Raw genomic sequence first — 144,179 nt, 5'->3', positions numbered from 1 at the left:
TAATTGAAGACATGGCATATGCCTTTAGTAAGCTTACTATCTGGCTTAGAAGATAAGAAGAATACTTGATACTAAAAACATATCAGTAATTGTATACTGTCTATGGATGAGGAAATGGGACAGTGTTCTGTCCCATACAGACATGGTATTTTCAAGTTAAATGATTTTTCGAAGTAAGAAAAATCCTCCAAATCTACAAATTCCTTGAAGTAATGGTAAACTTTAACAAGGTAATCAGATAAGAAATTATAACTCAAAAACAAAAAAATTCAGTTGCACTTCTACTCGAGCAAAAATTGATGTAATAAGGGTGCCTGGGTGGCACAGCGGTTAATCATCTGCCTTCGGCTCAGGGCGTGATCCCGCCGTTATGGGATCGAGCCCCACATCAGGCTCTTCCGCTATGAGCCTGCTTCTTCCTCTCCCACTGCCCCTGCTTGTGTTCCCTCTCTTGCTGGCTGTCTCTATCTCTGTCGAATAAATAAATAAAATCTTTAAAAAAATTTGATATAATAAAAAATCATATAATTTTAAAAAGATGTAATTAAAAATCCACTCACCATTTGCCAAAGCACCAAAATGTATTTGAAATACACCTCAAATAATCAATCAGCACTAAATAAAACTATAAAAAATGTATTTAAATATATCAGACAATGTTTAAATTAATAGAGATGTATATATGCCACTTTTATCGATGAAAAATGAAATATGATAAAGATGGAAATCCTTGTTTGTTGGTCTACAGAATCAATGTAATTCCAAATAAAATGCCAATAAATGTATTATGCCAGTTCTAAATGATATATGGAAGAGCAAAAGCCCAAGAATAGTTAATACTTATAGAATAAAAGGAAAATATAAGAGATTTTGCCTTATTATATTACAAGATGTATTATAAAGCTACAGAATTTTAAAATGTGTGGTCCTGGCTCGGATAAACAAGTCGATCAATAAATAGAGCAGGGAGCCTCAAAATACAGCCCATATACATACCAAAACTTGAGGTCTAAAACAAGTGGCGTTGTAGATCATAAAGAATAAATTATTTAATAAAAATTGATAGAAAATCAAATAAGTATATGATAAAATATAACCAGATCCATAATTTATATCATACACAAAAATTTCAGACATAAGCATGAAAAACAAAGTTTAAAAATTTAGAAAAAAATACATGTATGAATTTGTGGCACACAATGAATAAAACTTAGAAAATACTGATTAGAATTGTTAATTAAAATTAGAACCCTGAGTTTATCAAACAGACTCTATCAAGTAAATGAAAAAAAAACCACAATCACATAATTAGAGCAGTTACATGAAATACATAATTAACAAAAAATTCATATTCAGAATATAGAACACCTTCTGTGTATCAATAACAAAAAAATATGAACAAACCAAGAGAAAAATGGGCAAAAATAGAGTAGATATTTCACAGAAAAAGTATCAAATGCCAATTGGTATATAAAAAGCTTATCAGTTTATTAGATATCACTTTATGAGATCCCAGTTCAAATTTTCCAGGTAGCAAAAATTAAAGTCTGAAAATACCGAACAATGCTATATTTGACAATATAGTGCATTGCACATCCCTAAGATGCTGATGGTAGAACTGGAAGAAAAAAAAAAAAAAAGGAAAGAAAAGAAGAAAAGAATTAGCTAGTAAATTTGAACATGTGTATACGCAGCAACTGTACTTTGCCATAGATAAAGTCAACCATATATATTAGGACATATGGGAAAGAATGTTCTTAGAAGAATTGTTAAAATTAAAAAAAAAAAGAAAACTGGAGAAAAACAAATGGCCATCAAAAATAATGTTGACTAATAAATTATAGTATATTCACTCAATAGAATATGTTAAAGCAGTGAGAATAAATAAACTAGAGCTTTATATAAAACAAATCGTTGAAAAGAAAAAGGATATTAGACTAACTACAATCTGGTCTCATTTGTATAAAGCTCATAAAGCAGGACTAAACAATATGGTGGGGTTAGTTTAAATGGAGCAATTGGGACAGGAATGAACACACATACTGTAGAATTAGAAATACTTGCCTATTTAATTTGAGGGTTTATTTTTATAATTTTAGTATTTTGTATCACAATTCACATATATATATTACATACAATTTCTTCTATGCTCCGAATTATGCTTATATAAATTTCAGAGTTAGCATATGTACAGATGGGTATTAATGTTATATAAATGTGGAAGCAAATGTTAGTCTGTTACTAGCTGTGTAAACTGTAAGAGGATACACAACACTTAGAAGGATAAAAGCCATATTACTTCCTTGTAGTGTTTTATAAATAATAATTACATGATGCATATAGCATAGAGCTTTGGATATAATAAATACTCAGCTTCAAGAATCTAATTTTTTAAAAGATTTTATTTATTTATTAGAGAGAGAGAGAGCATGCACCAGTGGGAGGAGTGGTTGAGGGAGAGAGACAAGCAGACTCCCTGTGAGCTGAGAGCCTGATGTGGGGCTGGATCCCAGGACCCTGAGATCATGACCTGAGGGGAAGTCAACAGATTGAGCCACCCAGGACCCCCTTCAAGTATCTAATTTTTGAACACTATGGTGATACATTATACAAAATAGTTTTAAATGAATTTATAACTTTGGTGAGAGAAAATGTTTTGAGGATCATTTTTAAGTTGGGATTTGAAAGACATTGTAGGTTTGAATTGACAGGAAGAAGAGGACATTTTTTAACATGAGAATAAGTGTATGAGGAGACCCAAGATGAAATAATGAAAAAAAGGGAGGGAAGGAAGGGAATAAGGAAGATTGGTAGACAGATTGATATGAAACTTCAAAATTGTAAGTCTGATTGAAAAGGATGGTCTAACACATAAAATAATGAGAAAAGATGTTTGGGACGAGCTTGAGTAACTTGAATGTACTCACGGGAGTAGAGAGAGTGGAGGCTGGGGCAGAGTTCTTGACGTCTGATTAGAATGTCCTAAATCCTACAGCACAGCTGTGATCTGTGAGTGAATTATAGGTGTGTTAGAAGGTAGTCATTATTTTCTGAATGGTTTTGTTTCCTCCCTCCCTCCCTCCTTGTCTCTCTCCATCACCCTCCCCCTGCCAAATTCTCTCTCATCTGTTTCTATCAACTATTAACTATTTTTGTCATTTGATGTTAAAAATCAGCTAAATGCTGATTCTTGGTAAAATTTCATAATAAATTAGTGTTTTAGGAAAAATAAATTCATATTTAAAAAGAAATAATGACTGACAGTATTTCAAAATTTAGAAATTGATTATTAAAACATTTTGATCATACATGTATATGAGTCATATTTTTATGTTATATATTTTCCAGAAATTTAGTTGGAAGTAGTATTTCAAGTTTATAGTTTGTTGATCTCATGCTTAACATTTAAAAATTGTTGTTGCAAATTAATTCAAAATATTCTTAAAATGATCTACAGTATATTGCCTTCTGGTTTTTGTTTTTGTTTTTATTTAAATTACCTACAGTGCAATTTTAGTTTCAGGTGTGAAATTTAGTGACTCAACACTTACATACAACATCTGATGCTCATCACAAGGGTACCTCTTGATCCCATCACCTATTTCACCCATCCCACTGCCCTCTGGGGAACATACCATCAGTTTGTTCTCTATAGTACATGTATAGTTTGTATTGCCTTCTTTGGATACCCTCAAAAAGCAGTGTTTGAAAAAAAGACCATAGCACACATAGCTTGTCAGGGAGGTGGTTGGAGGAGGCAGGGTGAGGGAGTGCACAGGTAACCTAGGGAAAGAGACTAGCCAGTACGAGATTGCATTGTTCCCACTGCCTCTGCGGCTGCAAGGATGTGGCTCCCCCAGGATCTCCAGGCAGCCCACAGCAGCCTGTTTGGAAAGGGTGACCAGGGCATCTCTCCACCACCTCGCAATTCCCGTTGGTTGCAGATGACCCCTGGGTGAATTTTTTTTTTCAAGATTTTATTTATTTATTTGTGAGAGAGAGAGAGAGAGAGAAGGAGCCCTCAAGCAGGGGAAGCAGCAGGCAGAGGGATAAGCAGGCTCCCCACTGAGCAGGGAGCCCTGATGGGGGCTGGATCCCAGGACCCCGGGGTCACAACCTGAGCTGAAGGCAGATACTTAACTGACTGAGCCACCCAGGCGTCCCATCCTCCTGGGCTTTACGGCTGGATTTAGGTTTGCATTAGATGACTTTGTTTGTTTGGGTGAAGGCCCTAAAACAGGAAGCAAAAAGATAACATGTCCTACTTAAAGAGTGACCCTGCCTGAGTGAGGCATGCCCAAGTTCCACACAGAACTGTCTCCGGCAATTGCAGCCGAACCCCAGACTGTGCCACAGGAATGTGACGTAAGGGGCCAAAGATATCTGTCAAATACATATGCAGAAAAATCAATGTTCTGAAGCCATACAGGCCAGTAACTCCCTTAAGTGTGTGTGTATGTGTGTATTTGAAATACTATCATAAATCCCTATTTTAGTACCAAGACAAACAACTATTCAACTAAAGCTATAAAGTTATCTAATATATAAGATAGCATAGTCTTAAAAAGTTTATCATTCATTAGGTAATATAATGAAGATTATCTTATATTTGCTTTCATATTTCCCTGTATTTTTCTACCCTGGCCTAAACCTTTTATTTTCCAGTGGTATTTTTTTTAAATAAACAATATTGCTAAGTTAACTACATTGACACCCTGCTGAATGAAATATCTATATGGAGCAGAAAGGAGTTTTTCATTCTTTGAAGTGTTTGCAAGTGCAAAATGAGACACAAATTACCCTCGTGGGATTAGTTCCAGCAGTAGGGATCCTATTAGAAGTGGTTAGTCACAAGATCACACAAGTAATTGAGGAATCCAAAATGCTTCACACGTTACAGAGTGGCTGGTCGTACCACCTTGCATAAACTAATGTCCCAAGCTCGTGTTTGGGACCAGTGAAGCAAAGAGACAGAAAAGATACCATTTTAAGTAATGCACTGCTGATGTATCCAACGACATAAAGGCCGTACGAAAAGACCAGCCAAAATCTTTTCTTCATGAAAATATCAAAACAAACTACTTAGGACAAATATCCAAGTGGAAACAAACGTTTTTAAATAGAGGACTGTACGAAATCATCCTAGAACTTTGTGCCATTTGTACATAGGCAGGAATACAAAGTCAAGTGCCAGCTCTAAGACCCATACTGAGCACCCAAATCTCAGCATCACCTCTGCAGACCTTGGCTCTGCCATTTATTATCTCGATTGATCTACAGCAAACACTTAAACATTCCATCTTAGAACCCTAATTTTTAAAATGGAAGGGCAGTATGTCTTACATCATAGGCTGTTTTGAGGATTAAGTAAATTAGTATTGGTAGTATTAGCCTTATTAGTAATTATTAGTCATATTAGTAAATTAATATTAACTTGGCCCACAATATTTCTTGTTTATACTTCTTTCCATAGCTTAATTGTTAATAATGCCCATTTACTCACAAAAGTGTCTTGCTTTTGAAGACAAATTATATGATTGCATTAACTAATATTTATTCTGAGAAGTCTAGTGTTTGAGTAATGCATTAATTTAGGAAAGACCTTATGTGATATGGTATGCCTGTAGATTCAGATTTATATTAAGCGATATTAAAGGTAGGTGAAAAAATAAAATAAAAGTAGGTGATTTTAATAGGGTTTGGGTCACTATATTTCTTCCACTTTGTGCAGAGACCTTCTTTGGATGAAAATATCACTTTCTCTTGTTTCATACAAAGGGCTTTTGCCATGTAAAAGTTTTTGTCAAAAGTTTACGACCTAAGAAATTTATTTTCTTAATTTGTGTGTAATATATTGTGGATAATTATATTTTGCAGAGTGTTGGAGAATAATTATTGGTTTGTCAAAGCAGCTAATTGAAGTGAAATTTTTGAACACCTTGAACAAATGTATTTTTAATCGCAAGGACTACATGAAACATATTACCATGTACTGATATAGTTTATGTAATTAAGCAAAAACTGAACATTGGGAGATTTGGTTAAAATGCTCACTGGTATTCTTTAATTAATCTTTAAATTTGAATCCTGTAAAATATTTTATCAAAAAATTTGATCAGTATTTTGAAATCATGATACGAAATGACTGAATTTCAAACCCATCTTCCTTACAATAAGAAATGTCAGCATTTTCTTTGTTAATCACATAAAAAGAAGAGTGATAGATGTAAAGAACGAATACACATTTGGAGTAATAAGATCGACAATTCTGAGATTTTGTTAGTGCTACAGATAGATTTTCTTTCAATAGGCATAAAAATAATAAATTATCTTTTCCATTTGCTACTACCTGTGTGTGTGAATAAAATTTCCTGTTGAAAAAAGCATTTTTAAAAATTGGATGAATCATTGACAGTCTTGATCAATTTTCAGGTTAAAATTTGAAAAAAGTAATATTCACAGAAGCCAATTCAATTTTCTTATTTAAAATTTTGAAAATACCTTTCTGGAATTGTGTAAAAATTCAAAATTTAGTATTTCCCCTATTCCTTTTATTTTGTATTTCTTTAATTATGTAATATAAAAAAGAATGCATTCCTTTACTAAGTTTCGTGTTTACCCTATCAGGCTGTATAACTAGCATTTTCTGTGTGTACCATGATGTAAGAAATATTGGGAAAGAAATTCATTTATCGATAATCGTAATAAAGAATCAATTTCTAGGGAATGATAAGATAAAAATATTTATCTGAGAAATATGCAGCTGTATGCAGGTTGGATTGAATGAACAGGACTTGGGTTGTACTGAAAACTGTCAGTGGTAATGTATGGACAAGTTCCTAAACTAGGGAAGCTTTGGAACAAAAGCGAGTATGGATAGGATCCGTAAGCTGAGAAACAGAGTGGATTTGTGGGAGACCAAGAAACCTCTAAGGTTTCAAGGTTGATTGCAGATATCTCACTATTATGATACTTACAATCATGAACATGAACAATTTTGTCCTGGCACCGTTCCTAGATGTCTCCTTTTCGACATTTAAATTCCACTTATCATATCATTTTACACAAATGTGTGCACCTAAATTGTTCTGGTATTTTGGCGGCTGGGAATTCTGAGTAGTGATGGCATGGAGGATCCCAGGCCCCAGGCGGTGGATTCAGGGCTCTAAAATATATCGAGCTCAGCCCTTGATGCCTACTCAGCTCTGAGGAGCGATCAGCTCAATGTGGCCACCCGCGGGATCACCTGTAAGTTTATTTACAATTGTGCATTTCATGCAAGTTCACTAACACTTAGTATGTGCTAAGTGTTATTGGAAGTACTTCTCCTTCCAAAAAAGTGATTATAGCTCTTCATGAAATTTCATAAAATAAAGCTACAGGAAATACAAAGTTTGCCTTGAGGCTTTGTTAACTGTAAAGTTTCTTCTTAAGTGCACAACGTTTGGCCTCACAAAGGACGGAGACCATATGTTTGCCAAGATTTCCTGAATCCACAACTTAACGAATGTGAAAAAATCTCTAAGAAGTCAGATGGCCAGTATTTGGCCTTGAGCCCCATCATTTATTAATCTTATATCTACAAAAGTGTTATCATTTCTCTCTGAATCTTTTTTTTTTTCTATTAAGTGCAAAACGAAGGTAAAGATTTAGGCTCTATTTATCTCTCATAGAATTTTTATATTGACCAACTATGTATAGTTCAAAGCTCAGTGCAATTATCAAGAACTTTACAAACATAAAGGAAGTATGTGTTAGTAATGTATATCATACCATACCATATTTATACCATAAATATCCCTTCTTTATCAGATCAATTTGGTATGAGATATAAATATATGTATTTACCATAGATACATATCTATGGCAAATAGCTTATTTTCACAGTTTGGCTTCTCTGATCCAAACTTACAAGGGAAAGAGTTAAATCTCTATATTTTTAACTTTAATGAAAACCGAGTTAGTTGCTTGGACAATCTACAGGAGCTTGTCAAATAAAAGGGAGTAGGTATCCATATAGCATATAACGCAAGGTTACAAAAACAAAGTCACTTAATAGATATTTCTCTTGCCTCAGTTTTAGCCAGATCTCTGGTCCAGAACTTGAACATATAATGAAGTCTGATAAGGAATATGGTTTATTGGTGACATGGATAGTAAAACTCTCAGCTTGTGAGGCATTTGTGAATCAGTAAAATAGCATATTACAGATAACGTGCTCAAGTCAAAGAGCAAAAACACCCTTTTTAACACAACCTTGGGCAACTGTAAAATACAATCTGCAATAACAGTTAAACATAACAGTTCTTTGGGGACTTATATACGAATATATAAAAGTGAATGGGTCACCAGCTTTCCAAATGCAGTTTGCCTTTGGAAAAGCAAAGCTATGAACGAGGAAGTGTGCTAGAGAAAGGTGCAGACAGTTTCTGTAGAGGCACTGAAACACTTTGGGTTCTGTTTTGTTTCTCAAATGAAGGTATTGCATGGTGTCTCTGCAAACGGTGACACCCGCTTGATTATTAATTAGGGTTAGCAAAGGACCCAGTGATCCAGGGGCTTTAGCTGGAATGATGAAGTTCCCTCCTTTTGGAATGAGTTTTATAATTTAATGTCAAATGAGAATTGGAGGTCCATGGTTATTTCAAAAAATATATCTTTCCTTTATCTTTAACTGGGAAAAAAATTACAATGCAGCTTTCATGATCTTAATGATTGAAGGTTTATGTTCCTTTAGAAAACAGCAACCATAACAACAACAGTTAAGTAATCACCCACAGATCCTAAGTGTGGATTATTAGTTGGGATATACAGTATATCAAATTATCTTCTACAATGTTGCCTTTAACATAAATGTTGTAATCCTGTTATTTCAAGGGTAGAAGAGGCAAGGATTCACACCATGGCTCTTATCTCTTATCTGAAAAGGAAACTTCTAGTCTTTGTAAAGATGGCTAAGGGATAAAGGGAAGAAAGGGTGCCAAGTTTATCTGGCATCCACCCAGATGCCAAATAATGTGTGTCAAAATGCAAGCTGCTTGTTTCATTAAACCAATAATTATAACTGCATCATTACATCCTTGAACTTAGCACTTGGCAATATACAGTTTTCCTATTTTCTCATGTATACATATATTCATTCCTAAGACTTCTAGTCTGTGGGAACAAATGGTTCACATCAAATCAATAGTCAAATTGCAGTGTCTTACACTCTCTTACTATGCCACCTGTGGTCTAAGCACCTCAGCCCGCATGCCCAGCTCTGCCTGGACGGATGTCTTCAGGTTCCTCAGTGATGCGATATGAATCTCCTCATGTTCTCTCTCCCTCTCTCTCCCTCTGACAAGACTCCTCCTGGCTGCCTTGTGATTACAGAGCAGTGCTGACACATCATCAGCAGAACCACAGTAGGGGTTGTCACTAATTCTTTGTTCCACAGGAACAAAACTCTAATGTATCTTGGTAGGGGGCAGGGGCCAGTGCATCCGACAAGTCCTCTTCTCTTCAACTCAAAATGGAAACCTCTTCTTATAGAACTCAGTCTAAGAGTCACATAGACAGGGCCCACCCCACTGTTGTATGAATGCTGTACCACCACTTAAATACAGCTGAACCGGGGGCGCCTGGGTGGCTCAGTCGGTTAAGCCTCTGCCTGTGGCTCAGGTCATGATACCAGGGTGTTGGGATCGAGCCAATGGGCTCCCTGCTCAGTGGGGAGCCTGCTTCTCCCTCTCCCTCTGCTGATCTCCCTGCTTGTGCTCCCTGTCTCTCTCTCCTTCTCTCCCTCAAATAAACAAAAATCAATCAAGCAATCTTTAAAAATAAATAAATAAATAAATAAATAAATAAAGTCAGCTGAACCATTCTGCTCTTCCAGGCTCTTCCCTCCTTTCCTCCTTTTCTATCTTCATTCTATTTTATTATTTTTTTCCTTTCAAGATTCAATACTTACATTTAACTGAGTAAGCAGCTTCAAAAAACCCCAAGCAAATCAGCACACATGTTCTAAGTTTCTATGTCATGGCGAGGAAAATTTCTGAGGAGGTAAACAAGAAATCACGTATCACTTGAGACTACCAAGAAATTGACCTTTTTGAAAGTTCCCATAGTACATTTGTTAACAATGGCTCTTTACTGGCCTTGGATGATTTCCATTAATGGGTGTGAATCATGCCCTATTAACCGTGACCCACATGTACAATATGACTTTCCCCAGAGAATTGTAACTTACGATTCATAAAGGAGATTCATCACAGTGACAATTTTCCTTATGGGGAANAAGAGGTATGTAAATCTTATTTCCCTAAAACTTGCTAATACATCTCTGCATGCCAAAAGACATATCACATCTGACAAATTAATAACAACAAAATAATAATAATAATAGATGAAGGAAGAAAACAAATAATTTGATCCAAGAGAATTATATTTAGCTTCTCCAGAAGGCATTTTGGCAAATATTTTTAAGACAGCATGACTTCCTGAGATCTAGCTGTAACATCTCTAGCCCAAAAAACATCAAGATTTTTAGAAAATAATCATATGTAAAACGCCCCCCTCCCCCTCATTGACCGACCAACTACTGGATGGGAAAAGGGGATTCAAACAACAAGGAAGGAATAAGTTAGGGAAAATGTATTTTCATCATATAACAAAGAGCCTCATAAACTTTCAGGAATCATGTACTGATAAACCTGTCCCCCTAATTTATTAATGAGGAGACATAAATGATAATTTCAGCAGTTTATGCAAAAGGATTAAAGTGACAATTTGCAAAGAATTAGTAAAATGGGATCATGTGGGTTCATCAATATGTGTGTTTCCAGAAGACAGAGAAATCAGAAAATAAAAAGGGAAGAAAATTTAGGGAAAATAAATAACAAGTTGGATTCAGGCATACATGAAAAATAGGGCAATCTGGGTTAAATGTTGTTCTTAGTATACCCTGTGATTATGGTTTACAGCTTCATTCATTCACTCATTCATTCATTTTTAAAGTAGGCTCCACACCTAAAATGCAACCCAAAGCAGGGCTTGAACTCAACAACCTTGAGATCAAGACCTCGCTGAGATCAAGAGTCTGACGCTTACCTGACTGAGCCATCCAGCCTCCCCATCACATTTATTTTTAAGTCATTATTCCTTTACATAGCTGTATGTAACAACTACTGTTAACCATCGTGGCAGGGGATGGATTTCATTCATCTTTGGATTTCTGATTCCTGCCATTGTCCTACACAAGTAGAGATGCTCCCAAGTATTATCACACTGGTTCCAAGCTACCTCCTTTTGTGACCCACTGGGGTGTCTGCCTTTTGTTACCCACTGTAACCTTAGTCTTGTTGGTAGCATGAGGAACACAGTAGAGTTTCCATAAATATTTATGGAATGAGTAAAGAAGTGAATGAACCCTGGCCTTCAGGGGAGTGGGTCATAAACGTTGCAATAAAGTAGTAAGATGTGAAACATGACGGCTCATAAAAGTAATTGAGGAACTTGAGATGAATACATTATGGGTTGCTCTACAGCAATGTGGACACTACCCTTTCTTGAAAATGGAAAAAAATACAAAGGAAACCAATCCCTTGGTGTCTACCGTGGCCCCCACTTTATCACTGTTTTCTGTTATGCTGTGAACAAATGAATGAGTAAAAGAATAACTGAATTTCTACTCTGAGCATTTTCCCCTCTCTGTATACATCTTATGCCAGAAATACATTGTGCCTGGTGTATTGTGAGTAATCTCAGAAAGACACATTCTTGTATGAGTCAAGAGAAAATACGGTGAAAGCACTAGGTCTGGGAGATTTGGAGATGGATTCCCAGGAGGGAAAAAAATGTAGACATCAACCTCCCTTGTGCTAAAAACAAGCCATTGGCTGAATTAACAAATAAATGAACACAACTCCGCAAACACACCTCACAACACTGAACACTCCCTTCACTCCTTGTTTTTATGTTGAATATGTTGTAAAGCTCACATCAGCTTTTAATGTCACAACTTGTAAGCACGCATCCAGTTGGCAATTTATGGGTTAGAAACAGAGGAGAATGTGAACCCAAATACCAATTCTTGTTATATTAACCCCTCCCCCCCTTTCCCTTCCTAGTCTATCCCATTCCTTTCTTGTCTCCGTGGATCAAAGTGAAGCACATACACTTAGCAGCTGAGATAATTTTATTTATTGATCCATTGACTTGAGGCACTTGGACTAGCAGCTCCATTAGGAGCTGCAACTGGGTGCCCTCTGAGCCCAGAATTCTACAGAAGAGACACTTTAGACCAACATGTAAATTGCCTGGAGGGAGGCAAGAGAGTGCTGCATCCATTACTCCCATTACTGGCCAATTTGTCAGTAACTCAGAAAGCAGAGCAGCTCCATTTCAAGTCAAAGGAGACACAAGATCGTCCCCAAGGCGAGAGGAGATGAGATGAATTGGAAGAAATTGATTGGTAACACAATGCCAAATGACAAAGTTATGGAGCAAAGGGAGCCCTACAGCCCTCCAAAAGGTGGGAGAGAGGAAAGAAAATAAAAGGAAAAAAAAGTGTTTGCATGCTCATAAATAATGTAAATATGGAAGTCTTTTCTTTCATCCTGTATGTGTGCACGTGTGTGCTTCAATCCCCGCAGTATTTATGTAGAACTGGTCTCAATAAAAGAAAATTCAACTGAGGATTTTTGGTTCAAAGACTAAAGGAGTGGGTGAGGTGCATTTAGTTTTGATCTTTGACAAAAACAGCTACCAACAGAATATCGGAGGGAATGAATGAAGATGTCCTGCTGAGATGGGAACACACACACACACACACACACACACACTCCAACACACACACCTGGAATAACCCAGTTGCTGCTACATTAAAACCCAAACCCTCCCTTCATTATAAAGGAGCTCGTGTCTACAAACTAGTTTGGTTGCTCACTCCTTGTTTTATCTGGCACTGGTCCCTGAACAAAAATCAATCTCCAATTCCTTTTAATGTTTAGTACTAAATCCAGAAAGCAAAACAAAACATGGGAGTCTCACATTTATTATGGAACCTCTTTTATCTGGCTGGAGGGCAGCCTTCTAATCAAGGGAATGAATAAACAATCATTTACTTTCAGGGAATAGAGGAGACAGCTAAATCTTCTTGAAGGCCAAGCAAACCAAATGGGCCTCCAATTTGTAAATCAAAACATTAGCAGCTTGTTAATCTAGCCTGGCAATTATTAAGATGTAAAGAAGTTTGTGTTACTGTGTTATTGATAGAAGTTATAGGTAGGAGCAAACCACTTACTTTTCTTTCTTTGTGGAAGAAAAACATCTAGTAACTGAGACTAGAGGGACTTTTGTGGGTCAGACACTCAGTCAAGCTTTTAAAAATATAAAATTTCTTGTTTCTCAAGTACTAAAAAGGAAAAAGAAAAAGTCGGCAACCTGAACAACAAAAGAATTTACCATGTTGCCCCATCATTAGTTCAGATATATGGTGTCCTGGTAGGATGGACAAAAAGTATGGGACTGGTTGAGGTTGTCACATCCAAGCTGAGTGATGTCAACACTGCACTGTGCTTGAAAGGCAGAAGGAGACACACACACACACACACACACACACACACACACACCCATGCTGGGTATATCCAGAGCAATCTATTTCTTGTGCTTCCATTTTCATTACAGCTCCTTCTTTGCCCACAACAGCAATTTCTTCACCTACAATTCAATCTGGCCAAAGTAGAAAGCACCTTTTATCTCACAGAGCGCAGAAAATGTGAATCTTTATATTTCTTGTGGTTGTCCTATAAGGATATGGGATATTTTGATGCAACCAAGTGGACACCCAGTTCTTTGGTTTCGAGGGTCTTTCTGATGTGGCTTTGACTGATGCTGTCATTTTACAAACTTAAAATAGCTCCAAGTTCATTTTTACTCTTTTGCGTTTCTCTCAGTGAAGGGCAGGCTGGTGGTGGTGGAATGAAGATGTCTGCTTTATGCCTTACCTGGTAATTAAAAATATTCCAAAATGTGATGCTTTAGAAAGGTACTAAAGGAGTATAGAAACCAGTATATCTACAGTTTTGCGGTAAGGAAAGACTTTATAAACAAAGCTTCCCTGTCAAGGCCGAAATGAAGAAAAAATCGGTAGATTTGATGAATTGAGGAGAAAAAGCTTTCCACAAACAAATGTGAAAGACAGCCTCTGAAGATATTTGCACTAAGGTAGCATTGATATCCTTCACAGAATGAAGGCTCCTCAAAATTTTTGCTAAATAAGATGGATGTCTCTGCTATTGTGTGTTCAATAGAATTGCCATCTATTGTTCCTCTATACTGTGGGGGGCCCTGATGAAATCATGGAGCAAAACCTCCCCCCTGGAAAGTAGGCATGGAATGTGGAAAGATGAATGCTGTCAATGCTACAGCTTGATACTGTCCTGGGTATAACAGCTCGAGTACCATGTACACCTATATAATCCCCAAGAGGTACCCTTTGAATATCTTACGACTTTGTTGATTATACCTCAATAAAGCTGAAATAGAATAGAAAATCCTGAGAACTTGGGGCGCCTGGGTGGCACAGCGGTTAAGCGTCTGCCTTCGGCTCAGGGCGTGATCCCGGCGTTCTGGGATCGAGTCCCACATAGGGCTCCTCTGCTATGAGCCTGCTTCTTCCTCTCCCACTCCCCCTGCTTGTGTTCCCTCTCTCGCTGGCTGTCTCTATCTCTGTCAAATAAATAAAATAAAATCTTTAAAAAAAAAAAAAAAAGAAAGAAAATCCTGAGAATTTTATGCATGATATAAAAATACCATTACTTTAGGATTATCCCCCTCCTCTAGTCATCTTGTTCATCTTTCCTGCTCTCACTATTAGACTGCTTGAAGACCACAAATTTCTCCCACACCACCATACAAAATGGCCTCCTGCGAAAATAAATAAAATCTTTTAAAATTTAAAAAGAGAATAAATAAGTGATAAACATAAAACTAAACTGGAACTCGAGAAGTTATTATTTTGCATTTTGTATAATTCAGTACTTGTACAACACGGCTTAACTTATTTCCCCTTAGCATTTAGAACCAATCACCTTAGGTAACAGTGTAAGCTTCTTTTTCTGGAGAAATCTGTCTTCCCATTGACTCTCAGGAACAGCTCTAAGAGGGCTGGAATACTTCAGGAGCCACCCGCGTTTAGTGTCAGCATGCCACACTGCACAATCTATACGCCAGACCCAATGTATTTTCTCTACAGTTAGGGGAACTCCTTTGTAGGTTTCGATGGGTGTTGAGGAGGGAGGAGCAGGCAGCAATTAGACACAGAGTACAAGTCCGCTGCTCCTGTAATATCTTTGCTTGGGGACTTGTCAGGGTTCAGAGGAAATGCCAGGGAGGAGGGGCTGGCTCTCCACCACCTCTGAGACCTCCAGTGTTGTCATCCTCTAGCTGGGGTGGATCTTTTGTAGTCTCTTTGTCTATCTTTCTATTTCCTTCTATTTCTAAGAAATTTTACATGATCTTTCCAATGGGTTTAAGCATTAAAAATAACAGGTTGCAGGGGCACCTGGGTGGCTCAGTCGTTAAGCGTCTGCCTTTGGCTCAGGGCGTGATCCCAGCGTTCTGGGATCGAGCCCCATGTCAGGCTTTTCGGCTGGGAGCCTGCTTCTTCCTCTCCCACTCCCCCTGCTTCTGTTCCCTCTCTCGCTGGCTGGCTCGCTCTCTATCAAATAAATAAATAAAATCTTTGAAAAAAAAATAACAGGTTGCAAAAAAGCAAGATGGTTCTATGTTCTAACAAACTTGTGCTTTTTACTCAACCATACAACCTTTCTTTAAGACAGGAAAAAGAGTCAATTATCTGCTTAAATAGGACCGGAGCAAAAGAGAAAATACAGAAAGAGAAAAATGTAAAAAACAATTATATCATGCAATGTCCAAACATTATTTGGCCCCATGTATTTCTAGTTCTTATAAGTACAGCCAGACCACATTTCAAAAAGTTAGAACCAATGAGAGTCAACATTTAGCTATTTTTTTTATTATGTCACCTTGTTATTTCATAAGCTCAGTAACATCAGTCCCATGAATACACAGCTGTGCAATCCCTCTCCTACCAGGTCATGATACAGGTGTGCACTATTCTGTCTTTCTATTATGAATTAGCTGTCTGCAAAACAGTGAAATATGGAAAGTGCACCTGCAGAGCCACTCTTCCCTATATTCAACGCATTTTCACCATCTTTTTCCAACACCTGTTCCTCTTCGCTCCTCAGTGGCACCAGCATTTCCCAGACCCTTTTGTTTAATGAAGGAAAAGGTTACAAGTAGATTTATGCTAAAATGTTAGAGGAGTTAATATTTATTTCTCTTCCGTGCATGTCTAGAAAGGATGAGGCTGAGCCAAAAGTAAATAATGTTTACTGAATGGTAGATTCCAGGCACAGCGGCATTTGATAATGGCATTGCAGTCACTATTCTTGACCCTCCACACCGGGATCCAGCTGCATATTTTTGAAGGCACTGTCTGTTAGAAAGATGTGTTGAAAAATCAAGTTACTGGCAAAGGAGAAGCTATGTCTATTAAGCAATGATTCCCAGCAAGAGTTTCTCCAAGCTGATAAGTAGGTTGGGCTCCTTGAAAGCCTTCTTATGGTCCATTAGGCAGCATTAGCGTCCCCAGAGAAATAATGCTCACTGATGATCACATTGTTGATACAATTAAGATCCCCACAACTGGGGGCTTTAAATACCTATTGTTGTGTTTTTGTCATTTCCTGAAATTATTCTTTTTTGATATTTTTCTAAGCATAAGGTTCACGAAAAGGTGAATGTTAATCACAACATTTGAGAAAAATCCCTTAGCTCATTATGTGTGATGAATATACGAAAAATAGGCTTCAACCGCTGCCAAAAATGTTTCTTGTGACTTTTTAGTTAATTATGATAACTTCCAGAAAAGAAAAAAAAGGTAACTTTGAACTTAGTCCTTTTTGTAAGTAACCTCAACCTAGGAAATCTTGCTTTTATAGATTTAAACATATTGCATTTTCCTGACTTACATACCTATTAAATCATAACTTTGATTCAGCGTTATTTTTTTTTTTTTTTAGCATTTTACTATTAACAAAGCTAACAGTTTGAGTAAGTTCATACCTCATAGAAGTCAATGGGGACTTTTAATGCTTAAGTACTTAAGGACTTGATTTGTGATTAAAATATTTTTTCAAATAAATTAAAAGGAAAAGACATGGCCCCTATTTTTATATAATCTTGCTTTCTTTTAAAACCCGTTCACAACATAAATAACCAGTACAGCATCAATTTAATTTTCATAAATTTTATGCTGAAAAAATATAAGTCAAAAATGCGAATTATTTTCAAAGACTGAAAAATCACGCTCGACTGTATTTGCATTTTAAATAGCAAATGTTCTATTCATTTTACTCAATACTTTTCCTTTTAAATGGATTAAGATATTTAATTATGTTCATGAAAGAACCTTGTATAGTAAGGATGTATCTGATTAATGATTTTCAGAATAAAAAAGATTAAATTGGGAGCTTTTCAACCTAAGAAAAGACAATTTATTTATAAATTGTTTCTTATATTCTCTAGGGAAGTTTTGCTCAATATATTAGAATTAAACTAATATCTATGCAATTCCAAATCAGTTAGAATTTTTGTTTTAAATAAATTTGGGAAGTATACATGATACTCATAGCTCTTCATAATTAATTGGATTCTACCCTAGCAGTCACCTGATAGTAAGATTAGCTAAACTTAGTTTGTCTTAGGCAGAAACTAGTAGAATAGTTGAAAAAAAAAAATATATATATATATATATATTTTTTAAGCTTTTCAGCAACTGTCACCGTGCAGACAGTTTTCACAAGTGCTTAAACTGCCCCAGCCTTTGCACCAGCTTTGGCTACTTCAAGGGAAAAACAAATACAGTAACACAATGAATGATAATGCATTATGCATTTCAGTCTATTGTTTTAGCTTTGGTTGGCTCACTCCTTGCCAAGATCAACACGCAGGAACTTTCAAGTTGCCAGCGAAGTGCTGACAGGGAACAAATTGTCATCCTAAGTTCCAAAGTGTATCAGTGTTTGTTCACGTAAAAGCAAGCTTCTCCTTCTGTCTTTCTCATGTTGGTTTTAAATGTGAGGTTGAACACAGACTAATACACTAGCACGTGGGACGAAGAGGATGCTAACATCTCCACCGCAGCAGTAGGCAGAGAGCAAGTGTGCTACAAAAACCCATCGATGCCATCTTTACATTCGATGATATTCCACGGACATGTATCCTTAAATCTCCTTTGAGATTTATCACACAAATATTAAAATGTTTTCACAGCTAATCATTCACGATGCACAGACACGGTCCTTCATTCCCAAGCCACGCGCCTCTCCCTTCCTAGCACAGTCTCACTCTTCTAAATCTGGCATTTGATCCACTGACCTACTTTTCTGTAGCCATGTGTGGAACACACCTGTCTTTGACTCTTCAGGAAGTCTTTGGCTTTGCTGAGAACCAGCTCTGAGAGTACTGTCGCTGTGATCTCGTAGGTAAGATTAATTCTAGGGCTTGCTGGCCTCTTGGCCAAGTTTATTACTAATAATAAATCACAGTTTGGCCACCCACTCCCGGCGTCTTCTCTCTTTGTTGAGCGTCTCCAGCAATCCTCTTTAACCCTCACTAGCACGATGCTCAGGATTTAATAGGTCTCGCTCCTGCCTGATCCACACTGAGGACTCCTACTAACTTCAGTGTACAGGTTCATGCCTGTGTAGAATTAGTTGAAAGATTAATGTCAGCCCAGGCTGTCAAATTAGTGGAATGTGAGTAGGTGTTATGTGAAGGAAGTTAAACAATAAGCAAAGTAAAAAAAAAAAAAAAAAAAGTCATTTATTACCTGTATCTTCTTCATATATGAAATTTTTAAAGCAGGATTATTTTATTTTGAAGATGTCCTCATTAAAATTTCTAGCTTATATTAATGTTGACAGGCAGGGTATCCTATATTTTCTGAGGTTCTTTTTTTTTCTTTTTTTTTTTTCTTTGAAGTACTGTTAACACCTACCGTCTTGTGGATGGTCAACTTCCTTAGAGCTGCCATGGATTAGAAATGCTAATCATCTATACAACACTTTCTTGACCATTTTTCTGTGCAGCAGGATTGTAAGTTATGTCTCCTGACTAATTCTTGACATATTCTAAGGGAAGTAAGTTTTGTCAACCTAAAATTACAAGTATAAAGATAGTATCAGCTACAACATCACATAGGTCTATAAAGACTTTATCTTTTAAATCTGGTATTTGGATTTACTAAGTCACTTTCCCTTTGACAAAGATCAATCCAAAGTCAAATACTTTGAGATTTATGTTTTTAAAGATTTTATTTATTTAACTGTCAGAGAGAGAGAGAGCACAAGCAGGGGCAGCAGCAGGTAGAGGGAGAAGCAAGGTCCCCTCTGAGCAAGGAGCCCAATCCCAGAACCCTGGGATCGTGACCTGAGCCGAAGGCAGACGTTGAACCGACTGAGCCACCCAATACTTTGGGATTTATTAATTTAAACTTTTGCTTGCCTATCCAAAGACATTTCTGCTCATAAGAGCAATCTAATCCTGTTCAAGTTAAACTAACAATAATGTACTCAAAGATAGCTACTCACTCTCCTTCTCTCCCCCTCTGCAGCCATAGAGATTTACTTTGATGACTCTGGTTATCCAATTTCCTCTTTCTAGTGATTATGAGCACATGATCCCCTAGTACAAACGAGACTGGGCAAAGCCTACTGGAAGTTCCTGGGAAGATTTTCCACCTTTATGAGAGAGAGAAAGTGAGTGAGCGCAAGTGTATACATGAGAGCACGGGGAAGTGGGGGAAGAGAAAGAGAGAAATGTGAGAATAACTATCTCTAACTTCTGCTTTTTCCTTCCTCCCCTTGCATCTTCTTTCTTTGGCTGTTGCGTTAGAAGCTCCAAAGCTCTGTGGGCATCTTCCGAGGATGAATGGAAGCCAGGGAAATGGGGGGAAGCTGCCCTGAACGTCATCTATCTGGCAAATTATGCAGTCCAAGGAAGCTCCTACGTTTGCACATCTTGTCATGTACTTTTTGTTTGTTTTGTTTGTTTTTATTGAAACCAAAAATATCATTGCTGATGGAAGATGAACTGTTGAAAGATCAATCAAAAGTTGAGATATTTAAATGTCTGTATTTTAAACCCCTCTGTGGAAAACTTTTAAATGTTTATGAAGCATAATGTAAGGGGAGTTGAGTGCTGAGAAATTAACTTTCCTTATGACATGTGGAGGCTATTTTCCCAGAAATCTATATCTCTGGTACAGGAGAACTATTCAAGCTACATTGGTTTAAGATACAGAACCAGTAGAGGGCCTGGGTGGCTCAGTCGGTTAAATGTTTGCCTTTGGCTCAGGTCATGATCCCAGGGTCCTAGGATCGAGCCCCGCATTGGCTTCTCCCTCTCCTTCTGCTGCTCCCCCTGCTTGTGCTCTCTCTCTGGCCCTCTCTCTCAAATAAATACACAAATAAAATGTTTAAAATAAATAAATAAAATACAGAACCATTTACCACCTGCGTGTTGCCTCAGCTTTGATTTGACTCATGCCTTGATTGTAGAACTCATCATGTGTTTTTGTAAAGGGAACATCTGTTTGTCTTCCTAGCTCGTCTGTAAGCTGCTTGAAATTTTTATAACTGAAGTAGCTTTCTTTTGGTATACACTCAGAAATTACTGAATGAAGCTAAAAAGCCATATAAATTTAAAGTCCTTTTACAGGCTTTTCCCTCCCCAATTTTGACTATGCATAAAGGGCAGAAGCTCATTTATAGAATTAATTACATATATATGTGTATGTATATATGTGTATATATATTTATATATTTATATTTAAATGTTGATGCTAAAGCTCTCATTATTTTGTCTCAGGATTTAGTAAGCTGGGTTGGAAATCAGAATTATTTTGATGAACCATCACAAGTATTTCTGTTGACCAGCCAGTTTTCAGAACTGCTTAGCTTAACCATAGGAAATAGAGAAGCAATAACAGATTTCATCCAGAAATTCTAGATTGTTGCCACTGATATATTAATTGAAAACTAGGATAGTCAACAATGAATACCATTCTTACTAGTGTCGCAGATGAAATCGAACACAAACAACCCCACACTCAGCAGCTCCAGTGGCATCACGACAGGCCTTCGGGACCCTTCTTCTTCTGTTTATTATCTTGTTAGCTTTCGTATCATTTTCTCTCGGCATGCACTTACCTCGCTGCCAGTTTAATGGATTTCCAATTGGAAAAGTGCAATATTCAGAGCTGCCCAAAGCAGGTCATTTCAGGGGTCTGCCTGTTGGATGTGTTCACTTATAATCCTCCAGTCATTGAAATATCAATGAGAGTGACTTAAAGTCCAAGGGACAGTTATACCTTCAGTTCCTCCCTAAGACTGTGTCTATTCAGGGCAAAGTGAACTGAAACTCCACCAGAGAAGAAAATAAGGGCCATTCACAGCCAGAGAGTTCATTATCATGATACTTTTTCTGTGATGCCTCTAAATTATCTTTGTGGATGGATCTGAACTCATAAGTTCTTTATTCAACTCCAGCTCACTGTAGTCAGTTAAGATCATTTCTAGAATAGGGTCTCAGGGAAGACCCTCAAGATATATTCGAATGAATGGAAAGTTATAGTTACAATATTTTATGCAAAGAGCCCCTCCTGAGCAACTCAAATGCAGGTCCACCAAGGCAGGCAGCCTCGTACATGAAAAAGGCTAGATATGGTCACAGAGATTGGATTCCTGGCTCTGCAAAGCAAGTCACTTAATTTTTCTGAACCTCAGTTTTCTAATCTCAAAAACAGAGGTAATAATACTTATCTTAGATGACCATCTGGATGACGAAGTTCCTGGTAGATATATGATTGTATGATTGTATGTTGTGTGCCCAAATTAACACAGAAACCTAAAACTAAAGTGGCAAAAATAATTAGCAGAAGATAAAAAATAGCAAAAGAATAGTATACACACTAAGTGATTTTACCTGGTCTTGAAGAAGTCATCAAAAGCTCAACCATTATTCAGGAACTCTGTTCACGATTTGAATTCTCAGATAGTCGTTTTCTGGGTTAAACCCACTTAATGGATGTATTATTCTATTTTTCTTAAAATTGTGAGGATGCTTAGCCACAAGCATTCTTTTCTTAACTATGAAGCAGAGAAGTATATGAAGAAAAAGCTCCTGACCTCACAGTTTATAACTAACAACAACAACAGCAAAGTAATAGTTTAATATAACTAGTAAATTAAAAAATAACAATAGCGGAAATAAAGTTAGACACAAACATGATGGAAGACTTCGTGGGATATCCCCCATAATTGAGGAAATTACAAAACAAAAAGTAAATGTCATCGAACAATTAACTATGAATTAGATTCTTAGCAAGAATAATCGCCTAAGGGATACTACTGAGGCACTTGAAGGAAGAGTAGAATTTATACAGCCGTGTTTGAGATATGAATACATTTTAGGCAGAGAGACAAGTGTGAAGAAAAATAAATCTTGGAGTCACAGTTCCTTAATAATTTTACTGAAACTTGTAGGCAAGAACAAGGCTAGGAATGTTGATTCAGGCTGGATCACAAGAGACCATTCAAGGAGTAGGCTAATAGAAATTTACAGAGTGGCTTAAGGAACGTTTTGATTTAAAAAGTGACAATAAGTTTATATATTGATGTGCAGAAAAGGAGGGCTACACAGATTAAAAGTGTATAAATTGAATGTGGGTTGGGGAATGGGTAAAACAGATGAAGAGAATTAAGGGAGCGCACTTGTGATGAACACCAGGTGTTGTACAAAGTGTTGAATCACTATATCGTACACTTGAAACTAATATTACACTGTATGTTAACTAACTGGAATTTATGTGAAAACCTTTTAAAAAGTGTATAGATTGAACTGCATAAAAATTTAAAACATTAAAAATAAATAGAGATTTGAAAAATATTTTAACATATATAGTAGACACATTTCAGAGTCAACGGCTTTTAGGAATCAATAGAAAAATGAATTTTTAAAAAATGCTCTGATAAACAAATGGCCAATGTTTACAGAAGAAAAATTCATCAAATAAAACATAAAAATTACAAATAACCACATAAGGAATTTAAACTAAAGAATAAGGAAATAAATTAAAACAGTATATTTTTTATCTTTTAAGCTGATAAAAATTTATTTTAATGACAATATGATATATCAATGAAGACTCAAAGATAAAGTAATGTCACACATATTAGGAAGTGAAATACATTTCTCCCTTACAAAAAGAAACTGATTAATATGTATCAAATGGTTCACTATTTCCCCCTAGCCCAAAGATACCAATTGCAGGAATTTCTTTTAAGCGAATTATTACAATTGTGTCCAAAGATCTTATCCTTAAAGATGTTTGCTATATTGTATATTGTTATTTCATAATGAAAACGTAGAATTACTGAAAATGGGTTTGATATAGGACCATCAAATACAGTAGATACTTGAGCACAAAGAGTAGCAATTCACACCAACTATGATACAAATAGATAGTTGCAGAATTTTGCAATGTGGTGGCTCTTTTTCGAGATAGTATTTATATAAATTATTGATATATATATGTATGCACACACACATACAAAAGAGAATTATATTTATACATTAAAATTGATGTTGATGACAATGTTCTTAATATGAAAGTATATTAATAATATATCAAATTTGGGAGCGCCTAAGCATCTGCTTTTGACTTGGTCATGATCTCGGGGTCCTGGGATGTCGAGCACTGCTTCTCCCTCTTTCTCTGCCCTTTCCCCCCACCCCGACCCTGCTCATGCTCTCTCTCTCTCAAATAAATAAATAAACAAATAAATAAATAAATAAATCTTTTTAAAAAGTAATATATCAGTTTTAAAAAGCAGCTTACAATATATACATTCTTCAAAAATAAAATAAAGACAAATATATATAAGGTATACACACGCTTCCAGTACAAAAGTCTATAAATAGATGCAGATTACTCTTTTAAAGTCTTACGGACTTAAGGACAGTAGATTTGTTTTCATTTTATGTTCTTCTACGTTTTCCAAATGCACATTTTATTCATATAAGATTTCTCAAATTATGAAAAAATTTAAAGTTGGACAGCCATAGGGATAGAATAAAACAATAAAAATATTTAACATTTTTTTCCTTATTTTCCTTAGAGATCCTGTTTATTGAATCAGGACAGTATCAATTGGAGTGAAAGTAAGGATGTGAGTAGGAGAGAATTTTATAAAACATCCTTTTGTAAACGTACAGGAGAATCTCGATTTGGAAATCTGCAGATATAGAACTCTTGTGACAGAAGGTTTCTCCCTAAAACTTTCAGGAAATTCACTGAAATCCAAAGTCTATAAGAAGATGTTAATTTATAAAGTTTTTTGTTTTTTTAATTCTGTACACTGACATGTTGTCAGGCCAGCTTAGGTAAAGATGAGAAATCTATTTACATTTTTAGAAGAAATGAAAGTAGAATTTTCCATTCTGTGTTGCCTGAAAGGTTAATATTCCAGGTTCACCACCTCAGCTTTCAGACAACAGAGGCTCTTGTTCAATCCAATCATGAGGGCGAACTCTAGTACCTTTGATGTAGCGGTGTCACTGAGGTGGAGACACTCCCTGAATAAAATTTCCTCAAGGGAATCTCAATTAGTCTTCTCAGAAAGCCCTAATAAAAGTCAAAGAGGAATTCTCTAATTGTAAATTTAAATCCTACTGACAGGCCCTTCAAATAGGAGAGGCTCGTTTCTTATTTTAGGATCACCACCATCTCTCTCAATTTTCAAGTTCCTGTCTCAAATTGTACAATTGTCTCTTGGAGTTAGTTATATTTGAATGGACATTTTTATAAGGTGATTTCCTATGGATCTTCTCTCCAGCCCTCAGCCTCTAGAAACACACACACACATAGCACATATCCTACACAGCCAGAATTTTCCTTACTCTAACCGTTACTTTTTGATGGAAGAAAAAAACTGCAGAGCAAACGCCGCTTTTCTTTTCAAATGTGTAAAAACATTGCAGTGAAGCCCCATCTTTGATATTTCTCTTATACAAATACAATAAGTGGGTTTTTTTTTTAAATGATAACAAAGCTTGAATTGGGGCACAAATTAATTTTGTCACAGAGGAAATGACCTTGATTCAACAGTAGTGTCCACGTAAAGTATTGGGCAAGCCATTAGAGATACAGGACAGAAACTTTCAACGGAGTGAATGAAAACGCTTACGTTGTATGGTTTATTAAATCCATTTGAAATGCATGCTGCAAGCATCTCAAAAAAGCGCAGGCGCGCGAGAGAGAAAGAGAGATGGGCTAAGTCTGCACCCGCAGAGCAGAAGGATCATAGAAATCCTGGGATACGTACTGGTCAGATGTCCTTTCTCTCATAGTGCTGGGGGTGCTTGGGACCAAAGCCACACACATTCTAGCTGAGGTTTGCAGGGGTGAGTCTGCCTGGGCACAGCTGTAGCGCACCAATTAGCTGGCTGAGCAGCTCTGGATTTTATGTGCTTCTTGGGGAGAGGACACTTGGTACCCGAAAGGTTGTCACCAGGGGGAGGCTTAATTAAGACTTCCCTGATTATTGTGTGTCTCACGTGCCTTATGCATATTTAGTGTGTCATAAATATTCAGTGCTTACAACCTCGTGTATACTTAATGCCTGATGAACAGTCCGCGTCTCTTACATTTAGAGCCTCGTGGATTAAGTCTCTTTAGTGTTGCACGTATATCGGGACTCACTTTGTCCTTTCATCCCTTTCTATGTTCACACATATGTACTAGTCGACAGCTAACCCCTCTTACGAGTTTCATCAGACCCATCTGTTTCTTTTATCTTCAAGAACAAGTTTGAATATTCTCAATCAATACAACATATGCACATTACAGATTAAAAATAATGTTTGTATTGCACTATGCAGAAATAGAAGATAAAGTGGCTTCTTTTTTCCTGAAAGTACTCTTAAAATATAAGGGAGTCATTTTACACTGTGGTTTTAGAGCACAATTCTTTCTTACTTGCTTTCTTTTAGACAACAACAGGTCATTTGGAGAAAAATGCCAGAAAATGAGTGTGGTAGGTTTACGTGGTTCATCTGAACAATCCATCCATATGTGTGTAGACGCACACACATACCCATACACGTGTGGCGGCTGAAGATTCGGAGCTGCTTTCCTATCTAGTAGCAGTTCTTGTGAGGGTGACTTCCATATGACATGTCAACTAATCATGTTTCTTTTACAAGCTATACAAAGAAATACAATAACGGCTTACACGGAGCAGGTTACAAATACACAAGTGCACGGTGAATGGGAGATTGCAGAACACCCTGCCGCGGAGGATTTGGATGCTTGGACAACACTCAGCAGCAATGTCATCCACTGTTTTAGAAATGCTGTAGCTCAAAAAAATAAAAGAAACAGGGTATGCTTGGAGCAATGGGAAAAACGAAGTCATAAAGTAATCCTAGCATTGATGAAGACACTGGTGGCCAGGACTCACATTAAGAAGCTGAAAAAATTATTCTGTGATCTGAAACAATAGAAAGAAATCCAAATTACATCAAATAAGATGCGATTTTATATACGTTACTCAAGCACTGAGTAAACATTATAAGGGCACATGTGATTACTTCTTCTGTATTCTTAAATGTTTACATATTCAAGTTGAGCAAAAATCTTCTCTTTTTATATGCCACTAATGAAAATGAGGCTTGCCTTCTATGCAAACTCCCCTTAAAATCTAAAAGCAAAGCTAGTGTCAGTGTGATATATAATCATTATAGAACTCCAGAATAATATAAAAATCTGTGAAACAGATTTCAAAAAGTGTCACCACCCATGAGCAACTGTCAATAATTTGTGATTTTCTCCAGACACTTTTTTCTAAACATACTTACATTTATGGAATTAGTATAAAACATATGTATGGATCTACACATGTATCTGTACGTGTATGTATTTATGTAGTAATTTTTCACCATGTAACACAAGCAGCAATTAAGGTCATTTTGTGCAAAGACAAGGCCTGTACCCCACCATGAAAAGCATGAAAAAGTGGTTTGATTTTTGCACTAATATTGTAAAAATAAAATCGCAAAATTCCACTTAACACTTTATTTGAGCTTCTCAAAACAACGCTGCCTTCCTAGGTTCGTTGCTGGCAATATGATTTGATTAATAATTTTTCTGTATAACTGTATCACATGTATTCTTGTGTTCTAGGCAAACAATACTTCTATTAAAATGGTACTGAAAGTGTGAAACGAAGTAGCAATATTTTTATTTTAAAAATATGATGTTAAATGTCTTCAGGAAATTCCAGGGAAAAATGTTGCTACTGATAACACATGTTCTGTATCGATACATTCAGATATATTTTTAAAAGTGCCAGAATATAGCCTGGCAATCTCAAGTAGTTATAATACTCTTCTGAAAATTAAAAAAAAAAAACAATTAATTTTAATGTGCACAAACTGCTTATCAAGTACTAATAATCTCTCTGAACATCCTTTTTTATTAGTAATTGGATCAATCTTCAAATACCATTGTTCTCCTGTTCAAAACTGTTAGCCTCAGGCTATACGTTCACATTTGTCTCCAAAGTATGTAAAAAGTACCTAAAACTCCCAGTTTCTTCCAGACAGATGTCAGTATATACCAGTGTATTTGGGGAGGTATAAATATCGACAAACATTTAGCCATTCAAAAATAAATATGGTATTTTCAAGCTGACAATGCATAAGATTTGGGTGTAAAACAGAAAGTATGTTAAAAATCAACATCCTCCCTTTTCTTTTCAGGAGTCCAGGATCATCAGTGCATCCAGGTCAAGGATTATTCTCTCTGGCTTTTGGCCCTGAAACAATTCTGAACATCATTAAACCCCATACATTCCAGCATAACTGCCAGTGTCGACTCCAAGAAGGCACAGAAACGAAAAAACTAAAAATTAGGCCTCAGATACATCTAGAAGAGAAGGCAGAGGGATCTGTGAAAAATGCCTCCCCGGCATGTGATTATACCCTGTGGCAACCACTGACCCTGTTTATCAACGATGGCCCTCAATGGTGTTCAGAAGAAGAACCCACGTTTTGGATGCTAAACAGCCTTTCAAGTCTGCAGGATTGAGTTCAAAATTGCTCAAGGACATCAGTCGTGAGATCTTTCAGTGAGGAATGGAATCTTTGTTATAAATGTCGAAGGCATAAATCATCTGTGATGCCTTGTAAGGAGCTCCTCTAACAACTGCTACAGCCATTCCAAAGTGATTTTTCCAGTAACAAGTCCAGGACACAGCAAGCAGGCTGAAACATGCGGTTTGTCTCAGGAAGTTAAGAGTGACATTTGCTCATCTGGTTTGATCACAGGAACGACAGCAAACACTGACTTCCAAATGCAAGGCCATGTGTTCATCAGTCCAACTCCCCCTTGTGCCATCCCCCACCTGCATCAAGGTGCAGAACGTGCCTTTGTGAATAGAAAGTAAGTAGCGTGGACATTCATGCCAATTCATGATGTGGAAAAATGAGTAACTCCTCCTTACCTCTCTCTCTCACTAAAAACAAATATTCAGGTTGATTTGGTTTCCAAATTACATGGCCACTTGAGAATCATGAAATCTGAGAAAGTGTAGAATTATGCAAACTATGGTATCCAGATCCCGTAATTGGGGGAATCCAATGAATCTCTTCATGTAGCATCTTTAAAATAGCACCTGCCCATAGGAGATGCTCAGTCAGCATTAGCTGTTCTGTTTAGTGTTGTGTATGTTGAATTACGTAGTGAAGGTTGTTTGTGTTGTTTATATTGTTTATGTTGAATTACCTGGTTTTGTAAGTTTAGAAATGTGTAGTTGGGGAGGATGAGTTTCATTCTGCTGTCCAGTCTCTATAGTCTCAGTAAAGTCTAAAACAAGCACCAAGAAATATAGCATAATCCTTCAGGAAATATAATTAGGTAGAACTAATAAATCAACATATCGATGATTTGAGCCAACCCAACCTAATATGGATGATCTGTCACATATCCTTCTAATCTCCACAGCAATATGGGTACACAAAAGTCCAAGATAGCCTGGTATTGAGCCAAGGACTATGGCTATTGTATGTTCTATCTATGGGTTACTGAGAAAAAGGTTATCTTATACACTGGTTTTGTAAGGACGTTAGCACTGGGCTGGACTATTCAAAGTAATTGAAGGTCAGAACTTATATCAAGCCCCAAGGAGCAAAGGTGCAGGCAATTAATCACCATTGCTGCACAGAATAGTTACATTTTGTCTTGTTCTTAGTAATAGAAATACATCAGACTATGACTAGTATTTATTAATTTTATAATTTTTAACAGAACACTTTCCAAAGGATGAACTATACACTAGTTGCTAGTAATGTTGGGGGGAATGTAGATACAGTAGTTTCCCACCAAACAGCTTGAAGAATGTGTGTTTGAGAGACTGGCCTGATACCTATTTCAGGAATATAAATTAAAATATAATTGTCTATTGGCCAAAGAACACACATCTACTTGTGTTTTTTAACATTTTTACTGGGATAAATTTAATTAAGAATATTGTATCAAAGGTTTTGAATTTAGGCAATTGGTAGATGATTTAATAAAGACCCTCTTTAAAAAAAAACACATAGAACATAGATGAAATATTTTTAAGGAAGCTCTACACCCAACACGGGGCTTGAACTCACAACCCTGAGATCAAGAGTCACATGCTCTACCAGCTGAGTCAGCCAGGCGCCCCATTAGCTGAAATAATTTGTTAGATGCAATATTTTTAAAATCTTAAATATATAGCCACGTTTGGAGATAGATTCAGGTAGAAGAACTGAACAGGGAATCCCAGCAGTAAATGTGCACCGAGAGTAAATAGGAGTTGAGGGGCATCTTAATCTCAAATAGGCTCCCACAGCTATTGTTTGTGCATGGATTCAATTTTAAGATGCTTCTTTCAGAATTTATGACTTAGTTTTATTTTGTGACTATGTAAAGCATTTTCACAGTTCAAAATTCAAAATGATTTAAAAAGATATGTTCAGGGAAGACACTCTCTCTTATCTCACCCCTACTGCAACGGTCAACTATTTTCAACCATCTCACTGGTCTCTGATTTATACATGTGTGTGTATGTACAAACACACAGACACACACACACACACACACACACATTGTGTGACCCCATATGCACACACACACGTGTGTATGTAGGAATACAAAAATCATGTTAAGAAAGTATCTGTTCTATTTTCAGGAGTGTTTTCTCATGACTTGCTAATGAATTTCGTCAAAGCCCTGTTTAATGTCTATGAAGAGAATATTTTTTTTTTCTTTGCACACCAGTTGATGTGGTAGATTATGAATTTCCTAATACTGAAATATTTTTAGAATGTTAGAAAAAAACCCTCTGTTATTATACATTTTAATGTGCTGTTAGATTTTGTTTTCTAAGAGATTATTTAATGTGTCACATTGATATTTATAAGTAAGTTTGGTCTCTGGTTTTCTTTTTAATATGTGTGTGTGTGTTAGCAGATTTAGGTTTCAAAGATATACTTTCTTTATTTGAAAAATGGGGAATTTTCTTTCTTTCCCTATACTCTGGAGCTATCTTAAAGTATACTGGGCTATATTTTCTTAAAAAGTTTGTTAAAATTCCTCTGTGAACCCATCTAGACTCAGTGTATTTTTTTGGAGGTGGAGTTCTGTGATAACTTTATCTTTCTCCTTCATAGACCTTTTCCTTAGAACGTTATTGATTTCATGTAAGCTTACAAATATATTTACATGCAATTTTATTTTATCTGAAATCTCTCTTTTTTAAAACATATAGTATGCATTTTATATTTACTGCATTTACTGCATTTCTTTGTGATCTCTGTTCCTTTTGCTTTCTTTTGGATATATTTTATATTCAGGAAAGTTTGCATAGCTTTTCTAGTGGTAAATTTTTAATAATACATTTTATAATGTGTTGTGTCTTTGTTACTTTCCTTAGACTTCTAGTATTTGGTTTTACCATTTTAAATAAAATCTCCCCAACACCACCTATGACCTACACAGCAACCAATGAGTTTCTTCTTGTATTTTCCCTTTCCTCTTTGGCCACTGTGTTTTAATCATGTTACTTCTATCTTTATAGGTCAGAAAATGTAACAATTACATCCTGCTTTTTAACTCTGACCCCACTTTTGCTTCGATCTTAGATCTACCTCCAAATATATTAAATTGTCACCAGAAGTCCTCAAACATTAATAAAGAATGGAACTAAAAGACAATATTGAGCAAACAAAAACCAACATTTATCACTCAGAGATACTCAGTGAATCAAGCACTAAAGGGGATTCTAAAAAAGAAACGTGATACAGAACAAGGGAGTATTATACACAGGGAAGGGATGACCAAGTGAACTGGTAAACATGTAGATAAATCAAAATAAGCACTAACACTAAAATAATGTGAAAATAACAACAATGAATAATTCTAGTGGGATTTAAGAAAAGATGGAGCTAAAATACTAGACAGTAGTAACTAGACAAAGAGAAAGGATAATTAGAAATAAACTACACCAATTGCCTTATATTGTCTATGAAGGTAAAATTAGTGATTAATTTTAGGAAGTGATGCTTTTTATAATTGTAAAAGACATATATGGCCATATATGACAAATCTAGAAAAATTACTATGCTATAAAAAAATAAATCTGAATCTATGTTAAGTAGGTATCTATAAAGTTATAAATTACTACAGAAAGCCTTAGAAAGAATTATATTTATCTTATGTAATTTTTAATATAATTATTGTTGATGTAACCTAAAACCTATCTTTGATGACTGAAAGATAATAAAAATATATCAAAATTATGGTATTTTATAACATCTACAAAAATAGTACAAATACACAATTTCATATACCCATATCGATTTTTTTTAAATTTATTTATTCGACAGAGATAGAGACAGCCAGCGAGAGAGGGAACACAAGCAGGGGGAGTGGGAGAGGAAGAAGCAGGCTCATAGCAGAGGAGCCTGATGTGGGGCTCGATCCCATAACGCCGGGATCACGCCCTGAGCCAAAGGCAGATGCCCAACGACTGCACCACCCAGGCGCCCCTCTTTTTTTTTTTTTTTAGAGTGGGGGAATGAGGCAGGAGAGGAGCAGAGAGAGAGAGAGAGAGAATCTTAAGCAGGCTCTATGCCCAGCACGGAGCCCAACGCAGGGCTCAATCTCAAAACCCTGAGATCATGACCTGAGCCGAAATCAAGAGTTGGATGCTTAACTAACTGAGCCACCCAAGTGTCCCATCATATACCCATATCCATTTTAAAAGGGGGAAGATGGACTGTTTTCATATTTATATATTAGGAATTCAAATTTTAAAGAAAGTATTTTCCAAATTATAGTTATTAATTTATGGAGTTCATTTTTAACTCAATTTTTTGAGTCCACAACACACACACACACACCCACACACTTTAAAAAAGTAATCAAGATTTAAAATAACCTTTTAAAAGGCCCATTTAATAACTGCCAAATATCTTATTGAGTTGAAAGAAGAAAACTACAGGTCAGTATATTAACTCCCGGATTCTAACATTACCCAGAGGACTACAGAAGTTTTAACACTGGAAATATAGCTGTCCTCCCCTCACACTGTGTTAGAGATGGAAAAACAGAATGACAGATACTTTTGCTGCCTGGGTAAAATCTTGTTACTTATACTTGGTTAGATAGCTGAGTCTGGGGGGAGTAATGTGATTAACACATTGGGGCACTTTCAGAGTAATAACACTGATATTGAAAAATGTATGTCTAGGTACAGACAGAAAAGAATAAGGTATCTAAAGATCAATTTTAGGCGGAGGCTTAAATTCAATGGTGTTATAATAGTTGGCAAAGGCCACCGGGTGAAGAAGTAATATGTTGTCTTTTGTAAAATCTGGAGAAATGTTTTAGTCATTTGATTCAAATCAAAGCATACGGAAAGTCAAAGGGAGTTTGGAAGATGGGAGGGAGAGAGGGAGAAAAGGAAGAATGAAAAAGAAAATCACAAGAATAGTAGTCACTTTCCAGTTTCTGTTGATGGTTTTGCAAATTCTCCCAACAAAAACGTAGAATGTTAATCAATGTATTTAGGGCCACCTTATAAATGTCCCGCCGAGAGGGAAGCGGGAGCTCCTTAGTTGGACTCTGTGCGCTCTGCGCGTACCTGGTTCCCTTTGCCCGCTTGTTTCCATGGCTTCATCTTCAAATCTAATGCAGTAATTAGGGAGCCACAAGAAGAAAGTGGTTTAAAGAGACAACCTGATTTTCTTCACATTCACTCTTGCTGGTAATCACAAGCAGCAATGCTCTGCAGAGGCTCAAGGGACAAGAACTACCCAAGAACTGAGCTCCTGACACCTTTGAAAGGACATGCTCCAGTTAGGATGCATTCCCAGGAAAGCAGCTAACATTTGTGATTCTCACTCTAAGCTATATTTACTTACATGTGTTGAGTTTTCCATGGAGAACTCAAGAAACCTCACGAGATGAAGGAGTTTGCTTCATTACAGTGATTTTTAGGGCCTGACAAAGAGCAACTGGCTAGGAAACTTGCTCAGAAAACACAGAAAACTGAGCCCCACATGAGAAAGAGGTGCCTCCTGAGACATGGCCAAAATGAACATTAAAAGAAGTCATCTTTACTCAGATCTGAATATCCTCCCCCTCAACCCTTTATCTTGCCTCCTTCTCACTTGGACAAAAATATGTTGATGATTGCTCCTGCCTGTATATATTCTCCCCCCAAAGGGGGAGGGTACTCCATTCTACAACATTCCTCCCACTCCAAAGGCATTCATTTATCTTTTTCTCTGAGCTCTTTTCCTTTGGCATTCCATTTGGGTTGTTATTTAATTTTTTCTTTGCCACCAATTTGATTTAAGCAATGGTCTAGGACCCCCTTACAATTTCTTAAGTATATGAGTGTTTTGTTACATGGAGGTTTGGATTTTTTAATGGTTTATATTTCACAAGACAGTTATTACATTATTTGAGGGTATTAAACAACATATGAAAACCTCCACATCTATTCCTCCCTACACCTTGGGCCAGAACTAAGAGCCAACCATTGATGGTGTTCTGCTATTCATTCAACAAACAATTTACAAGCAAAGACAATCTTACTGAGACAAAGATAAGGGTTTTTAATGCAAAAATATAAACTATTGCTCTTGGCTTTAACACAGAGGCCACCTCGTGGGAAGGAGACTTCCAAAACTGCAATAGAAGACAGGCTATGCAAAACTAATTACGTGTGCATGAAGACTAGGTAAAGGGGTAAATGACATACAAAGTGTCAATTCCTGGTAACTGATGGAATCATTATTTGAAGTTAGGTCAATATCACGTTAGCTTTTTACTTCACTGTTATCATCTCATTTGTTTTTCCTCACCCAGCCTTTTAAACTGAAGTAACATTGTATGCATAGGAAAAAGGAACTGGTGTGTGAAATAAAATTCTTAAAAGACAATAGGCTGGGGCACCTGGGTGGTTCAGTCAGTTGAGTGTCTGACTCTTGGCTTTGGCTCAGGTCATCATCTCAGGGCGGTGGGATCGAGCCCCTTATTGGGCTCTGTGCTCAGGACAGCACAGAGTCTGCTTGAGATTCTCTCTCTCCCTCTCTCTCTCTGCCCCTCCCTCACATGCACACATGTTCTCTCTCTCTCTAAAATAAAATAAATAAAATCTTTGAAAAATAAAAAAGGCAATAGGCTGACGGATTATATCTTGAAAAGATAATTTAGTTATTTTTTTACGTTTTACTCTACTATTAAAAGACTTTATTGAGCAGGACGGCTATAACTCTCTGTATTAGGAACACTTCACTCGATTTTTAAGGGCAAACCACACAGTTGCTCTAAGAGAGTGAAGGATTCTGACAGCAACTCTTTTAGCCTTGTCTGTCTTTTTCTGAAGTGCGCATTTCCTGTTTTCACAAAAAAGAAGAGGCTGACATTTTCTCTTTTTATCCATTTATTTGACATCGGTTCTATTTAAGGTTAATTTGCCTTGAGAGCAAAGAAAGGTTCTGTAAGAAAGAGAGCTAACCTACAAAAATAGAAGGGAATTCCTATAGCTCTGTTATTTTCACAAAGAAACCAGCAAAAGCAAAGCTCTTCCCACATCAGTTTCATGGAGAAATAAACTAAAAAAAAAAAAAAAAATAGAAGCTATCACATGAAATATTCAAGGGAATGTTGGTAACTTGCTTTTTGTTTGTGTCATTATTGTATTGATTAAGAATGACCGATTTAAACTAATGAAGCCAATTTTTTATACCTATTCTTTTATTATTTGTAAAGTATGGGTAGAAAGAGCATTTTTTTCTCTTGCCTCCTAGCAATGTATCAGTCCCAGGATGAATGGATTTCTGCCCAGACACAAGTGGGTCATTCAGCTGGTCAACAAGGATGCTTCTTGTGAGAGCAGATTTTTTATGGGGACAGCTGTCTAGCAGGAAGTATACTGCCATGTGGTCTTTTTGAATTTAGCAAAAGGCTGTCAAATACTCCTAGTAATGACCCACTTAATTTTATAGTCAATACTTTTACATAGAAGTGAATTAATAATAAATCTGGCTCTGGAATGAGGTTACTATAAGCTGGTTACAGACAAGACCAAAGTGTAAATATATATTATATAATAAATGACACCATTTATGTATTCAAGTGACATGACTTCTAGTAATTCTGCAGAAATAAGTCACCTTGACTGTAACCTAATTTCCTCGAACCTTGGAATCCCAACCTCAAAAATGTTCACACTACCACTTTACAACCATCCCATGGAATAAATGTTTTAGGCTGTTAAAGGGAGATGAATTAATACAGTAATTTTTGCTACTGTGAAACCTTATAAGAATCAGCTTTTCCTAGCTTACTGTCGAATATTTAGCTCTATTCTCACCTTCTTTGAGGCATAAGCATTGACCTTGAAAAAAATACAGACATTTTAATGTGGTCACTCACAATAAGCAATGGCCATTTTGGGGAATGGGCCCATCTCTTGCTTGCAGTGATGTCTTGTTCTTTGTTTGGGGAATCTAACATGATGACTTTCATAATAAGGATATTAGCCTCTCATATCATGCTAACAGTACTAATATCAACAACAATTAGCACATCACGGGACTGGATTTATTGAGCTCCATGATGGTAACAGAACCATTTTCCAGTGGAGATAAATTTATAAAGTTCAAGAAAGCAGATTCTTAATTTGACGTTTATTGCCACTCAAGAGTTGATGCAGCCACTCAGCTGAGATGAAGTGCCTGGGCATTCTGCTGTCCCAGTGGGGTCAAAGAACCACGTTCACGGCATGTGACACATCAGGTAATTGGTCTCAGGTCTCAATCATTGGACAGTTTAAAAATTCTATTAAAAGCTGAGTTTTTAACAACAATAATACAGGCTTGTGATTATATGTGCTCTGATACCTATATCTTAATGCCAGTTCTCATATTCTAAAATATCCTCACAGGGAGCTAGCCATAGTAAAATCACACATCAGTTGATGTTGTTTATCAGACAAACATTGGCCATTTATAACCCCCTCTTTCTTCTATCCCCACTTCTACCTGATCAAGTCCATGAACACATAGAACCCTTTCCCTCCTTCCTAATTCCAAACTGTGGTAAACCCTAATGCCTGAACAATCCCGAGGGAATTGGAAAGGACCTGCGACTCTCCATTATTCAAGGATCCACGTGTTATGCCGAGGACCCATTATCAGCACTAATGTGCTTTGACCACACATAGGTTTAGTGGACCAACTTGTATATCCTGTAACATGACTACTCATCCTTACTTGCCTGAAATTTCCTCCGTTTCAGCACTGAAAGTACCCTGTCCTGGGAAACATCTCAGTCTGAGGCAAACAGAGATGGTTGTTCGCTCTAGTTCTGAATGTGATCCATTCACCCAATTTCAAAAGCATTTCACTGGGCTTCTAGTGTGTACAGGAGATAAAGCCATCAGATTTTGCCAGGATTGCTGGTTCCATGAAATGTCCCCTGGTTTCAGTGAGGGCCCTTTCTCGTTCAAATAGGTCTTGCTTATGTCTTCCGTAATAGGGTTAAATAGATAAGGTGTTTTGCTAACGGAAGTTCCTGTTAACCAGTGAGATATGGGGATGCAGCTATCTGATAAATCAAAGCAACAGGATGTTTGTATAGAATAAAACTATGTGATTAGAATGATGACAAATCATACTTTTTAAAACTAAAAAGACTTGTACAGTAGAACTGTAACCTGACACTTAGTATGACTTTGACATAGAAACGATGAGTTACTAGATCGCATGGCTGGATGGCTGCAATTGTCTGGTTTGACGATAGTTATGATCCTTGCACTACTCAACCTTCTTTATCTCATGACTTGTCTTCTATCAATCAACAACAACAACAACAAAGTTTTATTTAATTTTGACTATCTCTTTTTAAGGCTTTGAATGAACCATGACATGAGTGATTCTCTCACTGACCTTCTCTCCCCTCACCATAGCCCAGAGAGCTCCTAGTATTTGCCTCACTTATTTACCACATAGTTTATTATGGCTCTAAGAGGGTCTTACTTTTTTTTATTCTCTTGCTTTTTTTATTTGTTTTTAACTTTGGGCAGATACGTTACCTTGAATTTTTAGAATAAAAGCATCTAATTGTTCTCAATGTTTTTGGAGATTCGATTTTTTTTTTTTTTTTTGGTAAACCATTGTTTTTCCTTTCTAACATCTCTTTTTGTATCCATATATAGAATTACAACTCTGAAATAGGAGATGTTCAAGAAATGCCTACAAATGAGTTGATCACTACTTCGCTAAAGCCATATAAATTATTAAACATAACTAAGTGATATAAAAGGAAAGATTGAAGAATACCTTGGTCTTTTTGAGAGGTAGCATAATGTAACTCAATGGAAGGTAGGAAATACCGTCTCCCTTTTCAGAGCGTATGATTACAAGATAGAGTATTTTACTATTTGCCATCTGTTGAGAATTCTGTCATTCTCTTTTTCATCTAAATAATAAAATAAAACATATTTTAATGTTAATAAAATCTATGGCCATTGATGGTTTGGTGGGGGGAAAGAATACTATATATTTAGAGAAGCTACATGTCATAACATAACAGTTAGAAACAGATTCTGGTGTCATATTAGTTGGGTTTAAACCATAACTCTGCTAGTTACCAGTTCTATGAACTTTGGCAAATGTTGAAACTCATCGTGCCTTCATGTCTCATCTGCTAAACTATGGTATTATAAGGTAGGATGGTACCTACCTCACAGAGGTTTTCTGAGTATTAAGTAAATACATGTAAAATGCTTAGAATAGTGCAGGCCTCAGACAAGCTATAGATGTTAGTTATTACATTTATCATTTTGACTTACACCTCCATTTCTCCATTTCCCATTTCTTATGTGTGCACATAAGAGGGAAGATAGATGCCAAGAGAACATTCCTCTTCCTACCTTTTTAAGCCCTTCACTATAGGTTAAGGAGATATAGTAAACAAAATTCTTTATAAGAAAATCTTTAAGAGATATGTTAATATCTTAAGAGTTAATTATTTAGGAACTGTTTTTCAGTTATCAGATATTAATGTATGACCCAAACATGGCCCTTTAATACCATAACAAAGGGAGAATTATAACCAGTTGTTATTGGCTTGTCAACTCACCTTGGTAAGCAGCAACTCAAGAAACAGACTGATCCTAAAATAAAATGACGTTGTCAATAGTGGTGTGTGTGTGTGTGTGTGTGTGTATGTGTGCGCGTGTGTTTAATATTCTATTCTTAAGACTGAAGCTTTGCATGTCATTTGTACTTTTATTTTTTGTTTGCCTGTCATATCTAAGCATACCAATAAATTTTTAGTTTTCACTTAATTGTAATTAATCCCAGCGTTTTCATCTGTAAAACAGAGATAATGCCTACTTTATAAAACCAAGGAAAGAATTGAAAGGGATAATGAATATGGAACAACTTGAACAGAGACTGGCTTAGGAAGGCCTGATATGCACAACTCTCCTCCCTTACCTCCCACTAATGTTCAGTCCTTTCAGTTTGCTCACTCTGGAATTGACTCCAGTATTTTAGAATTCACTGTGATCTCCAAGACCTTATTAAATTGTTTCCATCTTTTTCCCTTACAAACATGAAAGTTTGGTTTTAGGCGACACTCAGCTTTAAGTTCTTCCCAGGGTTGGAAAAGACTTCACCCTAAACCTGACTTGAAATTTGCTTCCACTTCCTCTTTGTAGCACTCTCTATTGTCCATTTTCCTGCTTTTCTAAAATTTTCTGAAAATCACACTGACTCCATCCAGATATAAAAATTGGAATCCAGATACAAGAAGTGTGCAAGAGGAGAGCCAGCATTTGGGCAGAGGTTATTCCATAACATTCAGTAGCATTTAAATATTGGAATCTTTACCTTGAATTAAATACTAATGTATGCATGTGCATACACTCACAGGCATAAATTAGCATCATCTGTTATCTGTATCATAAAATTAATATAAAATGAAGCTTTCATTTCTACAAGGTTCAACTTTCTGCACACACATGAATTTGTGGAAGGGAAAGCAAACAATAAAACTAACAGCTCTCTAGAAATTCATCTGACAAAGTGCTTCATCACAGAGCAAGACATTTGTGTATTTTGGTAGATATATTAGAAGTAAAGGATCTTTTTGTAAAGGAAAACAGCCTAAATGTCCCTGGGAGTTCAACTGCACTGCTCACCATTTCCTATCCCCTAAGAGGATTCTTGTGAACTTAAACAGTGTTAGTTTAAGAGTGGAAATACCTTTATACAGACACACAAATTTCAAGTTAAGTGAAATATTCTGTCATCTAGAAAACAAACTCTGAATTGAGACACTTGGGCTTTGTTCAAAATGTATGTTTTGACTGCTTGACCATTTCCAATTAGTTAATTGTCCCAAAGCAGCACTTAATGCTGGACAGTCCAGGTTTCCTTCAAGTGTAACTCCAAAGATACACCTTACATAAATTTAAATGTGAAGTGAAAAGATACACTCGCTTAATGTTGTTTGCATAAACAACATTCCAAATCTCCTTTGTTTTGACAATAGTTTAGTATATGCTAAGAACATGATCGAAGTTACTTTGACCCTGTGCTCAATTTCATTACAGGGACTGGGTGAAAAGCTATCTTTTGCCATGTGCCAACAGTCAACATTCAATCACAGCTCCAATGCCATGCCTTCACTGATCGAGCAAAGATAAACCAACATAGACAGAGGAGGAGGGGAGAGAAAAGAAGGAGGGCAAAATATAACACACCAAAAAAAAAAAAAAAAAGTATCTGGTGTAATAATAGAAGTCACGTGTGTGACATTTTTCATTAATGGTACTTCTCCTCCTTTTTGGCTTATCCCACTCATGTTTCCTTTAAAAGAGATTTCAGGGGTTGTAACACAGTGAAACCATTTCTCAGAGGTCATTTGAGAATCTGAGTCCTATAATTGAAAGTATACATACTCTTCCATATATTGAGAAAGCTCATTTTCCATTTTCTTCTTTACGCATTATTTAAAATCATTGAAGAGGGATAAAGGAATAAAGGACCTTTAGTTTCTATCAAAAAAAACACAAAAACACAACATTTTATTTTAGCTATAATCTTCATGGGGAAAAAGAAAAAAATGGGTAGAAGTTGCAATTATATTTTTGCATCATTGAATTCTTTGTTCTGCCTTGAGAAATGATTTTAGAAATTTTTTTTTAAATTTTAGGTAGTTAACATGCAGTGCAATATTGGTTTCTGGAGTAGATTCATCAGTTACATACAACACCCCGTGATCATCACACGTGCCCTCCTTAATCCCCATCACTCATCTGGACCATCCCCCACCCTCCATCAACCCTCAGTTTGTTCTCTATCCTTAAGAGTCTTTTATGGCTTATTTCCCTCTCTCATTTTATTTTATTTTTTTAATTTTCCCCCCTTCCCATATGTTTAAAATCACTAGATTTGAATGATCTCACTGTCTACCAAAGACAATGAACAAACTAGAGAAGAACTGAATTAACTTCAATTGAATGTAACTGTGAACAAGACACCGAGAAGTGCCACACATATATTAATTTCATTTCTAATTAGCTCACCATCTCTGAATTGAAAATTAAGCTATGTGTTCTGTTTATTTATTTTCAAATATGGGATTCCAGTCATTTGATAGTCATAAAATAAATGATAAGCTATGGATTTTCCAGCATGTTTTAATTCTGAGCCTAGCACATTACAGAACAAATCCATTACCTGATTACATCCTCAGGGTACTTATAATCTATTTGGAAAACTAAGATTAGCAAACATAGGACAAGTAGAGAACAATTGAGCATCTGCTGGGAAATATCAGTTAAAAGGACTTTATAAATTCAGTAATGGCGGAGGTCAAAGTGGTTTAAAAGAGTGAAAAAGAAGGAAAGAGTTGTCTTGGGGATAAGCTGAGACTGGAACAGAGCCTGACATAAAGCACAAGGTCATAGGCTGATCCTATGAGCAGAGAAGGTCAGCATGGTCATGGTGAACTAGGATATTTAGACAGAGCAAACTCAAATTATAAGAAATTGCCCCTCTGATAATAGCCCCCAAAGTAGGAAGGGTATATTTGTAGAGGCAAATAAGCTACTTTCCTTTTTGGTCTACACAAGCAGTTGTAGGCTAACACATTTTCCAAACAGAACCTAAATTATTAGAAATCTTAGTGGAGAAAATAAACCTGCTTGGCACCTGTGGAACACCAGTTATATTTACTCTTCTGCAACAGAGAGACAAAATGATGATAATCTTATGTGCATGATGCCAGAGTCCAGGATAAGATTCTACTTTTACTAAATTCTCAAAAAAAAAAAAAAAAAGAAATGCCGTTAGAAAGCAAATGACTATAGGAATTAACGTGACATCACCATACAGTCAGATTCCTAAACTAGAATCCACTGATTTAACAGTGGATTAACAGTGATTTAACAGTGTCACGGATTTAAAAATAAACTATTCGCAAAGTACCGCTAGTACTAACAAATTAATCAGAGTGCACCTAACACTTCCCTTTGATATGCAGGGCATCTCAACACTGCAGCTGAGAATCCCTCCTCTGTGCTTAATGCCACGTGTCACCTGTTTGTGCAGCTGTAAAGTTCATAAGGTGCTGGGAGTGAGAAGAATTTCATCACTGGGCTGCTCCTTTGCCAGTCAGAGGCGGTCTGCGCTCTACACACAACCACACATTCAAACCCTTTTAGTCCCAAATAACTAAGAGGGAGATATGTGGAAAATCCAGAAATCAAGTTCTTTTTTCAGAGGTCAGAGACTTCCCAGCAATACATTACGAAGAAGCTATTTCTTCCCACTAATTAAGAAAAATTCCTGGGGGTGGCGTAGTATAAAAAAAATTCAACACAATGCATTAAGAGAAGAAACAGTAGGATTCACTGGTGAGTCAGAGCGACATGGGCAAAGGAATTCACTGACTTGGATTGACACTGCCAGCATTGTTGGCTTATCCCCACAGAAAATTTATAGACTATGAGATTTTTTTTTTTTAATTTGAAGAAAAACAGCTAAATTTGGAAGAGAGTCTTTAAAACTTTGCTACTCAAATGTAGACCATGGAGCACTAAGTGCATTATCTGGGAGACTGGTAGAAATGCTGACTGCCACACACCTCTCCAGAGCTTCTGAATTTATGTTCCAAATATTCCCTAGGTCATTTACAAAGTTTAAAAGTAACTATCCCAGAAGACTGGGAAGGCTAGGAAGTGTGATTATAGGGCCAATGGTTAATGAGAACAAAAATCCTTAAGAAAGACGAAGATGAGTTCTGGAAATTACGTGGAGTAGGCAGGATGTCCATGAGAACATGCCAGAATGCTCCAAGTGGGCTCTCAGATGCTCTCAGAGTGAGAAGGAAAGGCAGGTAAGCTCCAAGGGTTCACTTAGAAACCAAATAAAGCACATAAAGACTCAACCTACCACCACTCAGACTTCAAGAAGAGGTCATGGTAATGCCAGTGTTAGCAGCTACAGAGAATATCTTGTGGTAAAAATAAAAAATAAAAAACAAAAACAAAAACAAAACAAAACAAAGAAAAAGCAAAACAAAGCCAAAAAAAACCCTGAAGCAGACATAAAGTGTTTTAAATAAAATTTGGGATCTTCTTTAACCATGTTATTCAACAAATTGCTTTAAATTCATACTACAGGCTGGGCATTAAGTTAATTGTACTTGCTGGACAATTTTTTTTTTTTTTTTTTTTTTTTTTTTTTTAGGTCAAGGAAGCAATCACAATTAAAATCACAACATGAACTATAAACAATGGGCCTGATATCACTATCTAGCCTTCTAGGCACATGCCAAAGAGGGTTTGCAAATCCCTAGAGCCAGACATTTTTGAAAGAACAAGACCACATCTATGTTATATAAGCAGTAATTGTGTGTGCATATGTACGTGTTTGTAAACTTGTATTCAGTTTGACCATACCGTTTTGGGTCTTAGCCATATATGCCTTATTGTTTCCAAAGTTCTAGTTCAGAAATTCAAGCCACCCCCCAAGCTTTGGGAGTGGCCAAGGGGTGGCCCCAGCAGCCGTAGTTCTCATCTAGTCTTCATAGACATTTGATTAGACCAAGGGTAGCATCTTTACTCATACTTCTCCTAAAAGAGTCTCTCTCCCAGTTGACCCTGGGAACTAGAGGTAGTGCGCAAGGGGCCAGAATCTGGAGACTACTGGATGGCCATCTTCCCCCATGTGCTTGGAGAAGAGCCCAATCTGCGGAGAGAAAAAGTAAAGCTGAGAGCAGAAAGGAGCAGGCAATCCGAGATCAGGTGGACTTAACCAATTTTGCTTCAAATTCTTGCTTCAACTTTGGCTTTCCTGCATGCCTTTTGGTTTTATAAGAGAAACATATCTCATGATAAATTCTTCCTCTGAAACTGTTTAAATTAATCCCTTAAATTAACTTTCACGAGCTTTGGTTGCACTTGCAACAGAAGGAATCTTAACCAAGATGCCCAGTGGCCATGCTGATAAGACTTAAATTAACACAGCTGGATCACCAGCAGGAAAAGTCACCAGTTAGGAAAAACTGCTACCCACACCCCGCAATGTTCAAGCAGCATTTTCTTTGAAAATGTATCTGTTATTGACTTTGACTGACTCTATCAGGTTGTAAAATCTTACAGCCAGTGTTTGCACTTGGTAGTGCCTTTATGACTAAAACTTCACGCATTTGCAGTTGGTCCAGAACAATGAACCCAAGTTCCTTGAATGCTATTCTTGGCAGGTGAAGTTCAGTGTTTCAGAAACCTCGGTGTACAGAACAACTTTTGGGGCTTGTAAAAAGTGCCGACTCTCAAGCCTCATTCCTTTCAGATTGAACACAAGCCTGGAAGTTTATATTTTTAACATATCCCTTGGATGATTCTGATTCAGATAATCCAGAAAACTTCCCTCTGAAAACATATTTTCGGTTGTGGTTCTCAATTCAGAATTACTCCTAACAACAGTCTGAGAAGCCTTTTGAAACTATGCATGCTGAGTATCCCCTCAGACTTACTGAATCAGATTTTGGTTCACATGTATTTGCACGAGATCCTGGGGTTATGCTGAAGCACATTTGTAGGAATGAACGGCAGATCTAAGGCCCTCGAGGGTGAATGACTCAGCTGTGCGGTGACGCTGGGCTCCTTCCTTCCATGTAGATCTGCTATGAGACACCACCAATATTTTCCCTCAACGGCCACTTGCAATGTTTAAAGTTGTTCAAGTTCAAACTACTCAGGCTATAGCTACATTGACTTAATTTAAAATCAACATTTAAAATACTGCCCTTCCTTTATCCTCTGATCAGAAGTGCATTTTTCTAATTGGGAATCTAGCCTGCCACTGCAATTTAAATGCTAAATAAATGGAGATGGAATTACCTTTCGACAGACTCTGTTTATTTACTTCGCTTTGCAGTAATCAGAGTGCTAAGGAAGACCAAAACTCTAGACCTCTCCACGCTAAAAGAAACTTGAATTCCTTCTGTCCTACTTCCTGCCACTTGTGTGTTTGAACTTCTTATCTCAAAAGATGAGAGATCCTTTATGTCAGATACCAACACCCGAGCAAGAAATCAAAGTCCACACCACCTTTGAACTGAATAATTTAGCCTTTTAAAAGTTTTCTTGTGGAACATAAGCAGTGAATTTTAGTGATTATAAAAAAAGCCCACATTTCTGCAAATGTGTGAAGTTATCTTACCATTTGTGTACAGGAATGGATATGCCCTCTGGGGCTTTCTATTACCACCTTCACTCGGCTTTGGGATGAGATGGGTTCCCATCTTTATCTACAGAACCGAAAGCACCGGTGCATGAGGATATGTCCACACGTGCATGTATGTGTATGTTATATGTGCGTGTGGACATGTAAATTTGTTTTTCTCCAGAATTTTGCATTATGACAACAAACAGATGAACGTGTAAACTAGAAATACTTTGACTATCCGTGAGAAGAGAAGTGATGTGGACATTTAACATATTCACTTCATGAAATAACATGCAGCTTTTAAAAAGAAAGACATGTTCATGGTCTTTGACCTAAGGTGTTTCAATCTGCAACATCAAGTTTAAAAAGCAAGCTACAGAGCAACGTGTGTAGTCAACTTGCCAGCCAAAATAACAACAAAATAGAGACCTGTTGATAAGCCTGCCTATGTTAATGTGCACATAGGAGACATGCCAATTCTCTTCAAGGAGTGGGAATGGAAGGGAGTGATATTGTTCACATGCATTTCCGTAGGGTTTGATGGTCGCACGGAGTGCCTTCTTCTGTACTTTCAGAAAATGTGACACAGGAAGAAAAAAGCATAGTAGACCAAGAAAGCAAAATCGGAAAGGAAGACGAACAAACATTCCTCATAAAAATAAATAAAAATGGCTAGCAAGAATAGAAGATTCTGAGGTACTAATAATTAAAAATGCAAATTCAAGCAACGAAATTCTATTTTTTGCCTCTTAAATTGGAACACATTGAAGAAAAGAGAATTCTCAAAGCTGATTAAAGCACTGTAGGAACGGCACTTTTACACAAGGCTAGTGTGTGATTTGGAACAATATTTTTGGAAATCGGCTTGAAGACAGGCATCAAGTACATAAAGGTATACTCTTTGACTCAGTGGGTCCCCTTTAGGGACTTATATCAAGTAAACAAGCAGAAATGAGGGCAAGCATGTGTGTAAAATGGTCTTTACTATAGTTTCCTTAAGAAGGGGCCCAAAATAGGGCACCTGGTGGTTCAGTTGGTTAACCATCTGCCTTCAGCTCCGGTCATGATCCCAGGGTCTTGGGATGGAGCCCCGCATGGGGCTCCCTGCTCAGCGGGGAGTCTGCCCCTCCCCAGGCTTGTACTCTCTCCCTCACTCTCTCTCTCAAATAAGTAAGTAAATAATACATAAATCTTAAGGGGGGAAAAAAAAGTAGCCCAAAATATCACACCATCCATGGCATGGAAAAAATCCATAGATGTTTTCTTACGTGTCTCTTTCTCTCTCCATCCTCCTCACAGCTAGAGCTTCTAAACTCCCTTTGTTTCCCTTAATCCGCGCAATCCCTAGAGAGGCCTGCTGGCTGGTTCACTCCGTCCTTCCCAAGGCTATGGGACCGGCACGCCCAAGCCTAGAGTCCCCTGAAAAGCCAGACTTTTCTCCTCAGACCATTTTTCTGCAGAGAACCAACCCCAGCAGGATGGCTCTGTTGAATAAAAGAACCTAGCCCTACACCAAAGAAAATAATTCAAGATGCAAATATGTAAATAGTGGTTAAGAGCTCTATTGACAATGGTTTTTAATGTTCTAATTTTTTCTATATTTTACCAATTTTCTAACATGAATACGTACGTGTTAACTGTATAATCTACATAAAACAACTGGCTTACTTGTTAAATATCTGCAATCCTCTTCAGAGGCCTGCTGCTTTCTATAACTTGTAAAAAGTACTTATTATAAGATTAATTATTTGTAATTGGCACAAACAACTTAGCCCTTACAGATAGACTGAGATAATTGGAGCAAAGCTTCAGAAAGACTTGCTGACATAAAAATGTCACGATTGAAATATGTGAGCAGTTCTCCAGGCTGCTCATACAACTGCGCTTCCTCATTCCTTTGGATCAAGGATCCCTGGAAGAATCTGACTCACGGCATGACCCTCTTTCCCCAGGAATAAATATCTGCCCCCAGTATTGGTTTCCTAGGGCTGCCCTTAACAAAGTGGCCAACTACGTGACTTCAACAGCATATGTTTATTGTCTAGCGGTTCTGGAGGCTGGAGGTCTGAAATCAAGGTGTCAGCAGGGCCCCGCTCCCTCTGAAACCTGCAGGGCAGGCCTGCCTTGCCTCTTCCTAGGGAGCTCGCTGGCAATCTTTGGGGCTCCTTGTCCTGCAGAGGCATCGTACCCATCTTCCATGTGCACACGGCGTTCTCCTCGTATCTTACAGAGTCCGACTGAATTGGAGCCCACCCTGATACCCTCGTTTTAAATTGATTGTCTCTGTAAAGAAACCATGAACAACCAGCTGACATTCTGAAGTACTAAGGGGTAGGAGGACTTCCATATCCTTTTGGAGGGGACACAATTCACTATAGTATCTACTTAACACATTTTGTCATCCAGTCCTGGGCACAGACACAGGGCTCTGGCATCTTGTCGCTGGACACCAGCTTAAGAACACAGTTCTGAAGATTGTTGGAAATCTATGATCCTGGTGCAGGTCCCTCACTCTGTTAGATAATGAAGTTTCCAAATACAAACCAGATGAACACGAAAGGTGGAAAAATGTTTCCACTGGGGTGCTTGGGTGGCTCAGTTGGTTAAGTGTCTGGCTCCTGATTTCAGCTCAAGTCATAATCTCAGAGTCATGAGATCAAGCCCCATTTGGCTCTGGGCTCAGCTCGGAGTCTGCTTCTCTCTCTCCCTTTGCCTCTTCCCCTGCTCCAGTGTGCAGGATCTCTCTCTCTTTCTCTCTCTCTCTCTCAAAAATTAAAAAAAAAAAAAATGTTTCTACCAAAAATAGGAGGAAGCTCTAAGAAAAATGTTTTCTGAATAATCTGCTTCCACTCCACCTCAATCTCAGAAGTATAACAATGGAGACATTCAGAAGATACTGCTGATAGATACTGACTTCTTCCCTAATGTAAACCTAGGTTACAATGCATCTCAATAGAAATTATAAATGGATACAAAGCTGACTTCCCATTGGGATGCTAATGCTTCTGCAGTTTACCTGCTTAGAGGAATAAAGACTAGTTAAACCCTCTAAGTAACAGAAGTAATTTTATTTGTATTTTTACATTATTATCAGAATTGAGTTATATATGTGTATGTATGTGTATGTGTGTATATATACACATATATGTGTATATATATATATACACACATATATATACACACACACAATGTTCTGAGCAACGAACCTAACATTTTTTACTTAATAGCATATAAACGTTGTTGTACTTGCTCAGACTCAACATTTTTATTTGCAATTAGCAATCTATTTCAGTAATCTGAAATCAGAGAGGCATTGTTTTCCTAGTTACTGTTTGATGATCTTCACATGATCTTTCTTCTCTCCTGTCTTCATCTTTCTGACTTATAAAATGGGGAAAATAACATCTCTCTCATGGGATTGATATATTTGGAGTAGGAGTAACTGTCTTCAGATGCTAGTTCCAAAGCTCATAAGCTGAACTGCCCAGATACCCAATGCGTATTTCAATTTCTCTGTCTACAAACAACAACGTCAAACAAAAGAAAAACAAAAACAAAAGTACAAAACCCCCCCACACATAAAAAAAAAAAAGCCAACACAAGAATGACAATACTATTTAGTGTATATACTTGTTATGCAAATTAAGTGGAGTAGATCACATGGAAGGGAACCTACTATGTTAGTCAGGATTCTCCAGAGAAAGAGGTCCAATAGAATGTGAATATGTATAAGAGGACATTTATTATACAGAATCGGCTTACGTGATTATGGAGGCTGGTGAGTGCAAATCTTCTGGCCTTTGGGAACAGGCTTGATAAGCAGACTCTCCAGCCACACTTGTCTGCAGAGCCTGGGAAGCTGTTCCATTTGGCAATACTTTCTGGTTGCCTCACCCTCCATCCTGTGGCGAAGCCCATGCTTCTCTCCTAGTCCCAGGCTCACAATACCCCTTGTCTTGTTCTTTGAGTTCTCAGAACCATAAAAAGTGTCCCAAGCCTTCATCACCTCCCAGGCCTGGGGTGTCTGGGTTTTGAATTCTGCCATGGGGCAACCCAAAGGCAGCCAGCATCAATGGCATAGGTGGTGCTAATGTTGACCCTGTGAAGTCAGCTCAAGGTGGGTCTGGCTGTTCAGCAGGCCTGTCACAGCGTTGCCACCCACACTGGGAGCATATGGCAGGTGTGGCCGCCAGCAACACCTCCCTCTTCAGGGGGAAGGGGCCTGGGAGCCTGTGTGAGCCCCACATGTGCCCCTGTTGGACTGTGGGAACCCAAAGCCTACTATACTTTTAACCCCCCCCCCCCCACACACACACAAAATCCCCCAAAGAGTATGGGCTGGCAGGCTGGAAACCCAGGAGAGCTGATGTTGCAGAGGAAGTTTGAAGACAGTCTGCTGGACAATTCCCTCTTACCTGGGGAGGTCCATCTTTTTGTTGTATTCAAAAAGACCCACACACATTATCAAGAACAATCTGCTTACTCAGAGTTCACCGGTTTTAAATGTCACTGTCATCCAAAACTACCTTCCACGTTGACCTATAACTTTAACTGTCACATGTACTAAATAAATACTGGACATTCTTTCAAGTCACTGTGCTCTGAATAGGTTAACTTTTCTGCCATGGCCCAAAGGGGGAGGGTGTTAGAGGGCTATCAGAATTTTACCATGAAAGTCAAGAGAAAAACTAAGGCTGGATTTAGAGAAAAAAAGATAAGATGTAGGATGCCAAGGTTGGAATGAAACAAAACAAAACAAAAGAGAGTGCCTGGAATGGAGATTTTAGAAGAGGAATGGAAACAGCTGAGTGGAGAGTTTGCTTACCAGGAAGAATCTGGCAGAGACACTCACAGGAAACTTGAGGACGCAGCAACTACATCGTATGTTTGGTTTTGTGGCAAATGAATGTTCAGAAACTGATTTTTGTCTCTGCCAGACCTCCATTTAACACAGGTCCACTGTGGGAGTTTCACAAGCCTAGAGCATAGGGGTAATGTCTCTCAGTAAGCCAAGAGAGAAAGAACATGCCCCAAACCAATGACACATGAATCACACTATTGGTCCAGGCAAGGGGAGATGAAAGGAGTAGTGTCTAAATTTAGTTGAGGTGTGTCTTTATAACAGCTGGAGCTCAGGAGAGATGGCTCAGTCAACCAAGAGCTGACGTTCAGCTGCCAGTGCAGAGGAAAAGTTCTTTGTAGCTACAGCACGTTGCTAAGGAAAGATGGTGCCAGGTGGTGAAGGGCAAGACGTTCTCATTTGGGGGGAGGGGGGCTGCTACAAGGTATGCATCACTGCCAGTAATAGTCTCCTTGACCATGGCAGGAACTAATGCCCCAAAGTCTTTGGAGACCTATTTATATCAGCAAAGGGTAGTCTTGCCTAGACTGAACAATCTCTAACAGTCCTCACAAACTCTCAGCATTTATAGCCTCACTATCCCCTAACCACAGTTGCTCCTTCCTATGCCTTTATTGATAAGCCCCCAGTGGGGCCCCTCAGCAGCTGAGCTATTGAGTGCTTATCGATAACAACAGATGGGATGACCTCATCCCATTACAGTTGACTTCACTTTTAATCAAGACAGCTTTACTCTTAAAAACAACTTTTTGTCAAAAACAAGTAGTTCTGAAATCATTTCAAAGCAATTACAACACGGTAGCAAGAGATTGCCGCGGAGGCTAAGTTATGAGCTGTTCACTGTTTCAGCCCTCCTCGGATCCCATATTCGGTAAGACTCCTAGTCAAGGCCAATGTAGATCTTTTAAGATTAAAGTGCAATTTCATGGAATTGGAGAATAAAGGAAGAAGTTCCCGGTTAATGTAGCAGTTTCTGCACCAAACTGTATCTTCACTAATCAACTGTAAAGTAACCAGCTAATGCAGTTAGGAAAAAAAATCATTCTCCAATATACATCCTACCATGTGGACTGAATTGGACACAGTGCTGTGTAATTAGCAGACATTGTTGACTGTGGGTGGAAGACAGAATAGACCATTTGATATTACAAGTGATGGTAGTGGCCAGGAAAAATTTCCCAACCAATTCAGCCCCACAGGCCCACTGCCTGCTTTTCTCAATTCTGCAATTTGCATAAAGTAGGCACAAGCATAGCCAATCAAAACTCTATTGAATTCCTGAGGTAAAACTGTTGTAGGCTTTCAATTAGTATCTCTTTGCACAGCCCTTTCTGTGAACATAGTTTAGAACTTCCCCCTTTATCACAACTGTGTTGTAAATTAATAGTTAGCAACTCCCCTCATGCCTCAAAGTTAAAAATGTACATCAGAAAGAATCAGTATCGGAGGAGCTAGAACTTGCAGCAAACTGTCCTGCCAACATTTTAAAACACTATCTCTGGGAGTGTTTTCAAGCTGTGAAGAATTTTATGGGTGTGGCAACAAAAATACAAGAGCCCTACTCAGTTGAAGTTAGGATAAAGTATATAATTTGGAGGTTGCTAGGGAAGAACACTATTCTTTGGGGAGTCATGTGAACGCTTGCGTGAGTGTGTATAAGCATGTGCCGTGAGCACATTAATGCTGACTGTCCCGAAAATAGTGTAATTATAATAACCACTTATTGAGCTTTTCACAGGTAATATGCTTACATTTTGTGGAATATGTTGTGTATAAACCAAACTCCAAGCTGCTTTTAAAATGTGTGTGTTCTCCTTAAATTTAATACTCATTGGAAACCCATCAGGCGCTCTCTTTCCTGATTATGAACAAGGAAATTGAGTCTCAAAGGAGGTGGCGACTTTTCCAAGATCTTACAGGTTTATTCACTTCCAGAGCCCATGTTCATTCATCCTTCTAGACCCGGGATCAGACAAATTCAGGTCTCATTTGCTTTGCTGGTTTTGTAAACGCTGTTTTATTAGAGCACAGCCACATTTATGCATTTACTTTTGGTCTGTGATTGTTTTCATACTATAACGGTAAAGTCTGAGAGTCACAACATAGATTGTGTGGCTGATAAAGCCTTAAATATTGACTACCTGGCCCTGCACAGAACATTGGCTAACTGCTGTGCTAGACTATGCTGTCTGCTTCATGTTTGGGCTGTTTTCAACAAATAAAAATATGACTAGACTTTTCCTTTAAGATAATAAGGAAGAACCAAAAATAAATAAATAAGATGCAAGCCTTTGTTTCTGTTATAATTGCTCAAATACCTGATAAATAAGGTTTATCCATTCCTCCTTCTTTGGATTTTTAGTTGTAAAGAAAAGAAAATAACTTTGAGGACTTGAAGTCAAAAGAAGTTTTTTGATAAGTAAGAACTCCTGAATCCAAAGAAAGACTGGAGAAAAAAGCCTCAAAGGGATGAAAGATGGAGAGCTGAACTGAAGCCCTGGCTGCAGGACTCCTCCGTTTGGCCCCTGCTTCTGTGCTGTGGTCCCCGAGTGCCCCAGCACAGCAGCCCGGGACAAGCATCACTGCTGCTCTCCACACTCCACGCGGCAGGAGAAAAGTTCTCTAACCAAGCCTCCAGACTGTACTTGGATGACATGACACTTAGTCACCAGGAGTGCAGGGAAGCAGTATGTCTGTCTATCACCACCATCTTCATCAGTGTCTACAGGGAGGGGCAGATCATTGACTGCCCCCCCAAATCACTAGGACATCCAAATACTGAGCTGGAAACTCCATCAATGTGCATTGCATCATCCCTTTGACTCCCTATCTTGATCTTTCTTGTCATCTACTAACCATAATGCAAATAACCCCCATCATTTACTTTTCAGCCTCTGGGCACAAATAATGAAAATAACATACCCAACTTCTGATAGCTGTGGAGGTAAAACCCCCGTACCTCCCCGCTACACAACTCCAAGTTCCTTCCCTTTTGTGGTAACTGGAGATGTTCCCAGGAGTACCGTAACTTATTCATGAACAAGTCCATTACCTTTTCCTGCAAGTGGTTCCAAATTTACCTTAGCTCCCTTTTGTGCTGATATATCATAATCCCTCAGTGTCACCATTTTGTCACTAGGTTGCTCCAGGACACGCTTCCTTCACTTTATTCCTTTTGCCAGAACCACTTTTAAATTATCACTCCACACTATGGTGGCCACCATCCTCCTGGCTGCCATCTGACCTTGGAGCCATGTTCTAACAGCTCTGTTAAAGCTGCCACCTACATTACGAGACTCCCAGCTTTACACTTACAGCACCCTCTGGCTGCTGCTATGGGCTATTTTGCCCCCTGCTGATTTCCCTTGGCTCTATTTAATGGAAGGCAGATTGGGGGCCACTGCTCAACCTCCCTCCACTAATTTTTCTCCCTAGATCTTATACATTATGTTCAGCGGCTACATTGAGTGGTTCAAGCAACAGTGAGCATATAATACTCAGAGGCATTGTCTTACTCTGATCCTCAAGCGCTGTGGTTGATTCCAGCTTGTTGTACTGGATCCTTTTCCTAAAAGAGAGTGCTTTTCAAAGGGTCCTATCTTGAAATCATTTGCAATCTTCAAATTCCTTTCTAGGAGGCTCCCTTTCTTCTCTATGAATTAGTTAATTCAATACGCACCTGGTGTGGAGAAAACTCTGAATCACATAGCCAATTCCTCGTCCCTCAATCAGGAAATTCTTTTCAAAATCTCATATTTATGTTTCACTTCACAGAAGACTGAATTCTTTCTGTTGAGATTGAGTCTTTAAACATAAACAGAGGATTTGTAATTTTTTCCTCATCTTTTCTCTCTTCCTTCCACTTACTCAGAAATGAAGATTTAAAGATTACAAATAGCTAGTTCTTAGATAGAGTTTATGCCAGGTATTATTTTAAATACACTACATAAATTACCATTTTAACCCTCGCCGCACACTATTAGCTTATAAGTACTATAATCACCATCCCCATTTTATAGATGGAAAAGTTAAGGCACATAGAGCATATGTGTTACATAATAAGAAATACATATATATTTCATATATATTTCATCTTTGACCCTGGCTCTTGAAAATATTTAGTCTGTCCCCATTTCCTGGCACTCAGCTCCTGAAACCCTTGGTATCTCTGAAATGAGGTGTCTTTTTATATGCTAATGAGGTAAGTGGTGGCTGGGGACTCCTGGATAGCCTCAGGACGGGTGCTGATTGCCAAGGGTGCTGTGTGACTACAGGGTTGGAACTTTCAGGCCCACCCTACAACCTCCAGAAGACAGAGGGTCTGGAGTTCAAGTTAATCAATGGCCAATGATTTAATCACTTATGCCTAAGTAATGAAGCCTCCATAAAATCCTGAAGGACAGGGTTCTGAGAGTTCTGAGTGGGGGAACACGTGGAGGTACTAGGAAGTGACATGTCTGGAGAAGGCATGGAAGCTCCCGTGTCCTTTTCCCCATACCTTGCCCTATGCATTTTGTCCACCTGGAACTTCCTGAGTTGCACCCTTTGATAATAAATAGATAATCTAATAAGTAAACTGTTTTCTTGACTTTGGTGAGCCATCTTGAGTTCTATGAGCCATTCTGGCAAATTATGGAACCAAGAGGGGGTTGTGGGAACCTCCAATTTGTATCCAAGTTGGACAGAAGCCGTGAGTGACTGGAGGATACACTAATCATTGGCTTCTGAGTCTGGGGGTAGGATTCGTGTGTGGGACTGAGCCCTTAAACTGTGGGATCTGATACTAACTCTAGGTACAAGGTGTCAGAATTGAAATAAATTGTAGGATGCTCAGTTGGAGTCCAGAGAACTAAAGAATTGCCTGGCATAAGAAAAATCCCCCATACATTTAGTAGTCAGAAATATTGACAATAGAGTATTGAGACAGTATAGAGAGAAAAACAATGTTTTTCTTTTGGTATGGCAGTATTCAAAGGCATTATTAGTATGTAACAGAGTCAGAAATCAAACCCATGTGGTCTGACTCTGGAGACTGTCCTTCTAAACACTATGTTTTATACCTTTAATATAGATGCTTCTCAAAAAATTGGTAAAAATTGTCTTTCAATGGGGCACCTGGGTGGCTCAGTCTTTAAGCGTCTGCGTTCAGCTCAGGGCGTGATCCTGGCGTTAGGGGATCGAGCCCCACATCAGGCTCCTCCGCTGGAAGCCTGCTTCTTCCTCTCCCACTCCCCCTGTTTGTGTTCCCTCTCTCACTGGCTGTCTCTCTCTGTCAAGTAAATAAATAAAATCTTCAAAAAAAAATTGTCCTTCAAATGCTTAGCTTAGTTTACTATATAGTTGTTTATTTTTCTTATATATTAGTGATGATGCCATTTAATATAACTTTAGTTTTTAGTATCTAATCAGTATAATTCATAGTATTTGATAAGTACTTTGATTTATATTTTTGTAAACTTACACTTTCAAGTTATTTGTTTCTTCATTATGTAAAGTTATATTATGAAATTAAGTTCAGCTCAACCAAATCTCATTGCATACCTTATTAACTAATAAATTCTCAATGTTTAGTACAATTCTTGCAAATTCTTTTGTGCTCAATAAATACCTGTTGAATAAATATATTAATTAATTAGCATCAGGCACAGGTCCATATGCTAAGCTTAAAAAGATAAAACAAAATGTGGTTCTTGACCATAACGACACAAACATATAAAAAGATAATAGTGCAATGTAGTAAATACTAACATGGGCAAATTCAGAATACTAGTGAGCATGGAAAATTGATGCATATTTGTGCTTCTATGACATTTAAAGTAGCAGAGATTTTAAAAACCGAACCACAGAGCTTTAGTTTCTATATGTTTACATACATATTCCTTTTTTTCTTTCTTGTTCCAAGATGACCCTGCTAATAATGGCAACATTGTAATGTCTGAGAATAACTAAGGAGAAGTGGCTTTGTCCTGATATGCTTTACAAATTGAAACATAAGTGGTCAGTGTGTTGTCTGTTTAGTATCTGTAGCCAAAGTCTTGGGTTCTTTTGATCTTTACAGCAATGACTAATTATCCTTTAATAGCCAAAGAAAAGCTCTATTCCAAAGGGAATGTTCTACATCTATTTCAGCTTAGTTCACACTTAAGCTTTGTTATCTCTCCCTGCCATCGATACTTGGCTGCCTGACTTAATGTTAGGTATTTTCTCCAGCCCAACCTGGCTTCAGTTGAAGGCATATCCTTGCTCCTCTCTTGGCCAAGATACATTCTGATGCACTACATTTAGTTAGTGTATCTCATCCATCAAGATACATTCTGTTAATCTATTTCCAATGGAGATACTTCAAGTATTTACAGCATGCTGTTGGAAATAAAGGAGAAAAGAAATCTTGTTCCCTAGTTCTCAGATATTTAAAATACAGCTAAAAAGACAAAATTTCTGTTCAAGAAACAACTGCAAAACAATAAAAGTAAGTAATAAGAAGTAAAAAGTGTGTAACAGGTTATCAGCACTATCAAGAAAACTCTTCACCACATCACAATCAAACTGCTGAAAACAAAGACGAAGGAGAAAACCTTGGGGCACCTGGGTGGCTCAGTGGGTTAAGCATCTGCCTTTAGCTCAGGTCATGATCTTGGGGTCCTGGGATTTAGCCCCGCCTCGGGTTCCCTGCTCTGCAGGGAATCTGCTTCTCTCTCTCCCTCTGCCCCTCCTCCCCTCTCATGCTTTCTCAGTCTCTCTCTCTCTCTCTCTCCCTCTCTGTCTCAAATAAATAAATAAAATCTTGGGGGAGGGGAGAGGAGAAAACCTTAAGCACAACCAGAGAAAAAAGACATTGTCTAAGGGGACAATGATTTGAATGCCTGTGAATTTCTCCTCCAAAACCATGAGTCAGGAGGATTACAAAGACTGAGATAAAAGAACTGCCAACCTAGAATTCAATATTCCACCAAAACACCCATCAGAAATAAAGGTGAAATAAAGGAAACTAGGAGAATTCATTGCCACAGACCTGCTCTCAAAGAATTGCTAAAGGAAGTTCTTCAAAAGAGGGGTAGTATTCTAGAATGAAACTTGAAACCTCAGAAATGAAGGAAGATCAACAGAAGTGGTATCTGGTAAATCTAATAGACTCTTCTTCTTCTTTTGAGTTTCATAGAGTATATTTAGCAGTTGAAAGCAAAACTTAAAACATTTCGCCATGGAGTTTTTAATGTAGATTCATGTAATAGATAAGATGACCATGCCATAAAAGGGAGGGTAAAAGGACCTATACTGTGGTAAGGGTTTTATATTCCACTTGGAATCATAAAATACTGATTCTAAGTAGAATGTGAAAAGCACATTTTTTTAATGTTATAAACCTTACAGCAACCACAAAAGTAACTATTCAAGGAGATGCAGTAAAAAAAATGTACTAGAAAATTAAAATGAAATGCAAAAAAGTTCAAATAACCACTCAAAAGGCATGAAAATGAAAACCATAGAGTACAGAGTACAAATAACAAAATGGTACACCTAAATCCAAAATATAAAAAAATTACATTAAATGTAAATAATCTAAACACACCAATTGAAACAGAAAGAGTAGCAGAATGGATTAAAATGGCTCTGTTAGAGGTTGTATTCAAGAAAACTCACTTCAGATGTAATTACATGGTAGAATAAAAATAAAAGGATAGAAAAGTATATACTATGCAAACCCTAATGAAAATCTTGAGTGGCTATGTTAATGTCAGATACAATAGACTTCACAGCAAGGAATATTACTAGTATGAAGAGAAATTATTACATAATGATAAAAAGGTCAGTTCACAAAAAGACACAACAGTCAATAAGCAGTAAATATGTAAGCACCTAACAGCAGAAGTTCAAAACACATGAAGCAAATTTGACAAAACCACCGTGTACAAGAGTTTGACAGTTTTTTATAAAGTCAAGCACCTCATGACTCAGCAATTTCACTCCTGAATATATTTCTTAGAGAAAGGAAAATTTACGTTCACATGTAAAACTATAAAAGAATGTTATATCAGCTCAACTCATAATTGCCCCAAATTGGAAGTAACTCAAATGTTCTTCAGCAAGTGAATGGGTAAAAATACTGTGGCACTTCCGTGAAGTGAAATGCCACTCAGTCATGAAAAGGAATGAGCTGCTAGGGGCGCCTGGGTGGCACAGCGGTTAAGCGTCTGCCTTTGGCTCAGGGCATGATTCCGGTGTTACGGGATCGAGCCCCACATCAGGCTCCTCTGCTATGAGCCTGCTTCTTCCTCTCCCACTCCTCCTGCTTGTGTTCTCTCTCTCGCTGGCTGTCTCTATCTCTGTCAAATAAATAAATAAAATCTTTAAAAAAAAAAAAAGGAATGAGCTGCTAATACACACGGCTTGGATGAATCTCAAACGCAAATATGTCCGAAATACTGCATACTGTGTCATTCTTCTTCTGTGTCATTCTTGCAAAGATCAAAGTGTAACTACTGAGAAACTCACCAATAGTTCATATGGTTTGGAGGTAGGGAAAAGAAATGGTTAGGAAGTAATAGAACAAGGAACGTTTGGGGAGGTGATGAAACTGTTTTGAATCTTAATTCTGATAATGATTAGATACATCTATCCATGTATTAAAATTCATAGAATCAATCACCAAAAAAAAAGCTAACATCACTGTATGATAAATTAAAAATAATAAAATAAAAATGTTAAGTACTGAATTCAGACTTTTCCCAAACTGTTGTCAAGTCCCTGGATTATCCCACCCACACACAGACATTATATGCCCATGTGTTATTTTTATTTCTATATGCTGATATTGGAACAATGCATTTTTCTAGCTAGACTCTTTTATTCTCTACCTGATGAATGTTAAAGTCAGAATGTTATCCTTTGTGTGAAAAAGAAAATTTTTACAACAGAATTCTTGAAAGTCGTGGGCTTCTGGTAATGTTTAATATCCTGATCATTGTGGTATTTATATAGGTGGGTACATTTTCTCTAAATTCACCAAGTGATCTATACTCTTTACAATGTGCATTTTAAAAAAAATGTTTGAAATTAAAATTGAAAAACAAAAAAATCCAATAAATTCTTATCCAGCATTTAAAACCCATTTAAGATGTTAAATTCCCAAACTCCCAAAGAATAGTAGTCACTGCTGCTTTAATGCACTCATAGCAATGTGTCTACGTCTGAATTATAAAACTTGTCATATTTTATTAAGAACGTTCATGCGTGTGTGTATGTGTATGTGTATGTGTACCCATACATGTACACTCACTGTCCTGACTAGAAATCGAGTGCTTAATCTTCCAGCTCTTGGTACTCCGCAAGCACACGGCCAGCACCAACAGTCATGTGGGGAATGAACACTGGGTAGGAACTAGCATGCAAAACTACAATGTCTAGTAATGATCGACATAGGCCCCTGGTTTCTTTCTCCTGGCCTTTCTTTCTCACCACCATCCCTTCCTACCTTGAATGTACCAGAAGCTGCATTATCTAAACAACTCATTTTCTCCCTTTGATTCTTTGCTTTGTTACTGCCAGTAACACCAGTCCATGTATTGATGCCATGAAACCGGTCGCAGTCACATGAGATATGCTCAGAGATTCACTGTAGCAGAGGTGTCTCATGAGATCCTTGAAATGAGAGTACTGGTAGAGAGAATGTTCCATGTAGAGAAAAAATGTAGAGAAATAATGCAATGTAGAGAAACAATATTCCAGTGTATCAAAATTTGATAGACGAGGTCATTGGACTATCCTTAAATTGCCTGATATGTAGGGCTTTTTGGAGTGGATTTTCTTTAGGTATGGACCCTGAGCAAAAGAATTGGTTATATCTAAATCTTACCTGGAAGGTGAGATTATTGTGCCAGCCCAGTTCTTTGGTGGATTTCCTGTACTTGGTGACAATCAGATATTCTATTGAAAAGTCCTGGTATGCATTTAACTTGCCTACCTTGCCTGGACTTATGGCCATGCTTAATCTCTATAACAGTTATTGTATCCTTTTGGTGATTTTAGGACCAATGATCAGATTGACCACATTAATTTTAGTTGATGTAGACAGTGTTCATTTTTCTGCTTGTCTGACCCCTTGAAAATTATCATTTAGGGATGATTTCAATTGAAAACTGGAGTAAAAGAAATGTACTTAAAGAAAGCTCTTGAGGTCAAGAGAGAAGGAAAAGATTTGATTCATATCATCTCTACTTATTTCCATCAAAATTAGTGTCCCTTGATTTCTATGCTTGACCTTTGACTTCTATGCTTCTGCATATTAGTCTGTCATGGGATAAAGTTTTTTTTTTTTCTTTCTTGGTCTGCATAATTAAAAAGAGATTAAAGGGAAAAATTTTTTCAAGAGAATATTAGACTCTCATTCTACCTGAACAATCAGGTTTAAAGTTTTAAACTTCCAAGGAATATGGGTTGAGATACTTCAACAGATTTGAAGAGTCACAGACTGTAAATTTACAACAGAAGCTGGACTCATCTTAGTTCTCAAGCCCTGATTTAATCCTACAAATTATGTAAAATTCTACACAATTGCCTAATTCCATGCAGAGAGCAAGGACATGCTTCAAGATTGAGTCACCTGCTTTTTTGTGTTAAAAAAGAAGGAAATAAATGCTTGGTACTAAGCTGGTTAATATGTGTCATGGATTTTTTTTAATGAACGCTTAAAAGGAATAATAATAATTAGAATAATAATACTAAGCTTTTAGAAATGTTTTTTATCTTCAAAGCATTTCACAAAAGTGTATGTAGTTAATCTCCGCACCCTAAAAGCAGCTTGCCAAAATATTTTGTTTTATAACAGATGCATTTCGGAAGGGTTTCACTCATCTTTATATTTTCTTGGGCATGATTCCCTATGTTAAAAAAGGGGGAGAGGACTGTAGGAAATAAAATCTATCAAAGCCTTTCTTTTTCATGCAAATTAGCTTCTTTTTCTTCTTTCTAGAGGGAAGCGATGTTCAGATGAAAATGACTATAAGCCCAATTCTGTTGAACTTGTGTTATAAAGGTCATTTTATGTAGGACTGAGGTTCAGCTGTTCTCTGTCTCCACTCAGGTCCAAAAAATGGAAATAGGCTTAAATGGCAAAGGCCTAAGTAAATATATTTTCAGATACTTAACTGCTGTGCAAGAATGAAATTCATTTAAAATACAAATCTTTACTGAAAGTAATAATTTAGTGGAAATTGAGCTAGGCCTTATTATTTTGATGGAGTTGAATCCTTCTTTCTGTTTCTGGAAAAGCATTTTCAGAGAGATCCAAAGCTGGTCTTACAGAGCACACAAGTGTTAAGTGAAAGGCAGAGCGGGGGCCTCTGCAGCAGCCTCTGGGGAAATTGGGGAGGTGCCCAGCAACTCTGTTCTCTATCTCATTTCCCTGCATTTAATGAAAATCAAGTTAATGCCTCTCTTCTGAGCTGTATAGGGATATAAGATGCCAGTCCAACAGTCCCTTTTGGGGGGTATCTTATTTAACAAAAACAGGTTCTCACTATACATATGTAATTTACGATTTTTTAAAACCTAGTATATATCCTTATAACTCTTCATGAAAATGTAAACATATACACCATTATTCCGATTGTTATAGGACATTTTATTTCTTCATGTCATTTACTAAATCTACTGATCCCCAAATTGACCATATCATAAAATAAGGATTGCTTAAAAAAACATAGTCATGCCCCCATCCTCGATGTACTGCATTAGAATCACCAGGAAAGAGTCTTAAATATCTCTGTTTTCAGCAAACTCTCCAGGTTATATGGGAAACACTGATTTAAGTCAGGTTTTGTGTATTTCATTTAATTCCCATTAGAAAAATAACTCTCCAGTATTATATCCATTCATCATGTTCTAGCTTGATTGTTTTCTGAGTTTAATTCGATAATGTGGAATTACTTGTTCACATGGTACGCACTTTTACAATCTTTTAGCATATATTGTGAAAATATTCTTAATCAAGCTATAATAATTTATATGTTTACAACACCGGTTGTCAGGATCAAAGGTATTAGGTGCAAAATGTTTGTATGCGCCCCCCTTTGGTGGCATTGTGCTTCCAGAGCAGGTGATGAGCAGTTCATCTCCAAATCAGTTAAAAGTTTTAACCTCTGTAACTAGCAATAAAAATATTGGGATGAATTCTAAAACAAGTTCAACTCATTTTGTAGAAAGTATCAAAAACGTAAGTTAGAAAAGAATTTCTTGTTTACTCCCTCCCTTTTCCAAATGTTACTATTTGAGATATCAACTATGGAATTCTGAAAGTAGAATTTTGACAACTCTTCTAATCTAATATTCTTTAAATTTGTTTACTCGTTAAACCATACGGGGTGATTATCTTAAAAAAAAAGATTTTCAAGACCACTTGAATCAGTGAAAAATGTATCTGGAAATCTGCATTTTTCTAAACCTTTCCAGAAATCTCTCATGGAAGAGTCAGGCTAGACAACCTCTGCTCTGGCCCACATTCCCAATTTTGTCGAGAAGAAAAAAAGCCCAAGGTAATTTATTGTTTGGCCCTGTGGCAGATATAAGTAAGTGACAAACTGTAATTACAAGATATGTCCCTGGGGCCCCTGAGTGGCTCAGGTGGTTAAGCATCTGCCTTCAACTCAGGTCATGATCTCAGGGTCCTGGGATCAAGTCCTGCATCAGGCTACCAGCTCAGTGGGGAGTCTGCTTCTCCCTCTGCCTCTCCCCTTGCTTGTGCTCTTTCTCTCTCTCTCAAATGAATAAATAAAATATTAAAAAAAAGAAGAAGAAACCATGTCCCCGTCTGTGAATATAGTGTGCTCTCTGGTATTTTGCTGTTCTATAATTGGGTCTATGCATTTATCCAAAAAATGGGCATTTTTATTAAAATGCTAAAAGTAAAAGCTACTATTTTACAAATTCAATTATACTTAGACATATAAAATTTGATAAAGTAGCTAATGCTGATTTAATAATCAATATAATAGCACTTAATGCTTTTAGTTTTATAATAAGTCTAACTTTCCTATTAATGGAAAATAAAGACAAATATTGCAGAACTTTATCCAAATATAAAGTGTTTCACTGCCTACTTTTCTTTCCAAAGAGCCCCTATTTAAAACTTGTCCTTTCAATTCTTCTGAATATATCAGTAAGGGAACCTCATTTCTGGAATAATGGTCTTTAATAAAGATTTTCTTCTGTAGTTATTCAACTGCCTTTTAACTGGAGCACATGCACTAGCCCCCGAGGAAGCCAAGAAGATGCAGGAAGGAGGACCAGTGGAGCTTTTCAAGAGCATCAGACACCTGAAACTTCAATCACTACGCCTAAAATCTTTAAGGGTTTCTCTCTTCTTGATGACTAAGTAAGTTTAGTCCAAATGCACGATCACTATGTTTTTCTTATTCTTCCTTATCTTCCCTACTCTAAAAAGTACATGATTCTAGACTGAGCTATATTACCAAGTTAGGCAGGTTCCTAAACAAATATGTATAATTTTTGCTCCAAGAAAAGCTCTACAGTCACATTTCATCTGCATAAGCAATTTGTCCTGTTCACTTGGAATTACTCAGGTGAAACCCTCTTTTCCATTATATATATATCTATATATCTATATATCTATATATCTATATATAGATATATATATCATTAATGTTACAGAGTTTAGGGGCATTTCAATTTTGAGCCAATATTTCCATTACTTTTATCTTTCTCAAAAGTTTACTATTCTGAATTGGAATTTCGCGTGGTCGACCTCACCCTGACAAACTACCGTGCTTCTTCTGAGTGACATAAATGAGGATGGATAGTATTTTTTTTAATTTTTTTTTTTTTACCACTGTACAATGGTTTCCTAGATGGTCTGTTTGGGAAAAACAAGTTTAGTACATGAATTTTCCAAAATCAAACTTGTTGAAGATATGAAGTTTAAATTTATTCAAGCTTAAAATCTTTAAAGCATTATTTTTTTTTTTTAAAGATTTTATTTATTTATTTGACAGAGAGAGACAGCCAGCGAGAGAGGGAACACAGCAGGGGGAGTGGTAGAGGAAGAAGCAGGCTCACAGCAGAGGAGCCTGATGTGGGACTCGATCCCCGCACACCAGGATCACGCCCTGAGCCGAAGGCAGACGCTTTAACGACTGCGCTACCCAGGCGCCCCCTAAAGCATTATTTTTATTGGATTGAATGTGCTTGTGTGTGTGTGTGTGTGTGCGTGCATTCTCATAGACAGTATCATGAGAAGAAACAATTTACTGAAGGAAGTGGCCTTTTATATACTCATGCTGAATAATCTCTCATTCTTACATGCAGAATATATCTCGGATAAATACATATGTACGTATGTGCACATGATAATTGATGCAGGTGTAACTGCTTAGATGTTGCTGAAGCCTCTTATATTTACTAAGCTGAACGGGGAGTCTTCCCTCCACCCCATCACATCCAAATTTACTTCTTGCATTCTGAGTTTCTATAAAACAGCATCAGTATTGTTCACCATACTTTCCCCAATACCTGGAGAGTCATCAAGTCCCAAGGATTTTAATTCCTATGTGTCCGGCATGACTAGATTTTCACCTAATTGTATTCCATGGAATGTAAGTTTTGTGTGATATTAATAAGTGTTACTTAAAAGGGGGGGAGAAGAGGAGGAGGAGGAGGAGAAAAGAAAAAGCATTCTGGGATAATTACATTTGGAGAACATCATATTAAGCAAATTAAACATACTTCTTAATTTCAGGTCTTAATGGAAACTTTATAGAATTAAAATACAGAATCGTCACCATTTTAAGTTAGCTGCATCAAGGAACTGTTTCACTGGAACATTTTGGGAAACCTGTTGTGTCTATTCCCCTTTAACCCTCTCTCCACCACTCCTCAGGTCGTCATTATCCTTTCCTTGGTTTCTGCTGAGAGCGCTCAACTATTATCCTTGACTTTATCCAGGTACTGCTCCCAGCCTATATCCCCCAGGACTCACTCTCATTCTGAACTTCCAGCTTCCGTCAGAGTGAAATTTCTGCAATCTGAATCTGCACCTAAAATCTCTCCATAACATTAAAGGCAAAGTCCGGATGCCTTCACACAAAGAACAGAGTCTTCATGGGCTCCTATCCTTGCCTCTATTCTGGGTATAGAAATGTCCCATGTTTTCTCATTCTCCCCCATATTTGCACGCATTACCCCCTTCTTTCTCGATCCTATGCCTGGCTAGCTGTTGCTCATTCTTTATGAACTGACATAGGACTCCTTTCTCAGGCATATCCTCTCCAAATTGCTCCCAAATCTCCCGAGGCTGAAGTGGGCATGCTTTCTCTGTATCACCACATACCACACCCAGACTTACTCATAGTTTTGAGCACTGAGTGAATTTTAATTATTGATTTGCTCATTTTTTCCCCCACCAAGGAGCCTGACATTCACCTTTATGTCTGCAAAGTGGCTAGCATTAGTAAATGTTCAAAATGATTAATTGGTGAATTAATTAATTTTTATAACCTCTAACAATATCAACATTAGCATCAGGGTTGATCCATCATGATTCTAATGTCAATGAACACTGTGTGGGGGCAGGTAGGATAGCTGAGCGACATAAAACTCAGGAGCCAAACTGTCAGTTATCACTTAGTCTGAGATATCTTTCAGGGAACACATTTATTAATTTTTCCCATGAGTGTTGGTTAAAGATGCTGGTTCCAAGTCTCTGGTGAAGAAGTGGGTACAGGTGCATAGGAATCTGTATAAATAATACTCCCAGATAATTCTTAGCTGCAATAGTTTAAGAATGGTTGTACAGCTGTGAATCTGACTTCATTTTTTTAATATTTAGGTTTCCTTAACTCTGTCTTCTTGATTGGCTCTCTAGCCTGCTCCTGTCCATGGGTCCAGATGCTTCTATCCTAATCCTTCTAAGCATTAGTTCAGAAGGCAGTCAGATATCTCACCTTTATCTCCCACCTAGCCCAGGTGAAAATCCCATATAATTACTGTGACCAAGGCTTTTGTTTTCTGGGAGCAAAGATAGAACAGAATATCTCTAAATTTCTTTTAGATTTCCCAAAATATTCCTGTTCTTCATCAAAGCTTATAGAAATAAGGTGACTAATGTCTCTCTCTCTTTTTTTTTTTTTTTTTTTTTTTTGATGAAAATAAGAACTTAAAAATACTTTCTTGGGGTGCCTGGGTCACTCAGTTGGTTAAGTGGACAGGTCCTGATTTCGGCTCAGGACTGTGAGATTGAGCCCAGGGTTGGGCTCCACGCTCAGCAGGGAGTCTGCTTGGGATTCTCTCTCTCCCTCTCCCTCTGCCTTCCCCCCACTCTCTCTCTCTAAATAAACAAATAAATCTTAAAAAAAAAAATCCTTCCTCTGTCATACTTTGCCATTACACAAAGAGATTCTAATAGAAACAAAAATCCAGTTTAATTAGAAGCCAGCCCTGTGGTAGGATTCTGGCCAAGTTATGGATCTGAGTTTTCTCTACACATTAAAGACATAGATAACTTTGAAGATTCCTGCTATTTTGTATTTTCAATAGACTGGTTACAGTTTTGCTGTCCTATATAACTTGTTTCTCCAGACATTCCCTGCAATTCAGCAATTAACATGACCAGTCAAATTTCCCTTCAGCTTTCTGGTGTGGGCTTGGCTTCATTGCATCAGGTTCTGCCATGTGGTGTCTTCTTCCCTTACAAACAACCCAGCAAGATGGTTCACAAGGTGCCTACACAACTCAACAAGCTTCCCTATAGATTTCAAATAGATATTTAAGGGACTTTTTCAGTTACATATTAGCTCTTAGTTCTGTAGATGATCAATGGCTGTGGTCAAAAACAAAGAAAGACCCAATTAAAACATGGATTACTTATTTTGGCAGAGATTATTTGGTGTTCTTCAATATCCATTTTTTTCTACATATTCAAAGAATTTTTGCTTTTTAGCTAGTTACACAGCTCCAGAAAAATTAAACGATTTCCTTGCTACTTTTATAGCTAGATGTTAAGTTCTAGCCAAAGAATGAAAAATAAGTGTCCTGTGGGAACATTTTTATTTATTTATTTTTAGTGAGGAAAAAAAACCACACAACTAATGCATACCCTTTGTCTTTGGTTCCTTATCCCATCATACTTCCCCTTCTCTTGAAATCAGATGAAATGGTTGGAGCTCTGGCAGCCATCTTGGACTATGGAGTGAATATGGGAATGGAAGCCACACATAACAAAGCAACAAGGAAGAAGCTTGGGCCTCTGATTGTATTAACATCACAAAAGTGCTGGATTTTATCAATAGAAAGAAAAGCCTATTTTGTTTAGGCACGGTTATTTGACGATGTTTTTGTAATTTGCATTTGGACCTAATTCTAATTAATACATGTAGCAATTCAGGTGATGTTTTCAGAAAAAAAAAATATTAAAGATGATACATGTGAACTTAGAAAATAGAGGCTTAGAAGAAAGGGAAAGCCTGTCATTTCTTATGCCTAGTTATCACATTGCAGATTTTGATATGATCATTAATATTTAAGGTTCTATAATATGAGTTAAGAGAATATTTTTTGATCACCCATTAGGTGTTATATCTGTAGAATACGCTTTATAGTCTTTCTCTTTGCATGGCAAATGCAACTTCCCTTCCCAAAATGCTTAACAAATTTTAATGCTAAAATCAAACGGCCTTTTTATTTTAACAAATTTAACTAATCTCCATTATTGTTTTTCACAGTTTTCCTCTAGAATTTTCCTTGTGTTCTAGAATCATAAAATCTTCAAGGTGAAAAAAAATCTTTCATTGTCTGTACGATGAAAAATTTGGTTTATGTGATCTCTAAATGATTAAGTAATAAACACTGGAAAAAATTCAGATCACTCAACTCCAAGCTATATTACATTTCCTCTGATTGCTGTATAGAGTGTTAGAGTCTGAAGAGGATGTAGAAGTATCTAGGCAACTTGGAAATAGCATTTGTTACATTTGCACAGCTTTTGCAATCTCTAGTTGACTTATGTCTTATGTCGTCTGACTTGTTTCCCTGGATGCTTTAGTCCCTTAAGAGGTATCAGTTTCTCCATAACCATTACAGAATTTATGGCAGGCTTCATAGGTTTAATATCAATAACGAATTGCAATTTACTTAAAAAGTCCATAATGCTAAGAGTTCTGAATCCCAGGCTTGTGGAAGTCTAAGAAAATGATGCCCTTAGATAATTATGGTTCTCCCTAAATAATCTGCTTGTTTCCACTCTTGCCCCTGTAGTCTACACCCAACAAAGCAGCCACAGCATTGCTACTGAAGCTGAATTTCATCATGCGATTTCTCTTCTAAAAATTCCCTAAGCACTCCCAATTTCAAGTTAGACCCAATGTCTGCTCCAGGTTTACAAGATCCTACATGATCAGTCACCCTCCATCACCCTCCAGACTTTATCTCCTACTGGTCTTCCCTCAGGCATGCAGCTCCAGGCTTACTGGCCTCCTCTGCCTTCTCTGAACCCAGGAGGTGTGACCCCAAGGACTCTTCATCAGTCTGGACAGCTCTCCCTCAGACATCCACGTCAATCACTCCTCTACTTCCTTTTTTACTATAATGCCAACTTCTCAACGAAACCACCACTCTGTTTAAAATGTAATCCCTGGTGTCTCTGATTTTCCATTATCCTCCTCTGCTTTCCCCATGATATTTATAGCTATAAAAATATATATAAATGAATTTAGTGTTATGCTCCATCTCTGCCTACCAGAAAGTAATCTCCATGAGAACACAGATTTATATCTATTTAGTTCCCGGTGTGCCCATTCTTAGAATAGGAAGTGCTCAAAGTATACTTTTTTGCTAACATAAATTCATCCCAAGTCTTAGACTTTTGGGCAGAACTTGGTCTTAGTGAGGAAAGTTCCAGTTGGAAAGAAGTCTGAACACATTTTGTATCTAAACTCTTGAAACAGAGCTTTCTAATTTTAGCAGTATCTCTTTGTACTTTAAAGTATCTTAAAAAATCAAATTAGCAGCATTATGTAATTAAATGAAGAGAGATAGAGCAGAATTGGTTGAGTTATTTCCACCATTTCTCTGTTCTCTAGAACTTCTGTTTATTCTCCATTTGAAACACCTCTTGAATTATTTCATCTCAATTATTTCCTCTCAATTCCCAGGTCAATGCTCTTGATTAAGCTATTCTTAGACTCTGCTGTGTGGTGCCGCCATACGCCCTCACGGCACCTTTCTCCTCCTTGATCCACAACCATCCCATCTTCTTGGGGCCGCAGGTAGTTTCATCAAGCCATCTAAGGGCTCACACAGAGTCCATTTTGCTCATCGTGGTATCCCTTACTGACAAGCACTGCTCCTTACATAGAATGAATGACAAATAAATATTAATTAAATACATAAAACTTTTACTGAAACATTTGCAATAGTCTCCCATCTGCTCTCTTGACTTAAATTTCTCCCTTGTCTCTTCCACCTAACATTCTGCAGAAGCAGTATTTTTTCTAAAAAATAAAAAATGTGTTGAATTCTCTTTCTCACTTACAAATGTTTATTACCTACAGGAAAAATCCAAATCCCTTAAATGTTTCTATAATATGATCCCAGACCCTCTTTATGGCTTTCTCTCTAGTGATTCATTCTACATCCCTTACATTTTGGTTACAGACCAAACATTTCTTTAAAAACGTCTACCTCTTCATAACAAAATACCATGATATGCACTGTTTCTGACAGGAAGGTAGACTATTCATCTCATAACCACCTCGGTTTTGCAGGTCTTTGGGGTTGACTGATAGCATTAGTATAATAAAAGCCCACCCCTTCTCCTTTCACCTGCTCATGACCTCATCCTATCACATTTATAATATGCATGAGAATTTTTATTTTGTAACAGGTGAAAGTGGGTTGAATAGGGATGGACCAGGAAGAGGAAGCTGTAGAACAGTGACCCACCACCCACTCCAGGTGCTAGTTCTGAACTCCTACAGTGAAGGGAAGTTAGGATTAAATTTGATTGAATAATTCCTGAGAATATTTGTAAGACACTTGTTATAAGCATAGTTTTGGATTCTCTGTGCCAGAGAGATGGGCAACTAGGGAATAGACCAAAGTCTTCAGCTAAAAAGGATGTTTGCTCTTACAGTAGATGTCTCAGCATGGGCATTTTTGTTCTCCAGGGTCAGGTCCACGGGCATTCATCAAATGACTTCACAGATGGAGAGTGGGCAAAAGTGGGAAGGAAGCTAAGAACAGGACACATGCTAAATGTGACCACGGTTAACGTAATGTAATTTTACAGATACGTAAAATCTGTTTCTGGGGACCACCCCAAATGACCTAAATACAAGCTGAAAGAGATGAATACCTGGCAATTTGGTGAAAATGCAAAATAAAAGCATATTTTATCATTACAAGAGAGTGAGGCCAGAACATTTAGAAAATAAAGATGTTCCGCTAAAGTGCCATGTCTTCACCAAAGTATGTACTGAAATCTTCTTTATCTCCACCATCATGTCATTGTAACAAGCTTTTCATACGCCACTATTTTAATCCTAGACTCTAGACACACTAGCCTCCTCTCTGTTTTAGACGAGACACCCTTGCACCTCAGGGCCTTTGTACTTGCTGTGCATTCTGCCTTAAACTTCCATTCCCTCAAAGAGCCATGTCACTAGCTTCCTTATTTCCTTCAAGTATTTGCTTAAAAGAACTTAAATGAGGCTTTCCCCAACTACCTAAAATTTCTGTACCCTCAGCATTACATATCTTCTTTCCATGCTTTGTTTTTGTCTTCCTACACACAATTGACACAACTCTGTGTGTGTGTGTGTGTTTTCTTGTTTATCTTCATTTCTGTCTGTCTAATTCGAATTTAAGCTCCCTGTATTTGCCTCACTGCTACATCCTTACTGGCTAGAACGTGTATGGCACGTAACAAACACTCAACAAATGTTCATACAACGAAAGGATGATCTGTCTATATATATATGCCTTCTCAACTGAGCAATGAGCTCCGTGTAAGGGAGTTGAAGAGATGACAGCTTATTTACTTTTCAACCCCTCCACCAACCACAATCATCACACGCAGCACGTGATGACTAAGGCTTGGTGCTCCTTTCATTATGTCAATAAAATCCTTATCAGGGACCCCTCCACTTCATTCATTTCGCAGACTGTTTTTCTGCCATGACATTTTGTACAATTGTGAGTGTCTTTTTGTGATGCTTCATTGAATTTTCAAAGCACTATGTGTGAGAGAGAAATTGTTATTCTCATTTCACAGCCAGGGAATTAAGACACATGAGAAATAAGACCCACATTTAAGTCGGTGACATGGTCAGGATTAGAATCCAAAATGTACTTGGTGTAGGATCCCCTGAGTCATACTTGTTCCAATGAATTATCCTTGGATAAGTATTTTAGAGGAGAAATAAATCCTTTTGTTTTCATCAGGGAATCTGTTTGTTGACATCTGTCTTTTTCAAAGACAAAAGGAATATGCAGGTATTTTTTTTTTCCCTCTTGAAACAGAAAAGCAAAAAATTCTCATAGCTAGAAATCTTAAAAAAGTTAAGTATATTTAAGGGGGCAGTCAACACCTGGATGTCATTTTCTTAATTCAAATCTCTGTAAGTTATGTAAAAAGAAAATAAAAGTACATTTATGTATAGACTCAATTCAGAAACTTGGGGGCATATTTCAATTATTTCTTAACAAGGAAACATGTAGAAATAAGAAATGTAAGTCTATGAAAAGGACCTAAATATTTAGACCCCATTTCAGGACCTCTTATGTGGGAATCTGCCAAGAAGTATTTCTGAAGTAAATGTTTATGAATTAACATTCAAATTTCTGTATGAAAAGAGCCTGTTTATAAGGTGAGACTATTTCTTCTAGGCACTGCTATTGCAGAATGGTGAGCGGAAGAAAACAGAAATTGAAGTCAAGGGAACAGTTAGAACATTGCAGTGGTTTGAGTAAGTTTTTACTTCATCCAATCAATATTTTTTCATTGTCCACAGTGTCAATAGGGATACCCTGGTAAGGAAGCAAGACAGACCCAGGCTGAGCCGTTAGAGGGCTTGGTGAAACTGACCAGTGATCCTAATAAGATATGACGGCTATGGCTCAAGGAAGACAAAAGTGCTACGAGTTTATATGGTGGCATGACCTAATGTAGTCTAACATGCTTTGGCCAAAAGCAATGGTCTGAGAATACAGAGAAAAAATAAATCAAAGAAATGTTTAGAATATAAAATCAACACGTCTTCTAGGGAGGGGAGAGGAGGCCAGGGTTTATATGGGTACGAGAGAGGAATGGAGGGAGACGTCTACTACTCCTTAATATTGTGAAGAAGATTCTATAAAACCTTGCCACCGCTACTATTATTCCATTCTCTCACTTATTCTTCAGCATTATATTCCTGGCTTCCGTGGGTCCCACAACTGCATGGCTTTGCTCATGCTCCTTACTTCTCCACCTGGCCGCATCTTATCAATACTCAAAGATTCCTATCTGTTAGGACCCCCTTCAGGAAACTTCTCTCAGTATTCAGGTTTATCCCATTCCCTGATACTCCCATAGCACTTTATTTACACCTAGATGACAATCTTTAGATGATAATTTTGGCAGCTTCCCATGGACCAGAGAAGGTGCTATTTGTTTGGATTCTGCTTTGTAATGTTTATTGCTAAAGGCAGTCTGGTTTTGCTATCTTTTTTCATCCTTTTTGGCGATTAGAGATAATCTCTTTCTATAACACTGCTTTCTCTTTGTATCTCCTTACAGTTTGTTGGTGTTTGGTTGGTTTGGTCTGGGTGTTTTGTTTTGTTTTGCCTTGTCTGCCCCCCCCCCTTCTCTTTTCTCTGACATGCATGTTAAGAACTTATGGAGCAACCCCTGTTGGTTAAGACCAGTGGTGACTAGCTGTAATTCTTTGTTAGCTGAATATTTATTCCAAAATAATCCAGCAGCTTCTGTTGCTACTTTGGGAGCGTGTCATATCATTGACTTATCTCCAGACCTAGGTCACAAACTTTCACAGTTGAGACATCATATCTTTTCCTTTCTCCCTGGTAAGTAATCTAGCTAGATGGGCTGGAGATAGAGATGCTCAAGTTGAAACGTGATAGATCACACCCTCTCTTCCTTTCCTGGTGCTTTCACAACTTTTCATGGACCTTTCCTTCTCCACTGAATCTGTCTCTTTAGTGAAAACGAATATAAGATACTTCACGACAAATCCATTCACATGTTCCTAGAGTTTCTACTGTACTAAAACCCTTAAGCTCTTCAGTGGGGTGATTACAAGGATGATTAAGACTTGCGGTTAGGAGTAACTAACATAAAGTTGGCATTTATTAAATGCTTACCTAGTCACTGAACAGCAAATAATTCTACTTGATCAAAAACGTTAAGAGTAAAAAGTTTGCAAGTAAAAAGTCAAATAATGTATAATAGCTCAATATGAGAATTTACACCCATATGATTTAAAACCAAATACTAATGTATTAGTATTTTCTTTTCTAGACTTATATTTCCTGACATATCTGAACTTTCTTTATTGAAATAAAATCTGTAGGAGAGCTTTCCTATTTTTTCATATCTTCATATGAAACACAAATGGACACTTTAAAGTCACAAAACAATAAAACTGACAAACACACACACACACACACACACACACACACACAGAAAATAAAAATACTTCCAAATTATGGTTTCCTTATTTCCCAATTCTGGGCCTTTGACAATTTATTTAATCTCTATAAACCTTCTCTACATCTATAAAATAGGGATAATTACACAAAGCCTGTCGTGAATATTAAATGAGCAGTGCATTTAACTTATCCAGACCAAAAAAAAAAAAAAAAAAAAGTACCCAGACCAATTCATTCACATATAGCCAGTGATTGCTAATAAAAGTATTGTATTTATTAGCATTAACACTACATCATCTAGAAGGGAATAGTAAATGTATATCACCTATAAATTTGTTTTAACAGAGTACTATAATATCTCTTCAAAATTAAGTTATTGAATAGATGACCAAGGATGAATAGTCAATCAGATGGGGCTTTTGAGATCTCTAAGACGAACCTATAGATATTGACACATTCTCTATTCCTGCTCCTCTTCCTCATAATATACTCTTTACCTCCAGAACTCCTGAACATGATATCCACTACCTGTTTAATTTCTAATGTGAGATAGCTGAAAGAGTATTTTTGTATCTCATTTGAAGTTAAAGGGGTTGAAGAACAATGTTTTATTCTCCCAGCACCACTGCTGCTGGGAACGCAATGTGTCAAATGAGTTAAACAGGCAAAATACAGCAGTACAGTTGAAGAAAGCAAACAAGATAGAACACACCACTCCTTACCCCTTACCTTACAAATGTGGATGAGTACGCCGTACAAGTCTACAATTCTTCTACAGCTTTACTTAAGGCATAGAATAGGCAAAGGTAAATAGAAAATTCATTCTAATTCTGCAAATGTTACTTATTGCCTAGAAAATTACCAATAATACCTGAAAGACAACCCGAGATTTATAAATTTTGAAAAGGTTTGCTTTAAATTAATTAATTTTTGAATAAGAAATACATAGATAGGGAATAATCATTCACAGATAACATAAAATAAAAAAGAAAAACAAAGATCCTTACACTGGATTTGAAAAAAGGAAAGAAAACCCAACTAAACCATACCATATACTAACATACTTTATTTATACAGAAATGTTGAAAGTGAAAGGACAGAAAATGTGTACACTCAAATATTACCTAAAAGGAAGCCATTAGGCTATATTAGTATCAGAGAAAGTAGGCTTTAAAGCAAGGTAGTTGCTAGAGAAAGACATTTCATATTGATTAAAGGGTCAATCTACCTATCTGCATGCATCTAATAACATAGTTTCAAGAAACATAATGTATGAATTGATGGAACTAAAGGAAATCAGCAAAAATGAAGAAGGTATGAATAATCTGATTAACATAATTTACCTAAGATGATTTTGCTTTAAATTGATAGATCACACATTCTTTCAAGTGTCTTTAAAACTGTACTAATATTGACCAAATGATGAGTCATAAAGCAAGTCTCAAGAAATTTCAAAGGATTAAAAATAATTTAGAGCATCTTCTCTGACCACAAAGGAATGAAGCTAGATTTCAGTAAGACAAGATGAATAGAAAATATCCACATATTTTGAAATTACATAATACATGTCTAGATAATCATTTGGGCAAAAGGAAATTAGCAAATAGTAAAGTGAATAATTATGAAAATGAAACATATCAACACTTGTGGCATGCAACTAATTCTGTGATTATCAGGAAAAGTGTAACCTTAAAAGCATATTTAAAAAGAAGAAAACCTATAAACCAATAATCTAAGGATCCATCTCAAGAAGTGAGAGAGCAACAAATGAAACCCAAAGAAAAAAGGCAGATGGACGAACTTCCTAAGGCTGCGTAACAATCACCACAAATTGAGTGATTTAAAACAACAGAAACTTACTCTCTCACAGTTTGAGAGGCCAGAAGTCCAAAATCAAAGTGGACTTTGATTTTGGCTGGACTGTTTCCTTTTTGGGGCTCAGAGAGAAATCTGTTTCACATTCTCTCTATCTCCTGATGGTTGCAAGCAATCCTTGGCATTCTTTGCCTTCAGCCACATAATTCCAATCTCTGCTTCTGTTGTCATAAGTTTGTCCTCCCTCTGTGTCTCTGCCTCTCTTCTCCTCTTTTTATAAGGACACCCGTCATATTGGATTAAAGGGTCACTCTACTTGAGTATTGTGTCATCTTCACTTATATCTTAATCATCTCTGCAAAGACCTTATGTCTAAATAAAGCCACATTCACTAGTACCAGGGATTGGGACTTAAACATATCATTATGGGGGACACACTCCAACCCCAAACAGAGAAACTATAAAAAGCAGAACTTAAAGAATGTAAAAAAATAACCACAATAGAAAATTGTCAAAGTAAAAGCCGGGTTTTGAAAAAAAATAATAAAAGATTAATAGGGTTTTTAGATCTCTAACAAGGCAGATAAGGAAATACACACACACACACACTTTAAGTAAAGCTGGATACAATATTTAAGTAATCGAGGGGATACTATTGGTAAATGCGTAGTATACTCTTTTTTCTTACTAAACAGATATTAATTTTCCTCCCTTTCATTACAGATATGGTATAATATATATACAAATAAGGAATAAAAGTGAAACAACTGTAATGTAGTTGAAAGAATCCTGATTTAGAAACTACAAGATAAAGGAGTCAAGTCTCAGAACTATGATTTATGAGCTGCATGAACATAGGATAATTAACGAAATTCTAGACATCTCTTTTTCCTCATCTGTGAAATGTGATGAGAGAGGCACAACCACCATTTCATGGTACTGGTTTTAATGGCAAATAAAAATGAAAACACCATATAAATTAAAAGAGTAACAATAAAGGTTTTAATGTGATTACAGAATATATACTGTGCATGAACCAACTGCTTCCCCTTAATTACTTTGATTCTGCATAAATTAACACATATTGTAATTCTAGAACTTCCTTCTTAAAAACTATTGGTAGTGAAATCGCTCTTTCATTCTTAATCTTGGTCCTAGAATTTCTGTCAAAATTTGTACCTTCACATTTGTATTTTGTATTTAAGAATAAGTATACCTCGGGGCGCCTGGGTGGCACAGCGGTTAAGTGTCTGCCTTCGGCTCAGGGCGTGATCCCGGTGTTCTGGGATCGAGCCCCACATCAGGCTCCTCCGCTATGAGCCTGCTTCTTCCTCTCCCACTCCCCCTGCTTGTGTTCCCTCTCTTGCTGGCTGTCTCTATCTCTGTCAAATAAATAAAATCTTTAAAAAAAAAAAAAGAATAAGTATACCTCTATTTGCCTTTTACCCACCTTCTATTTAGTGTATAAAACAAGATATCAAAATAACATTTTAACTAAAATAGCCATTTCACGTGAAACATTCCTAAAATAAAGAGAGGGGGGAAAATGTGCCACACATGGGGCTGAGTTTATTGTTGGCACAATATCTGAATCTGCTTCCCCAAATGATAGTTTTATTTTTCACAAAGTAAATATTTCAAGAACACATTTGGGAAAAGATGTGCTTTCCACTGAGATTTAAAAATAAACAAAGGCATAATCATTTACCTTGACTACCATAGATGGTTAAGAAAAGTCCTCAACCAAGAATGTGAAAACGTTCCAAAGTGTGGCTGCAGATAAAATGGCAAGAGAAGGAGGCAGAGAAACCACAGCAGGAAGAGATTCATATCACACAGAACAAGTTCTGCTCCCACCCAGTGCCATTGTTTGAGCACTATGTGGCCATAAAGGAGCCCACTGTGGTTCCATTTTTGGCTCAGCATGAATAAATTATGGATTACAAATATGTGGCGGAGCATTCCTCCTTTGGATCACTCATCCTCTCTGCATCTTCTTGCACAGACTATACCACTAGTGCCTTGTGCCACTTCTTACATAAACCATGGACTATTGTCTTTCCATGAGAAAACAGGGAGACTCAACCAGAAATCTTGGTGGCCTTTCTACTGCCAGTGATCTGCAGAGGATATTTCCAAGGGAGGTTAGAGAAAAAAAGAAGCACAGCACCTCAAATTGGATCATGATACTTATCCAGGGGAAATCTTTGGCATAGTCCTCAAAGGCCATCGTCTGGTGCCATCATAAATAAGATCTGATGGTCCATATAATCATCTTTGCTTTCATAGACAACAATGCTATTACTGACTGTAAAACTACTCTGTCTTTTCAAAAATCCATCCAGAGTTATTTACTTGATGACCTGCTTCTTTAAGTTGTATAAAATAATGTATTCTTTTTTTAAAGTCTTAAATATATTAAAATTAATTGAACATATTTTAAATTAAGATAAGATATTGGTGGATTTACATTATATTACCATATTTTCAATTGTTATAATTCAACCATCAATAAAGCTTACCTATTTTAAAGTATGAAATGCAGGCTTTCATTTTTTCCAAATTTTTAAAAATTTTTATTTGCTTTGTTTTCTTAAGGATATCTCTTCCTTTGGTCATTTAAAGTTTGAGATCTTGGGGCGCCTGGGTGGTACAGCGGTTAAGCGTCTGCCTTCGGCTCAGGGCGTGATCCCGGCGTTATGGGATCGAGCCCCACATCAGGCTCCTCCGCTATGAGCCTGCTTCTTCCTCTCCCACTCCCCCTGCTTGTGTTCCCTCTCTTGCTGGCTGTCTCTATCTCTGTCAAATAAATAAATAAAATCTTTAAAAAAATAAAAAATAAAAAAAATAAAGTTTGAGATCTTATTTTCAGATCATTTGTCTTTTCTTTCAATATGCTCAATTATTATGCCTAAATAAAATTGGCAACAAATGCACGAGTATTGTGTAAGTAAATGAACCTTAATATTGTGTATTTTTATTAAGATCTAATCATAGGAAATGAATTGAGGGTGCTGGAGGGGGATGGGGTAACTGGGTGATGGACATTAAGGAAGGCACATGATGTAATGAGCACTGGGTGTTATATAAGACTGATGAATCACTGATCTCTACCTCTAAAACTAATAATACATTATGTTAATTAAATTTAAAAAATTAAAAATCTAATCTAGTAAAAAGTGAAATTATTTGGAAAATAATTTTTCTTGTAGGTACTCCCACATCACTATTAAACTTCTGTTTCTCAAACATTTCTGATACATAGCCTTAATAAAAAGGAAATTAAGGGGTGCCTGGGTGGCACAGTTAAGAGTCCAACTCTTTTGGCTCAGGTCTGACATCAGGATCATGAGATCAAGACCTGAGTTGGGCTCCACACTGAGCATGAAGTCTGCTTGAGTTTCTCTCTCTCCCTCTGCCCTTCCCCCCCAACTCTCTCTCTAAAATAAATAAATCTTTTTTTTTAAAAAGGAAATTAAAATATACACACCCAGGCTCTAAATTCTGCAGTAAGGGAAGCATTTCTTTGAAATCTTATGATTTATTGTTTAAGTGTACTCAGAAACACGTAAGTTATTTAGCTAAAAGTATACTGATAAATAAGTGTAGGCCTTGAAGAAAAATATTTCATTTTATATACAAGAACTGTATTTGGCTAAAGATAATTAGTACACAAAAATATCAGAAAATAAATAAAGTTCCTTTAAAAAATGAGCATCACTGGTATTTACTATGTGCCAGCTACTGTTAAAAGGTAAAAACTTAAAAAAAAAAAAAAAAAAAACTGAGGCACAAGAAGGTTAAGTAGTAACCTTCCAAGATTTCCAGGAGAGTTATAAAGTAGCACTTTATAACTAACTGGTTTCACAATTCATGTACCTTAATCACAGTGCTCTACCTACTCTCCAGTGATAAAAATAATGTCAGAAATATATTCCTTGGGGAAAAGAAAATGTCTATTCTTAAGTGACCTGCCCATTTTTTTTCAATTACATTGTTTTGTTTGTTTGTTTTGTTTTTTGTTTCTTAGTGTTGAACTGTGTAAGTTCTTTATATATTTTGGATATTAATCCCTTACCTGATATATCATTTGCAAATATCTTTCCCATTCAGTAGGTTTCCTTTTTGTTTTGTTGGTATGGTTTCCTTCACTGTACAAAATCTTTTTATTGTGATGTAGTCCCAAAAGTTTATGTTTGCTTTTCTTTCCCTTGCCTTAGGAGACAGATCTAGAAAAATGTTGCTATGATCGATGTCAGAAAAAATACTGCCTATGTTCTCTTCTAAAGTTTTTATGGTTTCAGGTCTCCATTTAGGTTTTTATTAATCCATTCTGAATTTCTTTTTGTGTATGGTGTAAGAAAGTGGTCCAGTGGTTCATTCGTTTATATGTAGCTGTCCAGTTTTCTCAGCACCATTTATTAAAGAGACTGTCTTTTCCTCATTATACGTTCTTTCCACATTCATCATAGATTAATTGACCAATTAAGAGTGGTTTATTTCCAGCTTTCTATTCTGTTCTACTGATCCATGTATCCATTTTTGTGACAGTACCATACTGTTTTGATTCCTACAGTTTTGTAGTCTATCTTGAATTCTGGGACTGTGATACTTCCAGTATTGTTCTTCTTTTTCAAGATTGCTTTGCCTATTCAGGGTCTTTTGTGATTTCATACACATTTTAGGATTATTTGCTCTACTTCTGTGAAAAATGTTGTTGGTATTTTAATAAAGACTGCACTGAATCTGTAGATAACTTTAGACAGTATGGACATTTTAACAATATTGGTTCTTCCAGTCTATGAGCAAGGAATATCTTTCCATTTGTTTGTGTCATCTTCAATTTCTTTCAGCAATGTTTTATAGTTATCAGAGTACAGATCTTTAACCTCCTTTGATCTGTTTTGTTTTTTTTTTAACCTCATTGGTTAAGTTTGTTCCTAGGTATGTTATTATTTTTGGTGCAATAGTAAATGGGATTATCTTAATTTCTCTCTCTGTCACTTCATTATTATTATATGAAACTGCTACCAATTTCTGTGTACCAATTTTGTATCCTACAACTTTATTGAACTCATTTATTACTTCTAACAGTTTTTGGTGGAGTCCTTAGGGTTTTCTATGTGAAGTATCATGTAATCTGCAAATAGTGACACTTTAACTGCTTCCTTACCGATATAAATGCTTCATTTCTTTTTCTTATCTGATTGCTAAGGCTGGGACTTCCAGTACTATGACAAATAAAAGTGGTGGGAGTGAACATCATTATCTGGTTCCTGATTTTGGAGGAAAGCTCTCAGGTTTTCACACCATTGAGTATCATTTTAGCTCTGGGTTTTTCATATATGGCCTTTATTATTTTGAGGTATGTTCCCTCTGAACCCACTTTGTTGAGAGTTTTTATAATGAATGAATGTTGAATTTTGTGAAATGCTTTTTCTATTGAGATGATCATATGATTTTTATCCTTAATTTTGTTGATATGGTGTATCACATTGATTTGTGAACATTGAACCATACTTGCATCCCCAGAATAATGTCCTACTTGACAATGGTGAATGATCCTTTTAATGTATTGTTGAATAGTTTGCTAAAATTTGTTGAGGATTTTTCATCTATGCTTATCAGTATATTGGCCTGTAGTTCTTGTTTGTGGTGCCTTTATCTGATTTTGTTATCAGGGTAATGCTGGCCTTATAAAATGTATTTGGAAGCTTTCCTTCCTCTTCTATTTTTTGGAATAGTTGAGGAAATTCACCTGTGAATTCATCTACTCCTGGACTTCTGTTTTTTGGTAGTTTTTTTGTTATCATAGTAGATGGCCTGTTCAGATTTTCTATTTCTTCCTGATTCAGTCTCAGAAAATTGTATGTTTTCTAGGAATGTACCCATTTTTCTAGATTGTCCAATTTGTTGGCATATCATTTTTCACAATATTCTCATAATCCTTTGTATTGCTGTGGTGTCAGTTGCTACTTCTCCTCTTTTGTTTCTGATTATATTTATTTGGGTCCTTACAATTGTCAAAATGGCTAAAATCGATAAGACAAGATAACAAGTGTTGGTGAGGATGTGAAGAAAAAGAAACCCTCATGAACTATTTGTGGTAATGTAAATTGGTTCAGCCACTGTGGAAAGCAGTATGGAGGTTCTTCAAAAAATTAAAATAGAAATACCATATGATGCAATAATTCTACCACTGAGTATTCACCCAGAAAAAATGAAAATGTTCATTTGAATAGATATATGTGTCCCGTGTGTATTGTCACATTATTTACAATAGCCAAGATATGGAAGCAGCATTATTTACAATAACCAAGATATGGAAGCAACCTAAGTATCCGCTGATAGACAAATAGATAAGGAAGATGTGATAATATAATATAATATAATATAATATAATATAATATAATATAATAAATATACATAATATAACACAGCTATACGAAAGGATAAGATCTTGTCATTTGAGGCAACATGAATGGACATAGAGGGTATTATATTAAATGAAGTAAGTCAGACTGAGAAAGACAAATACCATGATTTCACTCATATGTAGAATCAAAAAACAAAACAAATGAATAAACAAACAAAAAGTAGAATCAGACCTATAAATACAGAGACAAACTGATGGTTGCCAAAAGGAAGGGCTGGAGGAATGGGAAAAATGGGTGAGGAGAGTGGGAGACAGGCTTCCAGTTATGGAATGAATAAATCGTGGGAATAAAAGGCACAGCACAGGGAATACAGTCAATGAGATTGTAATAGTATTGTATGGTGACTGATGGTAGCTACCACTGTGATGAGCATATCATAATGTATAGAGAAGCTGATCACTCTGTTGAACACTTGAAATTAATGTAACATTGTGTGTCAACTATACTTAAATAAAAAAAAATCTTCGTTAAAAGGAAAAAAACATAAAAGCATGTGAGAAATGATGGGCCATTATACTCAAAATCAAAGGAACAAACAGAATTGAAAATATACAACAACATGTTGCCACTATTAAATCCAAATGTGGTTGTAATTTGAATTTTATTGATTTTTTTAAAAAGATTTATTTATTTATTTATTTTGAGAGAGAGAGAGAGCTCACACACAGAGGGAGGGGCAGATGGAGAGGGAGAGAAAGTCTTAGGCACACTCTGCACTGAGTGCAGAGCCCAATGCTGAACTCGATCTCATGACCCTGAGACCATGACCTTCGCCAAAACCAAGAGTCAGAGACCCAACCAACTGTGCCACCCAGGGCCCTGAACTTTACTGATTTTTAAAACTTTGTTTACATTTAATTTGTATTTTCATTTCATAAGTTTGTCAGGACACAAGAAATTTATATCTGGTTTTGCATCTCTACATATTTAAATAATGTAATGAAACTAATGAGAGCAAATATTGTGCATCTGTATTTTTCTTTTAAATAAATACATATATTATTTGTGTTTGAAAAACATCTTGCTATGTACAATTTTAACCAACCTGATGCATCATGAGTAAGAGTTATATACTTATGTCTCCTACTCTTATTTATTTTTCTATATCCTTCACTTTATTTCATTTTCTGCTTTAAAACTAAATCATAGCATGTTGCTGCTATATTTGACTCATAAAGGCTTATAGCAGAGATATTTTCACTGTGGATTATACATTATAAGAACAGAAAAATGAGCTCTCTTTTTTTGTTTGTTCATTTAATGCTTTCTGCCTTGATTTCTACTTCGTATGGAATCATTACTTTCACCACTCTCCCCCTTACCTTGCATGCTTTGGCCTACCTTTCTCTTTTCTGTCACATTTTATAAGGTGCACTTTTTTTCTCTTTTCTGTCACATTTTATAAGGTGCACTTTTTTGTAAGAAGCATATAGTTTATTTTTGGTTTTCAATCCAGAGGTTATATATGAATAGGGGATACCAGTCCTTACCCTTTTCTGTCATGACATACAGTTGCTCTTCCCTCCATCACCTTGCTTCCTGAATTGTGTCATGTATACCTTTTGTTTTCTTGGTTTCTACAGCCTGATGTATGTACTATGTTCTCTTTGATGTTCAATTCTCAGATGACTCAGAAAGAATCCAATCCTAATTCAACTTTATAAATAAGAATAGAGAAAGTAAGTCTCCAAAGCAAGTTTCTGACTCTCCTTTTCCCTCCTGTCTCCCTGTGTGAGTGAACCATTCATCAAACTAAGTTTACAGGTGTGGATTGCGGGGGGAATTCCATGTATTCTTGAGGCTTTGAGGTGTCCGCAGAAATTGAGTCTTCATTATGGATTGCTGACAGGCTATTTGCCCTGGGCAGAGTGGAACAAATGTGACATGCATCTGAGCATCCTACCAGATTAATGCAGGAGACGGCTCTACCTGTCCATTTGCTGTTAACTGTCTCCCAAGAGAGTGTCCCAACTTGCTGACCCAAGGGCCCCTCCTGGAAGAAGGTGGCATTGATGCACAAACTACTCTCAATGCATTCGGAGAGAGGGTACATGTTGTCTCTCGTTTGCATCAGGAAACGGCTTCTGACAGAGGGAGGCAGCCTCACACAGTTCCTTAGTGGAAGTCCGGTTCTCTAGCATGTTTCCTGTTAGCCTTTATCATTAAAGCACCATTATTACATCACAGCCCACAATCCCATCCCTACTATGGAAATTCCAGCAACCTGATCTGCAAGATTTCTGAAAACAATACCCTTGGAAAAATTACCATATCAAACAAAAACCCAGCAGGAAAGAATCTCACAATCCATTTAAGGGATTTAAGGGAATTAAACTAACAGAAATAATGAGAACAAGAATCTCTTATTTAGGCAAAACTAATGAGAGAGAAAAAAGAAAATCTTATATCCATAAGAATTTGCTTAAGATTCTGAGAAACATTCTTATATTTAGAATTGATATGGCTGTAAGGGAAAGAAGTGTAAATCAAACTGGTGTTAAAAATTAGAATTTATTAATATATATGGCTAAATCCAAGCACTTAAATTACATCACCAGGAGTCAGTGCCTTTTCATTTCTAACTTCAAATGTTAACTTAATTTCCAGGTAGTGTCATTACCTTCTGATATTACCAAACTCCAGGCATCCCACCTATTAGATTCAAGTCCAAAAGAAAGAGAGCTTTTATTCTATAACAGACTGAATTAATCTAGGTGCTCTGTCCTTCCCAAGAGAGAAGTTCTGGGAGAAAGGGGAGAGATATTGGAGGGAATGAACCCCTCAGAGCAATTACTGTGCTCTCAATACACAAAAAAAATCTTGTTTTTATTATTAAAACCTATGGTTTGAAACCCTGTGTATTATTTTACTAATATTATTTATCATTGTATTTATTTCTTCTTATACAGAATTATCATGAGCATTTCCAATGTAATTTGTATTCCTATTTTTCACTCCTTATCTCAGTGTTTAACTGATTTAAAATATCCAACAACAGTCTTTGTATTTCACAATTTTATCACTTTGGTTTTTTTTAAAGATTTTATTTATTTATTTGACACAGATAGAGACAGCCAGCGAGAGAGGGAACACAAGCAGGGGGAGTGGGAGAGGAAGAAGCAGGCTCATAGCAGAGGAGCCTGATGTGGGGCTCGATCCCATAACGCCGGGACCACGCCTTGAGCTGAAGGCAGATGCTTAACCGCTGTGCCACCCAGGCGCCCCCCCACAATTTTACCACTTTTGTCTTATTATGTGTAGTCCTCACTTAGCAACCTACAGCAGGGATTCAACATTTTAAAAGGGATTTTAGAGATGTTATGTTTTCTGAGGCCAGTTATTATTATGCAAATATTTCTGTTACAGTCCCATGGAATGTAAACTAAGTTCAACACAATATTTATGCACCAAGCATATCTTTTTAAAACTATCCAACTTCCCAGCTCTACGAAGGGGGAACCTAAGGGATCACATAATTCCTTCACCTTGGCTTAGATGATTAGAACAGGGGACTATCCGCTATCAACTAGCCAGTGACCAATCACATTTTCCAAGACTTGAACAAGATAAAGTCTATGGGTAGCTACTGGGATTAGATACCATTAAGGGTCATCTAAAAGCAGGGTCCAGTGTCAGAATTATGGCAAAGCCAAGTGACATTCACTCCAAAGGTTTTGAAAAACAAAAATTATTACTATGAAACAGAAACTGACTGGTATGGAAAAGTAAGAAAAAAGGCTGTTGTGAGTCCAGGAGAATTTAATACACTACCATCTTATTTCTGGATAAACTTCAAGTTGGGAAATGTGCAGCTTCATTAATTTTCCGAGACTTTTATGTTGAATCTCATAGTTCAGGAAGATACTTGACAATAATAATGGGTCATTTTCTTCCCACTTACATAGCTTAGGCCTTCCCCGTTGTCTTTGGTATCCAGGACTGCAGTCAAGGCTGTGATCAGTCTGGTCATGTTACATAACTTATTAGAATTTTTATCTACCTGAATTCTCATGCAAATTTTTCTTTGGTCTGTTAAATCATATATGTTTTCCAAAGTGGGTCATGGCTGAGTTGCTTTTTATTATGTTAGGCTGAAATGTAGTACAGTTTTCAAATCTGCTTTTCTGTTATTTCATTTTTCAGTTGCCTTTAGCTACATGCTTGACTATTACCTCTATGCCATGTGTTCCAATTTCACTCCTCTGCACATATAATTTCTAATCTGGAAGTACCTTTCTTTACACCATACCTATCATTTTGAAGTTACTTTTTTTTTTTTTTAAAGATTTTATTTATTTATTTAACAGAGACAGCCAGCGAGAGAGGGAACACAAGCAGGGGGAGTGGGAGAGAAAGAAGCAGGCTCCTAGCGGAGGAGCCTGATGTGGGGCTCGATCCCAGAACGCTGGGATCACGCCCTGAGCCGAAGGCAGACGATTAACGACTGCGCCACCCAGGCGCCCCATGAAGTTACTTTTATCTGCATTCTAGAAAATTGTCTCATGATTACAAATTGTGATTTTAATTATTCTAGTGTCTATTTTGCTCTTTAAAACCATCAACACAGTTTTAAATTTTATCATAATGTTAGCTTTATTAACTCCATATAAGAACTAAAATGTATGTTAGAAGTAAAATGCTGTGCTCTGGAGAGCAACTTGGGGAGCACAGCCATCAGAAAGTTAGAGAGAAGAAGAAGAAAGTGATACTCATACCATGTTAATGATGAATGGAATGTGTCCAACTGTACTGAAATCAAGAGGTACCTATACTTATCTCAAACTTCTAATATGTTTCTGTGCAGTCTTTATCAGACTTTCTAAACACACCATCTATATGTTTGACTCTCCAAACTAAGAAGACCCTTACAAGGCAAAGGCAGCTTTCAGGTATAATAACTACCTAAGAAGGTAGCTTGAGTTTTTAATGGTGGTGTTCTCAACATATCACCTCATATCCCACATGACCAAGACTGTATGCAGAATACTCAGATTCACTTACTCGGGGGCGCCTGGGTGGCTCAGTTGTTAAGTGTCTGCCTTCGGCTCAGGTCATGATTTCAGGGTCCTGGGATCGAGCCCCGCATAGGGCTCCCTGCTCAGCGGGAAGCCTGCTTCTCCCTCTCCCACTCCCTCTGCTGGTGTTCCCTCTCTCACTGTGTCTCTCTCTGTCAAATAAATAAATAAAATCTTAAAAAAAAAAAAAAAGATTCACTTACTCGATTTGTGATTCCTACATCCATGCAGAAAACATACATGTGTCAACATATTGTATATATGATACTTAACTGATTCTAGGGTAAACAGATGTGTAGAAAAAGAGAAAAAAGTGAAATACTATAAACCAACAATTGGTCATGACTCTCAGTGAGTTCATAGTTCACTGGTAGAGAATGACAAAACTAGCTATAATATCATCTTATAAACGGTAAATTGGCAGGCAGTAGTACAGAGTGAGGAAGATACATTAACAGCATGACATTATCTCCTGAGACCGTGAGTGGTTTACCTTGTGTTGCCTCTGTGGTCTTGATCTTGACCGTTACTAGTCTCTTTAATTATTCAGTGAGTACTAGATATACCTTCATTATGTATAAATGTTTGCATCATCTCCAAGGTGTGATGAAAATGAGCTTTTGAAACTCTTGACTAGAAGATGTCTAGGGAATTAAGGTACTTCTGGTCTATGGCACAGAAAAGAATCTGGGATATACACAATCTACATCGTGCTATTTAATTCAGAAAGAAGAGACTGCACTCCTGCTGTGAACTAAACATAAACCAAGCCTCCTCACTGACAGGCTCGCCTTCCATTTTTTCATCTCTGACAAGGACTGATCAACACTTCCAATTTCCTTTCTTTCTTGGCTAATTTAAATCCAGAGAGAGAGACTTCTGTGCACAAATGGGTGAATAATATAAACTGTGCTTTTCTTAATTTGCTGGTACCTGTTTGAACAATCGTCTCTTTTTCATCTCAAGTTAATGAACAGGGGTAAGAATTTAATGTGTGTAAACGTGTTCAGGATTGGAGAGAAACATAGTATCTACAGCAGGCAGGCGTTCTACTAGTTATGTTAGAGAACTAAGGGAACAAATTCATAAGAGAAAGAGTATCATGTAATAGAAAAGCAAATTAAACAAAAATCTGAATCCTGATATTTGTGTGTGTGTTTATGTGTGTGTGTGTGTGTGTGTGTGTATAATTTATTTGGAAAATTACTATACCCTTTTCTTTATAGTTAACACTTATGTATGGTCTATTGCATTTGGTGATTTTTAAATTTTTTTCTTAGTTTTCCTGAGAGATCAGTGTATTTTTTTTCCAACAAATGCCATAAATGGAAGTGGATACAATGACACAAACAAATTTAGATTCAAATTCTGACTCTTCTACTTACAACCTGGATGACATAGGAGAAACTCAATATCCTCATGTTTTACATAAAGATTCTTACAGTTCTCTCACAATAAAAATTCTTTGAAATATTTTAAGTACCTAACAATATATTTGGTAGATGAGATAATCAGTACTGGTTTTCATCAAACAGAAACACACAACACACACCCACACCCACACACCTGCACATGCCACATTTCCCTTTTTATTTTAAAAGAAGTTCCTCTCCTACCTGACTTTTAATGTTATGAGAAGCCACTCACTTGGGAGAATTATGATCTGATGCTCACTCTTCTGCTTTGGGGGCCTTATTAAAACCTTGATTTTCATAATAATATGCAAGGCATATATTCAAATGATGTGGAAATTTTGAGTAAAGATGATACTTTCAATGCAAACAAGATAATCAAATCCCATCATGGAATCCTTGCTTCCTGATTCAGACCAAAGGAGTTTTTCTATTTAAGTGCTGAAGAATTGCAGACATACCCTTATGCCATAGTTAGATGAAGAGGAGTGACAAAGGCAGAGAAGTAGGGTAGTAGGTATGTAGGTAGCTGGATGTTGAACTTAAATTTCTCAAGTGCAAATCTAAAGCTATTATTTCAAAGGGTGATACCAAAATAAAACTGTTAAACAGAGTAGTTCCACAATAGGGTTTGAATATTCTGCAATAAAATTTTGATGAAGCTTCTCAAAAAATATAGTATATTGGGTAAGCAATATCTTCCTCAAATCTCTTTGTTTCAAACTTTGTGGCTGAAAATTTTTATATATGCACATATGTATATATAACCATATACATGTATGTACATATACTTCTGTTTTAATATTTTTTAAAATAAAGGTTAAACACTTGAGATTTTATAATGATAAAATATCATTATCTGAAAAGCAGTTTCCCTTGCTTTACATAGATACTAATATGTAAGTCTAGGAGTTAGGAATGATTATATGAAAATTTCCTAAAATCCTATAATTTCCCATGGTCAGCCCAAATTTTGAAAATTGTGCTTGTTTTCTCAGAACATGAATTTTTCTCCAGGAAGTAAAAATTATGAATAAAATAAATAAAATCCAGATGGATAAGAATTCATTAGTACTTCATGATTTGAAGATTACAATTATTTTGAATTAAGCAAGGAGGGACATCTACTCTAAGACACCATGGAGTGCCTGATAGATAGCACAACCAAAGAGTGGTATGTTGACAAAGGTGGGAGATTTTGTGTGTCAGTGGCTACAAACACACTTTCTGATTCCTGGTGTTTATCAAATGTTCCTCTCCCTTCTTCCACAAACTCACTGTCTTCACACAAGCTGAATGCCGTCTCACTCTCCCAACTGATAAACAGTAACCAAAATGAGAACAGCAGGTCATTAGGCAGCTCAGAGTAGACACTGAACACCTGCACCAGAAATACGCAAAGCTCCAGGCTGACAGAGACGCACAAGCCCAATCAAAGGTGGGTCAAAAGAAAAACCTACAGTGGATGGGGATGTCTACCGAAACTCTCACAGGAGCATGCCTCTCTTCAGAGCTTTTAGCTCTGTGGTTTCTTTCCTGCACTGAACTTATAAAATCCCCTTGATCTTTCTAAACCACGTAAAAAAGACATTACTTATTTAAAACTTCAAACTTGTGATGTCAGGGAGGGTTTAATTGATATGTGAGTCTGAAGACAAGTGTGATGTGTGCACGCACCTGCGTACGCACTTGTGAGTGTGAGTATGAGTGTAGTAAGGAAAGTCTGGTAAATGAGAAGCACACTCTAAAAAAAAATGAGAAGCATACTCTATTTACAGTGAGGATGCCCACACATAGGAATATTTTACCATGCATTTGCTATGTGCATCTCCTAGTCACACCTCCAACATTAATATGAATCAATTGGAATAGAGCAAATCAAGTAGAGATTTCAATTCTGAAATTCTATGACCGAAACTCACAGATACACAGTAAGCATGATTTAAAACCATTTGAACAACAACTGATACTCCAGTATTTTCTGAGAACACATCAATGGATTAATAAGTGTCCAATGTGAGCCAGACCATGGGACTTGGATAACTGTACTTGTGAGAAACACATTCTCTGTCCTACCCTACTGTCACTTGTAAACAATACTGATGCATTATTTGGGCATCAGAGAAATTACAGACTAAGCATCTTTAATCTGAGTACCTTTATAAGCCTCTATCCCTTCCCAGGATCTGTACTTAGCTGAGGGGAAAGATCAAGATGTGTGGTGACAAAGTGCCATTGACTGGTGGAATCTGAGGGGTGGTACAGTCAGGGTAGGAGCTGTGGACTCAGAGACACCTTGGGTTGAGTTCTCCTCTGCAGCTCGCTGGTTGTGGGATTTTGCTTAAGATTGCTAACAAGGTTGTTATTAGGATTCTGAAATAATCTAATAGAGTATTTCTTTACCTGCATGGTCTTTGTAGATAGTAGAATAAGGATGAAATTTGTTGAAATAAATAGGAGAAAACCCAACAGACAAACAAACAAAAAAACCCTGCAATCTTCTTTCCTCCATTCCTTTCTTATATTTTCAGGAAAGTACAGATTCTTTTGAGCAAATCGAAAAGGTGTGGTATCTAAGCCGGGCGACTGGAACTTTTGATGGGGAAGAGCTAAATGAAAAAGGAAGTACCAGGATCATTTCCAATCTCGATGTAATCAATGGATAATTCAATTTCCTTCATGGAAAACACACAGGCACACAACAAAGAATGATTTCTTTCTAAAGCATATATGAATCTTTTGCAAATTGATGGTCTCTGTGGAAGTTTTTACATTTTAACAAATGTTCTTCATTTTGTCACTGTAGAAACCACAAGAGGGATTCTAAAGAAGGAAGCAAGGCTTGGGTAGACATGCAGACACTCTCAGATCTTGCAGTAATATACCAAGTGCTATTTTAATACATCAGAGCTTTAGCCACATGAGAAGATTTCTGAATGCAAAATGGCTAAGTGAAAAAGGAATGAATGTGAGCTAGCAGGACTTTAAAGACAATATAGGATAAAGCATCCTCACCTATTGTTTGTAGACTTTACACATGTGAAATGTGAAATGATTTTATTATTTTATGAAATTAAGCAAAATTTTAAAAGCTCAAATAAAAACAGCTTTCTTGCTTGGGACTCACCCTGGTTTTTTACTGAAACATGTATGAAATCATGCTTAGCATCTTGGTTTCTACCTTATACAGAGTACTGTAGAATGTCTTCTGCAGGGTATGGAGAAAGGGGAGAGCTCATGGAAGCAACCTTAAACCCCAGGTTTGTGAGATCTCTTCACCACAACAGTCTAGTTGAGGGTGTTCTAATACTGTAGGAAGGAAGCTCCAAATACCCGTGCTTTAGTTTCATCATGGCACAATGGAGGCATCATTTGGAGCCAGACAGAGATGGATTTGATTCCCAGCACCTCTGTAAACTGCTCTATCAAGTCAGGCATCTACAGAGTGCACAGCTTTCTCAAACTTCAAGGTGTTTATCATGAAACCCCCTCTGGGAGGTTATTGTAGGCTGTATGTATAATACCAAACACATAACAGGTAGTAACATAGCAGGCATTCTATAGAACCTATTCATTTTAATATCTGAAGTCTCATTAAGAAAGAAGTAGGAAAAAAACCTATACTTGGTGCATGATTATTTGGTATACCTTGGCCTTATTTCAGGAAAGTATGTAGAACACCACTACCAAAAACAAAAACATCTGATAGCCATTTGTGTTCCCCTTGGTAAATGATTTTGACTATCCACTGTAGTCTATTTGCTCTAACTTGCAGAAACTATATTTTAAGTTGAAAACATGTTGCATGGCATAATAACTCTTCTGCTCATTGATGTTTCCCTTAGCACCCACAAGAATACCGAGAACACACAAGGCATTCAATAAATATTTTAAAATTCATATGCACCCAATTTTTATAATCTTTCTTAATGCGGACTCTAAAAGCAAACTGAATTGGGTTCAGTTCCTAGATCTGACATTATCTCAGGGAAACTAAACTTCACCAGGATTCCATTTCTTTATCAGTAAAACAGTAATAATAAACCTCATCTTTTAGGACCTGCTTATAAATAAGTTAAAGGACATAAAACATTCCCATAGAACTTGGGAAACAGTAAATCATCAAAAGTATTAACTATTTTTATCCTACCTTTTTAATATGGTGTCACCTATCAAATATGTGTTATAGCAAATATCAGATACAGTTCCACACGTGTTTTTCTGGAAATAGAAAATTTAAAGAAAGAAAGTAAATATTAACTTTAACATGAAAATTTGATAACATACTTCCTAGTTTTCCTATGAAAACTTGTCCATCTGAGAATATTTTCAACCATTCAAGGTGTTGGGACAGGTAAGTTTTTTAGTGAACGTTAAGTCCATACTTGTACAGAGAAATACAGTATGTCTTGATTTCTCTTTAGCTAATTGTAACAAAAGAATTCAGAAACTTCAAAGATGTGCATTTAACTCCAAGATGACAAACACCCTATTTGCATTTCTTCCAAGAAATAGTGATAATTGCCCAAGTAATTTTTTTTAAGGAGTCTAGACATGGCCTCAAAATCTTTCTAGCACATTCCTGAGAGCCCACACAAAGGACAGAACTTATTTGCTATCAATGTCTGGCCTTATTTCAATAGAGAATCTTGGATATATGATTTTTTCCTTTAAGTTAGTTTGCTTAGAATTAAGCAGGAAAGATCTTTAGCTCGCAGCCAGAATATATGGGACCTTTTCTGAAACAAACTAATGTTTGTTAAAATAATTCCAAATCTTTCATCTGATCTCAAGTTTTCTCTTACCAGGTTTGGTTTATTTTTGTCAGTATCAGCAGAATAGTGTAAAAATTAAAATACCTGGCTTAAGTTTTCGATTTTAAAATGTTTGTTTGCTGACTTTTTGCATTCTCTTCTTTACTCTTAGATGATCAATCACAATGACAAGGATTTTGTCATCACCCTGGAGTATTTCGTGCAATCAATTAAACAAGAACATGAATAGCTTTGTGTACAACAGTATGCGTGTTTTCTTTTTAAAGTCAGTGTGAATCATCTGATTGTTCATATAATATGACTGTATTTTAAGGAAATAATTCATTTCCTGTTGCTTAAATTTTCCCATTCATTTTGAAAGCTGGTAATAGAAATGGTAATGACTGACTTGTTTTTCTTTAAATTGAAGTTAAAATGATGACATTTGCATGTGCAACTGGTTTTGAAAAATGAGCAATTCTTGTTAGTTTATTTCTAAATTGATAAAGTGGAGACAAAGAACATTTTAGTCCCACTCCAGCATTCAGTGAGTGGTGATCTTTTCAAATTTCTCAGGCCCAAGTTATACCACACATTTAAATACACCATGCTTATGGAAGAGATCTTGTCACTACACGGAGCATGCCCTATCTCTTTTATCTTTGTTTCTTGCAAATTGACTTGTATAGGGATGTTCACAAAGTTGGAACTGCATTGTTAATTTGTTACTAGTCTGTAATATCATCTTAGCTCACTACTTAATAACCTGGAATTGGATTTGCACCCAAACTGTGGAAGATGGCAAAATTCATCTTACTTCTCCAAAGAACTATAGTTCTCCTCAAAGTGGTGTCATTTTAATGTAAATAGTTCAACCCAGTTAGTCCTTACATTTAAGACTCTGAAGTATTAAGTGTGAAAACCTTCAAATCCAAGCTTCTATAGATTTTTATTTTATCCTGTATCATATAGGTCTATATTTAAAGGCTCTATCTCTTGCCCCCTTTCCCTGCATTTTTATGTAAATGCATTGTGAGCCTAATGTGTTTATAACTATTAAATGCCATGTGTTGGTCTTCTGTGCTATAATAAAGTACATCCGTGCCTTCCGAATTTCTCTGGCAACTATCTCCACGTTCACTGTCCTCCAATCAGCATCTGCAAATGTAACCACTTAAATCTGATCCCACTGTCTGAATCAGTTACTCAGATAAAAGGCAGCCAAGATCTAAGCCCTGCTCCATGTGGGACCCTCTTAATACTTCCCCCCAGAGTGGACATGGTTCCTCTTACCAGGAGTGTCTGTTTTTTGTTTCTTTCACTCATTCTTTATCTACTCCCATGTCTCCTCCTGGATTCCTGCAAACTCTGTCTTAAGCAGGAACCAATTATGCAGAATTTAACCAAAGGCTTTCTGAAATTCAAACAGTCATAACATATGTACTGTCATTCTCAACACTGCTGGTACCACTTCAGATTGGAAAGGATATTAAATAGGCAGGTATGTTTTCTAAAACTGAATTTATCATTTCTATTTTATTCCCTGGGTTAAAAAAAAATCACTATTTGGTCAACTTATTATTTTTAAAATTTTAGCTATTAAATACTAATGCTGCATTATCCTTAAAATTATTCTTGATTCCAGAAACTTAGCTTGATTGATTAATTTTCTTTGAATTACCTTTAGGCCAATTGACTATTCTATTTTGTCTATTTTCTATCAAAGTGAAATGGTAATAGCAGTATGCAACTGAAGTACAAAAGTTCAAAGTCCTGATATAAGTTTATGTTTTTACAGAAATATACAGGTCTTACATGTAGCTACCCTTAGAAATAAGCCAGAGAGGTGTGTTAATTCGAGCTCTTTCAAGCTGCATGTTATGAAACTCATTCTATGCAGACACCTCATTTGTTCACTGTCTATGAAAGCATAGCTACAGTTTATTTCATTCTTCAATAAGTTAGTAAGCCTTTATTGCTCTCATGATGACTAAATTTTCTTAGTTTGAGTTTGATTCAGGTTTTACCAAGGCACAGTGGTAAAGTGAGCTTGTTTTGGCTTTGGGTGTTCAATAGTTTCCCCATCTATTGACTAGGAGGTGTTGGTGAGCTGTTGGCATGTGCTTTATAAACCTTGCAGACAATGCCATATATATTTTTATTTTCACAGCGTCTTCTCAGGAAGGTATGAACAGTTCTATTTTTTCAGATGAGAACATTGAGATTTAGGAAACTTTTAGTAATCTACATAATGTCCCAGAGCCAAACTATTAGAGCTTGCATTCAAACACCAGAAACATCTGCAACTGAACTATATTCTTAGCCACTTCATACATGTTGCTCCAGAAAATGTATATACATACATGGAGACATAGACAAAAAAAAAATGACATCAAAAAAAAAAAATCTCATTCATGAACCCCAGATTAAGAACCTCTCTTCTGAGTTAAAGAGAAAGCTGAAGGAAATCTTGGCATTTTTTTCGGGCGTGGGGGGCACCACGTTTTATTGGAAGGGAATAGACATCAGAAATCAGGAGAGAAATTCTAGCTTAGAATTTATCATTGTTTTTGGCTAGGCAATTTTTTCTTAGGTCAGATAGTAAATATTTGGGGGTTTGTGGCATGTGATACGGTTTCTATTGCAACTATGTGATTACATAGCTGTAGATGAAAACAGTCACAGACAAGAAGAGTAAATGAGTGGGCATGGCCAGATTTGACCTGTGGGGGCTCCCACTGCTAACCTCTCAGATAGACACAACATGCTGTCTTTTATAGAAACCTGGGTTTTGTGATGAGGATACAGGAAGAGGCACAGAAGGAAGTCATGATTTTAAGCTTATCTTACTCTGGTACATTCTCTAAATAATTATTCATTAATATGTTTTACCAAGAAGAAAAGCTTCTCAAAGGAGCTCTGTTACTATCAGTGGAGACCAGGCCATAAAAACTAGCTTTTTACTCTAATAATGAAAATAGGTATCAGTCATTGGCTATTTAGGAAGGGCATGGGGAACTTCGCTGAATATAGAGCTTCTAATGTACTAACAGTATAACGTTTGGTGTGGGAACTTGGTAGTGACAAGTTCTGGAAGAAATTAGACACAGTTGCAAGGCTCATTATTAGATTTTTGGAAGAAGGCTAACATGAATGTGATGTTCAAGGGAAGGATTCCACATGGAGATGTGGAAAGTTTAGTGGAATTATTAGAAATAGACTGTAAAACGATGTTTGACATCAGGGCTTTAAAATGGCCAAAATGTAGCCAGAAAAAAAAAAAAAAGTTGACGTAAGCCCTGGGACATAAAACAAAAAGTTAAGAAGAGTAACAATTAACAAAAAAAGTATTTGAACATTAAAAAATTGTTAAAGAAATAACATACATTTTGGGTAATTCATTTCAAATGAAGTAATTTAGAAAAAATGCATGCATTTGGTCTTTACCAGCTCAAAATATAGGTCAAGAATGGGATACTTGAAGGTTAGAGAAGAGGACCAATACGATTATGTTGCATGAAATCTACACATAAAAAAAACTGTCCATGTGATCAAATTACTACAAAATGGGTTTTTTGTTACTTCACTTTATCATGTCTCTCCATTTCAATGGCTTCTTCCTCGCATCACTTAGTGCAACTAAGCGTTGGTCAAATGGTTATGAACACCTTATAAACTTCTCATTAGACTTAATTAGCCACCACCAAAATTATGAAGATTTCCAGGGCAACTTCTGTATCTTACAGACCCATAAAGCAGGAAAGGGACCATATTCCTGATGTCTGTCTGGTCTGACATTTCTACACATAAAACCATTCAGAATTATTATTTTTTGTGGGGGCTTAGATTTATGACAACATACAGATGTTTCCATTTCACCTAGAGAAAAAAAATCTGTTACATAGTATCGAAGATAGAACTTAATTGAAGCCATCAGATGATGATAGAGAAACAATGCTGCACTTCAGATGACTTAAGTACAGCTTTGTCCCTTGCCCCCTCCCCGCTCCCTAGCACCCTGTGGATTTCTTCCTTGGCCTTTCCTCTCTTTGAAGTCAGTGGGAGCTCTGAGCTTAGAAAAGTCACCCAGAGTACAGAGGGGCATAATGACAAGGCTGTTTGACTTTCTGCCCTTGCAAGGATCATGGGGTGGATGAATTAGTAAGCAGAGAAGGAAAAAAATATCCTAACCTTGGTCCAAATGCAAAGCAAGCATTTCTCTTTCTCTTTTTTTGAAGTTCGATATTGTTTCCTGTCTTTTTATTTATTTATTTTTTTTTATTTTGTGTTTTTACCTTTGCCCTTCCTGTTTCCAACAGGGGTTGGAAGTACTTAAAACTCTTCAGAAAGTATGTTCTGTTGATATTTCTCACAGAGACTGGAGCAGAAAGTATGACTTATGAACCTCTACTGCTTTGATGCACTATCTCTAACACTGGGAGCGCAAAGCATGAATGTATCAGGCTTGCATTAGCTCTCACGGGACTGCCAAGATCCAGGAGTCCTGATGACAATTTCAAAAGATGAATAACCAAGCAGACTCCAGTGTGCATTAGCACAGATAATTAGTAGAGGGCATTACCCATGCTTTTCTTAAAGCGAGATATTTAATGTTCTCACTTAATTGTATATGATTTTCAGAAGTATCATTTATTAAAATATTTTGAATCCTTAAAATATATATTTTATAAACCCTTACCATAATGGCCCTTCACTACATTTTTAATAAGCTGTTAGTATTTATTAAACATACAATTGCTACCTTATTAAAATAAAAATTGATGCCAATTGGAGGTACTTAATTTAATGTATTACCACTTTGGCTAGTTAATATCAACCTCTCCCGTACTTTCCAATAGATGAATAAAAAATTTAATTACTATATATTAAAAATTTCTGGGTAGTTTACTTTTATTACGTTATTGGATTTATTTTCTCTTTTAATCTCCCTTGACTTTTCCTGAGCTTACATCTTTTCAATCACATAAGACCAAGACATTTTCCTTGGCTCTATAGTCGAAGAATTGCCCGATGTATAGTGAACTGATAGAAGGTTTTTGACAGCGACCAACTGAATATATTTTAACTCAATAGATGTTAATTGAACACTGTTCAAATGTAAGAAACTATGCTAAACATTACAGGGGATAGAGAAAGAGGCCTCAGGGTGACCAACTGTTCTGGTTTGCCCAAAACTGAGGCGTGCCTGGGTAATAGATTCCTAGTGCTTCAACTGGGAAAGTCCCAGGCAAATGAGGACAGGTGTTTCACCCTAACTAAAGTCCTGTTCTTGGAAGCTTACCTCAAGGACGCAAGGACAACAAATAAAGAACATATGCCATCATAGCAACTTTTAGAAGATGGTCTGGCAATACAAATAAGTACATATTATTTCTGAGTAAGTGACCAGAAAATGCTGCTACAGCAGTTTTGTCAATATTGATGATAATTAGCATGATTTTGGCTTTATCTTGCTTTAATGCAAAATCTCATAGAACACATGATAATTATTGCATACTTCTGACAATTCTGAAATGCTAAATAATTCAAAAAGCTGCACTAAGTTCTCCTTAACTGTATTTTCGTGGTGCTAGAAAATTATAAACATTGAGATAACTTAAGTTGCATCTTCACTGTTACCACTCTATGTTGTTCAGAGCATTTCCTAATGTAACCCTGCTGGTAGTTCTGCCTACTACACATGAATTAATTTATCCAACATCAATTCCATAAGGTATTTCCATCTTACAGATGGAAGCACTGAGGCTTAGGGAAGGTTAAGCAGCTTGCCCAAGGTCAAAACGTAAATCATAGCCAGGATTTGAATGTGAGCAGTCTGGCTTGAAAGCCTAAGTTCTTAACCATAATTTTTACCTGCCTCCCTGCATCAGCACTTGATTTGACAGTATAGTAAATATTGTTCAATTTAAATGGAACCTAATAATCAAGAGGGTTATCTTATAGCTAGCACAGCAAGCTCATTTCAGGCTTGAACTAGCTTTCCTAAATTTTAGCCTATTTTTTTCCCCATTATATCATAGTATCTCTGAAAAAAAAAAAAGTTTACTTTTCCTCATACCTACCATAATGTCAGCCCAACTAATAGTATTTCATTTATTCATTCACTAAATTATAGAGAAAGTGGTATTGGGGAAATCAAAGGAATGGTATAAACGATCACTTTCTTAGCATTTATTATCTAGCAGGAAGTATTTATTTTGTATTCCTTTATTATATTTTAAACGCTGTGGTATTCATATATGGATGTTAGTTTCATTTGAACAAGGAAAAAAAAAGGGGCAGTTCTGCTCTGGGTGAAGCAAGTAAGCAAGATTTAGAACTCCAGCTACTTGATGCCCATTCCCCCTTATCATCCAGGAGGAGAGACCATCTAGAGCTCTGACCAGCATGGCTTAGGAACCATTGCTATAAATTCTAGGGCAATGGCGTCTGTGGCCCCACTGCAGTGAAATAATGGATATCTCACAGATACGGTCAGATTTGATTTTGGTCTTAAAGCATAACTGGCAGTGCATTGATTCTCCACAGGGAAGTCATTTTAATGTGTGGGGATGGCCAGCAAGATAAGCCATTTCACAAAATCAGGGCATTTGAACTGAAAGAGGATGATAAAAAAGATGGTGTGAGATTTTAAAAGGCTTGCATGTGTATCATGCCTCACTAATATCTTATGAGAGGATGGCAGCTAAAAACAAGTGTATTAAGGGAGGAAGCTGAGTCCTCAAAACAGGCTTCACACACATGAAATTTTGCTCCCAAGGGGATGTAATGACCACCACACTTTACATTTTCTCATAACTTCAGGATAAATGACATTAGAAGGACCCTTGAACTGTTAGAAAAATAAAACTTTCAGTGAGATTTAAGATTTATAATCTTAAAGAATTATAGAGTTCTACTCCGTAAACCTAGATGAGAATGCACTTAAAATATAAGACGACAAAATAATATAAAATCTCATTAAATGATATGGCTTACTGATCATATTTTCAGACTTCTATATGCTGTTAGAAGTAGGTAATGATGTGGCATGGCTATCTGTATCCTGACTAGTCCCTTGGTTAAGTTCCAAAGTCTCCAGTACAGACTAAAAAGAGTTCCAGTGTTTCACTGGAATCCCAATCTGTTTCTGGTCATTGTCTACCCACAGCCAAGAGTTTTAGGATGGATTATAATGTCCAATTGAGTTACATTTACTAACCTTAAGAAGCTAAAATTAAGTCGAGAAACATATAAAATAATTTAAACTGTAATATCAATATTCTGATTTTAGAATATATTCTATGTATTTGCTAAATTGAGAATTTAGCCAATCAGTGTCAATGTTGCAATTCCATTTTTAAATGTGTTGAGTAATGAATCTATTTTTGCAATTCTATATTGAGCCTAATACAGTTTATACACACTATTAAATGATTAAAGAGAATACCATATATATTTCATTCATAAGATTCACTTAAGTACTTAGGATGGTTTATATCAATTGGATAATTTAAGTATTTAAAGATAAAATAAAATACAACACAATCATTCCATAAATAGTTTAAAATATCTGAGAAGTCTATTTAAATAAATTTTATGTAAATGAAAAAAAAATTAAGGCCCCTTAAAAGTGACCCTCATCATTTGCTGTTCTTACTAATAGATATAGAAACGAAACATAACAACTCCCCCCCCCCCAGTTTTAGGGCATGTAATTTTAATAAATTTAATACTGAATATTTAAATCAAAATATTTGTGAATAGAATATCATCCTTGAGGACATCAAAACAAACACTGACATTAAATAGGTAAACAGAATTCATTATAAATGAAAATGGTCTGTGATATTAGTAAGTATGTAACACTTCAGAAATGGAGAGATAATTGTACTAAAAAATAATAACATAAATAAAAAGCCACTATGTGATTAAAGGCACTCCATGAAAACCAAGGGAAGGTTGAGTTTTAAATAGATATCATGTGACTTGTCAGGTGTCTTAGCCTTCAGGCAAGTAGGAACTAGAATTATGAGGGGAGTCAGGGTAAATACTGTTACATGGAAGAAACTTCCATGGCCCTAATGGACCACTTCACAACCTGCACAACAAATGCCATTATCTGCCATTCATAATTCTCATACCACCTCTAAAAACAAAATGATATAGTTCCCAATGTAATTAACAAGTGGGTGATGATTCCAGCCTTAATTTCATTTGATTGAAAAGTTATGGCGTCCATGATTGAAGGTTAAGTATGGGCCATATAGTTAACACTGTATTAGCATTCAGTCTGCAGCTTATATTGCAATCACCCATTACTCCTCAAGCCTGCCAGAAAAGTAGGAGTCCTGTGATATCAGGAATGATTGAATGATGCATCATTTTGCACATGGTTGATAAAGGAGATATTTTATCAAGGAGATTTTATTAAATAGCTATGTAGCTCACATAGCCTGATAATACAATTTGGCAATCAAATTTGAGAGCCATTTTGTTTTCTAAATAGTTTGGATCCCTCCAGAGGGAAACAAATCCCCCCGCACACTTTCAGCCACTACAGAGGCAAAAGTATTCATTTGTGAGAACCACATCAAGGCAGTGGTTGGGGGTTTCCTTCAAAATGAAACATTTGTGGCTAGTTGACACTGCAGAAGGTTGGGTTGAGCAAACTGTATCAAGAGGGAAGTGTCTGCTGACAGTTTGACAAAAGTACATGTTGCTTTTGCTTTACCAGAGGAGAGGTTAGGTGTTACACCACCACTCCCAATGAGACCTTAGGGTATTGTGTAGCGATCCGTTCACAGCTTTTCCAGTGATGAATGAGGTCTTAGCAGATGCCTTGCAGAGAGGGCTGGAGAAGAATAGATTCCTCATATGTCTGCCCTTTTCCCCTCAGATTGGGCCAGGCAGATGATTAGGGAAAGAATGGTCTGGGCAGTTTAATGAAACCCATCTGCCTTCGCTGTGAAAAGAAAAGTCCTTCAGGAGCTCTTGTAAAGCAAGGCAATTTTTTTGAAAAATCATATATATGTATCTATTTTACACACACACACACACACACACACACACACACACACACAGCAAAATATTTACTTATTTATTCCGAGGATAAAACTTCCGCTGCCTGTATTCCCACCTGGGTGGATATGTTCTTATATCTGCATCCAACATGGGCGCCTGATACAGTTTTGACATCAGTAGATGTTTTGTTTAGACTGGTCACAGAGCAAACTGAACCAGTGCAAATCCAAACCTTTCTAACCAGTTAGCATTGCTAAATAGCATGGGAGATTATTTTATTTTATTTTATTTTAGATTTTAGTTATTTATTTGAGAGAAAGAGAGAACACGAGTGGGGGGAGGGGGAGAGGGAGAGGAAGAAGCAGACTATACGCTGAGCAGGGACCCTGACATGTGGTTCGATCCTAGGACCCCGGGATCATGACCCAAGCCTAAGGCAGATGCTTAACCAACTGACGCTTAACCACCAGGTACCCCACATAGGAAATGTTAAAGCAAAAGATAATTTATTGAAAATATCTGAATGTATTGATTGCATGAAGTATTGAAATCAGACTAATTGCTGCCTTTCTTACAATGTCTTCAGGACTGGTTCTCACACAGGACCTCACTGATGATGTTTGAAAGAGATTTTATTCTCCGCACACTAGCCTAGATATTCTTTTATTCCATCTGATATATTTTTGTTTGAATCAGGTTTATATCAAAATTCAGTTAAAATCATTTCATACATGTCCAGTATTTAGTATATTGCAAACTATGGATAAATATGTATATATCATATTACGTAAGTATCTGCTAAAGAAAGAATAAAACATTCAGAGAATTACCAATTAATTTAAAAAAAAAGCAAAACGCATTGACTTTGCTGAATATTTTCATATTGAAACTTCGTAGTTTTTGATACTTTATGGCATTTCTTAAATAGTTAACCAAAAGGTACTATTGCTGCCAGACAACTTGTATTGATAAAGAGAAACAAGATGGCCTGGATTGATATACCATAAATGAATTTAAATTTTGGGGACTAGCCTTCAAAACAATTTCATTTTATTATATTTGTTTTAATTGAATATGTTCTTCATAAAATGAAAGTGTTTTATAAGAAATGCTTACTTCTTTCAAAATTAGGGCAAGCATTTTTCAAAGCTTTATAAAGAATAGCTAGGAGGTTAGCCTGGTGCTTCAAGTGGTTATTTAAAGACATTATTTTAAACTATTAAATGTTATGTTTATTCTCTTCTATGAAGAAACAACTCATAACATCAGTTTTAGAACATGAACACCCCATCTACTTTAATGCATGTAATATAAACCTGTTGAGAACTTCCATGCTAAGGCAGGCTGAGTAGGAGCAAGTTATAAAAGCTTCAGGGAATTTAATGTTTATAACAAAGATTCTTAAACTTTAGAATGCACCAGAATCTCCTAGAGAGCTTTTACAAAACACTGCTGGTCTCCACTGCCAGAGTGTCTGATTCAGCTGGTCTGGGGTGGGGCCGGGCACATGCCTCTTTTACAAGTTTGCAGGGAATGATGCCACTACTGCTCACCCCCAAGGGCTTGCCTCGAGAACCACAGGTTTGTACCAACAATTCCATCATCGAACGTAAACCCACTGCGAATATGCGAAATGATGGGTTAAGTTAACCATAAAGAAAGAATGTTCTTCCTTCTGTTTGAAGAAATGGCAATTTTCTTTTTATCTTCTTTTTTCTTGCTTAGAAAACTAAATAGGAACCAGAAAATTGGAGGAAACATAAATAGGCCATTGCTTTATATTATAGTAGTTGGACCTTGCTGGAGAAGTTTCTAAATCTCACTCAGCCTTAAATCAAGAGGCATCCTTCTTCTCTGTTTCTAGAACTTTTTGAGGTGATATGGTAATTATTTATAATTACCTTATTTTATCCTTAATCATTTTTATTTGTGTGTGTCATCACTCCATAACAGAACAAGCTTTATATGATAGTGATATAACTTTTTGCAAAAGCTCTGCTTTCTTTACTCATGCAAACATTATATGTTTACCCTTGTTGGAATATTTCCAGGTCTTTGAACTATTTCTATTACAAATTCATATAGGCCTTAAGGGTTGTGGCTCTTCCTCCTCATTGCTGGAGTCACCTGGAACAGCCCACAATAGGCTTTACCCTGTTGGCCTAGACATCATTGCTGCTCCATTACCTAGAACATCAAAACTAGGCGTCATGTTTGGATAACAGGGATGTGCTTCATGCCTGGTCCACGAACTGATGTAAGCCTTTTTCTCCAAATGAAAGCAAGAACTACCCCTTTCTTTGTGTTTGCTCTCAAACTGACTCCAGACTTAATCCCCATAACAACAATAGGGGAATTTTCTGGAACCCTGGGCTTCTAGCCTGGCTCTCACAACAACATAGATACCCACCAGGTGGAGACTGACTGCAGAAGGAATTGTGAGCCTCATCAATGTCAGTGGTATCATTTTTACATAATCTTAAAAAAAATCATCTCTTCTCCATATCGGCCTTCCTTCTTTTTGGCAGAACGTTGATTTGCATACACTTGCTAGTGGCTAGCAGGTAGTCTGGGCATGTTCCTTAACATCTCTGGGACTTAGTGTCTTTCAGTGGGTGGGTCTGAGTGCACTCACATGCTTTTCTGCTTTAAAATGGGTAGAGGCTGTGTGGCCAAGTAAAAGCAATTATAAATCACAATCAGAGTTTAAAAAATAACTTGGTCTGAGGTCAATATTCTTTGTCTTTCTTCAGCACTAAGCATAATCATGAGATGCCTAAAAATCATACTAGATGCAAATTTCAATATACAAGAGAAAAATTCCAGCCTATAAAGAAACTCACTTAGTTTTAATTTATAGAACATCTTACTTACTGCCTTTAAAATAGTTCATAAGCCAGTTGGATGACATCAAGAAAGATTCTAAGTTTGTCACTGTCCTTATACATTTTGTCCCTGACCAGAAAAAAAATGATATTCTGGAGTTTCATTTTGTTTTTTTTGCATCAGAAAAATGATTTTCAGCAAGAATATCCCCAAATTTCCTCCCCCAAAGTCCATTTAAAATTCTGGCAAATGGCCATTTCCCAAATAAGTGTCATATTGTGGTAGCTGTCTGTACATTTTCCCCATATGTCCAGTTCTTGCTTTGGTCTTTTGATGAAAGTACAAGGAAGGTCTCAGCAGCCGTTGCCACTTAATGGAAGTGAACAGCGTTTTGAGAGACCCAAAATTTTCATCATTGAATCTTCTTAGAGAGGCTGCACACAGTCATTCTTCCCCAAATCTCCTACTGATTTTCAATGCAAATACTGCCAGCCTCGCTTGCTCATGGCCACAGGATTTAGTTACGCACTTGACTGAAAACCATGTCAATGCAAATTCAGGGGATAAACCAGCATGCAAATCCCCAAGGCTTCAGCAAGTTATAATTCAGCCACAGTATTAGCAAAACAAGATAGCAATTATGCAAGGAATCAGCTGAAAGGTTATTTTTAATTTAAAATTTTTGCATCTTTACAGCTGGGAAAAATGAAACCCTGCCTATTCTTTCTTGTAAAACCCACCAGATTGAAGCCTGAAGCCACAGGGTACATCATCACAGCCCTGTTCTAAGAGGAGGTGCACACACACGTACATACAGTCACACGGACTGCTTCAAAAGAGAGTTCCGATTAGATTAAAATGTCCTGTTTTCTTCCAGTGTTGTTTACTAATCTTGCAGAGATCAGAGCATAACTGGCATCCATTAAAAGCTCTGTATTTGAAGGTAATCAGCCCTGTGCATTTTTTCACCCTCATCTCTGACCTCTTATTACTTCTTCTCTTCAATCCCACTTCCGGGGGCTGTAGCTAAGGCAATCACTGCTGAGAAGGGCAAAGAGACTGCACTTTTTATCACAGTGTGAGGACCTCACTTACGACCAGGGATGCTATTCATTTACTTAGTGTGTTTCTGGAGAAGTAGATGTCTTCCCATAGCGTACTCTTAAGAAGGCAACAACCACCTATTTGTAATACTCCACGTTACTCGTGATTTGGGGCAGGCAATGCATATCCTGTTGCAGGATTATCAGGAACCCAGAAAGACAGGCATGGTTTTGGAAGGGAGAAGGGGAGTCCTGTGGCCAAATACCATGAGGGCTGTGGTTTAGAAAAGCAAATAGCACACTTGAGAATTAGATGTTGGCCTGGTCTGGGTTAGAATCCAGGGTCTCCTCCTGACTGCTAGGTGAACAGACCAGGGACTAAGCTTTTGGGACCTGATATTCATTCATAAGTATCTAACTTCTTGCTTCTCAAAGTGTGACTTGCAACACGGACACCCCAACATCAGTAAATCAAAACCCACCTTATAGGAAAATTCCCAGGTGACTGTGTGTGTGAAAACTGACAATCAGTAGTTTACCATGCAATAAATATGTCCTCCATAAATGGTAACTTTATGTATGTACTGAGTACATATCTCCCTGACACTGTGGTAGGCTCAGTGGATATATCAAAAAACTGATATGAACACTGGCCTTTGCTCACAGAGTAGAAGAAATAGACTTGAATCTTGCAATGAGTGGCATGAAGTGGGCCTTTGCGCATATATATATATAATTTATTTAAGAGAGAGAGAGAGCAAGACAGGGAGAGCACAAGCAGAGGGGAGGGGATAGAGTGAGAAGCAGAGTCCCTGCCAAGCAGGGAGCCTGACATAGGACTCTATTGCAGGACCCTGGGATCATGACCTGAGCCAAAGGCAGATGCTTAACTGACTGAGCCACCCAGGTGCCCAGTACATTTCAGTTGTAATATCTGGTATGTTAACCAATCTTGTACTTGTGAATACATGCTAGATTCCTTTAGGATTATACTTTTCTTTTTTCTTCTTGACATCCAACCCTGGATTTCCAAACAGCTATGTGTCCTGCATTAACACAGGAGATGTAAATATCTCACTTTCTTCCTCAGTGGGGTTCTCTCAAAAAGGATATTTAGCCTGGTAGGGGAGATGTATCTCTTCACTATTCCGGGCAATAAGAGGAGCATCCGCTGCAGCTCATAGGGTTCTGAAAGGTCAAGCTCCCTCTCTGGACATGTTATATTATAGTAATTACTTTTCCTTGGTTTCTCCTCCTTTAAGTACTCTTCTTGAGCCCCACTGAGTCCTGACCTACCCATCTAAGACTGCTGGTTCTTGAGTCACCATGTTGGGGGTAATAGCACAGCCACACAAAGTATCAATAGCTAGAGACCCAGAGGGACCAAACCTCCAAAATAAGAACGTAGGAAAAAAGGAACAATCTCAAACTCATTCCCATCCACTGACTCTTGATACTTGAATGAGGAGCTAATCAGTATCAGGACAATGGCAGGCACTGAAGAATTCTAATTACCATATACAGAAGACGTTTTCTTGAAATATTTTAACACTGTCATTAACTAATATTTATGGAGCATCATATCTCATTGATGCTTGTTCATTTGTTTGGCCAATTACTTTTGAATGCGAATCTGACCACATCATTCCTCAATGCTTAACATGCTTCAGTGGCTCCCTATTAGGCAGTGTGAACAAGGTGCAATTTGCTGCAATCCCTTTGTCTTCATGCCCCTTCCACTTTGGATCCTACCCACCTACCATACCAAAGACTAGAGATTTCCAGATCTGCCTTATAACTCCATGCATCTGAGCCTCTTATACTCATTCTTGAGTCTGAAATGTGCTTATTATTTCATTCTCTCGGAAGAGAGTTGTTTGTTTGTTTGTTTGTTTGTTTCCTTCAAAAGTTACTCCTATCTCCTTGCTGAGGCCTTCCTGCACTCCCTGAGCAGAACTAAGTAATTTGGAATTCCCAATAATGACTTCCATTAACTATCTTATTTTACTGTATTTTTATGTTTACATAAATCTTTCTGAGTTTCCGCATCTATTTTCACATTATATTGTGATCTCAAGAGCCGAGATCCTGCCTTTTGAATTGTGTATACCCAGGGTTAATACAGTATCTGGAGCACAGGGTGCCCTTGGGAAAAACGTGTTTAGAACATCAGGCAGGACAAATTGTGTACATTTTAATAAATGAGTGAATGAATGCACAGGGGTCATAAATTACTTCCATCCGTGATTGAAAGCAGAACAAAACTAAATGCCATATCCCTGCACGTTGCTTGTTTTGTAATCAATGCTGAAATATTTGTAAAATCAACAAAAAAGAATATATGGAGAGAGACAGACAGCTCTACCTCTTGTTTCCTGAGTACTGAAATTGTATAACTTGCTTACAATAACCCCACAAGTGTATGTAGGTACTTTTCAAACCTTTCAAATCAAATGTCATATTTGGAAAATATTTTATATTAGTAGAACAACTTCCATGGTTCCCTGAGCAATTTGTAAATATTATCTTATCAATTCTACTAAAGTAGACAGGCTGAAAACATTACACTTATGCTCCAGATGAGAGAGGCCAAAGGAGAATATGTGGGAGCATGTGTGTGTGTGTGTGTGTGTGTGTGTGTGTGTGTGTGTGTGTCTTTGTGGTGAGGGTGAAAATCAGCTCTCGCTAGGCTAACTGCTCTTTAGTCTGTCTCTCTCAGCTCATTATGAGTCTAAATAAAGATCACCACTGACAAGATGATGGGACAGTGATCTGGAGCGATCATTTAAATGACTCTCTTACCAGGTCTCACACACTGTTCATTCTTTGTCATGCCAGGCACTAGCCAACAACAAAATTTCTCTTTCTCGCTCCCTTTTAATCTCTGTGTCAATCTCTCTCACTTCTTCTTTCTCTATCTTAATAATGGCTTCCTACAACACTTTCTGTCTCAAATTGGGGAAAAATAAAAAAGTATGAACCAGTTCTTCTCTCAGATAATTCACAATTTGATGGTATGCCAAAATTTGTTCTCTGTTTTAATTGGGGCTTGTTTATACATTACAATAAGAGCACAGTCCAAACTCTATGGCAGAAGTGTAAGTATGAATGTGGTCCAGACTATCTGAGCCTGAGCAAGGCTTCAGGGTGCACCTTCTCTGTGCTTTAAACTCTTCACTAGTAGGGTCACATCTCAGTTTATCTGCTCTCATCACCAAGGGATTCCAGTCATGATGTTGGCCACATTTTCTCTCACTCATAGGGTTCTCAATCCTGCTTTAACTTGTTTTTCCTTCTGCATAAACTACCTTCTCCACATAATCAAATTCTACCCAGCTTTCTTGATGCACATCCCATCCCCTCAAATAATGCTGTTTCTTGGTAATTCCTTTTTGTCCCTGAACTACTAGTAAATATTACAAAAGTTAACATATGATCACCTGAATGTTCTAAGGAAGGATGTTCTAAGTTTACAGATTTTTACAAATATCATTATCTTCAATTATTTAGTTTCCTCCAAAGGCTGAACATGGTGGGGGCTCAATAAACACTTCTTGCTTAGGAGTTGAGATTAAGGTATATTCATTTATTTTTCCTTTGCTTACACCATACACTCACATCAACTAGCTTTTATTTATATAGTTATCTATGCTGAGGTTCCTTCTCTATACCTTCAACCTTACAAATGCCTACTTCACCTTCAAAACCCAGGGCACTGAAGAAGTTCTCCTTGGTCATTCCCAGAATGAATGTGTTTTACTTTCATGCTTTTATGATATTTGATTTGGTACTCTATTTTAGCTATAACTGCATGTCCTTACATTTATCAAATTCAATACCACTTGTAATAGATGGAAAAAGGCCCTTCCACTATCCACTTCCTGATCTTTGTAACCTGTGAATGTTACCTTATAAGGTGAAAGAAAGAAAGAAAGAAAGAAAGAAAGAAAGAAAGAAAGAAAGAAAGGGAGAGAGAGAGAGAGGGAGGGAGGGAGGGAGGAAGGAAGGAAGGAAGGAAGGAAGGAAGGAAGGAAGGAAGAAAGAAAGAAAGAAAGAAAGAAAGAAAGAAAGAAAAAGAAAAGAAAAGAAAAAGAAAGGAAGAGAAGGAAAGAAGGAAGGGAAGGAAAGGAAGGAATGGAAGGAAGGAGGGAGGAAGGAAGAAAGTCTTTGCAGATAGGATGGATTTAGGGATCTTGAGAAGATTATCCAGGATTATCCAGATGAACTCTAACTGTAATCATACCTAATTTTATAAAAGGAAGGCTGGAAAAGTTTTGAAGCAGATATAAAGGAGTCGGTGACATATAGACAGAGCAGATATTTGCAGATACTGATCTTGATGACTGGAATGATGTAGCCACAAGCTAAGGAATGACGGCAGCTCTCAGAAGCTGGAAGAGGCAAGCAAGGATTCTCCCCCAGAATGCATGTCCACGCTGATATTCTGTTCACCTCATTCGTGAGGGCTCCATCCTCACAACTTAATTACCTCCCCCAATCCCCACCACCAAACACCATCACCTTAGGACTTAGATTTCAACACAGGAATGTTGAGGGGACACAGACGTTCGGTTCATAAGAACTCCATTTCAAATAAAACTCCAGGTTCTACGTTGTCTCATGAAGCCTATAGTTCTGACTTCATCCCCCACCACTTTCTGCTTCACTCTTTATGTTCTAACACACCGGTTTTGAGATTTTGTAATAAATCAAACTCACTTTTACCTTAGAGCCTTAACAATGGGCTTTGCACTTTCTGACTGAAATCTTATTTCCTCCACTTGGTAATTTATCATCATCACTTAAATATTAAGAAGTTAACTGGTTCCTCTCTGCTACAACAGCCAATTATAGTTCTTTGTGCAATACTTTATACATTTCTTTGTATACTCTCCATCTTTCCTCACTGAAATGTAAGCCTCATGAGAGCAGGAAGAGCCTGTCTATTTTACTTATCTCTGTCCAAGGTCTAAATCAGTGATTAGCATATAATGGTTTCTCAGTAAATATCTGTTAAGAGAATAGAATGCAAAAATGAGACCATCCATTAATGACACCCAATTAATGAATAATCTACACATCTCAATATAAAAATTATTTCTAGGTCATCAGTCTGCATTATAACAGAGACACACAGAAAGATACTTAGGCAGTATTCCTCAGCCTCAGTTTACACCAGATGTGTCAAGGCTAGACCTGAAAGGAGGGGAGGGTCTCTATATTTCAGGAAGGGCCATCCCCTCCATGCTGCATGTCTCCAGCTACAGGTTACACTGGTGCCTCCCTATGACATTTCCATGTGTCTGGCCCATTCTCCATGCTTAACAATTCTCACCGCATGGCTTGTGGGCTTCTTGCCAATGATGCCTGCTGAAGATACTCTCATAGCTCTTCTGTCTTGGCCACTCCCTGGTTCACTTGATCACTTTCACAACTCTTGGTGGCCCCACCTCCATGCTTCCCTGTGTTTATCTTTCTGAAGATACTGTTACACCATAGCCTCCATAACTCCCCCATTTCTCATTCACTTCTGCTCCAGGAACTCCGAGCTCCTATCAACAGTGTGCACCATATGTCCCTGTCTCTTTGAAACCACTGTAAGAGGGCCTTACCCCCTAGTTTGTCTATTCACAAAAGGATCAAAGCTAATTACCAATCTGATGTCTGCTTGTACTTTTCTTTTTCTTCTTTCTCCTTCTGCTGCAGTTTGGGGGAAAACATGGAAATTTGCAGATTTGGCCTAATACTTATTTAAGTCTTTCATAGGAAGTTTTTTTTAAACAAAAACAGTATTGGTTATATTGTCCTTTATTCCCATTTTGTCTACTTCTAAATCCAGTTTGTTTAAATGTAAATGAATCCTATAAGAAAAGACAAATAGAATTGCTCCATCAGTGGAAGATATCATCATCACCATTAGTGTCATTATTAAACACAATTAACAAGATAAATCCTAACTTTTATTCTCACTTTTATTTTCTTTTATTTTTTTGCAAAAGTCCTGCAAATACAGCGAGTTTTCAATGTTTTAAAATCCCTTTTTTCATTTTCTCTTAGGGCTCCATGGCAATGAGTTGAAAACAGAATATTCTGAAAGTCAAGAGATGGCTCTTGTACATGATGTCAAACATCAGATTTAATTACTCGATCAATACACTTTTTGAAGTTATGCATACGAAGTCTCACGTGCAGGTCAAGATTTAGTTTGTGCTTACGGAAGAGGAAGAGAAAGAAAAAAAAAAGTAGTATCCAGCATGTGATAGCAATTTTCCTTTGATCATGTCAAAAGTCAGATATGTATAAAAGATGTGCTCAGCAGTGGTTCCAGCACATTCTCTTTCTTTAATTTGTGAATATGGTCTGTATATTCTGTTGTCAATATTATAAATCTGAAATATATTTTTTTAATCTTTTTAAAATTTTTTTAAAAGATTAAAAATCTTTTTAAAATTTTTTAATAATATTTTTTTATTATGTTAGTCGCCATACAGTACATCCCTAGTTTTTGATGTAAAGTTCCATGATTCCTTACTTGCGTATATATTATCTTCTTTAATAACATCTTAGTTACCCTCAAACAACACAGTATCAATAGTATTGATGATTACATTTGATTAGTAAATAAACTCGCATAACATACTCCTTTGAGTAAGTTACATGTTTCAGGTCCATACTTGAAATCTCCAAACTCCAAATAGGAGGGTAATCAGCTTTCAGATATCTAAAAATTGGTCTTAGAAAAACTATATTAAAGGATTATGAAAAATGCAAATTTACTTGAAAAATGAAGACAAAATAAATCCAAGGGAGCCGAAGTTAGTGATTAGCAACAGGAAAGATCAGAATCTCCAAAGTACAATGAATTTAAAAATCACAATGGATGGAATTTCTATTTAAATTGATTTCAAAGAATATGAGGGATGTTTCCAAGGAATTTTTTATCTGTTTGTTTTAGGAATCAGCTATCAGCCATTAAGTCAGTGTCTAAAGGCTAAAGCTAACTCTTCTACCGTCCATCCAGGGAGAGCTTAGCTCTTTGCCTTTGCCAGCTGGGTCCCAGGCATTTTCTTCTCTAGGAGGGCATCATGGCTTTCTACAAATTCTTCAAGGCATCATGCTGCCCATCATGCAACACAATTCTTGAAGTAGAACTGTGACTTATTCTGCCCTCTCTGCTCCCTACAGTCCTCCAGTGTTTTCCTGGAATCCTATACATCAAAGGGAGGAAGAATCTGTAATGTTGACAGTTGGGTCATTTTATTTTCGACCAAACATACGTTCTGTTTTTCAAGGATGAAGAATGAAAATAGTTCATATTAGTTTCAAGAGGAGAATCAATATGCTTAGCTATGAAACAGAGGTGTCGCCTGCACACTGCCCCAGATGAGGGCGCTCTGGAGTGCTCATCTCTACCACCAGCCACTGGAACTCACACATCACATTGCTGGGTGTCCAGGTTTCCCCTCTGGTCTCACACTTAACCTGGGTTGAAAGACACTGCAGGGAGAGTTTTGCAGAGAAGCTAGATGAGTAATTGGGTGATTCACTGGCATACTGCTGGCTGGAACAGGTATGGAGTTCCCACACACAGGAAGATTGAATGGTGATGCCACAAATAGGGAATGTGTCATTTTCAAGAAAACCAGGCAGAGAGGTGGTAGGTATTCTGGACATTCAAATAGTGCCCCTTTTCTTTACAGTGGTTCTTAGATCAGATCCCAGATGCCCAGGCATTAGCACACCCGGATAATTCTGCCAGCTCAAACTCCTACTCTTCTTCTTGCTTACCCAATCTCATTCAATGTATGTCTCACAACCCCTTTCTTTCTCTCGATTGAACTATTTATGATTGTGATGATAATGATTCCTGCCACAGTACATGTAAATAGCATATCAGGAAAAGCCTATTCACTCATAACAAAAACCAAACCAAATGGAGCCAATAGCAATGCAAATGATTGTTTTGCTTTCCACAAGAAAAAAGAAGAATGAGATTTTAGAAAGAACTTGGTCTGGTGTTTCTTCCCAGGAGAGGAGAGGAGCTGTTCACATTTCTAGCTGGGAAAAATTGCCCCCCTTATAAAAATAAACAGGTAACTCCTAATGCAGGTAAAGGAGAAAGCAAGCAAACTAACAACAACTGACTTTAAAAAGCAACTGAACAAAAAAATGAGTTTTCATATCCTATCATATCTGTCCGGACAACCTCAAGCCTGAGTAGTTTTTGAAAAAAATACCCAGTGAAATTATAAATTTCAGCAGCTAATGATACTCATGAGGCTATTGGCATTGTCATCCAAAAACATTCTGATTCTCTAAACCCATCAATAATTTGAAGATTTTCTTCCTCTTCATTCTATTAACCTATTGTACAAATTGTCATTTATTTTTCATTTTTTAGCACTGATAAAAGTTTCAAACATATTCTTTTTCCAGTTTGTCACATGAAAAGTGTTCACAAGGTTTGATTTGATAACCCCCAAATACATTTATTTTGTTATCAAATGCTAAAGCTAAATATAAAAGATCTGTAGGCAAAACAAAATGTGACTGAATGTAAAATTAGTCAATAAAGATCAATAATTATCGCTATCACTCTGTTCTGCCATGTCAATATTTTCTCATCTATGTACACAATTCCCAAAACAGATTTTTTTTTAAAGATTTTATTTATTTATTTGACAGAGAGAGAAACAGCCAGCGAGAGAGGGAACACAAGCAGGGGGAGTGGGAGAGGAAGAAGCAGGCTCACAGCAGAGGAGCCTGATGTGGGGCTCGATCCCAGAACGCCGGGATCACACCCTGAGCCAAAGGCAGACGCTTAATGACTGAGCCACCCAGGTGCCCCTCAAAACAGATTTTGAAATGTTTGCCCTATAATTTTATATTTAATGAGAGTGCTAGCAAGATAAATCATACAGAGTTAAGATAAATAGGTTCTATGGAGGCAAAGCATAGAATCTCAGTTGCTCTTTGCAAGATTGTAAAGAAATTCTCTATGAAATAAGAGCACAGGACCAGATGATTTCCATGCTTCTTTCCAGCTCTTGGGACCTATGTGATGATCATTAGGCATTTTGTGCATGTTTCTTTTTGCAAGCTGGGGAACTATTTTTAAATGTGTTGTGGTCTAGTTTCTCAGCTCAATTTACTCATCTGCAAAAATGACATCGTATCCTCACTGCCTCACCTCAATGAGCTTCTGTGACAAAACAGCACGTTGAGGCACTCTCTGGATTGAAAACACTGCAAATCATGATGGTAGTTCCCCTATCCCATGACATAAACTGTCACAAGGAAGTAGAATGTTGGAGTTAAAGTGTGTGGCCTTGAGAGTCTAACTCAGTTTGATTCTTCATCTCCTTAACACCACTGAGTCTGGCACCTACCTGGAGAGCAGGAATGTAGGCACCCACCTTACAAGGTTATGAGAAGAGAACAAGAGCATATGTGCCCAGCTCCCATCACAAGGTCATACAAATGACGAGCACTCAGAAAATGTGATTATTTTGTGTACATGTATGGCATGCATCTAGGCAGTGTTCATAAAACAAACCAAAAAAAAAAAAAAAAAAGAGAGAGAGAGAGAGAGAGAAGAAAGTCTAAGTTTACTAATTTCTAAATGGGTTCACTTCCCAGAGATTGTTCCATCTAATGACAGGGGAGACAGAACTAAATAAAAGTTAAAGGTGTTTCACCTCTAAAGTTGAATAGAGTTAAAGGCGATAAATGGGCATGACTTGGAGTCCCATCGTCACAAACGAGTACTTTTCCATCTTACTTTTTCTAGCACTTTTGCCAGTGGTATATTGGAGCCAGCTTGTGAGGAAGCTGGTACGTATTAGCTTGTCAATTATTAAATTTTCAGGAGTTTTATGAGCTGGTTGAAAAACTGTGGTTGCTTAAAATCTGCCAAGATGGGACTATTTACATCAAGGAAATCGGCAAACACCACAAATTACGACTTTTTTCTTTTTTTGGTCCTGGAATGCTGGTTGTTAAACATTTACCAGCATACCACTGCTTTTACTCTCTGAAAACAACCCATTGATCGGGAGAAGTTAGCCCATATATTGCTCTCAAAGGAAGGAAATCACTTACCTTAAAAAAAGAAAAAGAAAAAGAAAAAGAAAACCCCATGAAACAAACGCTTACAGTGAGCGAGGCATCATGCTTTCTTTGAAACTGGCAGGCAAGACAGCACACAATCTATTGATCAGACTGAAATTACTGAACGTGACTTGAACAGAAAGACAGACTCAGATGAAACCATGCTGAAGAGAGGGTGGCCCCATCAGGGAGGACATCTCAAAAGCATCATCACGCTGAGCTAGCAGCAGACACCAGCAAACTCACCTCCTGAGATACGTCAGTGCCACCTTCACGACTCCCTTGACATTTCCAGCTGGAAGAAGACTGCTATTGTACTTCAGATGTTGTGATCTCAACTTTGTTGTAAAAAATGACAATGTTTTCAATAGATTTAATAAATCGCTACTAAATGCCTTTTGGTTTCTTTATATGTAGTTACTCTGAACTGAATGATTCATTGTAGCAAAAGGAACAGGCCCGTTGTGAAATCTCTTCATAGAAACAAAGAGAAAATGTGTTGGCAGTATTCTTTGTTTCACAATATGAAAACTTACAAAAATTTATTTGCTTTTAACACTAAAAGATGTTCCAATTGCACCTGTCATCCGACAATATTAAATATTTTAAAAGCAAGCAAGTCGAGACACATACTACCTTCCTAATATTAGTTAATATATTTAAATTCCTCCAATGTGTATGTTGAATCACAGAAACTGCAGGTCAAGCATTTGTGTGATCACAGAATAGGACATTTCTACAGCTAAAAGAATGGCTTACCTTGGGGGGGCGCCTGGGTGGCACAGCGGTTATGCGTCTGCCTTCGGCTCAGGGCGTGATCCCGGCGTTATGGGATCGAGCCCCACATCAGGCTCCTCCGCTATGAGCCTGCTTCTTCCTCTCCCACTCCCCCTGCTTGTGTTTCCTCTCTCGCTGGCTGTCTCGATCTCTGTCGAATAAATAAAATCTTTAAAAAAAAAAAAAAAAGAATGGCTTACCTTGGGCCTCAGTGTGCTGATGTCGAAGAAAAACTCCATAAGGAAATCTGAAAAACAAGGTTAAAAACCCAAGGTTTGCCATTTCCTGGCCAGGCCACCTTAAGTGAGGTACTAAAGTCTACTGGGCTCAGTTTACCAATTCATTAATTTACACCAGCATTTATAAAAAGGGGGGGATTGAACAAAGACAGTTTTTTGATATGTAACTCTTTATCACTGGAGGAAGAGAGATGAGTTGACAGGGTACCTGAATAAGCAGTGGGTCACACAAAAATTTCCGCTCACCAAATGATAATGGATTTCCTCAATATTTTGATTATGACTCACAAAATGTCTCAGCTGGACGCAGGACATTCTAAAAGAGAAAGTGCATTTCAGGTTCAGAGCCTTCTTAAGAATATCTAAATATGATTGAATAATACTGTCTTTTTATTTATTGAAATTATTTTATGGTTTCCATTACTTTTTAGATTATCTACTGCCATTTAATAACTTCTGTGAGAATATATTTTATGGCACTCTGTTTCCTGCTGCCTGGTAACAAGATTACAGCAGAGTCGTTCTTCACTTCTTTTTTGAGCTCCATTTCGTGTTTCTTAAAAGCTAAATGGGCAGCATCATGCCTGGATTCATTCACTCTTACGTTCATTCAGTTTTTGTATTATGGTGAAGTAACACAGAACATAAAATATATCATCCTAACCATGTTGAAGTGTATAATTCGGGGGCATTGAGTACCTTCATATTGTTGGGCAACCTTTACCATCATCCAGGTCCAGATCTTTTTTCATCTTCCCAAACTGAAACTCCATGCTCATTCGACAGTAACTTCACATTTTCCCTTCCTCCCAGCTCTTAGCAACCATCATTCTATTTTCTGTCTCTATGAATTTGACTATCCTAGTTAACAGATGTAGGTGGAATTATATAGTCTTTGTCCTCTTGTGGCTTATTTCACTTATAACATCTTCATGGTTCATCCATGTTGTAACATGGCAGAATTTCCTTCCTTTAAAGGCTAAATAATATCACACGATACGAATATACCGCATTTTGTCTATTCATCCAATGATGGACACTTGGGTTGCTTCCATCTTTTGGTTATGAATAATGCTGCTATGAACATAGGTATATAAATATCTATTCAAGTTCCTGCTTTCAGCTTTTTCGGGGTGTATACCCAGGGGTGGAACTGCCAGATCATGCAGTAATTCTGTTAAATTTTTTGAAGGACCACCATCTTGTTTTCCATTTTCCATTTTCCATTCTGTAACATTTACTACCTCACTATTTAACATTCCCACCAGCAACGCACAAGGATTTCAATGTCTCCACAGTCTCTCCAGCACTTGTTAATTTCTGTATTTTTTAAATAATAGCAATCTTAATTAGTGTGAAGTGGTATCTCATCATGGTTTTCTTAATAATTAGTGATGTTGAGCATCTTAGATAATAAGCTTATTGGCCATTCGCACAGTTTCTTTAGAGAAACATCTATTCAAGTCATTAGCCCATTTTTTATTTGATCAGCTTGTTTGTTTTATGTTGTTGAATTTACTTTTCTCCCCCCAAAATGACCTACATTCTAGTAACAGAGAAACAAAAATAAAAATACTGAAATGTAAATGGTCTTGGTAAGTTATGAACGAAGAGCCACGTGACCACTAAACATTGAGGCAACTAGCTTTTTCTGGGGGAGTAAGAGAAGTTTCTTTAAGGAGTTATCATTTGTTTTGTGTCTTACTTACCAGGAATTGATCTGTCTGTGAATGGCACAACAAGGTCATTTCACAGACATTGAGAGGTAAATGGTTACATGATTCCAAGGAATTACAATATCGTTACTGTAAAAACAGAAAATGATCATTTTAGTCACACTACCTTCCTTTAAATGGACTCAATAAATAACTTTTACTTTTTTTTTCCAAATAATAATATAGTATAACCATACACAACTGGGAATATTGTCAAGAATAATGTTAAGAATTAAAATTTTAAAATGGTCTCTCCTTTTCAAGTAGGAAAAACAATGTAGAGAGGGCTCCAATCTCCATCTCAACATATTGACAAATTCTCTTAGAATAGATTAAAACTGGTGTACTATCCCACCATTAGTTTTCCCCAAACTATGTTTCTACATACTAGCATTCCACAAGTGTTAAGCAGGTATTGTGTGAGAAACAATTCTGTGATTTAGTAAGTAGAGGGGATGTTGGGTTAAACAAAGGTAAACACATTTCTTCACTGTAAACCTTCTCAGATCTTAATAAAATCATGTGCATTATCCATCTCCGGAGAAAGAAAAGAGTATGTAAATGTTTTTTATTTGTTTTTGTTTTTTTAATTTTCTTTCTGGTTAGAATAATGCCATTAATTTGACTACACCTCACTGCTTCGTTCTTTGTTTGGCATCTAGTAGGTCCTCAATCAATGTTATTTGAATAAATGACTAAGTTCCGGGCAGGAGGAAAGGCAGAAAAAACACGCAGACAAGCAAATAGCACAGATTAGAAAATTTCCCATTTTTGTAGCACAACACCTGGAACAAGAAAAGAAGACACATTTTCTAGGGAATAAAATTTTAAAATAGTAACATACCTTTACCAGAATATTATTTTTAGTTGAGAGTGGAGGCTGGGATGAGTAGATTTTCTATGGCCTAGATCATAGCTTCAATTATTTGCTACCCTTTAACAACAACGGCATCATGGACTGAGGGGAGGGAGTTCTTTCTTAGTTTCAGTAGCAATTTAGTTTATTCCATTGGACTATGATAAATGAGTATCCTTATTTTAGAACAAATATACAAACATTATTAGTGATTAATGAAATAAACTACTCAGCCCTTTAAATTATCCAGGCATCAGATTTGGTTCTGTGACCTTTTAATGCAAGAAATTTGAAGAGGTAAGCTAAATTTGATCTGAAACAATCTTTCTTTCTGTTTGCTGTACACTTAATGGCCTCTAATTTCATCTAAAGTCATCTTGTTCCCATGATCTGGAAAACATCTGCATAGGCAATGCTGCAGGCTTTTCACTACATATGGTGAACTCTTAAGAAGAGTACTGAACATCCCTGCAAAAGTCCTTCACTCTTACAGACTTGCAGTGGACCTGTCACTCTGGAAACATTTCCACGCCCTCTACACACTGGGCGCTTGCTTATATCAATATCAAGCCACTCTCTCATTCACACCTTCTAAAGTTCCCTTTTGCCTTCAAATAAGGTTCAGACTTCCTTAAATGGCTTATGGGATACTTCATAGTTATCTTGTGGACTCATCTCTCCATATTCCCCACTCACTTTCTATGTCCCAACTATGCTGAATTTCTATGCCCTGAGTAAACTAGTTTTAATCTCATCTCCATATTTCTGTACATACTGTTTCCTCTGTCTGGAACACCCCATTTCCAACACCCTCCTTCTTTCTTATCTATCAGGTCTCTTGAGAATTAGCTTCCACCAGAGACTCCACATTGACCCCCCTTTAATAGGTAAGGAGCCCCTCCTATGAATTTTAAAAGCATTCTGTTCTTCCTCCATTATACCATTTATCACACTGCATTCCAAACTGCCTGTGTACTCATCTATTCCCTCCATTAGACTAAAAGGAGGATAAGCATTGGCAATTTTTTTTTCTTTCTTTCTTTTTTTTTTTTTTTTACCTTTTTTATCTGCAAGGTTTAGGGCAATACTTGCTGGATAGCAATTGCTCAAAAGTATCATTGAAAGAATGAATAAAACCATGTAGATATGTATTCCTCTAATAAATAAGTATGTGGCTATATGTGTATTGGTTACAAAGTAGTGAACAAAATGAACAGTCTCTAAACTCATGGAACTTACAATAAGGGGGAAGAGACAAAAAAAAACATGCTCACAAATAAATATGTAATATTATGACAGCTGTGCATAAATGCTTAGAAGGAAAAAGTTCTGTAAAGGGGAAAATAATGGCTGGGAGGTGGGTAGGTTCTACTTTATATAGAATGGAACTATGGAACATATACCTGGAGAAGAAGTGGTATATATTTTGGAAAACAAGCAAAGACAAAATAAAAAAAAAAAAAAAAACAGACAAATTTCAAATCAAGAGAAGCAATGTATTTGTTCGAAAGGTAAGTAAATATGTCATGGTGCTTACTGCAATGGCTTAATTTCAAAGGGGTTATCTGATTACCAAAAATACATTCTTTCTTCATCTGGGACACACTGTTAGACTAATTTTCCAGCTTCTCCTATTGATAGGGGTAGCTGTGCTTCTAGAACTTTTTCAAGGAATATACAGGGGGGGAGTCTGTCTCTTCCGAGCTCGGCTTCTACTGACTGGATGCACAGTAAATGAGGTAGGAGAGGATCGTGGAACCACAACGTCAAGAGAACCCGGGCTTGCAAATAATCGGGGAGTTAAAACTTGCCTCTCAGCCAAGAACATCCATGCCATGCTGATATGTGGGCAAGAAATATTTTCTAAGTTTCATATCTTAGAATTTAGAACAGGGCAATACAAAGATTATTACTGTACACTTCAAAGGAATCCTTTTTATTTTCAACTATATGCATTTTACATTTTCTCATTCAGTTGTCACAAAGACTTTGCTTTGATTAAAGATATTGAGATTACCAGGTTTTGTCTGTAATTATAGTTGCAAAAGTCATGTTTTATTATTTCTTAGGGGCTCTTTGTCACCCAGAAGGAAGGTCAGAAGTAAACAACATTTAGGATATATAGACATAGCTTTAGATATACATACAGTGTAGATATTGATAGAGACTTTCAAGTAAATGTTGAAATTCTATAATCATTTCATATTAATTCAAGGATAACCAGGATGCTACTATACAGAGTTAATAAACGAGAGACCTTAACTACCAAACTTTGCAATCTACTGGGAATGTCTACTACCCCCAACTGATAAGCGCAAGCTAATGGTTTCACAGATGCCTGCAGAACCCTCCCTCGAACAGCTTCTGTTAAACTCATCTGGCCCCAAAGAATACTGCACTAGTTATTTAAACAATTCCCCAGTGAACTAATAAAATGCATGGTTTCATACAAGCGTACTCCAAGGGGAATTTGAATACTAACTGTTGTCCACTTCTACATTCTGCATCGTGCTAAGCACATATAAGCGTTTCATTAAATTTGAAAGGATATGCATTTTCTTCCTTTATAGATTAAAGAACTTAGATCTACTTTGCATGCTTTGGACGGGTGAAATGGTGAGTCCTGCAGAGATTAAAAGCAATCAGAGACAAGACTGATCCTCTTAAAAATTCCAATTGTACCAAAGAGAAAGGTAGAAGTAGAAGGTCTAAGATACTGAGTTTCACCTGGACAACTCAGTTCTGCCAGTTTCTGCAAAGACTAGAAAAAAAATCCAGATAAACTTGAGAACACTGGCATGAAAAATAGTAATGACTAGTAAGTAGCAAAAAGGTATTAACACTTGGATTTGGACATCTTATCAATGAAACCAGGGAGAGGAAAGCTGGCAAACCAGAGAGGCCACTTGCTTGACTCTCATTACAACAACAAAAAACTAAATAAATAAATTAAAAGTGTGTTTTTCGTTTATTTATATTTATAACTTGGATGTGTGATTTTTCCATTCTCGATTCCTGACATAATCTTTACCACAGAAATACCATGAAGCATGTGGTTGCAAGAGCGTGGGTCAATGCACACAGTTCAGAACAGAACTACAATGACGGTCTTATTGCTGACTTGTTTTGTTTTAGAATGCACCCTAATTGTTCAAATCTTTCTTCTTCTTTCTTAAGGAGCGCATGAAACTCAGTTTTTACAATTAACAAATAATGTCATAAAAATTATATCAAAATTATATCATATAAAAAGTATCAAGGGGGATGGAAAACTTTCCTTACATTCAAGCTACTGAAATTGACTATAAATATCATGCCATCTATTAGGCACACACAGCATAATATTTCAATCAAAATAAGACTCTAACATTAGGGATAGAATTTTTTCACTTTATAACTTAGATATGAGGGGCATAATCCTCATAATAAGAGAATACTGTGTATCAACAGAATATAAAAGGCTTACCTTCTTATTGCTGTGCAATTATGATAAGTTCATTTTTTATTATTCTACCTGAGGCACAGCTATAATTACCAATGGCACAGTATCCTCTCATTTAATAATTGAGGCAGCTGTTATATTTACAAAGATGCCAGAGAAGATACAAAAATTCTTGCAACTTTCCTTATTGGCTTTGACAAGTATTCTTTTGCTGTGAGATTGCTACCATCACATCAGATAAGATTAGATGAAAAAATCATTTCCATTTGAAAGATGCGATCTTTGTGTTCTTTCTTTATTAAAACCACACAATACACTTGAAATGTACAATTGTATTCGAACGGTTATTCACGGAATACAAGGCACTTTACTTAAAAAAAAAAAAAAAAAAAAAAAAACCTCAGTCCCTATTTTTACATCTCAATGTGCTGAAATGCACTCAGATTGAACACATCTGTTAGAAGAGTTAGATAGGGACCTTGCAGCATTCTTCCCTTGTCTAAACCAGCTCGCTGGCACTTAAAACAGAACTAAATAAGCTTGCTTGATTTTCTTTTGTCTCAGGAGGAGGATAACTTCTGATTACCCCTTTGGGAAACAGGCAAATTTGTTCTGTCTGCAGCTAGGAAGAGAAAGCTACACACCATTCAGAAATTGTAATTCAGGTTCATGCTGCAGATACAGAAGAATGTGTGAAATACGAAATCTAAACACTTAGTCACTAAATCTGAGAGATGTCCATTTGGAAACAATAGCTATAAACAGGAATAGTGATAATATATTTCCATATTTGCATAAATGAGCTTTCAAAGGAGGTGCAGAAATAGAAAGAGTGAGGAAAAAGAAAATTATAGACAGCCACGACATGGATGAAAATAAATAGGAACGTAAGGTAACAAGTAAGAATAAGATGACCTCCTCTGGGTGGAGGGAGTTACACACGGTTGCCCATCCTCGTCCACACTGCAATTATTATCAATGGAATACATAGAACCTTTGACTTCTAATTCCCAAATTCAATGAGGAGTATTCCTGAATTCCGAATGTCCCAGAGGTAAGAGAAAAAAAAAAAAAAATAGCGTGGAATAAAGCTGCATTTACAGATACAGAAGCAAAAACCCCTCAATTCTTTTTAAGGTTCTTTCCTATACTAACTTCTGGGTAAAAACTATCTGCTTCAAAGAGAACATAAGAAACACTGATTAGTAATTTGAAATTTACAGGAAACAAAGCTACCAATAAAGCAGGGGAAATCTCAAGCTAGTTTCCCTGAGACTCATCCAAACCATATGAGCTTACTTTCTACCGATTTCTTTAATCTATTTGTCTTATGATACATTCCTATATCTATTTAATATTTTCATATTATTCTTATTCCAATATTTCTTAAACATGGTTGTCTCTACTGGAATCTTTGTTTTACTTAAGTATACCACCTTAAGTGAAACGCTTTGCTAATGAATGGTTTCATGTTAATCACATTCTTATAAGGCTCGTATCTAAAACATTAATTGAGTTGCTCTGTAGTAGGATTAGTTACCCCAAATTTATCTTGCTTGTAAATTCAGATTTATACATACCAGGTATGCTTTAAAGAGATTTCTAATGTGGCTGTAGGTTATTCATAGGTAAGAATCCAATTCTTATATTTATCTCTGTAGAGCATCTAGCCCGAGCCTTGACTCTCCCTGACTGGTTCATAAAGCAGTAGCGTTAGCCATTTCTTGGAAGCTTGTTAGAAATGCAGAATCTCGGGGTGCCTGGGTGGCTCAGTTGGTTGAGCGTCTGTCTTTTGCTCAGGTCACGATCTCAGGGTCCTGGGATTGAGCGCGGTGTTGTTCTCTGCTCAGCGGGGAGGTTGCTTCTCCCTCTGCTTCTGCCCCTCCCCACTGTCCATGTTCTCTCTCTCTCAAATAAATAAAAATGTAAAAAAAAAAAAAATGCAGAATCTCAGGTCACCCTCAAAACCTAATACATCAGAATTTGTATTTTAATAAGATCCTCCATGGATCATATGTTTATTTGAGTTGAGAAGTACTACACTAAACTAAAAAATTTTGAGTGTAACTTGTTTTATAGATATATATATATATATATGGTGCTAGAACAGCAATCATTTTCATGGTGATGGTGATGGCAGTGATGGCGGCATCCTGGTGGGAATGTTGGTAATAGGGTTGGTTTTGGTGGCAGAGGTGAGGGTGGTGGTGGTGGTATCAGCCTACTTTCAGGTCCCGCTATATAAGGCAACAATCATTTCTGTATAAAAAGATCACTGGAAAAATAATAAACAAAAATGAAAAGTCCTATGGGGAGATTTTCATGCATTTGAGAAAAAAAACACTGACAAATCACTGAAAGAAAAATACAATTCCCAAAGTTTATGTCCGAGAAAGCCTAGAGAGGACAGACCTAGGTAACAGATAATTTGGGGGCCAGAACTGAACTTGAGACAATAAATTTTGCTTCAGTTTCTTCAGTGAACGTCCTGAACATGACACTCAGTTGCTTCTCTAGAGAAATGTTAACCAAATAGTTAATATAATTCTGAAGCATGGATACACTAAGCTTTCCTAGAACTTTGAATTATTAACTTGCTTAGTGTGTCCTTCATGTCTCAGTTCAGCCTAAAAAACTGTGAATGTGTAGACATAAAAAGTTTTCAAATTTTTTCTTCCTCTATAAAGGAGCACATGAGCATTCTGAAAGGGCTGGATAAAGACCCTGGCTTTGGGATAACTTTTCATGAGCAATCAGCTCATTCTTTTTATCTTGTTACGCCTGTGGCATTTTCTAGGATGGCATACTAACTCAACAGGATTAAGGCCCGGGGACCTGTAAATAAAATACAATCTGCATTTATTGCTTTGTTATAATCTTCCTCTGCAGTGCATAATGCTTCTGCTGTACAAACTACGTACTGGGAATCAAATTTCATCAGAGGGTGTTTGCACTGCACTGTCCAGGAGCGCCCAACGTGGCGCTCCCCTGGCTTGAGTTAGCATCTTCATATGCTATCAGCGTGGAGCCATCAAGTGCTTAGGGGTTACTGGGAGACCTTAAAGCAGGATAATGAAATTATAATTGCAGCTATTCTGTCAAGGAACTTCCCTGCTCATAATTTACAAAGAATACGGTAACAGATGTCCACAGTCAGTCTGCAACCCAGGTCCTCCTAAAATTCTGTGTGGACTGCTATCACGTCTGGATGACAAGAACTGCTTCTTGGTTTAGCACTTCATTCCTAAAGCATAGCCTCTTCAGGAGTGCAGAGACTGATTAAAATCTCATTTTTTTAAAATTGTAAAATGTAAAAAAAAAAAAAAAAACAACCTGAAAATGAGGGAGAATGTTTATCTCTAAAACCATGATATGTACCAACTTTCAGGGAAACAACTGTAGGGGGTTAATATTCACGTTACCTGTCTAGAGCAGGAAATTGAACTGCCTCTAGAGTTCCACTGTCAATTCATCGGGATAAATAAGAGTCTGCAATCCAGCATGCTCCAGATGAGAAGCAGGCCCTAGGCTGATTCTGCCATACTTCATTTACAGCCTTTCTGATCCCAGGGTAATACCTAAGGAAAAACATGTATGTCACATAATGCCATGAAGAGAGAAACAGGTGGTCAGAAAGAAAAAAAAAAAAAACACGAACCAAAAAACAAAACAAAACAAAAAACAAAAAACAAAACCCTCAATCACAGTTTTCTGACTTTTGTAGTTTATGGAAAAGGTAAAACTAGAATACAATATAGTATTTTATAATGAGTTAATGTAACAAAAGATTTGAGTTTTGTTTGTTTTCAGGTGTCAACGGATTGAACCATTCTAGTCAGAGAATTATTGTTGCTGTTTCTTTCATTTCGTGATGACTTATAAAGTGGCCTACAAAATATGAGTGCTTACATTAAGCATTTTGGAGGAGGCAGCAATGAAAGGAAGATCATGATCTTTGAGTCCTTCCAGTAGCAGAAGGGATTCGTTGTAACAGTTTGCACTGGGATATACATGCATCTGACTTGGATCACAACATTTCCAGGACTCCATGGAAAATTTCACATATATATATTTTGCTATCAGTAGGTAAACCTTTAGCATCCTACTCATTTTTATTGAGTAGGATTTTTTGTGTTCCAGATGCAAAATAATTACAACCATATTATAATTTTATAGAGACTTACTGTAGGAACTAAATTAGCTGTGTTATGTGAAAAATCACATTTTAAGCTGAAAAACGTTCAGTTGTATAATACAAGTACAAAACCCTACTGGTTATTTCAGAGAAAGAAATTTTCCAGTGGGAAAGCAGAGCAATAAATAGAAACCAGTTGTGTTCACATACATGAGATGACCAAGAGACTGATGGAAGAACATTTAGAAACGTATGTTGGCGCCATTATTGAGAACCTTGAATACAAATTCCTAATAGTTTTTGAATTGTGTTAAAAATAAATAAGCTAGTGACCATTGGCAAAGCAGACTTCATTAAATTCACTTTCAAGTGACTATGAACTGATTTAGGAAAGAGTGTACAGAACTAGAACGGAAAAGGTATGTAGAACAGATATTATAAAGAAGACAGCCCCAACAGTGCAGTGTCTTAATGTAGAAAGAGATCAAAAGAGGGAAAATGAGTTTTTGCCTTACTTAGTGTACCTGACAAAAATAGAAAAGTAGGAAGAATAGTTGGTATAGATGAGATTATCATTTCTAACCTGATATTTCCCAGAGTGTACTTTTATTTAATGGTTTTCTTTTTTTCTGCTGATAAAGATCCCCAGTAACTTTGTGACACAGAAGTTCTAAGATACACACACACACAAGACAATGAAATTTTAACAACTGGAAACATTTTGTTGAAAAGGATTGTTAACAATTTAATAAAGTACTTCAGTTTTTCTCATTCTCTGTGTGGTCCCCTGAATTGAAAATATTTGATGGGTTCTAAAAGACCACCCAGAGTTTCAATTCTTACTTTCTTGACTGTTTCCATAGTAATGTTTACTTTTTCTTCATTTTTTCTACTTTCTTTAAATCTGGATTCCTTATGTATCTTGAATATTTTCATGAATTGGGACTCATTAAATAATATGGCAGAAGTGTAAATAATAAAGCTAATTCTACAAGAGCCAGACTACATTGCATAAATGATCATAAAGCAATCCATGTAGGATCATCTAGAGATAGGTTGAATAAGATTTATTGTATCTCTTGCATAAAAACTTCTAAGCACTTTAAAGTAATTACAAAAACCAATGTGAGATCAACTTAACCACAAATGGTAAAGGCCGACTGGTCATTTCAGAATTAAATTAAATTAATTAACATACCTTCTTATCTCTCTGGACTCAAAATAAAAAATATTTGGCAATTTTGGGTGGCAAAATCTCTAACACATCTTTCTAGATTGACTCATTTATTATCCAAAACCTTGTGTTTTTTAATCAATAAAAATATCACTAAGGTGCAAGATTTCCTTAATATAAAACTTCCAATTAGCCCAGTTGTGTTGTTTTTATAGGTGTTTTAAGCCTCCAGTATAAAAAATTTTAATTTGTTTCAACTTGTCCCATAAATCAGCAAATGAAACTTTTGCCATGGCTAAGGATTGTGTTTGTATTCTTAGTTATAAATTCCTCTTTCTTTGATAGGTAAAATCCTTTCTATGACTCATGGAAACTCAGGGCTTAGTAATACATACCTGTCAGGATTACTGTAAATCTAAAGAGAAGCAACCAATAATTTTCTATTTTATTTTTTTTTCTATTTCCAATTCTTTTACTAAATATCTGATTTTTGAATCCAAAACTATACTGTTTTAGAGAGAGACCAACATTTAAATATGAATTTCAGACTCTTAACTTATTTATGTGTTTCCATTGATTTCCATGTGATGACAAGTACATGATTTCCATGTTAATAAAGTGATTTGAGAGCCTTGAAAATTTGTCTCTTCTGTATGTAAGTGTTGCTCCAAATTCTTGTCAGCACAGAGTTAAGCATTTCATAAGTACCAAATGTTGCTCTTGAACACCCTAACATATGTAAATTCCAATTTAGAAAGCCTCATATTTTTATGAATTGAAATACTTTTTTTTTTTTTTTAATTAAGAGAGAGCTAAATCATCCCAGACTGTCAACTTAACCAATGTCAATTTAGTCTTAGGAAAAATGGAGTACAAACAAAAATGTTTTTAAGGAGATTTTACATTTTTCAAAGAAAGATCAAGTCCATTTTGTTAGTCTTAAAACTGGTGAGTGAGGGTGAACATGTTTTACCTAATCTCACCAATCAGGAAGGTCTGGAATCTATCTAGTACTAAAATTGACAGGATTACAATTCAGAATAGAAATTAGAGATTAAAGAAATTTCTAGGGACATCTGGGTGGCTTGGTAGATTAAGCAACTGACTCTTGATTTTGGCTCAAGTCATGATCTCAGGGTCACAAGATGGAGTCCCACAATGGAGCCTGCTTAAGATTCTCTCTCCCTCTCCCTCTGCTCCCCCACCCCTTAAAATTTTTTTTCTAGGGGTGCCTGGGTGGCTTAGTCAGTTAAGCATCTGCCTTCAGCTCCGGTTATAATCCTGGGGTCTGGGAATGAGCCCCGCCTCAGGCTCCCTGCTTGGTGGGGAGTCTGCTTCTCCTTCTCCCCTGCACCACCCCTGCTCTCTCTGGTGCTCTCTCTCAAATAAATAAATAAAATCTTTAAACATTTTTTTTCCCTAAATTTTTTGTTATAATTCCCACTGTTTTCAGGAAAATAAAAAATAGAACTAGAACAGAATTAAAAAAAAATAAAAAAACCCTCTGTATCCTAAAGCTTATCTCAAACAAAAACAGTTCTCTATTCCTTTTTTGAAGTAGGGGTGAAGACAGGTCATAAAGGAGCCCAGCAACCACAACATGAATTCACTGTGAAGGAATTAGAATTTCCTGTCCAGGTTCTGTTTGCCCTCATCCTTCCCTGCAGGTTTCTATTCCCACAAATGTTGAAGGGAGGCATAGCCAGGACACTGAAAATGTAGTGGAAGGGAGTGAAGGGGATGGGACACCAGAGTATCTCTTCCTTTCCTGGTCTCCTCAGGTAGCTTCTCCAGCATGGTGGCGTCTCCTCTAAGATTCCAGCTCCCAGTGGACAGGCCAGGGTGTGGCCTCAGCTTCCAATACTGGTGACTTTCTTCTCCCCCTCAGTGGAGGGACGGTAGTAACTTCCTTGCTGTTACTTCATCATCCTCTGTTGACTTATAGGCTCTTCTATCACCTGGTTAACCAATTTCTTGCATTCAGTCCTGATTTAAATCTTCAAGTAATTTCTATTTCCTTGCCAGACTTTGATCCTCCCCTTTTCTGGATGTCTAATTTTGGATCCTATCATTTGTGTATTTTCTAATATGCTTTTCCTCACACAGACTGAATTTCTGGCACATTTCTAATGGTTGCTAATCAACACTAAAGGGTTCTTTTTTTTTTTTAAGATTTTATTTATTTATTTGAGAGAGAGCATAAGCAGGGGGAGGGAGAGAGGGAGAGGGATAAGCAGACTCCTTCCCGAGCAGGGAGCCCAACACAGGGCTTGACCCCAGGACCCTGAGATCATGACTTGAGCCAAGTCAGACACTTAACCAACTAAGCCACCCGGACACCCCTATAGTGTTCCTTTATATAGATCAACTGAAAATCTTGATGTTTGATATTGCATTTAAGAATTCCTATATTTTTATGACTTATTTAATTGGGATACTGGTGTTTATAAGATATGTTTGGCCTTTTTTAGGAAAGTTTTGCATAAGCAGAAAATTAGAATGTATTCAGTGCCTTACTCTTTACTTCTCAGAAAGGTGCCTGAAGGGCAGTATCTTAAGGAGTCGTGTATTCAGTCAGGAACTTAAGGGATTCTAATGCAGATTATAAGATTTACCAAGTCTTACAGACATTCAGAACATACCAACATTTGAAAAAAAAAATATACCCTTTAAAGACAATTAATGAAGTGCAGTAGGAAGATATATCAAAATACTTTAGCTTAGTATGTTGGTGTGTGCTTACATTTATATTTATGTAATATATATGTAATTTATATTTATATAATCATTTATGTAATTCTAAATGTAATCCATTTACATTATATTTATATTTACATTTATGATCTCTGTGTTTACATTTATATTTATTATAATAATGTAAACCATGACATCTAACATTGATCAGGACTGGTAAAATTTTCTGCTAAATAGTTTAAAGGAGCTGGGGGAGCCAATTTCAAATATGGATAAAATCAGGATGATAAAGACAAAAGTACTGAAATCCAAGATTTAACTCTCCTACTCTGCCTGAATGTGTCTAACATAAATAAGCTTCATCAACATAAGAGTTTTGCTACTGATGCCCCTGAAATATAGAAATCAGAAAGTCTGAAAATGAAATTTGTGGGAATAAAGTATCAAAACACCCCATCCTCTTCAAAAAACCAGATTATTTCTTTTTAAGTTGTTATTCATTTTTAGCATTCTACTAATTAAACCTATTTCACCAAGGTCCAATACTGAATATGAAATTGAATATTTTTTAGTATATATACTATGAGGCCTATAATGGCAGAACCATTCTTGTTCAAACTAGGCTCTTCATGACACAGTAACCACCTGGCAAAGAGTGGGTACTCAATAAATGTTAAATTAAACTTCCCTAATTTAGTTAATGGATACATCAAAATCATTCTACTGTTTTTATATTACTATTAACTAAACTGCACTTATATAGCATGATATTTTAAATGAGGTTGTGCTGTACAGTCTGAACATTTCATCATTATTTATGATGTTGATGCTAGGTACAATGCATTCTAAGTTCTGAACACCGTACAAATGGACTTTGGATTCAATTTGTTAAGAAAGTATTGTTTTCTAACCTAACTAGTATTTTCCATCTCTATTTTAGAGTAGAATCAGTTAACTACAGTCAGTTAAAAATTGTTATATGAAAACCAGAAGAGACAAACATGCCATTTTGGCTGCAATTAGAGTTAAATGCAGAAAATGTTTCATTCGCAATTTGGGCCCTCAGGAATGTCAAAGATTAAGACCCAACAAATATGAGTTCACAACTGAAGATCACCAAACCAATAAGCATATTAATTACTGTAAGCGAGATCAGAAAAACTGAAAGTCCATTTTAAATATTAAAGTGACCAGATACAGACTATAATATAGTTATATATGCAACGTTTAACATAATAAAGATGTAACTACAAAATGACCAGCCAAGTGTGCAGAAGAACAACAAAATTTTTGGAAATGGAAATCATGAATGTGAAAAAAATCACCTGGATGAATGGGTTAGTACTAGATTCAGCTAAAGAGAGAACCTGTGGATAAGAAGATATATCTAAAGAATTTATTTAGAACAAAGCAGGGAGATTCAGAGTAGAAAAACATGACAAAGACTGTAAGTTAGTGAGAACAGAATGAGAATCTAAAATACACTACAAGGACATAGTGGCTTTTCAGGTTGGAATTGGCAATCAGACCCAGGAGAAACCCATAGGCCTCAATCTAGAACTATCTTTACTCAACTTTACAGAAGAATGGGAAGCAGGAGATAAAGCAAGTAGAGCATCTTAATCTAATCTGAAGGTACCCAAACTATCCAAGTACCCAAAGTGTGTATGTGGGGAGCACATAAGAGCTAAAGCCTTTATTTCCCATCAATCTTACTTATTTTTCTAGTAATGCAAGCCCTCACTCGTATGCCAATATTTGCATTATCCAGATGCAGGATCATTCACCAATATGTTAACTCTCTGTTTGCAAAGCAGCAATACTGTGGGACAACTAGGCCATCCGCATGCAGGGCTATATCAGCCAAAGACTGAGGTTAACCCTTTATACATATATATTCAATCGGAATTTCAAAAGGAGGAAAGTTTTAAGAAAGGGAAAGAAACAAGGTTAGAAGATAAAAAGGCAGGAAACTTTCTAAAACTAAGGAAGAACTAACCCAGAATTTATAGGAAGTGCCACTATCATGAACAAGATATATAAGAAGTAAGCTACATCAAGATACATCGTGAAACTATAAAAACCATGAGAATAAGTAAAGATTTTACATACAGTAGAAGAGGGTAAAATTCTTCTGGAAAATGTCAGAAAATCAAATGACTATATAAAAGTGAATCTATCTCTGGGCTATTTTTATGTTCCATTAATCTACCTGTTAGCCTTGATTAATCTGGCTTTATAATAAATCTTGAACTCACATCTGTAAATTGTCTAACTCTGTTCCTCTTTGAAGACGATTTTGAATATTCTGTATTAATGTGGGTATCAGCTTATAATTTTAGACCAAAAAAATCAATTGAGAGAGATTTTCTGAGTTCTTTTTGATTGTTTTTAACAATTACCCTGGCATACATGTAGAGAATGGATTAGACAGGACTAAGAATAAAGTAAAGGCCCCAGTTTGGAGATTATCACAGTAGTTCAAGAGAGGATGATGGAAGCCTGGTTCACAGGGTAGCAGAGACATGGGCAGAACTGGATGGATTTAATCTAGGCTTTACAGGGCATTCAAAAAATAGAGACAATTTGGAGAGTTTAAGAACATGGTTTAGAGCATTCAGGAATGTAATTCAGATGTGATGTCATAAATTTTAGAGTCACATGAAATGCACATAAAACCTGCATGAATTGGATGTGACTATATAAAATTTGTATGGTACTACACTGTAAAATTATTGGGAAAAAGTATCACATGATATTTGGGGGATGATAGGAAGCTAAACGAATTAATCTTCAAAATAACCCCAGAGTTGTGTTTAAAAGCATGATGATCTGTAATTATAATATTCCCTCCTTCAATCATCTCATTATGTGAACCTATTTAATCAGTCTGGGTGCATAATAAGCCAAGATGTCACACATGCTTTGTGAATATTTTACTAAGGGTGGAAATGAGTGCTAAACAAGTTTGAAACCTGAAATGGTAATGGGTACATTGGGTGGCTAATCCTGAAATTAAAATAATCATGTTAAAGATGTAAGATTGGCTTTGGCTAAAGTAAAACCACCAGGGCCTGAAATATAGTTTCTCTCCTTTGTGTGTGTGTGTGTGTGTGTGTGTGTGTGTGTGTACAATACTAGCTGGAGACTGTTCTCTGTTTCATCCAAAAAAGAGCATGCTGAAAATATTAGCTCTAATAATTCCCCTAGATATAAGCTTTTACAACAAAATGCTGAAAATACGGACATAAAATAGATTCTTTTCTACAAATTTCAAGATGAGAAAGAGACTTAACCCTTTGTCCCTTTCTAAAAAGCTGAATTTGGGCATGTCACTTGACAAAGGAAGGGGAAATTATTAGACATACAATATTCATTCATCAGATAAAAATTATATGACTATATCCTAACATATACTATACAAATGCCTATTTTAGGACCTCATTTGTAAACAATCTGATCAGTAAGTCTTGCTTTAATACCTTCCTATTTCCCAGGGCACCTGGGTGGCTGAGTCGGTTAAGTGTCTGGCTCTCGATTTTGGCTCAGGGCATGGTCTCCAGGTGTGAGATCAAGTTCCGCATTGGGCTCCCCACTCAGTGGGGAGTCTGCTTCTCTCTCTTCCTCTCCCTCTGCCCCTCCGCCTGCCCTCTTTNCCTCTCTCAAATAAATAAATCTTTAAAACATACCTTCCTATTTCCCAGGCTCCTAACAATTGAAAAGCCATTATAAACATCTTCTTTATGATCCTTTTACCTGTATTTCACATAAATGTCACAAGTCACAGGAACAACTTAGAAATGAGGGCTTTCCTAATAAATAATATTCTAGGTCAGGTATTTTTCTAGTCCATTGGGCTAAAGTTCTGAGGGAAGGAAATAAGTTTAATAGGGCTATGTTCTCTTAGACATGCATAAAGGCCAAGAATAAATCCACAATAATTATACTTTGGGGACCAATAAAGAAACACTTTGGTGCATATAAGATCCATAGTTATAGACGTGCCACTGAAATGCCGTTTCCTGTTTGTAGAATTATTCAGTCACAAAATCTCTCCACACAAAAATTTCTGATAAAATATGAGTATCCTGCCTTGCCTTTGAGTGATATCCCTGAGAATATATTAACAACCTATGGAGGATATTCATAGAATTGAGGAGACACAAAGAAAAATAAATAGGTTTGAAGCTGGATGACTCACTGAGGGTGGTATTTATAGATAGTTTATCATTTTAATACAGACTGTTAAAAAATGTTTATTTTGTTTCCATAGTGTACACCAACCTGTGTAGCATGCTGCGGAACTTTCAAGAGAAATAATAAATCTGGAGCCTGTATTCAGAGAGTCTACAACTTCTTTAGGGAGGCTGGCATACATAAAGCTAAAAATTCAACGTAATGCCGGCATTTCCCTAATTTTTGAATGTGTGGCTGACTAATGGAGGTCTGCTCCATAACCAACCTTTCCTTAATCCCTTTATAAAAGACCCATAATTTTAACCTGTGCAGTAATGTGCCTTGTTGAAATAGCCACATTCTCAGACTGTCTAGAAAGTAGGAATACCCAATTGGCCCATTTCTATCCATTGAAATATAAACAAAAGCATCCCATATGAGTATCCAAGAAAGTCAATGTTTCAACGATGAAAATGAACAGATTCAGTTGGCAGCAGGATTTTGCCATTTGCTTTTTATCTTCCTGCCTGAAATGTGAATGCAAATCCTAAAAATGGAATACCCATCTTGTGACAAGGAGAAAAAAAAAAAAAAACCCACAGGCCAGGAGAGCAGGATAGGAAAATGGAAGAAATCTGCTACTCCAATGGTATCATGAAGCTACTATCACAGCTGTGGTGTGCCTACCTTTGAACTTATTATATGAGGATTTATAACTTTCTATTTCATTTAGCTTCAGAGAGCTGAATCCAATTCTAACCAATTAATATGTTATTACAATCAACCTATGAGTCATGGCATTAATTATTATCATCTCACAGTAACAGTATTGGAGCTATGGTATCCACTCTTCCTGAGGAGGAATGTGAGACTCATGGAGGTTGTGTCTGTCCTGGGATCACACAGAGAATTCATGGGAGGGACAGTGTCTCCACCTACTTCCTCCATGATACCCTCTTATCATTATCAATATCAATAATATCAGTACTGGTATTCAACATCAATAATATCAATATTGATATTCTATATCAATAATATGAATGATTTCCTTAATATCTTTTAACTAATGTTATTTTCTGTTAAAACCAAACCTTTACTTGGGTAGTTCTTACAATTATATAATATATTTCAGCTACTGGAAGTTCACAAGTTTATAATGGAAGTAAAATAAAATCCTTGACATTCATATTTTACAGCTGCATAAGTTCAGTTGAGAAGGTGAAGAGGCTGCTCAACGAAGAGGGGGGAGAACGTGTTTATTACGTCATCTAACCTCAAATTTAATGCTTTTATGCACCTAGTTGTGCAATAAATTACTTCCTCTCCTTTTTCTCTCTTTCTCCAGGGAAGCTCTCTCTCTGAACCTGAAAATAATTAGTTTAAGAAGCTGGGTCAATGTTCCCGGGATCCAATGCCCTGTTGGTTCTGTCAGTGACTCTTGTGGATTTCTGAGCAGGAGAGTAAAGATAACTCTTCCTAGCAAGCTTAGACCCCAGTACCCCTAAACTGATGAAATGTGGGGGAGCTCATCTGTGTATATCTAACTACTAAATGCTATGACACACGCAGATGCTTAGATGGGAAGCAGAATACGAGGGCTGCAATGGTGATAGCGCAATGTACAAATGAAGGTGCCAGGTGACGTCTAAAGTCTGCTGGTGGTCCATCTCACTTTTTCCATTTTGCCAAGTGTGTTTGGTAGATTTGGAAAATGAAATATTTATGCACTGCGTAAGACCTGCCAGCTTCACTGCCACTATACACCCTACGGAGGCACAATGTTGAATAAACAGGAAAGCTTTTATCCTGCCAACCTGCTGGGCGCCTTTCTCCAAGGCTGAGTCAACACACAGCAATAGTTATATGATATATTTGAAAGTGTGGAGGATGGGTGTGATCTTTAGCAGATTTATTAGGCAAGGATGGCTTTAGGGTCTTCCAATTTTTTTGCATACATAATACTTCGTTACTCTAATTCAAGAATTGTTGATATATCCATTCTATTTAAAATCTAGAACTAAATAAATGTTACCTAAAGTACCTAAAATTTGTGAGTTACTATACGTACCCTGGGAGAGCTGAATTTCATGTAATAAAGCAGGCGCAAATTTAAATTAAGACACACGATTCATATGGAGTGAGGGTGCGCATTGGTCATTGCTTCCAGATTTATTTTTTACTTTTTAAGAAAACACATATCTTTTCTGTTGTTTCTCAGTGGGCACCAAAAGCATCTGGAGTCAGTTACATTTATTTATGTTCTATTCTAACTAAAATGGCCTAGCTAAAAAGTATTTCAAAATTTATTTAAGGAAAAATAAAACTGACTTTGGACTCACATGCCAGGTTTTAGCCCAGAGCAAAGTGTCGTGACTGATTCCTAAATGAAATGGAAACACTGACAGACTCTTTATTCTGGCAGTGTTATAAGGATAACAGGTAAATACAATAGTTTGAGCTAATAATAGGTAACATTTTCCAGGTTTTGCTATTAAAGGTCTCTCCCAACAAACAAGCTTTATAAAGTTTCTCCAAGTAAAGTTTGCTTATAAGATAAATAGTCAAAATTCAGCCAATTTTCCATTGTAATAAAATATGATTCCTTTTTGGCTGTTTTCACATTGTTAGTTTCTCTTTGCAAGTTTTATATTATTAGAATATGTACTTTTGGATGTTAGGCCTCTATTTAAAAGAGACCCTATAGGCATCAATAAAATGAGTGCATTTCATAAGATATTATTAAATTTCCTTTTAATGCAAGTTAGGTGTTTATAAGGTCTTTTAAAAATTAGTATTTTTATGAAATATCTCTTATCTCACTGGCTTCCCAAATTACTGCAGTTTATGATTCTTTAGTGTTTGTATTTAATTGAAATTCTGAACATGCTGACATTGTAGTTTGTATTATTTTGATACGGCCTCATAATATTGTTTGTTGGTTTGATTTGGTTTTTATTAATGTTCCTCAAGAAGAGAAATATAAAACCAGGCAGGAGGTCGAGTGCATAGATTTGAGAGAGGAGAGTAATGTGTAGATCCTGGCTCCAACACTCGTGAGCTTTCCAATAGTGGGTACTGTTCTAATTTTTGAAACACAGGCTAAAATGGTAGCTCAATCAAAGACTAAGTCTAGAAATGAAAGGAGACAAGGGGTCTAGCAGAACTCCTAATTCACGGCAAATGCTCTCTAAAGCTTAGCAGTAATCATTCACTGTGTAATGTTTTTTATAAGAATAGCATATAACACAATTTCCCCTCATTAAGCACCAGTTAACCAACTAGTATCGACTGAAGTGTTTACCGCCACTATTTTACAGTGCTACTGACGTCATTATGAATTACCATACATGCGAGGGTCTGTTTCTAGAATCCCCTTAATATTTAATTGGTCAACTCTCATTGTGCCTGTGCCAATAAATGCTATATTATCATGGTTTCATAAGATACTTTGAAAGCTAAGTCATCTCTGTTTATTTGTTTTAAAGAGTGTATTGGCTCTTATGCCCCCTTTTGTTCCTTCCCATATATGTTAGAATCTACTTGTGTCAAGTTCTATGAAGAATCCCATTGAATATGTATTGAAAATTTCACATTCAGAATCTACAAATTAATTTGGTACAAAGGTCATCTTTCACATTTTGATCTTTCCTTTCCATAGCATGCTATTGTTTTCTATTTATTTATATATGTTTTATAAACATACATATTCATAAACACAAATACACACACAGGACTTTCAACCATACTTTTGGTATATGCTTCCATGTGGATCTTTTTATGAAATATTATTCTATTCATTTATTTGTTTTGCTAAAGGTAATTTCTGAAATTAGGTTTCCTGTCTGTTGCTGGTGTACAGAAATTTAATAAACTCTGTTATTAATTCTAAATAAAATTATGTGTAGATACTTACTGTTTTTTGTTAGGCAGTTATACTTTCTGCAATACTTAAAACATTGAGCAAAATCTTTCAATAGGAATAAATAGTGAGCATACTTTTCTTTTTCTTGATTTTAAGGGAAAAGTCTATTATTTCACCCTGGTGTATAACGTTTGGGTTCTGGTAGATGTCCATAATCTGGTTAAGATAATACCCCCCCCCCTTTTTTTAACACAAGTGCAGAATTTTTAACTGGTTTATTTGCATCAATTGAGACTCTTACACGGTTTTCTCTTTTAATTACTTCATTTGGTGAATTATATTTATAATTATTTTCTAAAGTTAATTTACATTCACTTCTGGGATTAATTCGTTCAACATGTGCTTATTGAAAATTTACCATATAAGGTCCTGGTCTAGGTACAGGGCTTAGCAGTTAACAAAAAATATGCTTTAATGAAACTCATGCTGTAGTTAGAAGGAAACACTACAAATAAATATTTTAAGTTGAATAAGTAGTATGTTACACAGTCATAAGTACAGTGGAGGAAAACCACAAAACTAACTTGTTCACAATATACTATATCATATCTCATAAATGTGTTTGGCCTCCTACTTTTTCTTTCTCATGATATCTTTGGTTTGGATAACAAGACTTTTGAGCCTCATAAAATGAGTTGGGGAACATTCCCTCATTTAAATTTATTAGCATATTTTATTAGTTTGTCTAAATGGCAAATTAACAATTTGTATATGTTTTCCTTAATCAAGTATTGGACAAAATTCTCCCAAATATATTCATATGTAGAATGCATAAAATAATGATCTCTTCTTTATGACTTACATCAGGGATTGTAATAATTGAGTAATATTGAGCATTTCTTAATTCAATATAATTTATTCCATTGCATCTGTTCTTATTTTGATCATTTGAGTTTGTATATTAATGTATAAAACAATGTGAAATATTTTCTGGTATCAATGTTTATACTCTGCATAAAATTCTACCAGAATGTTATCAAATTTGGTTGTGATTCCTGTCAAATGAAGAATATTCCCACATTCACATTATTTCTGGAATGATCATCTTAATGCTAGATATGGCCTTGCCAAAATTATGTAGACTAAGCATTCAAAAACAGCATTTCTTCACATTTTTATATAATTTTTTATAGAGAAAGACATTTGTATTTTTAAAAATAATTTTTTAATTCAGAATTCTTTAATCTATTGATGATATGCATTTTCTTTATTCATGTTACAATGAATGTGTGACAAAACTGGTAATCCTTGGACCCATTCAAGTTTTTTAATCAATGATTTTCTATCCCTAAAACAAATTTAACAAAATTTAACAAAAAATCATTTGAGGCAGAACAAAGTAACTATGATCTGATAATTTTTTCACCATATAAGAGAAAAATGGGTTATATATTTCTAAAAATTTCCTACACATACCATCTTTTAGATAATTAAAAGATTGTTAAAAAAAGATTATAATCTAAATGGATGATTTGCAACAAAAGTGATCAATACTTTAATAATCAAATTTCAAATTTCACATCATTTTATCTAAATCAGAAACAGCATATTTCTTTTCACTAAAACAAAGTCTATGAGATAGTCAAATGTGGTCTTTTGGAGTAGTCCTGTTTTTCCTGACATTCATCCATTATGACTGACATGGAGGTAGAAATTATATTTATATTCTGCTCATCAGTGAAGAATCTTCTGCTATATAATGTTCAAATTAAAGCCCTAAAATTATTTCCTATTTTCTGATATTTTTGCTTATTTCTCAAAAATTTTATTCACTTATCCAAGTAACTGTAATTTCCTTTCATCTCTAATGGCTTTCTATTTTTTCCTGAAATTTTTTTAAGAATTTATTTTACTAACCAGTGGATTAATGACAGTTTAGTATTGTAACACAGAATTTGTAAAAAATTATTACTTTATTTTTAAAGATTTTACTTATTTATTTGAGAGAGAGAGTAGGAGCGGGGGGAGGGGCACAGGGACAAGCAGACTCCCTGCTGAGCATGGAGGTCCGCAATGGACTAGATCCCAGGATCCTGAAATCCCCGGATGCTGAAATCAGATGCTTAACCAACTGAGCACCCCCAGGTGCCCCAAATTTGTAAAAATTTAAAATATTATCTACCTCACTGAAACATTGTTATAGGAATTCAATCTGTACTCATGAAATTTGTTTCATCAAATAAATACTTGCTGTAAGTAGTGGATCATTATGAATTAATCTCTACTTTATTACTATGCTCTAATTTGTGATTTGTTAATTGTAAATGAAAATTAGTTACTACTTGCCAATTCATATTACAACAAAAGTAATTGTAGATTTAAATTAGGAGACTGACAATGCCATTCTAGCACAATAAACAAACATTATACCATATGATGCAATGTGACATATCATATAGAGCCAAAATATTAATACAAACACAATAAACAAACATTATACCATATGATGCAATGTGACATATCATATAGAGCCAAAATATTAATACAAATAGACATTTTACATACACCCATAGGCACATTAACCAGAAAATGATTAAACATTTTACATTATTTTTATTTTAAATATTTTTAAAATATGGTAGGTTTGCAAGGCATTTGTATTACCTAACTCATGCCTGCTTTGTAAATAGAAGGAAAATGAAATGTACTATCCCAATAGAATAAGACATTTTATTTTCTTCTAAGATCCTAGTGTACTGATTTATTAGAATAAATATTTCATATTCCAGAAAATTTTTATAATAAATGTGTAAATTATCTGTCTTTGGATTTAGCAAAATCACAAAATAATAGAAATAATTTCCAAACTAATAAAATATATCTATTATGTGACTAGTGCATTCTGCAATGCAGCACCCATATGCAGCCTGCCGTGAACAGCCTGATGTCTCCTATTCTGAGATTGGTTCACAGAAGGTCTCTACTGAAATCCACACCATTTAAGGAAAGCAGCCAATAACTTTTTCAACTTTTCCAAATATATCTTTGGCATTGTCCATTTTTGTATAGTTTAGCCACCCTTCTGTACATGTAAAGCTCAAATATAATGTTTCCTTAATTTAAGAAGGAGGTAGTCTGTTTGGTTTTAATAGGAGAATCATGGCACTTTAAAAATAAATGATTCCAGAGTCAAAAAACTCAGAACTATGTGGCATCATATGGCTCACCAATCCAATGCCATAACTTTACATAAGTTTCATTCACTGAGCAGATGGCTGTTAATGTTGTAGATGTGTTTATATGTGCAATAGAGTGCACTGGCACAGAGAACAAGCATTTCAATATCCTCCCTGTTTGCCAATGTTAAAGCTAATTTTTTTTTTTTTCTTAAACAAAGAGAAAATTATTTGATCAAGTGAGCCCTAAGTAATCCTGCTGGGTAAGAGCCTAAAGTTACCATGAAAAGGAAATCAGATTGTCAATGGGGGTGAGGAAAGGGAATAAAACTGCTGGTGCAGGGCTGGAGGGTATATCCAATAGCTTTTTCCTCTTTCATTTTCCATTTCTACTAGCATGTCCTTCATAATCGAGAGTATGTCATTCAGCTTTGGGACTGGCATACAAAATATGAAATTTATTTTCATCGATTAGAGGAGCAAAATCGAATGCGAACAAACAGTAGCAACAACAGAAGATGGCAAAAGATGAACCAGCTATATGCTCTAGAAAAGAAGGCTGATGTGCTATGCTAGCTTTGAACAAAACAGACTTAAAGAAAAATACATTATTGGAGATAAAAATTTCAAGTCTGTGAGAAGTTCTAATAAATATATATTTAAATACACAAACCAAATTTTAGAATGTAAAAATTAGTAAATTCACCCAATTGGTGTGAGATAAACAGATTTTTATTGATAATTCATAGGACAAAAGATGCATATTTATAAGAATATGGGAGAGGTGAGCAATAAAATTAGAGGTTCAGTTTAGTAGATATATGGACAACCATGCTCCCCCCAAAAAGGGAGTATACATATTCTTTAGAGCATAGATGCAATATTTACAAAAGTGGCTGTTATCCTAGGTCACAAAATCTTAGTACAATGAAAAGAATTAGAATCATGTAGATTATCTTTGCTGTACTATACTACTGTTGAATTAGAAATCAATAATAAGGGGCGCCTGGGTGGCACAGCGGTTGAGCGCCTGCCTTCAGCTCAGGGCGTGATCCTGGCGTTATGAGATCGAGCCCCACATCAGGCTCCTCCGCTATGAGCCTGCTTCTTCCTCTCCCACTCCCCCTGCTTGTGTTCCCTCTCTCGCTGGCTGTCTCTATCTCTGTCAAATAAATAAATAAAATCTTTAAAAAAAAAAAAGAAATCAATAATAAAAATATATGAACAAACCTTATGTTTGGATAATCTATAAACATAAGTCTGAATAATTTATAAAACAAATAACACTGAAAATTGAAAATATTTAGAAACGGGGGCACCTCTGTAGTTCAGTCAGTTAAGCATCTGCCTTCAGCTCCAGTCTATCCCAGGGTTCTGGAATAGAGCCCCAAGTTGGGCTCCTTGCTCAGCGGGGAGTTTGCTTCTCCCTCTCCCTCTGCCCCTCCTCCACATTCCCGACCACCGCCCCCATGCTCTCTCTCTCAAATGAATAGTCTTAAAAAAAAATAAAGTATTTAGAAATGAAATATCATGAAAATACTTCCTATGAAAA

This window comes from Ursus maritimus, unplaced genomic scaffold (assembly GCF_017311325.1).
Source record: "Ursus maritimus isolate PB19 unplaced genomic scaffold, ASM1731132v1 scaffold_25, whole genome shotgun sequence".
Lineage (NCBI taxonomy): Eukaryota > Metazoa > Chordata > Mammalia > Carnivora > Ursidae > Ursus > Ursus maritimus.
This window is presented reverse-complemented; position numbering follows the sequence as displayed.